This window comes from Lutra lutra, chromosome 2 (genome assembly GCF_902655055.1).
Source record: "Lutra lutra chromosome 2, mLutLut1.2, whole genome shotgun sequence".
Lineage (NCBI taxonomy): Eukaryota > Metazoa > Chordata > Mammalia > Carnivora > Mustelidae > Lutra > Lutra lutra.
Genome location: NC_062279.1, coordinates 599299 through 741728, shown reverse-complemented (window position 1 = coordinate 741728; position 142430 = coordinate 599299). Strand labels below are relative to the sequence as shown.

The 142430-nt window shown below is 51.7% G+C and overlaps 2 protein-coding genes across 6 annotated transcripts; one reads left to right on the top strand and one right to left on the bottom strand.

Moving 5' to 3' along the window:
* The first annotated feature begins 27362 nt into the window (after positions 1-27362).
* On the top strand, positions 27363-69887 carry TDRP (testis development related protein). The gene is made up of 5 exons (XM_047719687.1): positions 27363-27441; positions 28322-28500; positions 66329-66340; positions 66464-66570; positions 67697-69887. The coding sequence occupies exons 1-5, from the start codon at positions 27363-27365 to the stop codon at positions 68040-68042; spliced, it is 723 nt and encodes a 240-aa protein (XP_047575643.1). The 3' UTR covers positions 68043-69887.
* A 2371-nt stretch (positions 69888-72258) lies between these two features.
* FBXO25 (F-box protein 25) lies at positions 72259-133005 on the bottom strand. 5 transcript variants are annotated; one of them, XR_007124365.1, is made up of 12 exons: positions 132864-133005; positions 124597-124737; positions 99844-99947; positions 98952-99001; positions 96473-96565; positions 87018-87111; positions 86022-86206; positions 83034-83213; positions 81144-81287; positions 75187-75347; positions 72919-73030; positions 72259-72316 (listed from the first exon to the last, which is right to left on the bottom strand). XR_007124365.1 is itself a non-coding variant. In XM_047713272.1 (11 exons), the coding sequence occupies exons 2-11, from the start codon at positions 124728-124730 to the stop codon at positions 78308-78310; spliced, it is 1101 nt and encodes a 366-aa protein (XP_047569228.1). In that variant the 5' UTR covers positions 124731-124737; positions 132864-133005; the 3' UTR covers positions 77353-78307. The 5 variants fall into 5 exon arrangements, 3 of the variants coding, with proteins under 3 accessions (XP_047569228.1, XP_047569235.1, XP_047569243.1); XR_007124364.1 differs by having other exon boundaries at positions 72919-75347; XM_047713272.1 differs by lacking the exons at positions 72259-72316; positions 72919-73030; positions 75187-75347 and adding exons at positions 77353-78397; positions 78931-78957.
* Between the last annotated feature and the right edge of the window lie 9425 nt (positions 133006-142430).

The window sequence follows — 142430 nt, the reverse complement described above, 5'->3', positions numbered from 1 at the left end:
CTTTGGGGATAGTGGAGAAGAATGTTAGAAACTGTTACTGGCCCAGAAAAGCCAGGGACAAATGTTTTCTGTTATTCCATAGAACACCAAGACCCATCCCTTCAGGAGCTGACACTAAAATGAGAACAGACGGGGTGCCTGGGTGGCTCAGGTCATGATCCCAGGTCCTGGGTTCAAGCCCCGCATCGGGCTTTCTGCTCCGCAGGGAGCCTGCTTCCTCCTCTCTCTCTGCCTGCCTCTCTGCCTACTTGTGATTTCTCTCTGTCAAATAAGTAAATAAAATCTTAAAAAAAAAAAATGAGAACAGACATTAGAACAGTTCTGTGTATCTCTAGCTAGTTCAGGGCAGTAGAAGGTATATGGGTAATGGCGTGGCTTAAGAAAAGGACCTGAGCAAGCACTCCACGGTTGTGTAGACCGCACTCTGTAGACCAAGCTCCCCGCTGAAATCCGTGATGAGGACATGCTCTGACTCCCTGGGACTCTGGACTGTCGCAGTGTGTTCAGGGGATGGCGAATGAAGGCTGCTTCACCCCTCTTGCCTACCCCCCGGCGGTTTCACCGATTCTCTCTTGCGCATACAGCAGTCCTCATGTATTTGCTTATGGTCCTGTTTTGAAAGAGCTATGTGGTTTTTTGTTAACTGTTTTGAGTGAGGTCAGAGGGCTTTTGTTTTTTTGCTTGGGGTTTTATTATGTCCTTTGATTTTCCCGAGTCAGTCACATCTCTCCAGAAGCCTAGCTTTGGGCAGAGTGTGGATGCTGTTCTGTGCTTGTTGGATGATCACTCTTTTGTGGGAGGGGAGCCCTTGTCTTCAGAATGGCTGAAGTTCAGAATGACTTTGGGTAGCAAACAGGGCTTCACAGCAATCAAGTTTGATCAACTTTAGGGACAGACTGTTAGGAGGCGTGGGTGACGGCAGACTTGGGGGAGAATGTGTGCACAATTCAAAAGGCTGAATCACCTGGGTCACCAGTACAAAGAAACAACCGCTGAGAAGAGGCTGGATGTCTGGATTATAAGACCAGCTGCTTCCCTGACTAGTCCTGGCTCCACCCAAACCCTGGATCTGTGACTTTGGGTAAATTACATATCCTTTTGGAGCCTCAAGTGAAATGAGATTGCATTAGCTCAGTGGTTTTCAAACCATTTTTGGCCATATGACCCTATGTTTAAATGAAATCTAATTACACAGAGAAACCATCATAGAAAAGAGATAAAAGAGGAGTGTTTCAGGCAGGAGTGGGATTCCGGGTGCCCTGAAGCCCGTAAGGGGCACAGGTCGAACAAAATTTGAGCATGTTCTTGTCATGTGAAGTCTGACTTTCCTTTCAGCCAGAACATGCCACGTCCTCTGTCAGTCTTCTGGCTTCTGCATCCAGCCGACCACACTCAATTTTAAGAAGTTAAACTCTCTTTGTACTTACTAGATATTAAGAGTCACAACTAGAACCGGAGGTAAAATGGTAATCTAGGATCAAAGCAGATTGGCTTGGCCCTAACCAACACTGACGTGCTGTTCTGATATTGGACACAGAGCTTCAGCGCACTCTCTGTGAAGAGGGAACGACAGTGCAGCTGCCATCCGGTGCAGGGCTGCAGGGGTGCGGGGCATCCATCGAATGACAGAGTGAGGAAGCCCTGCTGGTGAACGCAGTCCAGCAACATCCACCGGGCATCTGTTATGAGTGAAATAGCATGCTGGGCACAACAGAAGGAAGTCAAGAAATAGCCGAAATCTGGTGTCGGATCTGCCGTGGCCACCGTCACGCCTGAGTAAGTGTGAGGTTCTGTCTTCGCTGCTCTGAGCGCACCATGATCTCACGGGTTTAAGCAAATCTTACGGAACATGGAGGAGAACGTTTGTAAAGCTGCTTCCTGGAAAGGATTCTATCGGAGATAAAGATTATCTTTGGCACAGAAGCCAAAAATAAAATATTTTCCTTTCTGAAAGGTAATGTCCTTGACGACATACTCATGAGGGTCCCTTCCCTGAAAGGGGAGCAGATCTGATCTCCTTCCTTAAAAGTGACAGACTAGGATTTCCGCTAAGGGGAGAGGCAGTGGCTGTCTTTTTCCCTGTTTCTGCCGCGAGTGTAACTAAAACGTGCAGTGTGTAAGGGAAAGAAGCAGACTCGGGACGATGGATGGGAGGAAGACGCCCGAAGCAGAGACTTGGAGCTGAGGAAGCTGGAAGCCTGGACACACCAAGAACGCTCAGCAGAGCCCTCAAGAAAGCGGCTCTCCCGGCCAGAGCCACTGGGACGGGGAGCCCAGACAGACAGAGCTTGAGATGGAAGTTGCCGCACCAGAGAGGACCGTGGCCGCAGCCCCACCCACACCAGCAGAGGATGGGGGAGACCCTGGAAGTGTTTGGCGTGTGGCCTAGCGCCTCCTGCAGGTGACACAATCGATGAGCCTTGACCAAACTGAGAGAAACCAAGAAACAAGCGATGGATATCTGGACAGGGCAGAGGGTTCCACTACAGACCCTGCCGACGTCCAGGGACAGCCAGAGAACTTCATGAGCAACTGCAGACACTTGACAGCTTAGGGGAACGGACCAATCCTTCTAGAAGCGGAACACTGCAATGCAGCCAATATGACAGAGACAGTTGGAGGAGCCCTGGAGACTACAAACCTCGAAGGCAATTGAATTCGTAATTTAAAAACTCTCCCTCTCCAGGCTCAGATGGTTTCACTGGAGAATTCTACCAAGTGTTTATGGAAGCATGAACACCAGTCCCACACAGTATTTCGGAGAACAGAAGAGGGAATACTTCCGAATTCATCTTTGAAGATAGTGTTGCCCTAGTGCAAAAACCAGACCAGTGTGCATAGAGACAAACCGCAGACCAACAGCCTTCGTGGATAGAGATGAACAATTCTTATCTATTACCTTATTTCATTTAAATTCGAAGTAGTTAACGCACAGTGCAATATTGTTTCAGGTGTGCAATACAGTGAGTCACACTTGCACACACCACCCGTGCTCCTCGGAACAGCTGTCCTCCTCCGTCCCCAGCACCTGTTCCCCCAGCCCTGCCCGGCTCCCTTCTCCTAACCGTCGGTTGCTCTCAGCAGTTACGGGTCTGTTTCTTGGTTTGCCGCTCTCTCTCTTTTCTTTCCTTTGCTTGTCTGTTTTGTTTCTTGAATTCCACATGTAAGCGAAACCATATGGTATTTGTTTTCTCAGACTCACTGATTTCACATAACTTTACAGTCTCCGGCTTCACCCAGGTCATAGCAAATGGCAAGATTGCGTTCTCTCTTGTAACTCAGTCATATTCCATCCACCACATTTTCTTATCCATTCGTCTGCCGATGACACCTAGGTGGTCTCCATAGTTTGGCTGTTGTGGACATTGCCGCTAGAAGCATAGGGATGTATGTATCCTTTTCAGTTAGGGTTTTCGTATCTTGGGGGTAAATACGCAGTGTGATTACTAGATCATTGGGTGGTTCCATTTTAATTGTTAAAGGAGCCTCCATGCTGTTTTCCATGGTGGCTGCACCAGCTCGCATCCCCACCAACAGTCGCAAGAGAATCCCTTTCTCTCTGCATCCTCACCAACCCTGGCTGCTTTCTGTGTTAATTTTAGCTGTTCTGGCGGGTGTGAGGTCATATCTCACTGTAGTTTTGGGTTGCATTTCCCTGATGATGAGTGACGCTGAGCCTCTTTTCATGTGTCTGCTGGCCATTTGTATGTCTTATTTGGAAACAAGTCTACTCATGTCTTCTGCCTATTTTAAATTGGTTTACTTTGGGGGTGTTGAGTTTTATAACTTCTTTATATATTTTGGATGGTAACACTTTATCTGTAGTGTCATTTACAAGTATCTTTTCTCATTTCATAAGTTGCCTTGTACTTGTGCTCACTTTGCTGTGCAGAAGCTGTTTGTTCTCATGACGTCCCAGTAGTTCTTCTTTGCTTTTATTTCCCTTGCCTCCGGAGACACGTCTAGGAAGAAGCCGCTGCGGCTGAGGTCGAAGAGGTTGCTGCCTGTGTTCTCCTCAAGGATTTTGATGGATTCCTGTCTCACATTGAGATCCCTCATCCATTTTGAGTCTATTTTTGTGTGTGGTAAGGAAATGGTCCAATTTCATTTTTCTGCATGTGGCTGTCCAATTTTCCCAACACCATTTATTGAAGAGGCTGTCTTTTTTCCATTGGACATTCTTTCCTGCTTTGTCGAAGATTAGTTGACCATAGAGTTGAGGGTCTATTTCTGGGCTCTCTATTCTGTTCCATTGATCTATGTGTCTGTTTTTGTGCCAGTACCATGCTGTCTTGATGATGACAGCTTTGTAATAGAGCTTGAAGTCCGGAATTGTGACGTCTCTAGCTTTGCTTTTCCTTTTTTCAGGATTGCTTTGGCTATGTAGGGCCTTTTCTGGTTCCATTCAAATTTTAGGATTGTTTGTTCCAGCTCTGTAAAATATGCCGTTGGTATTTTATTAGGGATTTCAGTGAAAGTGTAGATTGCTCTGCATGTTACAGAGAGTTAACAATATTTGTTCTTCCCATCCGTGAGCAGAGAACGTCTGTCCATTTGTTTGTGTCATTTTTAATCCTTCATCTGTGTTTTATCCTATTTAGATGAGAGATCTTTCACGTCTTTGGTTAGGTTTATTCCTGGGTATGTCACTATATTTGGTGAAATTATAAATGGGATTGTTTTCTTAATTCCTCTTTCTGCTGCTTTGTTATTAGTGTATAAGAATGCAACAGATTTCTGCGCATTGATTTCATATCGTCAACTTTACTGAATTCATTTATCAGGAAAAGATTCTTAACACAATTTTAGCAAATAGAAGACAGTGACATTTGGAGAGAATTACACACAAATGACCAAGTAAGTTCCATTCCAAGATAAATATTCAAAATCAATCATATTTCTGTTTGCTAGCAATGAACACATCGGTACCAAAATTAAAAGCAAGATACTATTTATAATCATTAAAAAGGAAATATGTGTAAATGTAACATTGTCTATGAGGCTTATGTGTTAAAAACCATACAACAACAATGAAATATCAAAAAAAAATCAAACCGAGTAGAGAGACACTTATTAATGAAAGACAACAACCTGGTAAAGATGTCACTTGTCCCCAGTTGATGTATTGGATGAACAAAATTCCTGTCAGAATCACAACAGGGTTTTTGGAGGTGTAGACAAGATTCTAAAACGTATGAGGAAAGGCAAAGGAAAGAGGATAGCTAAAATAATTTTTAAAAGAATGAATTGGGAGGAAACACCCATCCAAGTTCTGACCACAGTCGTCGCGAGCGCACAGTCCTTGCTGAGGGGTGGCCCATGGGTCAATGGATCAGAGCAGAGGACCCAGAAGTAAACCCACGAGAATGGGCCCGATCCGTGTTTGATAAAGGCACAAAAGCAGTTCAGTAGGGAGAGGATGGCCTTTCCCACGTATCGTGTGGAGTGACTAGCGGCATGTCCGCAAAAACTGGACCTCGGCTGCCCAGCGTGAGATAGCAACTGAAGCTCAGTGTCACCGCATGCGAGTTGACTCCGAATGGATCCCGACTTCAATGCAAAACATAAAACTATAAAAATGTTGGGAAGAGTATAGGAAAAACTTTGGGATCTAGAGTTAAGCAAAGTCTTTATATTTGACACTGAAAGCACAAAGAAATGATTTCCAAATGGGACTTCATCAAAATTTTTCAACTTTTCTTCATTGAAAGATCTTTCTAGGAAGATGGGAAGACAAGCTTCAGAGTGGGAGAAAACGCTCCCAAGTCAGAGACCCGACAGAAGCCCGGTGTCCAGAATACAGACGGGAGCGCCAGACTCCGGAGGACGAAGGCACCCCAGAGGGTCTGCGGATGGCGAACAAGCACAGGAGACGTTAGTCCTGTCAGTCGTGATGGGAACAGAAATCGCGCTCATGTGAGCTGTTTCCTCTCAGAAGAGACCTAGGCAGAGACGACAGCCCAAGGCTGGGAGTCCCCGGCCCCTCCTTCCGTTGCCGCGGGCGTGCGACAGGGGAGGCCACCCAGGAGCAGGTGTGTCAGAACCCGCCTGCGCCCCTGCATCCGGCTCTGCGCTCCCGGGCGCTCCTCCCAGGAAAGCAGAGACGCGGCCTCTCACGGGCCGGCTCGCGCGTGTCCCAGCAGCCTCCGTCACCTGGCCAGGGCCGGGCAGCGCGCAGGCGTCGGGAAGGAGCCAACAGCTGGGCAAGCGCGGGCTCTCCGCAGAACCGCTCACGGTGAAGGGCTTGAGCGCGGCGCTCACAGCGACCCGGGCCCCGGAGAGCCGTGCTGGTGAGTGTCCTTGGTGCCGCGGCTCTGGGCCGCCTGAAGCTGTTTCTACAGCGCTCTTGGCGCGGGACGTTGCGGACGGGAGGGCGGATGAGCCGTTGTCGGAGCCGAGAAGACGTGGGGACACGGGGACCCTGTCGAGGACCCCTCGTGGCCGACGGGCCGTATCTGGGTGGGAGGCCGCTCAGTGGGCCGCGCACCAGAGCCTCCGTGTTCCGTCTTACGACTACCTCAAAGACACAGTTTCGCTCAGACGATATGTCGCCAAAGCCCGTGCGCGGAGCCTTGTCTCAGCCGCCCTGAGAGCTAGTGGGCGTAGCGGGAGCACGGATGCGCGCCCTCCCCGGTGCCGTGTGGTTTTCTTTGCTCTGAAGACCCCTCTGTGCTTCGGGACTCACCCCTGGGAACATGAACTCTGATGCCATTTTTCAGAGGATAATTAGTAACAGAGAAACTTTCGAGCTTCCTGCTGTCTCAGAATTAGTGTGAACACAGAAGCCCCATTCCCACCCCCACAGACACCGCGAAGACAGAGGACGGCTCATGTGCTCTGTGGGCTCATCTGTGTCATGGTGAACGGCGGGTGTCCGAGGTCCTCAACACGCACACGGCAGCCTCTCCGGGAACGTGGGGGAAGGCGCCCCCGTGGGAAAGGGGCCGCGCTGCCCCCAGGGCTCCAGCCGCGGTTCCAGGAAAGAGCCACCTCCTGGCTGCAAAGGGCAGCGAGTGCGTGGGCAGCAACAGAGCAGGGACAGAGCAGCTTCTTCTCAAGCAGAGAAAGCTTTGTGACGACAGGAGCGGCGACACGAGGTCCACTCTCAGTGAACAAGGGGGGGTGATGGCGCTCTGCACCCCCTGACCCGTGCCTCTGCTCGCGGACACCCCTGCAGGATGTCCAGGGGCAGCTCCGGCATCACATGGAGAGCCCTGCGTGCAAGGGCCCCGTGTGTAGTGGGTCTGCCTCAGGTGTGACATGGGGACAGGCGCACGGCAGGTGAGTGGCCAGGTCGAATGTCATTTCGGCTCCCCAGGTGTCCCCTGCAAAGCACAAGGGTGGACGGCCTCGGGATCACAGCTCTTTGTGCGCCCGTGAGGCTATTTCCTTCCCTCTTTCCCGGGAGAAGCCAGCATTCCCGAGCGCAGGAGGGAGCATCTACGAGCTGGTCTGGGGGGTGGGGATTGTCCCTGCTGCTTACATCCCCGGTGCTGTCGCCAAGCAGTGCCTGGGAACACGTGCCTTCCCTCTTTCACACGGGGGGCCGCGATGCTCCCGTGTCGTCCAGCAGACAGTGGGGGATACGCACTGCCCCGCGGCCGCGAAGCTCCTGTGAGGCTGTGTCTGTCGGATGGTGAGATCGTGGTCAGGGGCAGCGGGACATGCCCACGCGCCTGCGTGGCCCTCCGAGGAGACAGCGGGCGGCCAGCCCTGCTCCTGGGCCTCCTTGTCACCAGGGATGATGGCCCACATTCCTTATGGGATCCCTGGGAGTGTCCAGTGAGGGGACGCAAGTAGTCTTGTGTGGGGCGAGGCCTGGAGCGCAGTCGGCGCATCGCTGTTTAACCAGAGGACCCCCCGACAGAGACCCGTGGCGCGTGGCCTTCCTCCTCCTCCGCGGTGGGCTCTGGGAGTGGTGAGCTCAGGATCCCCACCCCCCAGGCCACCCTGGAGGCCTCGTGGTTAGAGGAGGCACCAGTGGGCGGTGGGCTCCCCGCCCCCGTGGACCAGAGCAGCGGTGGCCCCACAAACAAGGGCCGAATGGGTGCTGGTTTGCAGCTGCGGCTCCCTGGGCTCTGCCACGGCCGCGGTCTTAGCATGACTGGCCCTTTTCAGGGAGAAGTTTCCAGAAGGTTCCAGTCACTGTGAGATTGTGTGACCTGTGCAGGGCCTGAAGGTCATCCACTCCCACCCCCTCGGGCTGTTGTTAGAACCCCAGGTCGCACCTTGAAGGGAAGCCCACCCAACCCAGCACCTCGTGCCTCTGTAGCACCCAGCTGCTCAGACCCTCGTGGCCGGGAAGTCACTCCGGGGGTCTGGCCCGCATTCCTTAAATAATAAAGTAGAACAGATGACCTAAAAGCACAAGCTTGGCTTTGCTGTGGTTCCCCTGGGTCTGACGTAAAATGGGTTTCGTGGCCTGCTTCGTGGTCACGGGAGTTGGAGGCAGCTGCCTTAGGGCCTGCAGCTTCCCAGAGAATGTTGAGAGTGTGTCTGCCGCGTGCCTAGATCCAGCGTTGGGAAGCTGGCTGCCCACCCCCAGGCCCATCCCATCCAGAGCTACCGAAGCCCTCGAGGTCGTAGGGCTCCCCACCAACCAAGCCCGCACCTGAAACTCCCCAGTTTTACTGTCCTGCTGGGTCCTGCTCTCCAGGGATGCTGGTCCCATAGGGATGCTGGTCCCAGAGGTCAGGGTGACGGTCCTCCTTCCCATCCTCAGGATTCCGATGAACACTTCTCAGTAGAAACCACTGGTCTCATGCCTCGTGATGCAGCCTGGATTGGGGAGTGTGCTTGTGGGGTGCGGTGGTGAGCCTGTCAGCAGAACTCCTTCCAGGGGTCCCTGCACACTTGCACTAACTCCATGCCGCTGCTTGTTCTGCTCTGTGCGGGGACTGCACCCGGCCCTCGCTTCCCGCCTGCCTGCACCTTCTGCTGCTCAGCCCTGTCTGTCTCTGTCTCTTTCTCTCCACCCTCCCCCACTTCCCTGCAGGCCACCCCAGGGAAGGCACGACCGCCCGCCTCGGGGGTTTGTCACAGTGTGGTCCAACCTCGGTGAATGTTTGCCGCTCGCACTTTACAGGAACGGGACGAGCTGTGCACGGGTCGTGCCCTTACGGACGGGGGTTCCAGAGGGTCATGTGCGATGGAGGCGCTCCTTCTGCTTAGGCAGTTTCTTCCAGGGACCTTGCTCTGGGGGGTGGGGGTGCAGGCTGGGTTCTCCAGGGGCCCCCCAAGGAGGAGGGGCACTGCCAGCTGACCTCAGTGCTTGGCTCCCGGTGTGCTCTGTGTTGTTGTTGGAAAGTGTAGCTAAAATGACAACCAAAATGCCACAGCTCCGAACTCCACAGGCTGAGGGTGTGGGTGCGGCTCAACTGTGACCGGCAGTCCCCCCACAGACATGGGCAGAGGGGTTGGTGCCGCACCCCTGCACCTGCAGACCAGGGGAGCTGCCTGGTGCGGGGCAATGTGTCCTTTCCCTCCAAGGGAAGCAGCTGGTGAGGTCCCCACAATAAAATACCCCCCACCTGTTTGTGCCCCCTCCCAAACCCAGGTCATCCCAGCCTTCATCCTGTCCCCTCTACAGGATGCTCTCTCCTCCCCCAAATCAGACTTGGCCCCAAAAATATCAAAGCAAAAGAGACTTGAGAGACAGTCTCGTCTAGTAGCTGTTAATGCGGCCACAACTGGAAACTCGCCAGAGTCTGCGTGTTGGCGCATCGCATGCCTGCGTCCGGATGGCAGAGGCAAGATGTGTGGAACAAAGAGTGAGGGAACCTGGAGACGTCGGACAGGCTGTGGCCGAGTTCGAGAAAAGACGCCGTCTGAAGAGGAGAGGGACACCTGCAGAGGACCGCGGGCACGCACGTGTGTGCTCGTGTGTGCATGTACGTGAGCACACGGGTGTGTGTGTGCGTGGGCGTGTGCATCTGTGCATGCGGGATGTGTGTACGCCTGCGTGTGCACATGTGTGTGTGCGAGTACACGTGTGCTGCATGTGTGCACACTGTTGCCAGCTGTGCGTGCCGGGTTGTGTGCGTGTGAGTACACTCTCGTGTGTGTGTGCATGCTGTTGACATCTTGCACGTGTGTGGTGTGTGCAGTGGCTGTGCACATGCATGAGTGGGTGTGTGCGAGTGGGTGTGTGCACATGGGTGTGCTCAGCCGCATGCGTGTCTGCACGGGCACCATGAGAGCTGTGGAGGCCGGCAAGAGAGGCAGACTACATGGGAAAGAGTCAATTTTTCCGGTGCCGCATAAATACAGTTTCCTCTCGGAATTTTGAGAGCAGTGTCAGAAGAGACGTATTTGGCCGTTGGGTGAGCGGCCTTCGTCCTTTGGCCTTTGACGAGCTCCGCCCGTCTCTTCGCTTACAACACCTTCTGCTCACGAATAACCTGCTGGGTCCAGGGGTCTGGCCTGGCCGAAGCAGCTCCTGCTCCCTCAGCCGTCTCCGGATGGGCCGCCGGGCGCTGTGACCCCGCACGGTTCCCCGGATGCCCATCACTCCGACGCACCTGTGCCTCGGGCAGTCCCGGCCGATGGGCAGAGGCGGCACATGGAAAACCTGCGTGGCTCCCGCGTTCACGTCACAGGGCGGGTGGGGGCACCTCGTTCCGATGAGACGTGGTGCGGGAGCGGGTGCACCTGACTCCCGTTCCCAGCAGGACCTAAGGACTGTAGAGACATCTTGAGCGTGAATCCTCGTCCCTTTTGTGACTCTAATAAATCAAGCCTTCAGAGCGGAGCGTGCAGGCCTGGCTTCAGCTCGCGCCTCTGGGGACCACCTGTCGGCCGGTCGTGCTCTGCGTGGAGCTGGCCGAGGGCTCTGACCGCAGCGGGTTCTGGGGCTCACAGCCCCCCAGCTCTCAGACAGAGTGCGGTGCCAAATGGGCGTGGGACTGGAGTCCCTGTCTCGTCCCCAGCTGTCTGCCAGGGGCCACTGCTCCTTGAGGCCACCTATGTTCCTCTCCCATGTCCCCACCCCCGAAGCCAGCAATGTGGGCCCAGTTGTCCTCATACCCTTGGCCTCTGGCTTCCCTGCTGTCCCCGCTGGGGGACCCTCTGCTCTCAGACCAGATGACTCCCACCTGGATCATCCCCCTGCTGCCAGAGAACACGGAGCGCCACCGGGGTGATGGTCCCACATGTCACCAAAGCCATCTCCATCCCTGAGCAGAGGAACAAGTGCGGACCCAGGAGAAGCAGGCGTGGTCTTTTCTGGGCCAGAAGTGCTCTCCGAGGAAGGGGAGGAGGGACCCTGACATTCCCACCTGCCTTCCCGACTCCGGCAGTGTGGCCGTCTGGGGCTGGCCTCCCCGGCAGTAGTGGGGAAGGGGAGGACAGGGCAGGGGCGGGGGAGTGGGCAGCGCCCGGTCATGTGACCGTGGATGCCACTCTCAGTCCTTCCAGACTCGGCGTGTCCCTGTTCTTGGGCCCCGCCCTCCTCTCCGATGGTCCTAGTGTTCAATGTACTTTCCCAGCTGTTCTGCTTTTCTAGATCAGGAAGTGAAAATTGTCCTGATCTTGTTATTGTCATTTTCTTGTGGTAAAATACACGTAAACTTCATCGTTCCTGGCAGCCGGTGCGTTCACAACACTGTGCGAACGATGCCCTGTCCAGCTCTAGGACTGTCGTCCCCAGAGGAGGCCCTGCCCGTTGGTCAGTGTCTCCACATCACGCCACGGCCCTTGTGCTTGTGGCTGTGTCCTCCCGTGTCCCAGAGCAGCAGACGGTGTGGCATCCACCCGTCCACCTCCTGGCTGTGGGCAGGCTCCTCCGTGCGGGGCGTGGGTCCGGCCTCAGGCTTCTCTGGGTTGAAGCAGTGTCCGCTGCGCGTCACCCATTTGTTCTTTGCCCAAGGGACGTCCGGGCCGTGTCCGGCCTCGGGCTGGCGGGAGGGATGCCGCTGGGGCGCCAGTGGTCGGTTCACGGGCTGTGCACCCAGAGGTGGGATTGCCGGGGCCATGCGTGGTCCTGTGTCCCTCACTGAGGGGTCATCGAGCTGCCGTCCGCAGCGGGCATGGCCACACGCACTTGAGCCACCAAGCGTGAGCTTCCCGCCATCCCACAGCCGCTGGCCTGCCTGAGCCATGGGGGAGCCGGCTGCGTCCTGCGCGCGGGGTTCGCCGTGTGCCAGGCTCGCGGGGGTCGCCGTGTGCCGGGCTCCTGCGTGCCCCGGTGGGGAGCAGCGGTCCGTGGCCTTGTGGGCCGCCCAAATGTCTCTTTGGAAAAATGTGTCCTTGGCGTGGGTTTTCCCAGGGTGGTTTGTGCTTCTGCTGTGCAGTGCAGGAGCCGTCCTGCGCTGCGGGCGCTGGCCGCCGTCTGTCTGGTGCGTGCTGACCCGACTCCGTGGCCAGCCCCGAGAGCGCCACTTGGGTCCTGTGATGCACGAGGCAGCTGGGGTCCATCGGGTCTCATCGTCGTACCATCGTGTGACGGGGCCTCATCTGAGCGCTTTGCCAGGTCCCGAGATCCTGAAGATTTATTCTGTTTTCTTCCAAGAGTTTCAGGGTTTTCCTCCTGTTTTGTTTCTGACTCGCTCTGGGCTGGGTTAGTGTCTGCGGTGAGGGAAGGGTCCAGCGTCCCGGTGCCACGCGTGGCAAGCCCATGGCCCCGCTCCCTGGATGAAGACAGTGCGGCAGTCCCTGCACTCTCGGCCCGGGGCCAGCGGCGCACGTGCGGGCTTCTGGCAGCGGGCAGTGCCTCCTCCTCCCTATTCCCGCTTTCACCCCAGCGGCCGAGAGCTCGGGCCGGCCTGGAGCCGTCGGTGCTCCTGGGCTCCTGCCACGCTCTCCTGTTCAGTGTGTGAATGTGTGTCATGTTAGATACGGGTTAATAGCAAAAAAATACTCATCTACCTCATTCTATCTAGTGTCTTTTCAAGAATGTGTTAAAGATATATTTATAGCAGCTGTGACGATGGCCACATAATTAGTTCTCGGAAGTATTAGTACAATGAATTATGTTGATAGATGACTTATATTATAGATCATCTATATTATAGATGTAATTATATTGATAGAACCGTCCTTGCATTCTTTTTTTTTTTTAAAGATTTTATTTATTTATTGGACAGACAGAGATCACAAGTAGGCAGAGAGGCAGGCAGAGAGAGAGGAGGAAGCAGGCTCCCCGCTGAGCAGAGACCCCGATGTGGGGCTCGATCCCAGGACCCTGAGACCATGACCTGAGCCGAAGGCAGAGGCCCAACCCGCTGAGCCACCCAGGTGCCCTCATCCTTGCATTCTTGATCGCTGCATTATTTTAAATGTGTTTCTGGGTTTGTTTCTAATTTTATTTACGTTTTTATTTTGACATTTGTAGGCAATAACCTGCAGTTTTCTTTTGGTCATGAATGTTGTATTCATTTTGTAGAAAATAGCTGGAAGTTTATCTATTTTGCAATGTTTTAGAAATGTTTTGCAATCATTGGAATTATCTGCTGTTTAAAATTAGTCACGATGAAAAAAAAAAAAATTAGTCACGATGCCCCAGTGGGAGAGTCTGGGCCTCTTGCTCTTGAGAATAAGTGTGTCGAGGGACGGTGTCTTTCTCAATAATTTCTCTTCTTGTTTCTTACGTAGCTCTTGGGGTCCATTTCATTAGTATTTTTTAGAGGACTATCCATTTTATGTAGAGTTTTGTTATGGACTGAATGTATTCTTCCAAAATCCACGTGTTAAATCCTGATGCCCAGCTTGTATTGGGAGGGGCCTTTGGGACGCTCTGAGGTCCTGAGTGTGCAGTGTCCTGATGAGATGGACACCAGCGAGCCTGTCTCCTCTTTGCCCTGCAGCACAATGGGACTTCTGCCCCCTGAAGACGGTGTCACCATGTCCCACCCAGGCTGGCGTCTGACCTCGGAGGCCTGCAGAGCTGTGAGAATTCTGTTGTTCACAAGCCCCCGATCCATGGTATTTGTTACGGCGGTCAGAACAGACGAGGACACCAGGTGTGGTTGACACATGAGCCAGATTCTTAGATGTGGTCAGTCGTATCCACCATGAAGGGACCCGAGAGCACCTCCCAGATCCCAGAGCTTCTCCTAGTTGAAATGCAAGAGAGGCAGCAGTTCTGGTGGCTGGCACACGCATGTGGGGACCTGGGAGGAGGAGAGGTGCCAGCAGAGACTCGTGCGTCCGCAACGGCGGCTTTGAGTCAGGGAATGCTGCTGGAAGTCAGCGAGGGCTCATGCCCTCCAGCCCATGCGTGCCCAGAGGCCTTTCGTCCCACCAGTCTCCTGGGCAACATTTTCTCTTTCCCTGGATGAGCTGGGACCCCTGGTGTCAGGCGTCAGGCCTCATCCACGCGGGGTGTGGTGCGGCTGTGTGAAGAGCCAGGCCACAGGGAGCCTCTCCAGGGTCCCCTTGTTGGGCAGCGGATGAGCCTGTGTGGGTGGTAGGGGTGGGCCTGGCTGTGTGGCAGGCGTGGCCAGTGGCTTTAGCTGCGGGCGCACTTGCATGTGTCCACTCCAAAATCCAAAGCACTGCTGGAGAAGGTGTCGGAGGGAGTCCGGGGATCCTTGTCCCTAGTGCTAGGGGATGTCAGGGAACATGGCCAGGGCAGATGCTGGCGTCCACGCAGAGCCCCGACGCGGCCTGTGCACACCCAGCTGGCGTCTGCATGGGAGTGCTGGAAAGGTGCAGGGCTGCAACATGAAAACACAGCCCTGCTTCTCCCGGCCACAGTGTGCAGAGCCACAGCCAGTGCAGTCAGGGCACAGACAGCAGATGCACGAGCACACACAATGAAACATGCTCACACGGAGTACACAGAGACGCGTACACACAGACAGACATGAGCACACAGACAGACACGTGCGCACACACATGTGCACACACACAGACGCGCGCGCACACATGCGCATACAGAGACACATGCACACACATGTGCACACACAGACACGCGCACACACAGACCTGTGCACACACACAGACATGCGCACACAGAGACACATGTGCACACACGTGCACACACAGAGACACGTGCACTCACACACGCACACACAGACATGTGCACACAGACACGTACACACATGTGCACACACATGTGCACACACATACATGTGCACACACGTGCTCACACAGAGACATGTGCACACAGACACTCATACATGTAGACACAGAGACCTGTGTGCACACGCAGGCATGGGTATGCAGACTCGCACGCACCAGACGTATACACATAGACATGCACATGCAGGCATGTGCACATGTGGACCTGTGCACCCAGGTGTTTGCACACACATGCATACATGTAGACACACAGACACATGTGCACACATGCACGGGTACACAGACATGCACACACGCAGATGCACACACAGACATGCATATATAAACTGCACACAGACATGCAGACACATTGACTGTGCAGACATACAGACATGCACACGCACACACAGACACGTGCACATAGACTTATAAACACAGGTACGCACACAGGCAGACACACGGTGCATGCGGGTGCACGGATTGCAGATGCATGCACATGCTCACACGTGCACTGACACATGTGAAAGTGTGCAGCCACGGCCAGCTGGGGTGCCAGGTCACAGCCGCCATGGCGCAGAGCTGCCCGCTGCCTGTGCATGGACTCCCTGCGCACCCAGCACTTCGTGACCAGTGTCATTCAGGCTGGTTGGTGTTTGCAGGAGTCCCTAGCCCAGGGGGCCAAGGGCGAGCCAGGGCAGATGGAAGTCGGGGCCTGGATGCCTGGGGCAGGGAGCTAGGACTGTGGGCACGAGGGGCAGACAAAATAGGAATGGGGAAAGTCCGTTTTTGTTCAAGATTCAAACAGGACCACGTGGGGCTGAGGGAACCCCCCCCCCCAGACTGCCTTCGTTCCTTCTCCTGAGTGATGTCATTCCACCTTCCATAAGGTCCTCCGTCCCCAGCCCCTACAGAGTCACAGTGCAGTGAAATCAGAGGGAGGGGAACAGTGTAGAGGTCTGTGCTATCTGTCAGGGACAGGGGCACAAAGGCTTTGATTTTAAGGAGAGAGAGGTAGGTTTGTGAGGGTGTCCGGTGTGGGTACAAGTCACAGTACTTGGCTGTAAGGAGGTACCACGGAGTCAGCAACGCAGCCGACCCTGGCCCTGGCCGGTGGGTCCCCTTAACCCCTTGTGGTGTGCAGGGGGAACAGACTGGGAATATGGAGCGGGGGAGGGGCTGCGGCAGCTGTGTGGGGAGGGGGCAGAGCTGACAGAGGAGGGGTGTGGGGACTCTAAAGTCCCCTCACCTCTCAGTGGCAGGAGCCCAGGTTGTGGAGCTCAGGGCGGTCCTGCTGCTGGGGAGAGTGGAGGCAGGAGGTCACGGGAGAAGCAGCACTCGCTTCCCTCTTCCCTCGTGGGGACTTCCATTCAGGAGAGGCCCTGAGCAGTACCGGGTCTTACAGCCAGCTTCTCCTTCCTCTTAGTCCTCGTCAACTTTAATTTACACGGTTGTGACTTAATGATAAATTTCTTTTTAATCAAGTTATAAAATTAGAAAAAATTAAGCAGGTTTTAGGTTTTGGTGGCGAGTTTCCAGACAAAGGTCTTTTTCTCTCACCTTTGAGAATCCCCCCACAGTCCCCAGCCGTCATCAGGTCTGTTCGAGCTGTCGGCCGCGCCGCGCCGTGGGCTTTCTGGGGACGTTCCCGTTCAGAGCCAGGGCTGGTCACCGTGGGGTCCTGACCAGGATCGCTGCCTGGGCCTACTGCCCAGAGCCTCGGGCATAGCTACGAGCCTGCAGGGGTGCACCTGCTGCGCGGTGAGAGACAGCTGCCCCCACCTGGTGGGAGGGCTCCCATGTGACCCCGACCTCTCAGTGTTCCTGGGCCCATAACTCTCAGTGTTCCTGTGGAACAAGCTAGGGCCGCCCAGGCAGGACCGGTGACAGTGACGGTGACGCTGAATCCTCATCGGAGTCTGCTGGGGCGGGGGCAGACACTCAAAGGCAGGCGGAGGAGTGGGAGCTCCACGTGGGAAAGGGAAGGTCGGGGAGTGCTGGGACCCCTGAGAGGCCATGGCACGGGGAAGCTGAACTGGGCTCACGAGGACAGTCGTTGTACCACTGGTCTGGGATGCATTTGGCTTCCCAGGGTGGTTCCTGAGTTGGCAGTGGGGCCATAATTAGGGAAGCTGTCAGTTATGGATCAAGTTCGTGTGTCGGACCAACTGTCACAGGGTTATTGTCGGGAATCCTGGATGGATTGCTAGGGATAGGCCTGATTTCCTGCTTGCTGGGTCCCTGGCTGCTCACTGTGGAGGACGGCCTGGGCGGAGGGCTGGTGACCATGGAGGATGGGCTGGGCCCCCAAGCTGGGAACCATGGAGGATGGGCTGGGCCCCCAAGCTGTGGTCCGTGGAGGATGGGCTGGGTCCCTGGGCTGGTGACCAGAGAGTACCAGGGATCCTTCCCAAAGCAGTGTCTCCCAACAACAGAACCAGGGAGGCTTTAGGCTAAGGGGCACACGTACCCATGAGGGGTATTTCTCCTTGGGAGTTCAGCACAGATTTGGGCAAAAGTCCCCCTCAGGTGACTCACCTGGTGAGTCACGGGGCAGCAGGAGTCGGCACCCACTCTCCGGCCCCAGTGGGTCTGATACCTGCCTGCTCAGAGAGGTTTTGATGTAGATCCCACAGAGATGAGTGACGTGGTCATGCGCCCCGCCTCACTTCTACACGTGACAGTTTCTCCTGGCTTAACGGTAGCTGTTTGTCTCACAGAGTCCCAAGATGGCCTGGGGCCTAAAATGACTTTTCTCCTGTAAGGGGAGCTCTGTCCGTCCCTCTGCTTCTGCTTGCGGTGACGAGGAGGGATGGCCACATTCTTCCAGGGACCTCCTAACTATCTTCACGTCAATGTCCTGCTAGAGGGGAAACGAGCGCTAAGTTGACAGCCTCTGGTATCTTATAGGTGTCTTGTGGGATGGCCCTCTTTAGCATGTGAAGTTCCTTGGAAGCCTCCCGACTCCGAGTGTACAATCATGCTCTTCAAGCTCCCAGGGCAGCGCTCTTCCTGCCCACCGGTCCTGTCCTCATGCTTTAATGAAACCACCGTTTTGCACCGAAGATGTCTCAAGAATTCTTTCTTGGTCATCAGCTCCAGACCTCACCCCACGGAACCTTCCCTATATTCCCAAACCCTGTCACTGGGACTTTCTACCCCTCTTGACAGGACCGTCCCATACCTCCCCAATCAGAAACCACACAGTTCTAATGCCACGGCATGGCCCTTCTTGCTGTTTGCCTTTTCCAGATAAAAAAACTGAGACCCATACGGGGAGCATGGCTGCAAGTCCTGTGGCCACTTTGTGACAAGGATCCAGCAACCTCTGATAACATCCAGGAGAAACCTCACTCAGAGAATGGGCAGGTACCCTTTGCAAGGTGATTCTGAACCACCCACGCATGAAAGAAAGCCTGCCTTATGATTTCCTGTATAAACGTAATGCGTTCAGAGTTTGTACTCATGAGCAGCCTGGTGAACTGTATGTGTCTGACCTCATTTTGAATTAGGTGTCCCGTGCCTGGAGCTGGGGCAAGGCACCTTACTTTCTGAGTAAAATGCCTAAGCTGAGTGTGTTCAGCTGATCACTAATGTGTTTGCTCATGGACATGAAGGGAGCTGAGAGCAGCAGCTCTGGGGAAGGCGGGAACCGTGCAGATGCCCACAGCTTTCATCATGGACCCAGGCTGAGGTCTGTCATTGGAAATGTCTGGCGAAACTAGAAAGTAATTAGAGCAACACCTCCGAGAAATAGTTAATGGCATTCGCACTGTCTGACACCCCCGCAATCAGCAAGGAGCCAGTCGAGGGAGACCTCACGTCTGGCTCTCCGCCGCCCCCCATCTCTCCCTCTCTGGCTCTCCTCCATCCCTCAGCTCTGCATTCACGTTCTCTAGGTGCATTCGGTCCCAAAGGTTGTAAGGAGGCCAAGGTCCGTGGGAGAGGGAAAGACACGGAGCCACAGGGACGCTCCAGGGCCGACCCAGCCGCCATGCTGATGCCGATGGGCCGGGAGTTCCAGATGAGGCGCTGGGAGATCCGCACGGCTTGGGGAAGGGGCAGTCGGTGGGAGATCTCTGCGGCGGGACCCCGCGAGAGATCTCCTGCCAGTGGACCTCTAGCTGGTGGACCCCCACGCTGACCTTCTGCACCAGACAGCCCAGCTTCCCGGGCCCTCTGGTACCCCGTCATTCCTGTCATTCCCGAGTGTTTTCCTTTCTCCGGAAACGAGAATGTTTCTGTTCTGTCTGGGAGGATGAGAGCCCACGTTTGCCGCTCAAGCCAATGCCGTTCTCCTCCAAGTCTCTGACGCCTGGATCCCCCAGATGGAGAAGCGCAGAGAACAGACAGACAGAAGTCGTTTGTGTGCAGATGGAGCCCTGCGTGGGGACAGAGACTGGGGGCAAGGGTCCTCCCCGGCCAGCTGTACCGAGCCCGAGGGGACGGGATCCTGCCCACAGATCGTCCTCATCCCGGCTCCCACAGGAGCATTACTTCCTTCAAGCCTGTTTCGAGTCTGAGAAAGAGCTCGACTCCAGAGACTCGTTCACAGACCAGAGCAGAGAATTAGGAAGAGGGATTGGCCCCAGGAGCCTGTTCCCTGAGAGGAAAGGTGCTTTTCCAGAACAGGAAGGAGGCAGAGATAGGCCGGTGACCGCACAAACCATGGGTTTCTGTTCCAGCGGGACCCTCTGGGCCCCACACAGACCTTCCTCCGTGTCGGTGGTGGATTCTGTGTCCAAACAGCCGGACGCTGCTTTCAGCTTCCTCTCCTCCTGGGCACACGTGTGTGTAAAGCTTGGATTCACCTGTGGCACAGGCCTTCCTCCAGCCACGTTCTATAGACGGTCGTGACCGCAGGGACTTTTGCTCTTCCTTCTCTCGCGGGGGTCCCACCGCAGAGATTTCCCACCGACTGCCCCTTCCCCAAGCCGTGCGGATCGCCCAGCGCCTCGCCTGGAACTCCCGGCCCATCGGCATCAGCGTGGCGGCTGGGTCGGCCCTGGAGCGTCCCTGTGGCTCCGTGTCTTTCCCTCTCCCACGGACCTTGGCGTCCTTACAACCTTCGGGACCGAATGCACCCAGAGAACGTGAATGCAAAGCTGAGGGATGGGGGAGAGCCAGAGAGGGAGAGACGGGGGGCGGCGGAGAGCCAGAGATGGGGAGAGACAGAGAGGGAGAGACGGGGTGGGGGAGAGACAGAGACAGGGGGAAAGACAGAGAGGGAGAGTTCCACCCAAGACTTTGTCACCAACGGCCGCGCCTCCCCAGTGCTCTTCCCAGGGCCCTGTGTCCCCTAAATCATGCCTCTCCCTGGAAGGCCCCCACCCCTCCTGGGTGAAGCCCACCACGAGCACGCTGTCTTCCGGGTTCAGGAACGCACAGCCTTCCCTCCTGTTCCCCTGCCCGTGTGGGCCCCAGCTCTGCAACCCAGGAGGCTTGCGGCGCGGAGCCCTTCCTCCCCTCCAGCTCCCCGAGACTCCTTCCCTCCAGCCACCTTACTGTTTTCTGCTCTGTTAAGGACTGAGTGCAGGTTCCTGAGCAGGTGTCACTTCCCTGGTCCTGGCAGGTTGGGTGGGGGGCGGGTGGAGCAAGATCCGCAGTCCCCCAGCCGCCCCTCACCGCTCTCCCGGCAGCCTTTCTGAGGGGGCTGCCTGCCAGGAGCCACCCCAGAAGAGGAGGGAGACTTGGTGCAGGAGCCGCTTGCCGTGGGGGGTGGGGGACGTGCGTGCTCCCCTCCGGCCCCGCTTACTTCGATGTGCTCCATCCGCGTGACCACCGCGTGGGGTCCAGGCGCGCACGCCAGAGGGGAGTGGGGTGTGCAACCCCGGAGCAGGTGGGGGCACGCAGGGAATCACGGAGGGGAGGCCTCAGGGGCTGGGGTCTTGCTCGAAGGACCGCACAGACTTCTTGCTGAAGGTGGGCGGGGCGGTGGGAGTCATCTGGGGAGGGGGGGGGGGGGCGCTTGCCCAGATATGGGGCGGGGCGGGGGTCCCTCTGAGACTAGGTGAGGCAGGCCCCACAGTGCCTCACCAAAGGTCAGGCGGTGAAGGCTGAGAGCCTGGAGGAGCCGCGCTGCCGTTGGTCAAGGATAGACTTCTGGCTCCTCGTGGGCTTGGTTGGTTCACGAGCGAGTCGGACGCGGGTCGGTAAAAGCAGGTGCGTTTACCCGTCTGCCTCCGACCCAGAAGCAGTGGTCCTGGGAGCTTTACTGCGAGAGGTAGAGGGGTCACGCTCAGGTTACAGACCCAAGTCCAAGGCTCAGAGAGGGTAAGTAACTCCGAAAGCCTCACAGTAAATGCAGGTCCTGTCTCTACGTTGCCGGCAAACCTCCCAGTCCCATCCCATCTCCTCAGCTCATAACCTGTTGAGGCGTTCCTGTTCCTGCCCCATCAGGAGCAAGAGGTCGGGAGGCTCAGGGGCCCTGGTCACAGGCCAAGGAAGTAAACGAGCAAAGTGACATATTTGCCAGGGAGTTTTATCTGAAAAATATAGAACAGTACCAAACAGAAAACCAAGTTCACATACATATGTGACTGTAATATTTATAGTGTATATTATGTTTAATTGCAGGAATGTGAGTTTTTATTTATTTGTCATCATTACGTATATATGTGAGTATAGTTGATGAGGCCATTTTAGGGCTTTTTACATGAAAAAGAAAAAATGAAATAAACTACAATAAATCAATCTTTCAAGTTTGATGTAAGTTGCCTATGTGCAAATTATTTATATTTTATAGGATACATTTCTTAAAAATTCAAAACAGCAAATATTTTTGAACATCTGGCATACATAATTCATAGTAGATCACATAATATATCAGGCACACATATGTATTGTAATAACTTCCGTAACTACATACAGCTTGCTCTGTCCCCAGCACACTCCCCAAATGTGGACCAGCACGCGGGTTTGATGCAAACTTTCAGGTTTGTTTTTTTCTAAGTAGACGCCTAAGTTGTAATCCAGGTCAATATCCTTCAAATTCTGGGTTCCAATAATCCTAAAATTTGTATGGAACTAGAAAAGTTCCGAATAGCCAGAGGAATGTTGAAGGAAAAAAACAGCAAAGCTGGGGCATCACGCTGCCTGACTTCAAGCTCTATTACAAAGCTGTCATCATCAAGACATGTGCTAGTATGGTACTAGCACAAAAAACAGACACACAGACCAATGAAACAGAATAGAGAAACCAGATATGGACCCTCAACTCTGTGCTCAAATAATTTTGAGAAGCAGGAAGGAATGTCCAATGGAAAAAAGACAGTCTTTTCAACAAATGGTGTTGGGAAAATTGGACAGCCACATGCAGAAGAATGAAACTGGACCATTTCCTTACACCGCACACAAAAATAGACTCAAAATGGATGAAAGACCTCAATGTGAGACAGGAATCCGTCAAAATCCTTGAGGAGAACACAGGCAGCAAACTCTTTGACCTCAGCCACAGCAACTTCTTCCTAGAAATATTGCCAAAGGCAAGGGAAGCAAGGGCAAAAATGAACTACTGGGACTTCAACAAGATCAAAAGATTTTGCACAGCAAAGGAAACAGTCAACAGAACCAAAAGACAACTGACAGAATGGGAGAAGATATTTGCAAATGACATATCAGATAAAGGGCTAGTGTCCAAAATCTATAAAGAACTTATCAAACTCAACACCCAAAGAACAAAGAACCCAATCAAGAAATGGGCAGAGGACATGAACAGACATTTCTGCAAAGAAGACATCCAGATGGCCAACAGACACATGAAAAAGTGCTCCATATCACTCGGCATCAGGGAAATACAAATCAAAACCACCATGAGATATCACCTCACACCAGTCAGAATGGCTAAAATTAACAAGTCAGGAAACAACAGATGTTGGAGAAGATGCAGAGAAAGGGGAGCCCTCCTACACTGTTGGTGGGAATGCAAGCTGGTGCAACCACTCTGGAAAACAGTATGGAAATTCCTCAAAGAGTTGAAAATAGAGCTACCCTACGACCTAGCAATGGCACTACTGGGTATTTACCCTAAAGGCACAAATGTAGAGATCTAAAGGGGCATGTGCACCTGAATGTTTATAGCCCCAATGTCCACAATAGCCAAACTGTGGAAAGAACCTAGATGCCCATCAACAGATGAATGGATAAAAAAGATGTAGTATGTATATACAACGGAATACTATGCAGCCATCAAAAGAAATGAAATCTTGCCATTTGCAACAACGTGGATGGAACTAGAGAGTATTATGCTGAGTGAAATGAGTCAATCAGAGAAAGACAATTATATGATCTCTTGGATATGAGGAATCTGAGAAAAAAGAGGATCACAGGGGAAGAGAGGAGAAAATGAAACAAGATGAAAGCAGAGAGGGAGACAAACCATGAGAGACTCTTAATCTCAGGAAACAAACTGGGGTTTGCTATAGTGAGTGGGGTGGGAAGATGGGGTGGTTGGGTTGATGGGCATTGGGGAGGATATGTGCTATGGTGACAGGTCCCAGACCTGTATCCTGGAAGCAAATAATACATTACATGTTAATAAAAAATTTTAAGAGGAACACTCAATATAATAAAATAAATATATGGACCAAAAAAACCATCAAATTCTGTGTTCCTTCCGTTACATGAGGTCATGTGTAGAAGATACTAGTGAGTTTCTGGAATGCTGGAAGCTCACAGAAGACCACAGTTCCCAGCTTCGTGCCCATCAGCACTGTGAAGCAGAGAGAATTACTTGACCAGCTGAGGATATTGGGCACACATTTTGTTCTCAGCACCAGGTGAGGAGTGGACATACAGGGGGGTGGGAAGGTATTTGAGAAGCTCCAGGCAAGGAGTGACAGGTACAGAATGTTACTTTACTCCGCAGCCATGGTGAACGATCTGGGAGCTCAGTGGGCACACACACCACCTGCCTTTGGGACTCCCAGGCATTTAAGGACAGGGTCCGAGACAGGAAACATGGCCCACCTCACTGGAAAACATGATTTCCAAGTCTAGAAGACTGGCCATCCTCAGGGCAGCTGGCCGAGGAGCTCACTCCCTCTGATGCCATTCCTTCAGTTTCCAATAGTTTTGGTTCTAGAAAGTTCTATGTGGCGGGCACCTGGGTGGCTCAGTGGGTTAAGCGTCTGCCTTCAGCTCAGGTCATCATCCCAGGGTCCTGGGATCGAGCCCTGCATCGGGCTCTCTGCTCAGCAGGAAGCCTGCTTCTCCCTCTTCCTCTCCCTCTCCCCTTGCTTGTGTTTCCTCTCTTGCTGTCTCATCAAATGAATAAATAAAATCTTAGAAAGAAAGAAAGAAGAAGAAAGAAGGGAAAAAAGAAAGAGAAAGAAAGAAAAGGGGTAAGTTCTGTGTGGTACCCTAGAGCACACTCTCATTTAAAATTAATTTGCCAGAATCAAGCCGCCCTAAATTGAGCCTTCAGACCAGGATGGCAGACTTGACCTATAATAAGTAAGAGGAGTTTCTCCGCTGGTGAATTTTCAGGGGCTGTATCAGCAAATCAGGGAAATTTGGGCTAAAGCAGCTTCTTCCGAAGGAGGACTCAAGACACAGAAGGGTTTTCAATCACGTCTTTCTGGATACAGAAATGAACTCTTGTGTGTAACGTTGTCTTTTTGTGACCCCGGAATGTGTGAAGTGCACTACTTGTGAAGTTTAATAGCACCACTAAGTTTTACAAAAATCATAAATGAGTGACTAAAGGACCCAAGGTCAGCTTGCTCGAGCACGTGGGGAGTGCTTCCCAGGTGGAAGGCCTGAAACTCCACACGGAGGATGACCGCCTGCTTGCTCTGGGTTCCTGGCCTTCCATCTCCCACCATCCTAGACCCCCTTCCCCGCCGTGCTCTCCCAGAAATAACATGAATGCTGTTTAAAATATTCTGAGATTCAGCCTTTTGATTTAGGAAGTCTGGCCCCCTTCCTGGATTTGCAGGGGGTCACAGCTGAACTTACAATGAAGATTTTGAAAGCACAGGAACGTGCACTGAGCAAACTGAAAGGAAGCCGGCTGTCTGAGCACACGCCCCAGCCCCTCTCACATGAATGAGAGGATCTGTGTTATTTGTTGAAGTGTTCTTATTTGGCTTTCCACGTTTTGTTTGTAGCGTCCTTGAAAGGGCTGGGTTTGGATCCTGGCTTTGTCTTGTAACCTCTGCTTTATGATGTTGGACTTTTATCAGTGTTTGTGCTTGGACTGTGTTTATTTCGACAGTCCCCTATGGGACCGGGAGGACAGAGAGCCGTACCCACCACCACATGGGCTATGCACTGCTATTTCTTAAGACTTTCCAGCCTGAAGGCCGAGCTTGTGAACTGGTTTAAAAAGGTGTGTGTAAAAACACATTTTTAACATTCTTACAAATCCCAGGATGAAGGAGTTCTTAACTTTAATTCCCACCGGTGATTCTTTAGTAAGTGTTCTATGGTTTCACGTGATTCTATAATGTTTGTGCTTGGTGAGTCCGGAGATGTTTGGGAGGGGGTGGGTAGGTATGTGTGTGACTGTGTATCTGCTGATCCTTGGGATCTATTGAGAATGTGAGGTGAGGATTTGTGGGTTTGTGGCCACATGGTCTTGCTTCCCAGGTAGCTGGCTGCTGTTTCACATCTGGCTTTCTCCTGTTCCGCTGGTCGGTCCCTCCCAGACCTTCACCACTAACCCTGTAAGGGCCCATAGGCTGTCTCCAGTGGGTCTGTCCTTAGCACTCCTGCAGACCCTTCCTCAAGACAGAATCAGACCCGCTTTTCATTGTAAATGCTGTGCCGCTAATCACTTCTGGAAAAACCCCACAGATACCCTTGGTGATGATTCTTATTTTTAGTGTAGTGAAGTTATAAAGCTTAAGAAAGTGTTTACAGAAGCCAACAACTCTGGATTTCTTTTACAAAATATATTTTTAAGTTACTCAAGTAATACATGAATGTGTATTTGGTGCAAAAATGTAGGCAATATTGAAATGTATAGAGTAAAAAGTTTATGCAAATGTATTTGCTGGGTAGGAGGGTATGCATGCTAGACTTTGACAGCTATTAACAAACAGATCAAATTTGCCTTCTAAAAGTTTGTACCATTTACACCACTGCCAGGAGCCTATGAGGGCGTCCCTACGCTGTTCCCAGCCCTAGATTTGTGTTAATAGATGTTTGCTAGGCACACTTTGATAGGTGAGTGTCTTTTTCTACTAAGTTTTTGATTTTAGTTCCAGTATAGTTAGCACAGTGCAGTATAGTGACTCAGCGGTTCTGCTCACTACTCCGTGCTCACCAGGACAAGTGTCCCTTCATCCCAGTCACCTTCTTCACCCATCCCCCCACCTCCCCTCTGGAGACCATGGGTTCTGTAGAGTTAAGTTTTCTGGGTTGTCTTTTTTCCTTTGTTTTCCCTTGAACTCCGCACGTGAGTGAGATCCTACGGTGTTTGTCTGATTTCACTGAGCACCCACTGCTGGGTGTGTGCACTTCCCTGACACCCCAGCGCAGGGTCTTCTGTATCTTACTGTTCAGACAGGAAATGCGAGTCATGTTGTACTCTGGAATGTGCTAAGGCAAGACGGGCGAGAGATCCTGTGCTTCGGGGTGGGTCCTCTGACTGTCCAGCTTGGGGTCCAGTAGGGCCCTGCCCCACGCCCGCCGACAGCGATGGCGCCAGATCTTGGCCCGGAAAAGGCGGCCCGTAAAAGTCCCTTCTTGGGAGAGCCTGTGATCTACACCCACAAGTCCTGTCTGTCAGGGGTCGGGAAAGGCTGAGGATCCCGACCCCACTGTGGCCCTGAACCGCACCACTGCCCAGTGGGGCTTCTGGAGTGTGCTGGGCGGCCGCTGACGCGAGTGGGCGGCGGCCCCGAGCCGGGCTGCGGGACCCGTGCGGGGTCCGTGGGGCCCTGTGACTCAGCCGGCCCAGGTCTGGCCACCCAGCGGCCCTCTCCTGGACCCGGTACTCCATGGTCCTAAAGCCGCCCCCGCCCTGCCCCGGCCTGCGTCTGGACACAGCCGTCCACCTCTGTGGGCCGAGGCCACAGCCCCAGCGCCGCCGCCGCGCACGCCCATGGCCCCGCACGCCCGCGGCCCCGCACACTGCGGCCGCGCACACCTGCTGCAGCCGGAGTGCGGGGAGGAGAGGGACAGGGCAGGCCGGTCCCCGAGCCCCGGGTTCGTCTGCGGGAAAGCCGAAGCCTGGACGCCGCCGCGCCCCGAGACACCTACGACCCAGACCCGTACCGGACGGCCGCCGCCGGAGGCCGAGTCCTCCCCCGGGGTCACAGCCCAGCGCATGCCGCCTTTCCTTTTGGGGGCGGAAGCCCGGCGGGCGGAGGGCAGTGGGCATGCGCACTGAGCCTGCCCCGCGTCCGGCGGCCGTCGCCATGGTGACCGCAGCGGGGCCGCCCGGGCCCCGCCCCCCGCGCCACCGCCCAGCGGACCTGGCCGCGCCCCAAGGCCGGGGTGAGGGGTCGGCGGGGATTGGAAGGGTGGTGGTCCCGGGGTGAGGCGGGGCCCAGGAGGAGGGGTCGGGCTCGGGCTGAAGGGGCGGCCCGGAATGGGGGTCCCGGGGTAAGGGGGTCACCTCGGGGTGACGGGGTCAGACCGGGCTGGGGGAGGGGTCCTGGGTGAGGGCTGCCGGGTAGAGGGGGCGAGATGAGGGGGCGGTAAAGGGTGGGGAGTCTCGGGGTGAGGGGGACCGCTTGACTTAGGGGACGGTCAGCTCGGGAGCGGGGAGGCCGAGGGTGACGAGTGGTCTGGGGTGAAGGGGTCCCGGAGTGGGGGAGAGCGGGGGAGGTGCCGGGATGAAAGAAGGTGGTGAGCGGTGCGGGGCCCCGAGGTGAAGGTGTCAGCTCGGGGTAGGGGAGTCGACCCAGGGTTGGGGGGGGTGAGCGGTAGCCACCAGAAGGGGAGCCCCGGGTGAGGGTGGCGGGACGGGGCCCCCACCAAAGGCCGTGAGGGGCGGGGTCTCGCGGAGGGGGCGGTGAGGGGGGCGGGACCATCGCTGGGAGGAGAGGCAGCGTGGTCCTGGGGGCCTGGGCCGGGCCCGGCGGGGTGGGGGGAGCGACCTTGGTTTGGGGGGCCACAAGGAGGAGCCGAGGCGGGGGTGCGGTGGGAGGGCGGCCTGGTGTGCGGGTGGGCCTGCTTGGTCTTGGGGTCTGGGACCCGCTTGGGGAGGGGGCCTGTGCCGGGCGCGGTGGGCGGGTATGGTGGGCAGGCCCGGTGCGGGCGGGGGCGGGGGCTCGGGCCGCCCGGGGTGGGTCCGGTCCGGGCGGGGTGGGCTGGGCCCCGCCGCCGCCGCTCCGCCCCGCCCTGCCCCACTGGCCGCGTCCCGGTCCCGCAGGAGCCGCAGCCCGAGCGTCGGCGCGCTGCGGGCCGGCGGAGCAGGGGCGCGGAGACGCACGGACCGCGGAGCCTCCCCGGAGCATGTGGAAGCTGAACCGGAGCCGGGTGCTCCTGGACGAGCCCCCCGAGGAGGAGGACGGCTTGCCAGGGGGGCCGCCGCCGGCCGCCGCCGCCGCCCAGGTAGGGGGAGGTACGGGCGGAGGAGCGCGGAGGGGTGTGCGCGCCGGGCCCGGGGCAGTGCGCAGTCGGGGCGCGCGGCTGGGGGCGCGCAGGTGGGGCTGCGCAGGTGAGGCCCGGCCACGGGGCCGCGCCGCTGTGGTCCGCGTGGGCCCCCCAGGTTCGCGGGCGTTGAACCCCACGTCCTCGCCGGGCACCCCGCCGGCGGCCGTGGGGGCGGCTCCCTGGGACCTTGGCGAGTCCGCGCCGCGCGGGTCCTGGGCGGCTGCGGGCAGGGGGTGCTGCGCGCGGACGCGAGGACGCGCTCGGACACTGCTGCGGGTTAGGGTTTCCTTGAACCTTTGTGTGGGGGAAGGAGGCAGGTGTCCTTCGTGCGGAAAACAGAGGGACGCGGGCCTTGCCGGCTGGGAGATATGCTTGGAATGCTCAGAATTTTTTAATTAAAAAGGATCCCAGGTGGGGCCTGGATGCGTTACATGTGTGCCCCCCCCCTTTCCAACGCAGCGGTCTTTTTCTCGCTCGATGAAATTGAGGTCAGAAATTCAGCTTTTCTTTTTATTTAAAAGGACGTGGTCATAAAATTTCTTTTTCTCTTTTCTTTTGTTTTTGTTTTTGTTTTTGCTTTTGTTAAATGTTTGGAAACTCCTGCTGCTGTTGAGCCTCTTACCGAAGTTAATGATGTGTTTCCTTCTGAGGAGCTGTGGGTAGTTGAGGAGATCGTCTCCTCCCCGGTGGGAGGAACGTAACTTAGTTTCCAGACTGAAGCAGTTCATCCCCACAGCTATTTCTTGTAGGACTAAAGTGCATCTGATGAACCGTTTAAATACGGTTCCTATCTGAGCTGGCCTTCCAGTGCGCTGTTCGGTAGTGTTAGTGCCCATCCAGCTTCCAGCTTCTTTAGTCCGAAAAAAAAATTTTTTTTTAAGATTTTATTTATTTATTTGACAGAGAGAGATCACAAGTAGGCAGAGAGGCAGGCAGAGAGAGAGGAGGAAGCAGGCTCCCTGCTGAGCAGAGAGCCCGATGTGGGGCTCGATCCCAGGACCCTGAGATCATGACCTGAGCCGAAGGCAGTGGCTTAACCCACTTAGGCGCCCCTTTAGTCCGAAAATTTTATGATTGCTCTGAACAGCAACTCTCTTAAACATAATGTGGAGCATTTATATGTTGTTGTTCGTATGTGGCGATGGAATTATTTAGTATTTGAATTGGTCCTGTCTGCACTGTTAACACTTCTTTTTTTTTTTTTTTAATTTTTTATTTTTTCAGCATAACAGTATTCATTATTTTTGCACCACACGCAGTGCTCCATGCAATCCGTGCCCTCTCCAATACCCACCACCTGGTGCCCCCAACCTCCCACCCCCCACCCCTTCAAAATTCTCAGCTCGTTTTTCAGAGTCCATAGTCTCCCATGGTTCACCTCCCCTTCCAATTTCCCTCAACTCCCTTCTCCTCTCCATCTCCCCTTGTCCTCCATGCTATTTGTTATGCTCCACAAATAAGTGAAACCATATGATAATTGACTCTCTCTGCTTGACTTATTTCACTCAGCATAATCTCTTCCAGTCCCGTCCATGTTGCTACAAAACTTGGGTATTCATCCTTTCTTTTTTCTTTTTCTTTTTTTTTTTTTCTTTATAAACATATATTTTTATCCCCAGGGGTACAGGTCTGCGAATTGCCAGGTTTACACACTTCACAGCACTCACCATAGCACATACCCTCCCCAATATCCATAACCCCACCCCCCTCTCCCAACCCCCTCCCCCCCATCAACCCTCAGTTTGTTTTGTGAGATTAAGAGTCACTTATGGTTTGTCTCCCTCCCAATCCCATCTTGTTTCATTTACTCTTCTCCTACCCCCTCAACCCCCCATGTTGCATCTCCTCTCCCTCATATCAGGGAGATCATATGATAGTTGTCTTTCTCCGATTGACTTATTTCGCTAAGCATGATACCCTCTAGTTCCATCCACGTTGTCGCAAATGGCAAGATTTCATTTCTTTTGATGGCTGCATAGTATTCCATTGTGTATATATACCACATCTTCTTTATCCGTTCGTCTGTAGATGGACATCTAGGTTCTTTCCATAGTTTGGCTATTGTAGACATTGCTGCTATAAACATTCGGGTGCACGTGCCCCTTCGGATCACTACGTTTGTATCTTTAGGGTAAATACCCAGCAGTGCAATTGCAGGGTCATAGGGTAGTTCTATTTTCAACATTTTGAGGAACCTCCATGCTGTTTTCCAGAGTGGTTGCACCAGCTTGCATTCCCAACCAACAGTGTAGGAGGGTTCCCCTTTCTCCGCATCCTCGCCAACATCTGTCATTTCCTGACTTGTTAATTTTAGCCATTCTGACTGGTGTGAGGTGATATCTCATGGTGGTTTTGATTTGTATTTCCCTGATGCCGAGTGATATGGAGCACTTTTTCATGTGTCTGTTGGCCATCTGGATGTCTTCTTTGCAGAAATGTCTGTTCATGTCCTCTGCCCATTTCTTGATTGGGTTCTTTGTTCTTTGGGTGTTGAGTTTGCTAAGTTCTTTATAGATTTGGACACTAGCCCTTTATCTGATATGTCATTTGCAAATATCTTCTCCCATTCTGTCAGTTGTCTTTTGGTTTTGTTCACTGTTTCCTTTGCTGTGCAAAAGCTTTTGATCTTGATAAAATCCCAATAGTTCATTTTGCCCTTGCTGTCCCTTGCCTTTGGTGATGTTCCTAGGAGATGTTGCTGCGGCTGAGGTCGAAGAGGTTGCTGCCTGTGTTCTCCTCAAGGATTTTGATGGATTCCTTTCTCACATTGAATCCTTCATCCATTTTGAGTCTATTTTCGTGTGTGGTGTAAGGAAATGATCCAATTTCATTTTTCTGCATGTGGCTGTCCAATTTTCCCAACACCATTTATTGAAGAGGCTGTCTTTTTTCCATTGGACATTCTTTCCTACTTTGTCGAAGATGAGTTGACCATAGAGTTGAGGGTCCATTTCTGGGCTCTCTATTCTGTTCCATTGATCTATGTGTCTGTTTTTTGTGCCAGTACCATGCTGTCTTGATGATGACAGCTTTGTAATAGAGCTTGAAGTCCGGAATTGTGATGCCACCAACTTTGGCTTTCTTTTTCAATATTCCTTTGGCTATTCGAGGTCTTTTCTGGTTCCATATAAATTTTAGGATTATTTGTTCCATTCTTTGAAAAAAAAAATGGATGGTACTTTGATAGGAATTGCATTAAATGTGTAGATTGCTTTAGGTAGCATAGACATTTTCACAATATTTATTTTTCCAATCCAGGAGCATGGAACATTTTTCCATTTCTTTGTGTCTTCCTCAATTTCTTTCATGAGTACTTTATAGTTTTCTGAGTATAGATTCTTAGTCTCTTTGGTTAGGTTTATTCCTAGGTATCTTATAGTTTTGGGTGCAATTGTAAATGGGATGGACTCCTTAATTTCTCTTTCTTCTGTCTTATTGTTGTGTAGAGAAATGCAACTGATTTCTGTGCATTGATTTATATCCTGACACTTTACTGAATTCCTGTACAAGTTCTAGCAGTTTTGGAGTGGAGTCTTTTGGGTTTTCCACATAGAGTATCATATCATCTGCAAAGAGTGATAGCTTGACTTCTTCTTTGCCGATTTGGATGCCTTTAATTTCCTTTTGTTGTCTGATTGCTGAGGCTAGGACTTCTAGTACTATGTTGAAGAGCAGTGGTGATAACGGACATCCCTGCCATGTTCCTGACCTTAGCGGAAAAGCTTTCAGTTTTCTCCTTTGAGAAGGATATTTGCGGTGGGTTTTTCACAGATGGCTTTGATAATATTGAGGTATGTGCCGTCTATCCCTACACTTTGAAGAGTTTTGATCAGGAAGGGATGCTGTACTTTGTCGAATGCTTTTTCAGCATCTATGGAGAGTATCATATGATTCTTGTTCTTTCTTTTATTAATGTGTTGTATCACATTGATTGATTTGCGGATGTTGAACCAACCTTGCAGCCCTGGAATAAATCCCACTTGGTCGTGGTGAATAATCCTTTTTTTTTTAAGATTTTATTTATTTATTTGGCAGAGAGAGATCACAAGTAGACGGAGAGGAAGGCAGAGAGAGAGAGAGAGAGGGAAGCAGGCTTCTTGCTGAGCAGAGAGCCCGATGTGGGACTCGATCCCAGGACCCTGAGATCATGACCCGAGCCGAAGGCAGCGGCCTAACCCACTGAGCCACCCAGGCGCCCCTGAATAATCCTTTTAATGTACTGTTGAATCCTATTAGCTAGTATTTTGGCGAGAATTTTTGCATCTGTGTTCATCAAGGGTATTGGTCTGTAGTTCTCTTTTTTGTTGGGATCCTTGTCTGGTTTTGGGATCAAGGTGATGCTGGCCTCATAAAATGAGTTTGGAAGTTTTCCTTCTATTTCTATTTTTTGGAACAGTTTCAGGAGAATAAGAATTAGTTCTTCTTTAAATGTTTGGTAGAATTCCCCCGGGAAGCCGTCTGGCCCTGGGCTTTTGTTTGTTTGGAGATTTTTGATGACTGTTTCAATCTCCTTACTGGTTATGGGTCTGTTCAGGCTTTCTATTTCTTCCTGGTTCAGTTGTGGTAGTTTATATGTCTCTAGGAATGCATCCATTTCTTCCAGATTGTCAAATTTGTTGGCGTAGAGTTGCTCATAGTATTTCTTATAATTGTCTGTATTTCTTTGGTGTTCGTTGTGATCTCTCCTCCTTCATTCATGATTTTATTTATTTGGGTCCTTTCTCTTTTCTTTTTGATAAGTCTGGCCAGGGGTTTATCAATCTTATTAATTCTTTCAAAGAACCAGCTCCTAGTTTCGTTGATTTGTTCTATTGTTTTTTTGGTTTCTATTTCATTGATTTCTGCTCTGATCTTTATGATTTCTCTTCTCCTGCTGGGTTTAGGGTTTCTTTCTTGTTCTTTCTCCAGCTCCTTTAGGTGTAGGGTTAGGTTGTGTACCTGAGACCTTTCTTGTTTCTTGAGAAAGGCTTGTACCACTATATATTTTCCTCTTAGGACTGCCTTTGTTGTGTCCCACAGATTCTGAACCGTTGTGTTTTCATTATCATTTGTTTCCATGAATTTTTTCAATTCTTCTTTAATTTCCTGGTTGACCCATTCATTCTTTAGAAGGATGCTGTTTAGTCTCCATGTATTTGGGTTCTTTCCAAATTTCCTCTTGTTATTGAGTTCTAGCTTTAGAGCATTGTGGTCTGAAAATATGCAGGGAATGATCCCAATCTTTTGATACCGGTTGAGGCTTGATTTAGGACCAAGAATGTGATCTATTCTGGAGAATGTTCCATTGCACTGTTAACACTTCTAATGGATCCTCTTTCTTACAGAATTGTCAGCTTAGCTCACAGCATGTTTTTTTTCATATTTTAATAGACTTTCTTCTTTAGGTACCCAGCAAAATTGAGTGGAAAAGACAAAGCGTTTCCCCATACTCCCTGTCCCCGCATCTGCCTGGCCCTTGCCCAGTCAGCCTCCCATTTGTTGTCATTGGTGAACCTCTGTTATCTGGGGGTCCACGTGGTACACGCAGGCGCTTACCCCGGGGGTGGGGGTGTGTGTCTGATACATTTTGAAGAATGTAACGTGAAATGTCTGCACTGTTAGAGAACCAGAACAGTTTCCCTAACCCTGAGACCCTACAGACCTCCTGTTCTACTTCCTCATCCCTCCCTTGTGCCCCGGGTTGTGTCTTTCTTTTTCAGGAGGTCCTAGAGTTAGATACGGGACGGAGCCTTCTCAGACTGGCCTGTCTTGTGTAGCAGTCTGTGTTTGTGGTTCCTCTGTCCCTTCCAGGCTCGAGAGCTCTTTTCTCTTTAGATCTAAGTAGCATTTCATTGTGCGGTTGCACCATGTGTCCATCAACCTGCGGAAGGCATCCTGGTGGCTTCCAGGTTTTGGCAGTTAGGAACGAAGCTGCTTGCTCTGTGCAGGTGTTTGCGTGGACTTCAAGTTTTAACTCAGCGAAACGCTCAAGAGTGGACTGCGTCGGGGAGGGTGGGAGGCGGTTCAGTTCTGGGAGAACCCGCAGCTCTGCACCGTGGCTACACGGTGCGGCCTGTGCTCTGCGGGTAGCCTTTCCTGGGCACCAGGTGGTGACTGGTGGTTGCTGCTTGCCTTGCCGGCAACCTGGACCACCTTCTCCTTCCTCCACTCTTCGCTGAGGTGCCCAGAGCTTCGGGCCCTCGAACAGCCAGGTTGCTTGTTCTCTTCTTACTGATTTTGAAGAGTTCGTGTGTGTTTTGGTAACAATCCTTTATCACAGATGTCTTTCTCAACCACTTTCTCCTAGTCTGTGGGCTGCCTTCTTGCCAGTGGCTTTCACAGAGCAGAAGTTTTAATTTTGTAATTCTGTTGTGTTTGTAGAAGTTTTGATTTTAATGCAGCCCAGGTTGTCAGTTGGTTTTTCATGGAATGTGTGTTTTGTGTTGGATCTCATAAGTCACAGCCAAACCCACCGCCGTTTGGGTTTTGTTCTGTGTGTCCTGCGAGTGAGGTGTGGCTGTGTTTTTTGTGTTACTGTGTTCAGGGTATGTGTGGTTTACTGTGTGGAAGCCCTTGGCTGTGGAAATCCAAGGCGTGTGGACTTGGGGTGGGCTAGTCATACCCCACAAGCAGTTAGTCCCTTCAGGAGGACCCTTCTCTATCCCAAAGCCAGTTTTCCGTAGAATTACATTTTCAAATTCACGACACGTCTACTGTAAAACTTCTGCCTACAAGATTTTATTTTAACATTTAAAGAAGTAGGGATTCACGGCGGGAGGGACTAGTGGGTCTGTCCAGGCCTCGGTTCCGTAGGAGGAGGCTGTGTGTTGTGCTTTGTCTCCAGTCTTGGATGCGCCACAGTCAGCCTCTGCGGGGTCGCTCGTGCTGTGGGGTCGCTTGGGAGGGCAGAGAGCCTGCTGTCCTGCTCCAGGACCGTGTTTCGTCAGTGTTCCTGTCTGGTGTTCTGTGTCCTTGGAAATCAGCTCACATAGCTGTAATCCGTATCTTGTTTAAAAAGAAAAAAATAGCTTAGTGCCCAGTTGTAGTAAGTTTGAGATGTGAGGTGTTCAGAATTGGAACGTGGATGTGGGTAACCTGAACCGGCAGTAACCCCGAACTGTTACTACCACAGCTGTAACAGTAGAAAACTGTTTCTGAGCTGTCTTCAGACTGCTGGCCTTTGTTGTCACGAATATGCACTATTTTACATGAAAATTTAATAGTAAGGTTTATAAAGCGAATCAATGGTTGCAGTCATTTAACAAAGAGAGATAAGTTTTGGTAAGTCTCATGTTTATTGATTTTAGAGATTTTAGAGATTTTGTTTATTTTCTTATTTATTTGAGAGTGAGAGTGAGCATGAGTGGGGAGGAGAGGGAGAAACAGACTCCCCAGGGAGCCCCACGAGGGACTGGATCCCAGGACTGGGGATTGTGACCTGAGCTGAAGGCAGATGCTTCACTGACACAGCCCTCCAGGTGGCCCTGAGTATCTGTTTTTAAATTGACGTATCATTAGAAATGCGGTTCCTCACCGTGCCAGCCCGTGTTTGGCTAGAATGACGAATGGATAGCACAGCTCCAGAATTCCCCCAGATCCAGACGAGCTTGTCTGCAGGATTTGCGGGTTCTTGTGCTTGCTTGGCCTGTGGGGCGTTCCAGTCCTTTGCCAGGCCCATGTAGAGTGGCACGGCTGCATCCCTGGGCATAGCGAGTGACATGCGGACAGAAACGATCCAGGCTTGGTGTCTGTCTCTCCCAGGCCCTGGTGTACTGCTGTGTGAAGTGTTCCCCCGTAAATCCTAGGTTACAGTCATCACTCCTAGGACTTTAAAGTCCTAGTTTTGGGTTTACTTTCACTGGTTTTTTACTTAAGGTGGCATGACTTAGAACATTCTCGAAAACTCAGCCATCCACGTCACGTGTGCATTGGGCAGTGTGGGTTCAGTGAGAGTCAGACTGGGAGTGACTCTTCTGCCTGAGGTCACACGTCCTCTCTCCCGGGACCCCTCCAGGGAATGAGACGGGTAAACACCTGGGGGAAACATAGCCTTCTTTGCCTTGTGTCACGGATGGGGGTTAAGGTGTAAGACAGGCTAACCGACCCCAGCTTTAGCATTAGAAGCCAAAGACGGACGCTCAGGAGCACTTTTGCCAGTTGTTTAAGAATGAGCCAAGATCTGCACCGGGGACAGCCTCGAGAACTGGATGGATTTTGTTGTTTCCTTTTATTTATTTTTTTAAAGATTTTATTTATTTGACAGATCACAAGTAGGCAGAGGCAGGCAGAGAGAGAGGGGGGAAGCAGGCTCCCCGCTGAGCAGAGAGCCCGATGCCCGGGCTGATCCCAGGACCCTGGGATCATGACCTGAGTGGGAGGCAGAGACTTAACCCACTGAGCCACCCAGGCACCCCAGGATTTTGTTGTTTTCCTGTCTGTTTATGGCAGGCATCTGCGAAATCAGCACACGCTGAGCGAGCTCTTCTTGGGGAGACGTGGGGGTCAGATAAACCAGAGCTTCTGCCCTGAAAGTCTAGCGGGAGCTGCTCTGAGGGAAGATGGACTCTGGTCGCTTCTGCTCATCACAGAGCCTGAGGAGAGGAGGGACCCAGCTCACCGGTGGACGCAGGGCTGGCACACAGGGAGCGTGTCCTGGGCCGCCGGGTGGGCTTTCCACCTCCCAGGACAGCGGCAGGTGCTCCTGGCCGAGGACGCGGAGGCCGAGCTTCCGAGCCTGGCAGATGGCGCGGCGTCTGTGGAGCTCGCCCTGCGGAAGCACCGAGGCTGGTGCCCACCGCGCTCCTGTGTGAGGGACAGCCCAACGCCTCTCGGGAGTGCCCGCCGCGGCGCCCGGTGAGTGGAGCGCTTCAGTCGACAGAGATTTCTTGTTTTTAGGATTTTATTTATTGATTTGTCAGAGGGAGAGCAGAAGCAGGGGAGCGGCAGGGGCAGAGGGAGAGGGAGAAGCAGACACCCGCGGAGCAGGGAGCCCGATGCGGGACTCGGTCCCAGGACCCCGGGATCACGGCTGGAGCCTGAGGCTGGCGCGCGAGCCCCCGACCCCCGGGCGCCCGGTAGACATGGGTTTCACAGTAAGTGGCCGTCTCAGTTCCGGGGGTTATATGCCAGCTCGTGCCGCGGGCTGGACCCTGCGGGGAGCGCCGCAGGCGTGTCACTGCAGGGCCTCACGGTGACCTCTCCCTGGTGAGCTGTTGGTGCTGGGTTTGCAGAGTCGCCTCCTCGCTGAGGTTTGTTAGCGGCCCGAGCGTGACGTCTGGGCAGAGCTGCACGGGGTGTCGTCGTTTCCCTCTCCTGGCCGAGGCCAAGCGGGCGCCGCAGCGCCTTCCCTGGCCACTGTCCCCTCGCGGTCCCACCGGCCGTCTGTGCTGGGGGACGTGCTGTCCTGCACGGTCCCCGCGTCCTGCTGAAGCGCTGTCCGGCTTCCTTGGGGCAGGAGGCTGCGAGGTGCCCTGTGGGAAGGCTGGCGGCATTCGGGCACGTTGCAGTGCACCAGGTGAGGGGTCTCCTCGCAGAGACAGCCCTCTGGCAGGGACAGAGATGCGACCCTGCCCTTCCCCGAGAGCCGTGACTCCGTCGTGTAATTGAGACTCAGGGCCTTGCTGACGGTCACTCCAGTTTACACTCGCGGACGTTAGGGAGGTCAGGGTCTCGTGTGAACTCGCACAGTCGCCGAGAGGACTTCAAGCGCAGGTGTCGCTGGGTCCCGTGTGTGTGCGCGCGTGAGCGGGCCCTGCGCCTGGCCTGGGGCTTGAGCTCGAGCGCCAAGGCTGAGTTGCGCTCTACCGACCTGGCCGGCCAGGCGCTCTGCATTTATATTTTGGCTGCACTGTTGCCTTCATCAGGTCATCATAAACTTCTTCATTTTCTAAATGCTGACGCTTTATGTAAAGAAAGATTTTAGGGTTTCAGTGATCGGTGCCTTAGGGAGCACCGCCGCAGCGTGTTCTGGCTCAGGGCCCCGTATGGGGCGGCTGCACTTTCTGCTGTGCCGTGGGTGAAGCTCAGCGCCCGACACCGGTCTGATGCGGTGCGGAGGGTCGCCTGGTGAGCAGCAGGCGAGAAGGCCTGGAGGCCTGGGACCTGGGAGAGGAGAGCCATCGTGTGGCTCCTGCCCTTGTCTCCAAATACTTCCCTCTCCTGATTGTTGGAGGAGGGCACTGTCGCGGCCGGCTCTCGAGGCTGGGTGTGGACACAGGGCAAGCAGTGCGGCTACACCGGCGCAGGAAGGCTTATTTCGAGGAGACTCGGAAGCCCCATTCAGGAGCTCAGACTTCACCTTTTAGGTAGGTAATAAAGATTTTGCAGGAGGGCTCTGTGATGTTGTACAAGGATTGCTTGTTTGAGGAGCAGGGATTAGAGGCAAATGCAGTCAAGCAGGTAGGATTCTAGGGTGTGTGATAGGAGTGAATGAGGAGCCCGAGTTTGGAATGGAAGGTAGTCGAGATGCTGGAAGAAGAGCTCTCAGAGCTGCTCAGAGTCTGTGCCTTGGGAGGTGAGGTGGAGGCCCGAGGGGCGGCTGGAAGGGATCGGGACAGAGCAGGCCCCTCTGGGTGCAGCAGGGAAGCCGGAGGGCGGCCCTTCCAGAGCATAGGATCCAGGTGAGGATCCAGCCAGCGATCTGGTGCGGGAAGGGCAGCGCCGCTCAGATGTGCTCCAGGAAATCCGCAGGGCCTGGCTTTCCAGGCCGAGCTGGTGATGCGATTGGTAAGTGCACTGGAACCCCAGGAAAAGTGTGTTGACAGAGTCTCTGTCCAAGAGTCGGCAGGCCTGGGCCTCAGCCGTGTCACTAACTCTGTGACTGGAAGCCAGTAGTTATTCTGTGTCCTGCACGTTAGGTTACTGTAAAGGACCAGATAGTAAGTAGATGAAGCTCTTCTGGGGGCCAGATGGGCTCTGTCACTACTACCTAGCTTTGCCGCAGAGCAGACAAGCAGCCCTAGACAACAGGTAAATGCATGTGTGTGGGTGTGCCAATAAAACTTTATTTACAGAAGCAGCAGTGCTGGTCTTTGGGCCATTATTTGCAGACCTCTGCTTTATTTTTATTTTTATGTTATTGAAGTGTTGTTGACATAAAGTAGTATATTAGTTTCTTCAGGTGTACAACATTGATTCAGCATTGCTGTACTTTGTGGGTCACCATACAAAGGTGTTCCAGTGTTTTTGACTACATTCCCTGTGCCGTATGTCACATTCCCTGGTCTTTATTATTTTATAATTGGAAGCTGGTACCTTTCATCCCTCCCATCTGCGCCTGGTAGCTGACAGACTGTTCTATGCATTTATGAGTCTGTTCTATTTGTTCCTTTTTCCTTTTTTTTTTTGTTTGCTTTTAGATTCCATAAAGAAGTAAGATCATATGGTATTTGTCTTTCTGTATCTGACTTACTTCGTTTAGCATAATATGCTATACGTCCATCCATCTTGTTGGAAATGGCAAGATTTCATTCCTTTTTTATTGCTGAGTGATATTCCATTGTGTGTGTGTGTGTCTGTGTGCGTGCATGCCCATGCTGAGTACACACGTGTCACCTCGTCACGCATTCATTGGTCAGTGGACACTCTGGTTGCCTCTGCGTCTTGGCCACTGGAAGCAATGCTGCATGGAGCACATGGGTGCCGTGTCTTACTATACGTACGTTGTATTTCCAAGTGAACGTCTTTATTCACCATTACTCATTATAAAGGATAAAACTTAGGAACAGCGCCGGGAAGAGATGCAGGGGCATTGTATGGGGAGGGGTTCAGAGCTTCCTTGCCCTCTCTGGACACGCCCCTCCTAACACCTGAATGTGATTCCCGGCCTGGTGGGTCCCCAAACCAATCATTTCAGAGGTTTGAGGGAGGCTCCATTCCCAAGGCTGGCTAGATGACCCCTCTGGCCCATTTCCAGGGCTTTCCTTTCATGGGCCAGGGAGGGGATGGCAGCAGCCTGAAAGTGCTGTCCAGGTTGGCTTTTCTGGTGACCAGGCCGGCCACAGCTCTCTAGCCCCCTCCTCAGCCACATGATTTGCATACAAAAGGCTGTAAATTCCAAGGGTTTTAGAAGCTTCATGCCAGGAAACAAGGACAAAGACCAAATAATTTTTCACTCTACCACACCCAATATTTGATTTGTTACAAATATGTATGAATTTCAAATTAGACATTTTATCAAGATAGGTAAATGATTTTTTTAAGAACTTCTAAAAAAATGATAAAAATCTGTGTATTTCTCTTTGTTTGTTCCCTCTTGCTTTTATGCCTAGAAAGGCATTTCCTTCCCTGAGATCAGATTCTTCTAGTTCCTTTATGGCGTCATTTAAAAGGAATAACTCTTTCATCTCTGTGGAATTTATTTTGCTGTCTGCTGTGTAAATAAGGATCTAACTTTTTTTCTCAAAATACATTATCAGTTATTTTAAATCCATTAAAAAAAATAGTTCTTTTACCTTCTTTTTCATGCCACCTACTGTGTACTTAGATCACTGTGTGCTGGGGTGTGTTAGATTTTCCATTCTGTTCTCTTGAGTTCTTCTGTGTATTCTTGTCCCATTCCTGCAGTTTGGCTAAGTTTTATAATGCATTTAATAACAGGTGGGTGGCTCAGTGGGTTAAGCAACTGCCTTCGGCTCCAGTCATGATCCCAGGGTCCTGGGATCGAGCCCTGCATTGGGCTCCCTGCTCAGTGGGGAGTCTGCTTCTCCCTCTCCCACTGCTTCTCTGCCTGCTTGTGCTCTCTTGCCCTCTCTGTCAAGTAAATAAATAAAATCTTAAAAAAAAAAAACAAACGGGTACCCACAAGTTACCTTTAATTAGACTTAAAAATATGTCTTCCCTTTCCTGTTCACTTTTTTTACTTGTGTGTTATTGAACCAGTTTTTAATTTTCTTTTTGTTTTTAATAGACTTTATTTTGTGGGGAGGCAGTTTTAGGTTCACAGCAGAATTGAGGGGATGATGCAGAGATGTCCCGTGGACTGCACGCCCCCCCCAGCATCAGCACCCCCACCAGATGGTGCATTTGCCACCAGTGATCTGATGAACCCTGTGGACGTGTCACTCTTGGTGGTGCACGCTCTGTGGGGTTGCACAAATGTGTGATGACACGCCGTCATTGTAGTGTTGTGTAATGTAGTCTCCCCTCTGCCTGCCCTCTCTCACCCCCAAACCTCTGCTGACCTCTGGTCTTAGCACCGCCAGAGTTCGGCCTTGCCCGGGTTGCCACGGAGTTGGAATCAAGCGTAGATTTTTCAGACCAACTTCTTTCACTCAGTGATCTGCATTTCTGTTTCCTCCCTTGTCTTTTCATGGCTTGAAGGCTCCTTTCTTTTTGGTGCTGAGGAAGATTTTGTTGTGAATGGACCACCGTAGCAGTGCAGTAACTGAAGGATGTCTTGGTTGCTTCCAAGTAATGGAAATTATGAATGAAGCTGTGTGCAGGTTTTCGAGGGGCGCTAAGTTTTTGACTTGTTTGGGTGGAAATTCAGGAGTGCAGCTGGTGGGTCGCATGGTGAGCGCATGCTTCGTTTTGAAAGAAGCCGCCATGCTGGCCTCGGGTGGCCGGTGCGTGCCCACCAGCAGCGCGGGGACAGTCGCTGCCCGTCCTCGCCAGTACCCGTGCGGGGAGCTGGTCTGCAGCGTGGCTGCTCTGACGGTTGTGTGACGGTGTCTCGTAACTCGCAGTGCCCCGGTGACATGGGATAGGGACCATCTTCTCATGCACGGGTCACCATCAGCATATCTTGAGTCAGTGCAGGACATTCTCGTTGGAAGAAACGTGCCGGGCCCCTCTGCCCTGAGGAGCGCACCAGCCTGGCCGTGTGCGGACGCCCGTGCCGCTGCCGCCATCGTGTCTTTGCGCCGGGAAGTGGGAACAGGCTCGCTTTGGTTTGAGGACAGGGATCCGCCTTTGTGGTTTTACTCTGTCTTTGGTGAGTGTTTGTTCAAGTTTTTTGCCCATTTTTAAATTGGTTTTTCATTTTCTCATTGTTGACTTTTAAGACTTCTTTGTATGTTTTGGACAACAGTCCTTTATCAGTTTGTCTTTTGCGAATATTTTCTTTCAGTCTATGGATTTTCCTCTCACTCTCTTGGATTTGATCTCTGGTCTTGTGTTCCACGCTCCTGAGGGCCAACGGCAGTGCCAGAGTTGACAGCAGCTCTCTGGGTCTCAGGAGCCCTGGGGAGCAGCAGCCTGGATCTGGGTCTCCTGAGGCCTGTGCGCCCCGGAGCCACCGTCGGTTCTGCCCTCCATTCCACCCCCACTGAGGAGTCACCCTGCCAGCCCCGCACGGTTGTTCAGGAAGAAGTGACGTTTTCTAATGTCATGTGCCATTTATAATCGTCATTTATTCAGCTCTTCCTTTTAATATAATTGGTTAAGGCAACATGTAAACTTTTTTTTCTGGATATTTTTAATGGTTTTATTCTCGTGAGTGGCTTCTTTCCTGTCGTCTTTAACTGTAATAAAGCTATTTTTTCTATTTAGCCACTTCCTTAGGTCTAACAGTTCATTTGGTGCTTTTCCATTTTTTCATTATTTAGTCTCAGTATTAATAATTGTAATTTCCTTTTGAGTAGTTTTAATTCATTTCTATATCATGCATTGTACTGATTAGAATTTACAGAATAATCCTGAGTAAACGAAGTTAGAGGACTGTCATGTGTTCCGTCTGATGTCAGTGGGCCATGCTGGCTAGAATGTCATTTGTTTAGAGAGGACTTTAAGCTCACTAGTACACACACTACTTTAACACTGCTAGTTATAGTCAGAGTTATTTCATAGTATTACAGATACAGGGATTTTTTTTGTTTCTTTGTTTTGTTTTGATTTTAGCTGTCCCAGGGATTGCTAATTGAGCATTTAAAAATTGTAGAAAGTGTAGGTCAGAAAAGATCCTTGGAGGGAGGGGGTGCGAGGGGGCGGGAGCGGTGAGATTGCATCCGGCAGCTCTCCTGAGTCAGAGTGCGCTCTGATTCACGAAGTGCGCGCTGCAGAGGCGCTGGATGGTTCCCACCAAGCTGCAGAGCTGCTCAGTGGGGCCCAGAAGCCTAACCTGCACTCCCAGGATGAATGCAGACTTAGACTTTATTCAGAGTTATTAGCTGGAACATAATAAATTCTCAGTTGTAAAACTCTTCCTTTTCTAGATTATTTTTTCTGGGTAAATTCCATCAATGTTCAGCTCCTTCATGTTACAAAATTAGAAACTTAATATTAGGGTAGGTCTCCGCCCTTGGGGACTCTCCTGCCGGCTGGTGCCCGCCGTGGATGGTGACAGTGGGACGAGGCGATGAGTGTCACCTTGCATGGGTGCAGGCAGTGGGGGGGCCTCCTGTCCACCAGCTGGGAGGAGAAAACTGAGGACCCCCTTGTCTTTGCCAGACTCCGTGTACCTGTGCTCCTTGGGAAGGGGTTGAATTTGGGCCAGAGTTTGTTGGGGAGGGAGGAGACAGGGCTTGAGGACCATTCTGCTGGTGTAGCCGGTCAGTCATGGGGTGGGTGCGGAACAAGTGGTTCTTCCCATCTCCACACTGTTGGCTAATGCACTGCATCTCTGGAGTCTTCAGGCTTGTCAGTGACATCCTGGTCTCTGGACTGGGGCAGAGAAGGAAAGCGACCTCTGGTTCCTGCAGTGCAGTGGTTCTGCGTGAGCTATGGAGGCATTGATGAAGGAGGCCTCTAGTTCCCCCTGAGTCGTGGGCTGTGTGTGGTCCAGAGAGCACAGGGTCCGCCCACTGCCCTGACATTCTCGCAGCATTTGGAAGGTAGTTCTGTATTAAATCTTCTGTTCAGAGCAAATGTTTCATGTTGATTGTGCCGAAGCTTTGTAGGCACCGCATGTCTGATGGCCTTGATGGGAGTGTGTGCGACAGTCATGGTCCTCGGCGTTCTTGCTCAGACAGCAGTATGTGGGTAAGATGGGAAATGCGCGTGGGACACAGTTATGGGTTGTTTCCTGTTTCAGGACTGCTCTTAGGCACCTGCCTGTGGGCTGTGGGCAGGGACTGCAGCCTTGGGCTCGCAGGGCGCGGCTGCTGGTGGTGGATGTGGCGAGAAGGAGAAGGACCTCCGAGCTGGAGCTCATCCTCATGGCATTCTCTCCCTTTTCCTTTTAAACCGCTTTACTGAAATATTGCTCCTGTAACATTCAGTTTGCCCACTTACTGTGTAGACTGATGGTTCAGCGTATTCACAGATAGGTGACCTCTCAACTCGACGACAGAATTTTTGCGACCTCAAAAGGAAATCCATTCCTGAAGCTGTGCGCTCTGCTGTCTCTCTCCCCAAGCAGCCCTGAGCAGCGCTGATGTAATTTGTATCATAGAGATTTTAGTATATTTCGTGGCCATTTTACTGGCCTCTTTCACTTAATGTAACTTTTAAAGATTCGTTCATGTTGTGCATTTATCAGTACTTCATTACTTCTGATTGCCAAATAAGTTCTTATCATACCAATCTACCCTGGACGTTTGGGCTCCTTCCGCTCTTGGCTCTTGTGAATACTGGGATGTTGTAAACGTGTGTAGAAGATTTTGTGTGGACTTGTTTTCTGTTGGGTGGTGTGTATCTAGGGGTACAGTCGCTGGGTGTGCTAGAAGACCGTTCATGTCCACCCCCTCCCCAGATTCGTATGTGGAACCCTAATCCCCAGTGTGATGGTCCTTTGGACGTGGTAGGTTATGACACCGCTCCTGCGTGGCCTTAAGTGCCTTTACGAAGAGGACCCTCCAGAGCTCGCCGGCTTCTTCTGCCATGTCAGGACCCAGGGGTCAGCTCGCCGTCCGTGAGCCAGGAAGAAGGCCCTCACCACACACTTAAGCCCATTGCTACCTTGATCTAGCACTTCCAGACTCTAAAACTTGGAATAAATTTCTGTTTTTTCTAAGCCGCCCCGTCTGTAGGATTGTGTTAGAGCAGCCTGGAGACCGAGACACTGGGTCATACGGCAACTGTGTGTGTGATCATTTCAGGAACCTGCTGGACTGTGTTCCTGGGTACTTGCACCACTTGACATTCCCAGCAGTCATGTATGAAGATCTGAGTTCTTCCTTTTTAAAATTTTTTGAATTAACTATTTATCTTTTTAAGAGATTTTGTTAGAGAGAGGGCACAAGCCAGACCTGGAGAGGGGCAGGAGAAGCAGATGCCCCACTGAGCAGGGAGCGCAACGTGGGGCCCAGTCCCAGGACTCTGGGATCATGACCTGAAGTGGCGGCAGCCGCTTCACCGCTGAGTTCCCCCGGTGCTCCGCGGGTCTGGTTTCTCCACACCCCTGTTATTATCTGACTTTTCGATTGTAGCCATCCTAGTGGGGTCGAAGTAGTAGCTCATTGTGGTTTTGATTTGTGTTTTCCTGATGTACTGAGTATCTGTCCATGTGCTTATTGCCCATTTATACAGCTTTTGGAGAGAGATTATTCTGATGCTTTGCTTATTTTTAAAACTTGGGTTTTCTTTTTACTATTAAATGTTAAAGTTTTTCATATGTTTTTTTTTTTTTTTTTAGATTTTATTTATTTATTTGTCAGAGTGAGAGAGAGAGTGCACAGCAGACAGAGTAGTAAGCAGAGGGAGAAGCAGGCTCCCCACCGAGCAAGGAGCCTGATGTGGGACTCGATCCCAGGATGCTGGGATCATGACCTGAGCTGAAGGCAGTGGCTTAACCAACCGAGCCACCCAGGCGTCCCAAGGTTCTTCATATATTCTTGATTCAAGTCCTTATCTGATGATAGGATTTGTAAATATTTTCTCACGTTCTGTGTGTTGACGTCACTTTCTTGATGGTGTCCTTAGAGGCACAGTTTTTAAAAATAATGACGAACTCCAGTTTTTCTCTTTTTCTTTTGTTGCTTCTGGTTTAGTATCTTATCTAGGAATCCTTTTCCAAGATCTTAAAGATTTGCTCCCTATGTTTTCTGCTAAGTGTTTCACAATTTTAGTTCCTTTATTTTTTTATTTTTATTTTTTAAAAGATTTTATTTATTCATTTGACAGAGATCACAAGTAGGCAGAGAGGCAGGTGGGGGGGCGTTGGAAGCAGGCTCCCTGCTGAGCAGAGAGCCCGATGTGGGGCTCGATCTCAGGACCCTGAGATCATGACCTGAGCCAAAGGCAGAGGCTTTAACCCACGGAGCCACCCTTAGCTCTTATATGTAGATCCACCATCATTTTGAGTCAGCATTTGTATGCGGTGTGAGGTAAGGGTGCAGCTTCATTCTTCCGCATGTGGCTGTAACAGAGTCCCAGCATCATTCGTTGAAGAGACCTCTTTTCCTAGTTGGTTGTCTCCGCTCCCTTCAAGAAAATCAGCCGATCCTGGATGGATGGGTTTGTCTCTGCATTCTCATTCTGTTCCGTTCCTGGGCCAGTCCCACACACTCCCGATTGCCACTGCTTTGTTGTAGGTTCAGTTTTTGTTTTTTTTTAAGAAAATGTTTTGAGTATAGTTGACACGTTACATTTGTTTCAGGTGTACAACATTGTGATTCCGGTTCTTTACACATTGTGCTGTGCTCACAAGCGCATCTGCCTTCTGTCCCTGTACCGCACTATTGCAACACCATGGACTGTATTCCCTGTGCTGTGCCTTTCATCCCAGCGCTACTCCTCTGTGAAAGGAAGGCTGTTCCTCCTATTCCCCTTCACACATTTCGCCCGTCCTCCCACCCATTTTCCTCTGGTAGCCATCAGTTTGGTCTCTGTATTTTTAAGTGCTTTGTAGTAAGGTTTTGGTTTTTTGTGGGGGTTTTTTGGTGAGTCCTTCTACTTTTTTTTTTTTTAAGATAATTTTGACTATTTGGAATCTCTTGTGATTCCATATAAATTTTAGACTCGCTTTATCATTTTCTACAAAGAAGTCCGATGGGATTGTGGTAAGGGATTGCATCGAACCTACAGATCAGATCAGTTTAGGGACACTGTGGTCTTAACGGTGCTCTGTCCTCCCAACATGATGAGAGTCTCCATTTATTTACGTCTTTTAAAACTTTATTTCAAGGGGCGCCTGGGTGGCTCAGTGGATTAAAGCCTCTGCCTTCGGCTCGGGTCATGATTCCAGGGTCCTGGGATCGAGCCCCGCATCGGGCTCTCTGCTCGGCAGGGAGCCCGCTTCCTCCTCTCTCTCTCTGCCTGCCTCGCTGCCTACCTGTGATCTCTGTCAAATAAAAAAAAAAAAAAAAATCTTAAAACTTTATTTCAATAATATTTTATAGTTTTCAGGGAAGAAATTTTCAGCTTTGGTGAAATTTATTTCGAAGTATTCTGTTTGATGTGCTTGTAAATGAAGTCTTCTTTAATTTCTTTTTTGATCATTGCTGATGTATAGGAACACAACTGATTTTTTTTATATTGATCATGTATTCTCTCAACTTGTTGAACTTATTTATTCTAAAAGGTTTTTGGTAGATTCCTTAAGATTTTCTGTGTAAAAGATGATGTTATGAAAGTAAAGATAGTTGTACCTCCTCCTTTCCAATCTGGCTGCTTTTTATTTTATTTTTTCTAATTGCCATGCTCGCACCTTCATCACAGTGTTAAACAGGAGTGGTGAGATTGGCATCCTTGTGTCATTCTTGATCTCAGGAGAAAGCTTTCAGTAGTTAACCATTTAGAATGATACTAGTTATGGGTTTTTCTAAGACGCCCATTATCAAATGGAGGAGGTGTTTGTTTTTTTTTTTAAATAATCGTTGATTTTAAAAAAACAGCATAAAAAGCAAAGCAAACACTTACAACTTATTGCTACCACACTTGGAGCCTACAGTGACAGTTTTATTGTAACTCTATATGCACATTATACTTGATACTTGAATGGACTTCTACTTCCAATTTATATGTTTATATAAACATGAGATGGCAGGTCAGAATAACAGACTTTGCACTACTAATAATACATAAAAGTGGGTCTTAAAAAGAATTTCTGGTTAGAAAGGTTACATATGCTCAAGGTAGGATGTTTATATAAAATGTACACGCACATATTTAAGGGAAAAAGTAGAAATCATTTATAACCCTCGACACAGTGGAACATTCTCCTCTATTCCTAGTTTGTTGAATGTTTTTATCAGGAAAAGGTATTGGATTTTATCAGATGCTTTTTTGTAGCTATTGAGATAATTATATAATTTTTGTTTTTTATTTTCATGAAATGATTTTATTATATTAATTGATTTTCAGATGTCAAACCAACCTTGCATTTCTGGGATAATTCCCACTGAGCCAGGGTACATAATTCTTTTTACTTTTTGTTCAATTCAGTTTGCTAGTCTTTTGTTGATGATTATTTTGTTTATATTTGAAGCGATACTGGTCTATTTCCTTTTCTTGTGATGTCTTTGGTTTTGGGTATTATGGTGATACTACCATTAGAAAGTGAGTTATGAAGAATTTCTTCCTTTCATATCTTCTGGAACAATTTGTGAATAAATGGTATTTATTCTTCTTTTAAATGTTTGATAGGACTTTGTCGTGAATACATCTGGGCCTGTGCTTTTTTTCTGGGGTAGCTTTTGGATTACTAATTCAGTTTCTGTGCTTGTTATAGACCTTTGAAGATTATTTGTTTTCTCTCAGGTCAGTTTTGGTAGTGTCATGTATGTGTAGGGATTTCGTCTGTGTTGCGTAATTTGTTGATGTACAGTTGCTCAGAGTCCCTTAATTATCCTTGTTTTTGTAAAGTCAGTAATAATGTCCTCTTGTTTATTAGTGATTCTAGTAATTTGAATCTTCTCCTCTTTTTTCCTTTGGTCAGTCTGAGATTTGTCAATTTTGCTGATCTTTGTAACGAACCAGCTTTGCTTTCATTGATCTCTCCATTGTTATTTGTTCTCTCTTTGACTGATTTCTGCTTTAATCTTTTTTATTTCCTTCCTTCTGCTTTGTGTTATTTTGGTTTTTTTTTTTGTTTGTCTTTTTCCCCATTGTTAAGGTAGAAGTTTAGATTATTGATTTGAAGTCTTTGTTACATTGAAGGTTAAACATTTTCCTGTAAACACTGCTTTAGCTGCATCCCATAAGTTTTGGCATGTTGTATCTTCTCTGTAATTGATTTCAGACTATTTTTGGTTTCCCTTTTCAGTTTTTGTTTGACTCACTGGTTATTTAGGAATGCGTTGTTTAATTCCATATATTGTGAGTTTTTCCTGCTATTGATTTCTAGTTTCATATCATTGCTGGCAAAGAACCTATTCAGAATGATTTCAACCTATTATTTTTTAAAAGATTTTATTAATTTATTTGAGAGAGAGCTTTATATGAGAGTGAGTGTGCACAAGTGGTGGGAGGAGCCTAGGGAGATGGAGAAGCAGACTCCCCGCTGAGCAGGGAGCCCACCATGGGACTCAGTCCCAGGATCCCAAGGTCATGACTTGAGTGGAAGGCAGACACTCAATCAGCTGAACCAGGCAGGTGTCCCAATCCTATTAAATGTATTGAGATTTGTTTTAGGCCTGGCATATGTTCTGTCTTGAACACTACTCCCTCTGCTCCTGAGGAGAGCATGTATTCTATTGTTATATGGAATGTTCTATAGATACATTAGTTCTAGTTAGTTTATAGTGGTTGTCATGTCTTGTGTTGCTTATCTTCTGTGTAGTGTTATTCATTATGGATAGTGGATATCTTTTATTGTTGGGTTGTCTAGTTCTCCCTTATTATTTCTTCTATTTTTGCTTCTTGTATTTTGTTCTGTTAGTATGAATCTTTATGTCTTCCTGATGGCAATCTATTTATCATTATAACATTTCTTTATCTTTAGTAACTTTTGAAATTTTAATGTCTCTCTTATCCACCCATGAAACTGCTCCAGCTTCTTCTGTGATTCCTGTTTATATGACTTTTCTTTGCCCTTCCTTTTACTTTAATCTCTTTTTATCTTTTTTTCCCTTTTCTTTTATTTCTTTATTTTTTTTAAAGATTTTTTATTCATTTATCTGACAGACAGAGGTCACAAGTAGGCAGAGAGGCAGGCAGAGAGACAGAGGAGGAAGCAGGCTCCCCGCAGAGTGGAGAACCCGATGCGGGACTCGATCCCAGGACTCCGGGATCATGACCTGATCATGATCAGAGGCTTAACCTACTGAGCCACCCAGGCGCCCCAATCGCTTTTTATCTTTGAATTTAGAGTATGTCTCCTACAGCCAGCCTTTAGTTGAATCAGTTTTTAAAATCCAGGGTGACCATCTCTGCCTCTGATTGGATTATTTAATGCGTTTACATGTAATAGAGTATTGTTGCCGTAGCAGGTTTCCATCGTTTTGTTTTTAGGTCCTGCATCTGTTTCGCTTTTCTGTTCCTCTTCTGACCCTTTCGCTTTTCTGTTCCTCTTCTGACCCTTTCTTTGCATTGTGTATATTTTCTCAGGTAACATTTTTAATTTTTTCTTATCATTTACTGTCTGTGGTCCTTTTCTTAGCCCAACACAGTTTTTCCTCACCCACCTCTTTAATGCTATTGTTGGCAAATGCATTACACATGGATCATACCTGTATGTATTATAGGTCCAAGAGTATATTATATGCATTTTATTGTCTACAGTCTTTTTAAAATTGGTTGTGAGAAGAAAGAAAAACAAGCTTCTTAAAAAGATTTTATTTGTTTATTTGACGGAGAGAAAGCAGGAGCAGGGGGAGGGACAGAAGGAGAGGAACAAGCAGACTCCCTGCTGAACAGGGAGCCTGATGTGGCATTGGATCCCAGGATCCTGGGATCATAACCTGATCTAAGACAGCCACTTAACTGACTGAGCCAACTGGCACCCCAGAAAAATAGCTATTTTTACTATGTTTTACGTATAATTAAATAATGACCCCTACCAGTGCTGTTTTTTTCATGTGGATTTGCTTACTCTATGTGTTACTTGCTTTCAGCTTGAAGGAGTTCCTTTAGTGTTTCTTGTAAGGCAACAAATTCTTTCAAACTTGTTTATCTGGTTTATTTCTTCTTCTTCTTTTTTTTTTGAAAGATAGCTTTGTTGGATATAGGATATTGTTTGACAGGTTTTTTTTGTTGAGCTATTTGACTGTGTTATCCCACTGCCTTCTGGCCTCCATTGTTTTTTCTGAGAGTTCACCTTACTAGAGTTTCCTTGATAAGTGACTAAATCACTTTTTTCTTGTAGTTTTCAAGTGTTCGCCTGTCTTGTGTGGTGTAATAAAAAAACCGTATGTGGTCCTTGCCCCTGATTTCTAACACAGAGGTTCTAAAATCCTTGGGATTTCCTGAGTGTTAGGAGTTTCTGTTATGCTAATGAAGGGACTGAAAATGGGGATCCTTACCAGAAAGGGCTGGCCTGGGAGTCTCAGCCACCTGCACCTCCGGGGAAGGGAGAAGGCTGGAGATGGGAGTTCTAGCCTCCGGCCAGTGATCTCTTCAGTGACAGTCACATGATAAAACTCCAATCAAAACTCTGAACACAGGGTTTAGTAGAGCTTTGGCACCAGTGAACACACTGATGTGCTGGTGGGAGTAATAAGTGGGCCTGACGCCCTAAGGAGTCAGGGAGGCTCCGCGTGGCCTCCCAGGCCTCCCGCTGTGTGTCATGTGGTGTTGCTGGAGTCCTAAGCATAGTGGTCTCCTTCCTTCTGTGAGATTTTCTTTGTTATTGAACCTGAAGGGATTATGGGAACCCCTGATTTATACTGTTCCATCAGAAGTGCCCCTGGCCGGGGATGCCTGAAATCAGGTCTCTTCACTGTGGAGTCCCAGATGAACTCCTGGCGGTGAGCGTCCGGACTGTAGTATGGTGTGGTACACCGGCCGGCGGGTGAAACAGAACGCTCTGATTTTCTTTTACTGTGTGCGTGTTTGTGGGTCTCTGTGTTCACCCTACCTGTAGTTTGTCAAGCTTTCTGGATGTATTGATTTTTGGTGTTTGGTGGATTTGGGAAATGTTCTTTTGTTTCTTTGGATATTTTCTTACTAATTTCTTTCTTCTGATTCTTCTATTTTGTATGCATTGGCATCACACATTTCTCTTAGACTCTTCATATCTCTTCATTCTTGTTCTCTCTGGTTTTTGGGTTACAGGATCCATCAAGATCCATCTTCAAGCTCCGTAATTCTTTATTCTCCAGATTCAGACCTGCTGCTGAGACCCTCCAGTACATTTGTATTTCATTTATTGTGCTTCCAACTTCAGCATTTGCATCTGATTCTTTTAGATCATGTCTGCCTCATCACTGGTGTTTTCTGTGTGTGCAGTGCTGTGTCATACCTTTATTTGCTTCTTTCATGGTGTTTTCTTTCAGTCTTATTAAAACATTTATTTATAATGGCTCTTTTGTAGTGTTGTTGTTGTTAAATCCAACATCTGGGTGCTCTCACAGGCATTTTGTGTTTACTTTGTTTCTGGTGTATGGGTTATACTATTCTTGGCTGTGAAATTTTTTGTTGGGAAGTGAACATTTTACTTTTTAAAATTGAGGATTAATTAACATAATACACTGGCTTTAGGTATAGAGTGTAAGGATTTGCCATCTGTATATATTGCAAAATGATCACTACAGTATCTACATAGTTACAAAATCCTTTTTTCTTGTGAGAACCAGGGTACACAACACGTTGTTGTGTACAACACAGTATTATTAATTCCTGTCTGAGCTGTATGTTCTATCTCCTGACTTCTTTATTTTATAACAGAATTTTTCTGTCTTTTGACCACACCATCACCCCCTTCCCCCTTCCCCTGGCAACCACCAATCTATTTTTTTTTTTTTTTTTACCTAGGAGCTTGCTGTGTGTTTGCGTGTGTGTGTGTGTGTGTGTGTGTTTTAAGATTACACATACAAGGGAGATCATAAGGTATTTGTCTTTCTCTGGCTTATTTCACTCAGTATAATGCCCTCAAGGTCCATCCATGTGTCCTTTTTTATAGCTGAGTAAAATTCCATTTTTTACCGCACATACACTCTTTCTTTTTCATTTATCTTCTGTTAGACACTTAGGTTGTTTCCATGTCCTGAGCATTGTGAATAAAGCTGCAGTGAACATGGGAATATATATGTCTTTTTGAGTCAGTGTTTTCATTTTCTTTGTATAACTAGCCGGAAGTGGAATTCCTGGACCACATGGAAGCTCTGTTTTTAACCTTCTGAGGAACCTCCATATCGTTGTCCACAGTGGCCACACCAGCTCACATCCCACCAATGAGGCACAAGTCTTTCTTTTCCTCCACAGCCTCACCAACTCGTTATCTCTTATCTTTTCAATACTGGGTGTAAGGTGGTATCTCAGCATGGTCTGGGTTTATAGTCCCTGATAATAAGGGTGAGCATCTCTTCATGTGTCTGTCATCTGTCATCCATCTGTATGTCTTCTTGGGAGAGAAGTCTGCTCAGACCCTCTGCCCACTTTTTGATTGGATTTTTTTTACGTTGTTGATTGGTATGAGTTCTTTTATATGTTTTAGATATTGGCCCTTTTATCAGGTAAAAAAAAATCTGCAGATACTTTCTCCCATTTGATAAGCTGCCTTTTCATTTTGTTAATAGTTTTCTTTGCTGTGCAGAAGCTTTTTAACTGGATGTAGTCCTGATTATTGATTTTTGCTTTTATTGCTTTTGTTTTGTGGCAAAACATATCCAAAAAAGTCACTGTCGAGACTTGTGTCAGGGAGCTTACTGCCTGTGTTTTCTTCTAGGAGTGTTAGGATTTCTGGTCGTACTTTCATGTCTTACTCCATTTATTTATTTATTTTTTAAAGATTTTATTTATTTGACAGAGATCACAAGTGGGCAGAGAGGCAAGCAGAGAGAGAGAGAGGAGGAAGCAGGCTCCCTGCAGAGCAGAGAGCCCGATGTGGGACTCGATCCCAGGACCCCGAGATCATGACCTGAGCCGAAGGCAGAGGCTCAACCCACTGAGCCACCCAGGTGCCCCTTACTCCATTTATTTTTAAGTGTGCTGTAGGACAGCGGTCCAGTTTGCCCAGTGCCATCTGTTGGAGAGACTGTCTTCCCCCTTATGCAGTCTAGTCTCCTTGTCCTGATGAATCAGTCTTGTCCATGTGTCTCACTTCCGGGCGCTCTGCTCTGTTCTGTTGGTCTGTGTTGAGTGGAAGCGGGTGTCACACTGTTGATTATCACAGCTTTGTGATAGGAGGTTGACAATACAGAGTGTGAGGGCTCTGCTTTGTTCTTTTTTGGGATTGCTTTGCAATTTGGGGTCTTTTGAGGTCCCATGCAAATTTTGGGATTGTTTGTTCTATTTTTGTTTAGATGCTGGACATTTAAAATACTGTGTTGTAGCAACTCTGAGTGTTGTCCTTCCCTTCTACCCCCATCACTGTTGCTGTTGTTGTTATTTTTACTTCTTTGTTGAGTGACGAGCTGGATAATTTAGTCCAAGCCGCACTCCAGTTGTCCATTGTCTGCTGTAGCTTCCAGGCGTCCCCGCCGTGGCATGCCCACACTGCCTTCCCTTCCCTGCCGACACCCAGCTGGTCAACATCGCCGTTGCTCTTGTTCTTTGTAAACTGTGCTGGGTATGAGTTTCTCTACAAACCAGTCCAAGCAGACTGGCTCCTTTGAGGGCATCCTTTTTGAGGCTCCTGTTGGAGAAGTGCTATGAGTCTAAGGGGCCCCTTCTAGGTTCATTTGCGGTTCTTTTCTGCAAGCCAGACAGCTCACTTTAGCCTCTGTCGGCCGCTGAGCCCTGCTGCAGAAGACGTCAAGCTCTGTGCTATGTCCTGCTTCTGTCCCCAGGGCAGCCCTGGACCCAGGGCTCTGGGGATGGAGGTGGACACCATGACAGGCTTCTCTCTGAGGGGTTCCTTTACTCTGGGAACAGAATGTCTAGAGGATGGGCAGATGCCTGGGGTTCCCTCAGCTTATTCCTGCCTGTGTGTAACTGTCACCCCATGAACTAGATGAGGGCCGTAGAATTCCCCACAGTTCATACCCTCACTGTCCCCCGGGTGGGTGCCAGGCAGAAGAAAGGGGCCCCATCTCTCCAGGGGATTAGCCTCAGGAGGGGAAATGCTTGCTGGGAGGACCAGCCTCCGCTGGGGAGCTGCTGGCTGCAGCTGTCCAGGGGTAGGGACACAGCGGTCACCGTCCACATACCGCAGAGGCGGTCCTTCCATAGAGGTTGTGAACTTCCAGACTGGCAAGTATTTGTAGATTTTTTAAAGTAGACACTTTTTCAATTACAGTCTGTCCTTGGGAGCATTTCCAGAGGCTGTGAGAAGTTGTTCTTCCGGTTTGGTCTTGCAGTTTCCAGCGGCTGGGCTGGGGCCCATGTCTTCAGAGCTCCTCCTGCTTGTGGTGGAGGGCGATTCTTCTTCCCTGTTGAAGCCGCGCAAAAGCAGCTTCCAGATGTGGCCACTGTGGGTGTGCACGCGCACCAGGACGGTGTCAGGGCGACCGACCCCACTGTCTTCTCCGTTACTCAGTTTGCTCCTTTCTTGGTGTAAGTCACACAGCCCTCCTCCTTCTAACCGGAAGTGTTTAATACAGCAAATTGTCTCAAGGAGTTTTCGGTGGAGAAGGTGTGTGGTGTGGGGGTGCTGTTGATTTTGCTTTTGCGGGTGCTCTCCTAGCCTGTGGGCGAGGGACTGTGGAGAAGTCCAGCCCGGCTGGCACGTGGGGGCCCCCCTGATCCGAGGCTGGGACCCCTCCTTCACCGTTAGTGCTGAATCCATTTGTTCAAGTCGGTGGTTAGGATCGCTGCCGCTTGATGTGTTTGTATGTCTCTAGTAGTTTTCAAAAGGAATGATGGCTCGAGTGAAGGCACTTCTTGATTCTCTGTATTTCTGTGCCTGTGTATACGCATTTACCGTTTAGGTTCATTTTTCAGCAGTAAAGTAGAACACCAATGTGATTTACCAACAGCAGCAGCGGCTTTGGTCTGAGTTTGCGTGTTTCCTTTGGCATCTTGGGAATTGTCCTCGTGTGACGTGTTGCACAGCTCAGTTCTTAGGACTGGTGTTGGTAGGACTGCAGATACGGAGAACGCTGGTGGCACTGATGACTGCATGATGGTCTGGTTAGCGCTTCCTCCGGCTGTGGGGCGGGGAGCGTCGGACAGGTCGGGCAGCCTTCTGACTGTTCTTACACCTCCAGGGTGGGTAAGAAAATCACGCCCAGGGAGCAGACGGAGAAGAGTGTTGCATGGACCATTTGGTTTTCTGCACCTCCTCCTTCGGGAGCTCCTCTCTGCCCTGGCTCACTGGTGCCCCTCTGGCTGCTCTGAGGGCTGGACGGCCTCCAGGGTGACTCGCTGCTCACTCTTTCTCCCTGCAACCTGGGAAGCCCTGCCGGGGGCCGCGGCGGCAGAGGCGGGAAGGAGGGAGAACCGAGCCCTGCCTGCAGGCGGCGGTTGGTGAGGTGTGTCTGTGACCGACATGTGCCATGTCCACGCCCAGCAGTTTCCCAGATGCCACACCACATGGGGAGAGCTGGGGCATTCGGTGCTTGAACTAGTGTCCCTCTGTCCCTGCCCCAGTGGCTGTGGCTGAGGGGGAGCAGAAGGCAGAGCTGACCCCCTTCCCGCTGGCACCCCACGTGGTGAACCTGCTGCGTTTGGGGCAAAGCGACCGACACAGCTCCAGGCTGGCCTTGGGTGAGCTGTGGTGTGTGTTGGAGGGTGTTTACACGCTATGTCTTGCTTTGTGTGCTGTCGTGCACAAGCCTGGCCTTTGAGAATCATTTTTTCTTTTATTATCAACCTAAGCTTTCCTGGAGTATTGATGATCTGATGACGCTGGGTTTTGTCTGCTTTCGTGTGTTCCCGTTGCTGCGACTAAAGGAGGAGTTCGCAGACTCTCTGGGAAGTGGGTAGGAGTTGGTGGGATTTTCCACTGGTTTCTGGCAACATGCTAATGACATTCATCTGCCTGAAATACTTGTAGTAAAAAACCCTTACTTTGGGCTGGGCTTGGCCAAGTCCGGATTACTCTTCATCACGCTTGCGTGTTCTCGTTCTTTGCCTTCGGCTGTTCTGCCCTCACAGACACCGAGGACTCGGGGGCTTAAACCGCAGAGCTTGGGTCCCGCGGTCCGCTGACTCTCAGCGCGGCGGAGGCCTCTGTCCTGGGCCGCAGACGTCCTGCGTCGGCCGCGCCCTCCCGCCGCGGGGTCTCCGTCAGTGGGACGCGAAGGGCCTCGCGGCGGCTCCGGCCTCATGAGCTCCTCCCCCGAAGGCCCCACCCACCTCAGCACCTTCACGTCCTGTCGGGGCTTAGGGTCCCAACACGGGAACTCGGAGGGGCGCAGGTGCGCGGACCGCAGCAGCCTTCGTCCCCGGGAGCCTCGGCGCTCCTCGTCCTCCGAGTGGCCCTCGGCGGGGAGCGCTGCGAGCGCGGCGGCGGGTGTGCGGGCTTCGGGCCGCGGCGGCGACGCGCTTGCGGACCCGTGGGCTCCGGTCCCCGCGGAGCAAGAGGAAGCCTCCCGCCCGCGGCCCCTCGCGGACGCCACTGCTGCACAGACCGGGTGTCCGTCGTCACTCGAGGCTCTGGCGGACAGTTACGTGTGGGACCAAACACCCCCGTTCCCGCACCCTCCGGACTGAGTCCTCCCCGCCGTGCGCGCGTGACCGCCCACCTCAGACGGGGCTGTGAGGGACGCGAGGGACGCTCCGAGTGACGGGCTGAGGCTCGCCGCCCCGCCTCCGAGCCCTGAGGGGACAGGCTGTGACCGAGGTAAGGTTCCGGGCGAGCGCGAGGAGCCGCCGCGCATGTGCGCGTTGTCGCGGCCCGCGGGCCGGGTTGCTGTGCGTGACGCCGCGCTCCCTCGTTCTCGTCCCGCGGCGCGGGCGGGCGGGCGGCTCCGCAGCGGCCCTTCTCCCCCAGCCGCGCGTGGCTCTCAGACGCGCGGGCCCTGCGGCGGCCGCCGGAGTGAGGGCCCGAGTCCCGCCTCTGACCGGACGCCCCGCGCTGCTGAGGAGGCCTCGGCTCGCCCGTCAAGGAACGTAGCCGGCGCCGCTTCCTCTCTCCGGGCTGCAGGACGTTGCAGACACGTCCTCGGGCCTCACGCGCCGGGGCGGCGGGAAGGGGCGGAGGACGGGAGGGTCGCGCTGGCCCGGGTGCGGCGGCTCGGCCGGTCCGGCAGCGGCTGCGGCGACCCCCGGGGCGGTGGGCGCCCCCCCCCCCCCACGGGGACAGCGTCTCCCGAGGCCACGCCTGCCTCCAGGCGGCCGAGGAGCAGAAGCCAGGCAGGAGCAGGAAGGCCGTTTCGCGACCTGAAGGTCAGACGCCTCCAAGCCGCCGCCGTCCCTCAGCATTCGTGCCTCTAGCCCCTCCAGAACCAGGCGCTGGCAGAGCCTGTCCCCGCCGCCACCACCTGCGAACGAGACGCTTTCCCTGCAGAAGGCTCCTGTGTCCCGGTGTGTTGCCCGCTGTTCTACTTGGCTGTTTTATTTATTGTTTTAATAAAATCCTTGGTGGTGAAGTCTTTGGAATTTTTTATAAGTTGACATTGTCATTCCAGTTCAGTTAGCGCCGTGTGAGGTCATCCTGAGGCCACACTTCCTGTCACCCCCGGCTGGTCAGGCGCGCGCCCCAGCCTCCCTGCTCCTCCCCGGCCGTCCCCTGGAGAAGCCGCTGTGTGTTCCCTGCGGCCCGACTCTGGCTCTGCTGTGCCCCTCCTGTCTCCCTTCTAACCCTCTCGTTTGTTTCTTACACGATTTCATCCCACATATGCGTGAAACCATGTAAGTGTCTTCCTCTGACTTCACTCAGCGTCGTGCCCTCTAGTTCCATCCAGGTCTTGCCCATGGCGGGACTTCGTGTTTTCGACGGCTGCACGTATCCGTCTGTGTACAGGCCACGTCTTCTCTGTCCGTCCGTCCATGGACACTCGGCTACAGCCATAGCTGGGCAGTTGTAAATGACGCTGCTGCAAACATAGGGCTGCATATATCGTTTTCTAATTTTTTAAATTGTTCTATAGTTGAGAAAGAAAGCACAGGCAGGGGGAGTGGGAAGGGGAGACGCAGACTCCCTGCCAAGCAGGGAACCCCATGCAGGACTCGATCCCAAGACCTCAGGATCCTGACCTGAGCCTAAAGCAGACGCTTCACCCACGGAGCCACCCAGGCACCCCCACGTATCCCTTTGAATTTGTGTTTTTGTAACCTTTGGATAAATACCTAGAAGTGCGATTGCTGGGTCGGAGGGTAGCGGTAGCTCTGCTTTCAACTTTCTGAGGACCCTCCATGCTGGCCGTACCAGCTTGCGTTCCCACCAGCAGTGGGAGGGACATGCTGGGCTCCGGGCCGCAGGCATCCCTGTGCCTTCCACGCCCACGCAGGATCTGAGGGGACTGGTCGGTGGTCGGGTCCAGAGCAGGAGCGCTGCAGACACTGGTGTGGGTGACCTGCTGGGCTGGTCCCTGTGGGGTCACGGCAGCTGATGGTGGATGTGTGCGTCGTGGGTCAGGGGTCCTCAGGGTGCACACTGCCGTCTGAGTAAGCGGCTGAGGGCAGTGGGTCCCCTGGAGGCACAGGTTCCCACCGGGGGCACAGCCGTACAGACAGCGTGACCACCGTCGCCGCTCTGCTTTGAGGCCTCTCCATGGCGTTTCTTGCTTGTGCCGACCAGACGGGACAGCGGTCAGCGGGGATGGAGCCCACGGTCCTCAGCACTGCCTCCGCCCTGGGCTTTGGGTGGAACTGGCAGAGGCCCGCACTGTGGACGAGGGGCAAAGCCCGGGGCCAGGGCAGAGCCCGGGGCCGGGGCCAACCAGCCGCCTGGGTCATGCTTACTGGCACCCAGAGGGGTGTGGGGCTGCTCGTCACTGCATGGCCGTGGGGTCACCTGCACAGCCTTCGGGGGGAGAGCGAGCACAGGTAGGGCTCAGCCCTGGGCCGCCCTGGTGCCGCAGTGGGGCTTCTGTGACAATGGCAATGGGCCGTGTCCCTCTCCGCCCTTCCAAGGCACGTGCTGTGTGGGGGCTGACGGCGCCTTCCAAACTGTCCCCGCGGCTCGACGACCCCATCCTTCAGGAGGGCCCTGCACTGGCTGCAAAGTCCATTTTCTCCAGGATTACCAATTCCTCGGTAACTTCGGTGCATCTAAAGGAAGACTGTGGTGATTTCTCAGGTTTTGAAAAAAAATGGGTTTTTCAAATTCCATCCGAATGGCAGCGATGGCCTGGCTCCGGCTGTCCCCGCGGCTGTGTGACAGCCGGCTGTGCCAGTTCCGCATGGACAGCCTGGAGTGGAATAACTGGGGCCCCCACGGTCTGCAGCAGGCCAGGGACAGTGACAGGCTTAGCGGAGCTTCCCGTCGCCCTTTCCCACGGCAGAGCCAAGGCCCCAGACTTGCACTCCGCTGTGACAGGTCGAGGCCCTGGGCTTCCCAGGCGCCCTCCTCCATCTATGTGCGGTGATGCAGGCCATGTGCGGGCCGCGGCAGGGCTGAGAGGACCCCCACAGTGGCTCACATCCCGGATCGCACACCTCAGACCTCGTGAGATCAACCCAAACACTGACCTTGAATTCTGTCACTGCATCGTTAATGACAACAAGGTCTCTTCCTCAAAAAATAGTGGGATGCCTGGCCTAACAAAAATCTTTACCTTTCTCTCCTGGCCTATGTGTAAATACCTTTAAAAAGTACACGCGTTACATTGCTTTGACGAAGCACTGGCGTGTCACGGTGTCCAGGCTGCACTGGCACCTGCAGCTTTGCGCCGTTGTGAATCCCCCCGGAATGCCGGGCTTCCCGCTCCGGCTTCTGGTTTGCAGAGGCGTTTGGCTTTTCTGTTCCTTCGCCCTCATCATGGAAATGCTGTGGCTCATCATCGCCGTTCAGCTTTGATGCGATTTTCCTTGCTGTAGTAAAAATATATGTTTTGTTTAAATACTTTACATATTCATTTGAGAGAGACGGAACACGAGCGGGGGGGGAGGGAACAGAGGGAGAAGCAGGCCCCCCACTGAGCAGGGAGCCCGGGACCATGAGCTGAAGGTGGACGCTCCGCCGCCGGAGCCCCCCACGCCCCTCTCCGCTGATCTTCACCGTCTCCTTCATTCTGCCGACCTCGGGCTGGGTCTGCTCCTTCCCGACGCCCTGGGCTCCGCAGTGCTGCGTTCACCGAGCTCGCCCTGGTGTGGGCATGAACGTCCTCTCAGAACAGCTTTTGCTACATCCACAAGTTTTTGTATGTTGTTTTTCATTTTTGTCTCAAGATTTTTTATTTCCCCTTTAAAATATCTTCTCTGATCCGTTGTTTGTTCAGAAGAATGTTTTTTAATTCCCAGGTATTCCCAGTTTCCCGTTTTCATCCTTGTATTCATTTCTAGTTTTACACGCTGGCAGTCAGAGGAGAGCTCCACGTGAGTGTGTCCGAATGCTGTGTGTGTCTGCAGGTCCGTTAGGGTTCAGATCCTGTTTTCTCACTGACTCCGAGCAGAGGAGCCCTGGGTGACAGTGGGGCACTGAATTCCCTGCTGGTACTGCGCAGTGTCCGTTTTTGCTTCATACGACAGGTGCTCGGACGCTGGCTGCGGGAATGTTCACAACTGCCACATCTGCGGGGTGGACTGGCCCCTTCGTTATTATATAGTGACCCCTCTGTCTCTTTTTACCATTTTTAAGGTTGATTTTATCTGATCTAAAGACATCTACTCCTACTTTTTGCCCGAAATATCTTTTTCTACACCTTCAATCTCCATCCATGTGTGTCTTTATGACTAAAGTGAGTCTCTTGGAGGCAGCATATCTTTGGATCTTGTGTTTTTATTTATTCATTTATTATATGTCTTTTGATTGGAGAATCTGATTTTTTTACATGGAATTGTTGGTAGATAGGGACTTACTGTTGTCATTTTCTTGATTGTTCTCTGGCTGTTTTGTAGACACATTGTTCCTTGCTTTTTATCCTGCCCTCCGTTTTTTGTATTCTGACGTCCTTCAGTCTCAGTATGCTTTGACTTTTTATAATGTTCTTTTGTGTATTTACTACAGGTTTTCCCTTGTGGTTTTCATGAGGATTTTGTAAAATGGTTTCCGGATAGCTTCAGTAGCATTCCTCCGGTTGTCAAGGCTGCAGTGTACGGATTTTTTACATTGTGTATCCAATAACAGAATATTATAATTCCGGTTATTTTTACCATATTTTAACCTTTAAAGTTGTGAGTGAATTCTGTACCACCATGATTGTATTACAGAAGTGACCAACTATAAATTTACCTTCACCAGTGAGCTTTACATTCCCTTCTCATGCTTTTATGATGTTAATTGGCATTTTGTTATTTCTGCCTAGAAGAGTCCTTTCAGTATGTCACGGAGGGCAGGCCTAGTGGCAGTGAGCTCTGTCCACTTCCGTTAAGGAAAGTGCTGATCTCCCCTCATTTCCGAAGGACAGCTGTGTCAGTCTAGAACTCCTGGTTGACAGGGTTTTCTTTGTCTGTAAATACTTGGGAGTTCATCATCGCATTCTCTCTTGGCCCCTAGAGTTTGCAGTGAGAAATCACTCCGGCTGAGGCTGGGTCCTTAGATGCAACTCGTCTGTTTCCTCTTGCAGCTGACCAGGCTCTGTCTCGGACGCGTAATCACGGCGCCGTAGCTCACCGCAGCTCACCGCAGCGCGCCGCAGGTTCAGCTGTGTGAGGTCCCCTGGGCCTCGTGGATCCGGATGTCCACTCCTGTCCCGGGTCGGAAACGTTCATTGTTTCAAATATACTTTGTCTCTTTCTCTTCTCCTGAAATTCCCACAACGTGGCAATAATCCCCACAGGCTTTCTTCACGCGTGTTTCTTCCTGCCCGTAGTTGGCTAATGTCAAAGGTCACTCGCTCTTTTTCGGCATTGTCAGGTCAGCTGCTGAAGCCCTTGAATTTTTCTTCTCAGAGAGAATTCATTTCTACAATTTCTGGGTTATTTTGTGGTTTCCTTTTTTGCTTTATTTTTCATTTTGCTCGCGTGTTGTTGAGCGCGTTACTCCGCATTTCCGTGTGATCGCTCACTGCCGTGCATTCATGGTCGTCCTCGCAGCTTGACTCTTGAGGGCCAGTGGCGCCCTTCGAGGGCGTCCTGGATCTCGTGCTGCCCCCAAAGGCCATTGGGCCTGAACCGGCTTGCTGCCGAGGCGCTCCAGCAGGAAGAACTGTGCCCGGTTTTGGATGCCTCACAGCTTTCTCCTCATGGGGCAGGAAGTGGGGTGCAGCTGGGCTCTGGGTGGGACGGACGCCGTGCTCTGTGCTCAGAATCATTTCCTCATTTCTGCAGCTGCAGGTCTTGGGTGCCACTCAGTTACAGAACGTGGTCTTGTCTTCATTTTTCTGGTTGTCACTTCTCCCTGAACCCGACCTCGGTAGTAAAGAGCTGTACAGCCTGGTCCTGTGTCTCCAGGAGGCGCCAGGCCTGTCTCGCCTGCTACAGCGTGTCCTGCCCCCAGACGAAGACATCCCAGGGTCCCTGCCTGACTCGGCCGCACTCGGGAGTGGACCTGGTCGCCGGCGTACCTTCAAATGGCCTTTGGGATGCGGGCTCCCCGGAGGTCAGGCTGGGCCGGCTGGGACCTGCAGGGTGACTGAATCCTGTCGAGCACACGTGGGACGTTCCCTCGGGCCCCTCCTGGCCCAGGACACAAGGTGCGTTTGAGCCTGCGGCCGACTTGGCGTGCGGACCACACGGCCAGGACCGGAGTCGCTCGCTGAGCGGATCCCCTATGGCCGAGCCCGGGCCTCTTTGCCTGCGGTGTCCTGGGCCCTCCCCGCCCAGCGCCTCTGCTGCCATTTGTGGTCTCGCTGCCATCCTTGCGTCTGACTCTGCCTTTTCCAGTGACGCATCTGCCCCGAGATAGTGTCGCTCACTCCCTCTGGTCAGTCGCGGTGCCTCTGCGGCCCTGTCGCAGCCATGACCGTATGCGTGCTGGGGCAGAGCGACGGAGCCTGTGGCTGCGCGTCGGGGGGCGAGGGCTGGGCCTATGTCCCCCCGCCCCCAGTGCAGGGTGCAGGGAGTGGCGTGTTCTGGGGCTGCCGTCCCCGCTCCTTGGACTGCTAGCTGGGGGGCCTCCGGCGGGGCTGTGGTTTGCTGGCCCCTCCCGCGGCCCGCTCGCTGACCAATGGGGACGCGTCCCCCTGGGCGCCTATGCATGGGCTTGGTGGTGGGATTTTCGTCTGCTGTGAGATGATCCCACACCCCGTCGGGCCAACATCCACCCTCTCGAAAACGTCTCTGCCTGTGAGGAGAGTTCCTGGGGCCGCTCTTGCCCGCGTCCCATCTGCCGGCGCCCGCACCCCCGGGGCTGACTGCGGCCTCGACGCCGGCCTTCCACCCCCCCACCCCACCCCCCGCCCCAGCAAGCGCAGCTCAAGTTCTTGGGAGGAGTTTGGGGTTTGGGGTTTTGGCTGCACGAGGGCACAAGATCAGAGGGTCCCGAGCTTCCTCTTGGCACAGCTGTCTCTGCCAGTAGGACCCCAGCGTCATTCACGGCCGAGTAAGGGCCCACGCATAAGTACGGGACCCTTGGGCAGCGCCTGCATCTGGGCCATGGGGGTGCTCTGGGCCGCTTGCAGCTCTGCTGGGTGAGCCCCGCGCCCCCGGCCAGCGCGTGCTGCCCGCTTTCCGTCCCCGCCGCCCTCCGCCGTAAGGAGCTTCCCAGGACATCTGTGGTTGGTGGTCTCCTGGGTTGTGGCCCCCAGAAGTGCTGTGAATGGTGTCTCCCCCCCGCCCCCCCGTGGCGTGTGTCCTTGGAGCAGCCATGGCGTGGGGGTGTGGTGGCCAACGGACCTGGCCCCAGGGCACGATGTGATGGGCAAGAACCCAGCCCCTCGGGAGACCTGCTGTCCTTGCCGCGGCACCCAGCAAACCGTGTCCGACATGTCTGTGCATGTCTGGAGAGGGGGCCTGAGCTCCCGGCCTCAGGGGAGGCCCCCAATGTGGGCAAGAGACTAAGTTAGCGCTGAGGATTCTGTGAACCCACCGGGAACTTCCTGGGTGACACAGGGCCTGGGACGGAGCACCGTGCTGTTGAGGGGCAGCCCCTGGCATGTGTGGGTCCGTCAAGCACTCCCTCCTCACCCCCCCTGGTGCTGTGGGACCAGGGAAAGACGTGGCCTTGCCCCGAGCGGCTCAGCAGGGAGTGAGCAGGGCAGGGTGGTCCTGGTGGACCTGGAGGTCCTGCGGGGGCGGGGGGGCTTGCCGATGCCTGCGGCCTGGTGCCCACCCACCCATGGGCTCCTGAGTGCTCAGCAGACATCTGTCCTCCTCTTCCCCTGGGGCTGTTTCAGTCTCAGTGGTGTGAGTATGGCCGTCCTTACTCTGGCCTCGAAGGGCCCCGGGCTCCTGTCTTGCTGAGAACCCCCCCTCTGCCGAGGACCCCCGCGTCGAGTCTGCCTGTGTTCCTGGTTCATGTGGCCAAGTCTTCTCCCCACTGCGTGGCCCTGACCAGTCACACCCCCAGTTGCACCACGGGCTGGGCCGGCTCCCGTCAGGACCAGGGGGCGCTGGGCTGCCTGCCACAGCTGACCCCAGGTCACGGGCCTCCCTGCGGCCCTGAGGCCCCCTGAGTGGCTTCTGTGGCATCAGACTCTTGGGTGTGGCCGCCAAGGGTGTCGCACGGACTCCTGGTCCGGTTTCCCGGGTTGCTTTAGGTCACATTACGTGTTTCATGTCTCAGAGCATTAGAGTCACCCTCCTCCAGGCCCTGTGTGCGACCCCGGGCGCCCTGTGAGTTCACGGGTCAGGCACCTGGCCCAGGGACCTCCCTGCCCCGTTACTTCCTTCGTGTTACTGCGGACCCTGAGACCCGCACAGAGCCAGACACGGAGACCGAGACGCCGCCTGATGGGTGTGGCGTCCCGTCTGACTCAGGCTGTGGGGCGAGCCGAGCGCCCCCCGCCGCTCCGGAGCGGGGGCCCCCGCCGCGAGGGGGACCGCGTGGGCGCGCTCAGCAGCGGCGGGCAGGGCCTGCACCGGCAGCTTGCTCAGGGCCCCATGGTCGCCGGCCCCAGAAGCCTCCTCTTTCCTCCCTCAGAGCGACTCTCTCTCTCAGGGTCAGGGAGCAAGCTTCCGAGGCTGGAAAGAAGTGACTTCTCTGTTCAATAAAGACGACGAGCAGCACCTGCTGGAGAGATGCAAATCCCCCAAGTCCAAAGGGTGAGTCCGCGTGGGGCCCCGCGGGAGGGCCAGGCTGGCGGCGGCGGGCGGGGAGCGGACAGAAACGCGCTGCGCTCATTTTCGTGTTGCGGCAGCAGGAGAAAGTGAGGAGGATGCGTTTCAGGGAGGGGTCACGGGGTGGCCCCCAGAAGCCCCTTGAGAGCTCACGGGATGACTGAAAGGTTCCCAGACCAGCTCTCGAACTCAGAGCTGGAAATGGCACTTGGTCTTCAAACAGCCTCTAGGCACGTGTGAGACGTTCACTAACTGTAGAAAATCAAGGCAGGGAAAAGATTTTCGAAAATTGTGTATATTTAAACTGGCCCATTGCTGTTTACTACAAGCAGAATTTTTTAAAGTACATTTAAACATGAAAAGATAGAATCATTGAGAGCTGAGTGGGATTGCCAACAGCGTGTGTGAAGGGAGGTGAGCCGGTGGGCCTGGCCGCAGACGGGGCGCTGCTGTTTGGGCCAAGGGCGCCCAGGCAGCCCTGCTCCAGCCCCACGGCCGGGATGCTTCCTTACTCTCCTCCCTGGCCCCCATGGAGGGGTGTGGGCCCGGGTCCCCGGGGTCGGCATCTGCGGGGTGCCTCTGCCCGGGGCTGCGGCCTGGGTTGTGCGTGTGCCGTAACACCCTGGGGATGGCCCTGCTCTCGGGCTGGAGGGACGCCGGCCTGGCTCCTGCCCCCTGCTGTCTTGTCCTCCCCACGCCCAGGGTCTGAAGCTCAGTTGTGTTCAGCAAATTACCCACTCGAAGCTTCTGACAGGCGAGCTGCACATGTGAACGGCCATGGCAACGGCTCGATAAACGGAGTGTTGGTCCCCGTCTCTTCATTCGCATCTGCAGCTTCCTGCTACCTACTCTGCTCAAACACGCAAGCATTTCCTTGTGTGAAAACTCACTCTTTGCTGTGTAGAGCCAAGTGTTCCTTCAGATGCAGCTTCCCCCCTTCGTTAATAGGCAGGGACTTACTTTACTAATTTTAATTCAGATATAATTACAGATTTGCATTTACTTTATAAATGACTTAAACTTGTGAAAAAGTGTTCCGTGTGCCCAGCAGACCCTAACTGAGGTCCCGGATCACGGGGTTACCCACGCGCGGCTGTCTTGTCTCCCACAGAACTAACTTACGGTTAAGAGAAGAGCTGAAGACAGAGAAGAAGTCTGGATTTTGGGACAATCTGGTTTTAAAACAGAACGTTCAGCCGAAGAAACCAGATGAGATTGAAGGGTGGGAGCCTCCAGCACTCGCTCTCGAAGAGGTGACAGCTGACGCAGGGGACACGGCAAGCGGCTACCCCCCTCGGCCCAGCTGGGAGGAGGACGGCAAGGGCTGCAGGAAGTACAGCAGCCTGGCGAGCTCAGGGAACAGCTCCCGCTGGAGCCTGCGGTCGGCGGGGAAGCTGGTCGGCATCCGACGGCAGAGCAGAGGCCACCTGACCGACAACTGGGAGGAGCTGGAGTGACCCTCCGGCCCCCCTCTGGACAGGTGCGCAGAGCGCGTGTTCCCCACCCACAACCGCTAACGTGGCCCCGTGTCTTCTCTCCCCTTGCAGGCCCGAGAGAGTGTGCCGTCTCAGGCCGTGTTTGTTCACACGCCTGCAGCTGCTCTGGTGTTTCTGTGAGGACGAGAGCAGAGCGCCTTCCCCGCCTGCCCGCGTCCACACGGGCCTGCCCGCAGGCTGACCACCTCCTGGGAAGCGTCTGCCTCTAACAGCGCCGCTGGGCACGGTCCCGTGAGCTGCACCCTGCTGTCCTCCCCTGCGTGCCCCCCCCCCCGTGTCCTGCATGTGGTGTCCGTGTGTGTCCATGACACTTGACTGTAGTGGCGGGCTGGGCCCTCTTCTGCTCCCAGAAGCCCGCAATCCAGCCGTGAAGCCACTCTTCCAAAGGTTATGTTAAACTGCATTCGACCCAGCGAATTCAACTTTTTTTCATCACAAATACCAGAAAATCAAAGTTACATCTGGTGCAGCATGAGATGCCACTCTCCGCTTTACCTTCATCTCTTGCGCTGGCAGGAGGAGTCTCCCGTGTGCACGGAGGATGAGGACAGTGGTTCCTCCTTTAGGGCTCCTCTTACTCGTCCCAGACGTCCACGTTGTGATCTTCATGTTCTGCCGAAAGCGTGTTGTTCTGTGGCTGCAGGCTCAAGAGTGCCGTGACGTGTGGGTCAGGGTTAGCAACTTGATCCTCTCAGTTACTCTTGGGAAACACGGATTTGCTGATGGAGTTAAAACTATATAAAATACTGCAAGTGCCTCTTTTCTATAACGTGCAGGTGTTTGGTTTCCTAGTGAGCCAGCTGACGTGGCCGCGGCCGCAAAGCAAGGACAGGCTGCGCACTGGGCTCGGGGCTCCTTGGCAGGACCGCCGTGTCCACAGGCGGCGCCCACAGCTGCCTGAGGCAGTGGTGGTTTGGAGAAAAAGGTTTAGAGGTTTTTTTGGCTAAAAACATACCTCTCGTGAGAAAACATGCTCCCCCCTGTTGGAAAACACTTGTGGGACCCCACGCAGGCCTAGTGCCAGGACTCCTGATGGTAACAGCATCAGTCTGTCCTCCATCCGCCCATCTGTCCATCTTTCTTTAGTAGATCAAGGAACTTATTTGGGCAGGTCTTAAGTTTGTTAGGACCTCGAAATGCTAGGGGGTGTTTGGTGACAGAGGGAAGCTGGACAAGTCCTCAGGGAAAGGGTTCAATTGGTGGCCGTGGCCTCGCGGCCCTGCCCAGGCTGGCTGGACTCGGGCACGCGTGTCAGAGCCAGAGCTGGAGGCGCTGTGTCTGGAACCCGAGCCCCGCGGCAGGTGGCCGCACACCCGTGTGACAACGCTAAGTGCCTGTAACTCACCTCTGTGCGAGTCTGTGACACGAGACTGGTGACACTCCTTCATAACACTGTTTCTGAGCATCTGAAGACAAAGCCAGGTCAGAATTGGAATACGCGCTGTAAATCACATTTTTCTTATTACAAAGATTAATGTGAAAACAAGCTTTTTCTTCTGTTGTCTCAGACTAAATGAAAATAAGTATGTTTGTGGTTTTTTAATATATTTATTGCTGTGCTTTGGGAGAAAAGTATTTTTCTTGATCGAGTTTACCGAGCAGCTGTGTGATGTTCACGGGTCAGTGAGAGAGTGTGGTTTTGGGATTTTTGTCTGGGAACACACGACATCACTGTGTAAAGGGCCAGTGGTCTGTGCTCCTTCTACTGTTGCTTATTTTGTAAAGGAAAGTGACTGGCGTTGAAGAAAGGAGAATTCATTCTCAGCTGAGGTTTTACAAGAATAAAAGTACATTCATTTCCTCTTTTGTTACTAGTTTGCGTGGTCGTTGGCATCGACTTTGAGGCGAACGCTTGCGGTGACTTTAGTCACTGAAAGCTGATGGCACTTTTTTTGATACCTTAACCCTCATTTTAAAATGCAAACAACACAAGGAGACAAAGTGTCCGGGATGTACCTTTTGCATATCTGAGCAGTGGAGCCACCGGCTTCCACTGTGGCCAGCCTGTGGGGAGCCAGCGGCATGCTCTGAGTGGACTTTGGGGTCGGCACTGAGAGCCGCACCCAGTGGAGAAGCCGAGAGCGTCCCAGCAACAGCAGTTTTACTTCATCACCATCTCTTGGAGGAAAGTCCGCAAGGAACAGTGGCCTGTTCCAGAGGAGACGGGTACATACCTCAGGAACCGGGGACACGCACAGCCAGTGGAGCTCTGCTATCTGGGACCCAGGGGTGCAGGTACGTTGGGGGGGCACCCTGTGCTCCAGTCCTGTCCTCAGGGTCCTACTACATACAAGGGGTTCACAGGTGTGTCCCCCACCCTGCCCCCCATGACCCCTGTGCCTCCACCTTCCCAGAAACCAGGGCTGAGGGCGGTCTGTGCTGGTCAGGTTCCCCGGGGCCATGGGATCTGTGGCGAGTGGGTGGACAGACCCCCTCCAGCCGACACAGCTGATGCCTGCAGCCACCAAGCACAGGGAACCCAGCCGGTGGCGTGACTGTCAGCTGTGGTGGGGGGCGGGTCATGGGGACGCCATCCCAGATACCCCACATCCCGTGCGGGCAGCAGAGAAGAGAATGCCCATGACCTATAGAGTGCGGGCAGTGGTCAGGCCTCTGGGGCCGTGGCAGGAGGGGCCCCAGTGACCGCAGGGCTGGCTTTGGCGTGAGGGTCTGGGCCATCCAAGACCCCGTGGCAGGTTCAGCAGCGCCCACACCGCCCTCTTCCCGTCACCTTTGGTGATGTGCAGTCCGACAGCAGCTCCCTCGGTAGCTGGCTGGCTGTTTCAAAATTAGATTTCTTTAAGCATTTAAGCTACGAACATCATGATATTTCAACCCTAAATTTACGCTACCAGCATGCGCTCCCACCGGCACAGTCTACAGACGCCCACACAACACAGACTTCCCCAGCTGGCCGGAAGATGTCCGTCTAGCTCCTCGTAACCTTTTCCTCAAAACCAGGATATGGCGCATAAGCTACGTCTGGCCACCACGACGCGGCGTCTGTGTCAAATACAGTACGTCAGGGGGCTGTCCTCCCAGCACTGCAGGCAGGGCTGAAGGCTGCTGGGCCCTGCTGGGGCCTTGGGAACCCTGCTTCCTGCCAACACAGCCTCCCCGGGGTGGGCGCCGGCATCAGCACGCCCACCGGGTTTCTCAGCTGCCGCGGCTTCTGACGGATCGCACATCCCCAGTCGGTGCCCGCCTGCACGGTTTGTGCGAGAACCTCCTGGGGTTCTGATCGCACCGCGAGGCCCTTACAACCTCTGCCTCTCGGGCCACAATCTCTCCCGTGTGTCCGGAAGCAGCTACGCTTAGAACACACCAAGCCTGGCACCGTGGGTGGAAAAATTTGTGTAATGTGGTTTTCAGAACTGCAGGTGACACACTGTCATCTGGGTAGAAAGGCTGGATAGAATCTCAGCTTTCCCCAAGAGTCACTAGGATTGGTCTCTTTGGGATGACTTTCACCGAATGTCATTTCCTTAGTAAGTCAAAATTAGTATTGGAGTTTTAGGAAAATATTGAAAAGATTTTAAAAAGTACAAAGTGTAGATAATTTAACTTTTCAAGAGAGCTGAACGAGTCTGAAGTGAGAGGGATGATGGGAAATACCACTCACTCAGGGCGTTTTGAGAAGTGAAGTTTGTTCTTCCTTTGGAAACCAGAATTTCAGAAGTCTCCTCCCTAGAGGCTTCAAGGGCTGGTGCCGGAGGTGAGCCGGAGGTGAGTCGGAGATGCCAAGAGCTCGGAGATTCCAAGAGCTTCTGTTCCGTAAGGAGTCTTCAAAGCTCAGCACGGAGAAGCTGCACGCGAGAAGCCCCGCTTTCCTAAGGAACCAAGGAGGAGAAGCCCCGTCAGGAACGCACAACTCCAGGTGTCCACGAGGGCGTCGCTTCCTCCTGTTTCTTTCCCTTTATGTTTGGGAGCTTAGGTGGCTTCAAAAGTCATATGAAATATTGGGGAAATCTATCTAAATGTGAATAATTACCTCAGACAGAATCATGGGTAGCATTTAAAATTTCCTGTGTACTGACTTTCTTAGAAAGCTGCTTACAGGGGCGTCCGGGTGGCTGGTGGTGAAGTGTCTACCTTCGGCCCAGGTCGTGATCCCACGGATCGAGCCCCGCATCGGGCTCCCTGCTCAGCAGGAAGTCTGCTTCTCCCTCTCCCACTTCCCGTGCTTGTGCTCCCTCTCTTGCTGTGTCTCTCTCCGTCAAAGGAATAAATAAAATCTTAAAGAAAATGAAAAAAAAAAAAAAGAATTAAAAAAGCTTTTTAAAATGAACATCTATTACTTTTTAATAAAGAGAAAGAGAACAGTTATTTTAAAAAAGTAAAATGTTAAGTGTCAAACATATATAAAAGAAAAGAAAAACAAAGTAATGGGGTGGCAAAACTATGGCCTGCTAGCCAAATTTGGGCCACCACCTGTTTGTTCATGGCCCGTAAGAATTTTTACATTTTTAAATGGTGAAAAAACTTAATCCTGTATCATGATACATGGAAAGTGTATGAAACACATGATTCTGTCGGTAAAGTCTGACTGAACACAGCGCACTCTCGTGGACAGGCTGCTTGCCGTCTGGGGTTTTGCTGAGCGAGTGGAGGAGGGGCACGTGGCCCACAAGGCCCGTATGTTCACAGAGCAGGTCTGCTGAGTTCTGCTATGAACTCCTGGGTGAACCACCCTCCTAGCCTCAGCGATGATCCAATTTTGTCTACTGACTGAACTATGATGTTACAGTGAATCCCAGACATCCTATAATTTCATCTTCATGTTTAAATAAAAAACAGTTGGGAATTCATCAAGAAAATATGATAATTACAAACATACCTGCAGCAAACAGTGACAGAATTGAAAGAGGAAACAGGCAGCTCCAGGATAACAGTAGAGACATCAATCTTCTACTTTCAATAAAGGATAAAATCCACCAAGTGATAATTCACTACATGCATTAATAGAATGAAGAGGAAAACATTATTTTCATTGATGCAGAAAAAAGCATTTGATAAAAAACAAAAAAACTAACTCAGAACAGAAAATCTGCCCTGACTTACTAAGGGATATAGAAAAAGGCCACAGCTAACCTACTTGGTCAGAAAAGACTGAGCGTTTTCTCTAAGGTCAGGAATGAGATGAGAAAGTCCACTCTCACCACTCCTATTACATACACATCGTACTAGAAGTCCTCGTCACAGCAATTAGGCAAGAAAACTAAAAGGCATCCCAACTCTAAAAAGTATAACTACTTATGAATGATACGATTTTATTTGCAGAGAACACTGAAGATTCTACCCCCCCCCCAAAAAAAAATCCAAGAAAACCAAAGCCACCACTAAAAAGCAGAATAGGCATGCTTAGGAAAGTTGCAGGATACAAAATCAATATAAAAACAACAGCTGTGTTTTTATACATGAACATTGAGAAACTGCAAAGGGAAATTAAGAAAATCTCATTTACAACAGCAACAATGAATAAAATAGTTAGGAATAAACTCAGCCATAGAGGCTGAATTATCGTACGCTGAGAACTAGAACGTGGCTTAAAGCCATTAGAGCAGACACAGACAAATTGGAAAACCCACCATGCCTGTGGCTGTATGACTTATGATGACACCACCACCCAAGGTGATTTATAGATTAAATGCACTCATCAAAATCTAGTGGTTTTTGCAGAAATAGAAAAAATCCTAAAATTTACATGGACTTTCAAGGGATCTCAAATAGCCAAAACAATCCTAAAAAAGAATAAAGTCAGAGGACTGACATATCCTGATTTCAGAACTCACTATGAAGCTACAGTAATGAAAATAGTTTTGTCCTAGCGTAAGAACACACAGAGACACACAGACCAATGGGACGAGACACAGAGCTTGGAAACACACTATCACATATACAATCATGATTTTCAACAAAGGTGCCAACACCATTCAGTGGGGGAAAGGGCAGTGTTTTCAGCAAATGGTGGTGAGAAAACTGGACGTCCACATGTGAGGAATGAAGTTGGGCCTTACCTTACACCATACACAAGTATGACCTCAGTGGTCCAAACGCCTAAATGTAAAAGCTAAATAAAACTGTAAAAGTTCTGGGCAAAAGCAGAAAGTTTCATGACCTTAGGTTTGTCAATGATCTCTCAGGAGATGAAAAGGTCAGCCAACGCTGGGAAAAAGGGAAATGGGCTCCATCAAACTGATACCTGCACTCATCAGGGACACAACAGTGAAAAGGCAACCCGCACAATAGGGGAGCACATCTTCCACTCGTATGCCTGTAAGAAGTTAGTATCTAGAATAGACAGGGAACTCATGCAACTCAACAGTAAAAACACACAACAAAGAAATGGGCACAGGACTTGAACAGACATCTTTCCAAATACGACAGACAGATGGCCAATGGACACACGAGAAGGGGCTCCAGACCACTAATCACCAAGGGGACAGAAACCCAGACCCGCAGGAGACACCACCTCGCGCCTGTTAGAACTGTCACTGAATGGTGACTGCCCCAAAACAGTGTTGGCGAGAACGTGGAGAGAGAGGCACCGCGCTGCTGCTGGGATGCAGACTGCGGGTCTGCGGAACGTCGTTCAGGATCTCCTAATAATGAGAGCAGCATGGAATGAGCATCTGACGCACCGATTCTGCTTCTGGGTGTTTATCCAACGGGAGGGAAAGCAGAGAGAGGAGAGATACGGGCACACCCTTGTTCACAGCAGTGTCCCACAGACAAGCTGTGGTCCGCCTGGGCAACAGAACACGGCTCAGCCCTGAGCAGTCAGGAAATCCTGAGACGGGCCACGGCGTGCGTGGACCCTGAGGACATGACTTTCAGTGAAACAAGCCGGTCACAAAAGGCCAAGTGCCAGATGATTCCGGGACATCCTGCATCCAGGGTAGTCAGATTCTCCACCGCAACAGGAGGTGGCGGGAGCTGAGGGCGGGAGCTGGGAAGTTAGTGTCTAATGGGGACAGGTGAGCACCCAGGACAGGCAGATCCTAATGGCCTTCCTGGTACCCTGTGCAAGCCGTCGGGCCTGTCACTAGGCAGCGTCTGACACATGAGGCAGGACCACGGGGGAGGGGTGGGGTCAGGCACGCACCCGCACAGGGTTCACGGAGGAATTCAAGTTGTATTTCATAAACACGGGATCTTCTGCCTCTTCAGACTGGTTTTCAGAGGACAGCATGGCCTCCTGCTGGTCACTGTGGGGCAAGCAGCAGAGTCCGTGTGACGGCGGGTTATCGTGGGGGGCCTTTGCCTCTGAAAGAGAAAGGATCTTCCAAGAAGGAAGCTGCTCGTCAAGAAACACAAGCCCTGAAGCTCGACTGAGCGTCTGAAGCAGAATAACACCGGGGTCCCTCACACACTCTGCCCTCAAACAGCCGAGCGACCACTGCCAAGGCGAGTTCATGCTAAGTCTGCCCGGACGTCCTCACCCTGACCACAACGGGACGAAGACAGCCCAAGATATTCAGACTGAGATCACCTACGGAAAGCCTGTGTGGCATCAGCAAACCTAACCCAGCAAGTGGGTACGAAAAGGACGGTTGAGCGCCACCCCCTGGCGGGGTTTCAGCCCAGGATGCAAGGGCGGTTCCATGTGCAAAAGGCAACCAATGTGGGGCCCGTGGCAGGCCCCGTCAGTGCCGCGCAACCCCTGACACCGGGGTTGTGAGTCCACGCCCCACAGTGCGAGTAACATCGTGAAGGAACAACAATCAACCGGTGCTTCGTGCCACACGAGCCGGATGAAGCCCCGTGATCTCAACAGATGTGGAAAAGCATGACAAAATCCAATTCTCTTCTGTGATTAAAAAAATCCTCAAGAAAGTACAACCGGAAGGTTAAGCCCCAACCTGATAAAGGCGTCTGCAGGAAGCACACGGCACCCCACACTCACAGAGCAAACAAAGCCTTCCGCCGGCGGAAAGCACGACCGACGTCTGCGGCTGGCGCGGCACCACAGGCCCCAGCCCAGGCCGTCAGGGTGCCCGGACTCCAGCTGCGTGTGGACACTTGTGGGAGTCTGCACAGTGACCACCGGTCTGAGCTCAGCAGGTCACGGGGCACAAATACCAACATTTTACGAGGGGTCTGGGGGTCTAAGGACAGCATTTACAGCACACGCTGTCGGCAGTCAGACGTGAAGTGTCCTACAGCAGACCTAGTTCCTCGTACAGAGACCTGAACCATCAACAGGGGCGCGTGGCGAGGGGTTAGAGGTCATCTCCGTCCTCTGTGGCCACACACTGGGTGAGAAACAGCTTTTTGTGCCACGAAAGGAGCAAGGCTGCGTCTGGACAGCCTTCCTGGCTGGCAGTGCCTGCTGAGGCCCACCAGGTGCGTGTCCCACGTCAGGAATAACCGGATGCCTCGGCCTGGCCCTCTCGGGCTGAAGGCATAGGAGACATGCTGTGGGGTCTCCAGCTCACAGTGTCCCCTAACAGACCCGCATTCAAAGCACCGTTCGAGTGTGTAGTTCAGGACAATTCTGCGTCTCACCCCCTCCTGCATGTGACTGATGGCTGCCTGGATGCCGTCTGCCTTCCGCTCAGCCTGTGGCCTCTACTCACTCCGTGTCTTCCCCAAGGCTGCTGAGAAAGCTGCCACTGTCCGCAGCTCGGCCGGACCTCCCATGGACCCCCCGGACGGGCTAGCAGAGCGCAGCGGCTGTGCTCCCCTCTGTGCTACGGACACATGTTTGGGGGACAAGAGCTCAAACTTCAACGTCCTTTTAAGAAGAAATCAACACCAAAAAAGACCAACAGTGAAAACCGGCAAAAGACACACGTTAGGCAACTTTTACCCAAAACAAAACCCACGGTCGGTCATACAAAGAAATGTGGACACACCTTGTCCCTCACTTTGGCCAAGAGCGCCGGGGGAGGGAGCCCGCAGCAGCCTTCTTCGGGGAGCTCAGGCGCTCCATGTGTCGCTGCCTGGGAAAATCCTAACCACTTCCAGTCACAGGAGTAGTCTGGACACATCCTCCAACATGTGATGCCATCCCTGGGCTCTGCTCCTCCTTTGTCTCAAGGGGCCGGAGAGCCACACATGAGCTGCTGACAGCTTGCCCATCCCAGTTCCTCCGTGCGCAGCAGGAGTCAGCGACACCCTGCCTCCCGTGACAGTGCACAGCCAGCAGAACCCGGGAAGGGTCAACAGGAAAAGACCCTCCTGCAACCCACAGACGTCCCGGGCTCCAAACCATGTCCCGGGGGAAGCACATCATTGGCCCTCAGCACCAGGTCAGCACAGACAGTGATACTAAAAATCCAGAATCTTTATTTACAAAGACGCGAAACCGCAAACCATTTTTATATGCTTAGAAGAGGAAAAACTTAGGGCAGGAAGAAGAGATGATCTGCGGGGGTTCCCACTGCTCTCCCACAGCGCCGGGGTGGGAGCTCATCTATGTGGCAGGAGCATGGTCTCGGGGGACAGGGTCCTGGGTGACTTGTATATTCTTTCATAACATATTCCCCAAAATATCCAAAATAGACATGCATTATTTTAAAAATAAAACAATCTTTTAAAGGTTTAAATCAATGATATCAAAACCACGGACACTACTTTTTCAGAAAGGTGTAAAATTGAGGAAGTCAGATAAGTAAATAAAGATGATTTATTACTTTGTCTAGGAAAGCACTTCCAGGACAGTGAAGGGGCGCTGCACCGGGCGGTCCGACCACCCACACCGTGGCTGGCCACAGACTGACCACAGACTGACCACGAACACAACGGTACCACACGCTGCCCTCGGCTCACTTCCATCAGTGAGGGCTCACTTCCATCAGTGAGGACTCACTTGGACACAACCAGTGCAGTTAAAATACATATTAAGAAAAATAAATATTCTGCACCCCGTATTTACAACAGCCCATTGTTCTGTCCCTGCCCCTAATCACTACAGAATCAGGAAACTATGATCTGACGGTCAAGCACAGTGGTAACCGTTAAGTGTCAGTGTGGCACAGAACGTGGTGCTACTAACCCAGGACCTTACTGAGCCATATTAATAAACACACAATGTTGCAAACCGTCACAGGCTTAAACGAAGAGGATTTTAGAGAAAGTGAAATGACTTTGCTTGGGTTCCCTGACCCCCTTTCAGAACAAACCAACGCCCTGTGGCCTGTCCGTGCAGGGAGGGGGAGGCGCGTTCTCCAGGCTCCTGTCGCTCCCTGGTGACAGCACAGCACAGCGAACCCCTTCCGCCTTCAAAACTTGAACAGGTCGATGAAGTGCTGTGGGGACACAGGCATGAAGCAGCTGTCGGGGTCAGCGGCGGTGCAGGGGTGCCCCGAGTCCTGCAGGAGGAGGCAGAGGGGTCACCACGGAGCACCCGGGCCCCAGCGCCGTGTGGAGGATGCGGACCCGCATTACAAGGGCAGACGGGCACGGGGGTTTGTGAGCAGAGGCAGGTGGCCCAAACTAGAGGGCCGGGACCGGGGGTTCTCTGCCTCCCTGGCCTGGCCCCGGAACGCGCACTCCAACAACAGGGTGCCCCCGGGAGCTCACACTCAGCGGGAGACTGGGATCCTGCTTCACAGGAGAGAGGACTAAAGAAATAGACGCTCCGCAGACCGACAAACTTGAAAGGCGGAGGAGGCTAAAGAGCAGAGACCGGGGGGAGTTGGAGGCCACGCCAGGTCGAGGCACCTGCCATGTGGCCCCATGCCTGAATGAAAGCTCACAGACATGTGTCCATGTCCCCCTCGGGCTGAGCCTGCCCCTAACGCACCGGGCCCAAGGACATCCCGCAAGCGGCTCAGGGGGCGGTTCTGGCCGGCCGGGGAGCATGCGTGGACGCGACACGAGGCCTGGTCTAGCACGGAGGTACCTTGAACAACAAAGCAAGGCGGCAGTCCTTTGAGGTCGTGGAGAAAGCACCAGGAGGAGTGCGGGGAAGGGAGGGAGAGAAAGGGGAAAGCGACGTTAGCGAGAGAGCAGGCCGCACGAACGTCCGTGTGGATGGTGATCTGCAGACATGGCTGGCGCCGCTGGCACCGAGGCGGGCGGTGGGAACAGTCTTGGAGCCAGCGCATCGACCACTAGGACCCATCCGTCCTGAGGCCGGGACCGACACTCCCCTTGCCTCGGAGTCTCGGCTGAACGCGGCCCAGGCTGCAGCCCCAACCGCAGAACTCCCCACCGCACACACAGTGCAAGGCTGCGGTCTCCCGGCTTGTACTGAAGACGCCTGGGCGGTGTCTACGAAAGCCGTTTAGTCTCTCCCGCGCAGCCCAGCACCTGCTTTGCCAAATGCCTGCCGTCCACCTTAGTGTTGCTCCTGCTCGCTCGTGCTCTGTCCGCGCCCCACTGAGCAGCCTGCCGACCTCCCTACACGCTACCTAGCCACCCGCCCGCTGCCTCTCGCATGCCAGCCACCGTGCATCCTGTGGACACCGTGCGCAGGCCACCTAGGGGACCTGTTCCTGCTCATGGGCGCAGACCTGCCATGACCCCGCCTGGTCCCGCCCAGAGCCCCAGACCTGCAGTGTCCACCCTGGTTCCTGCATGCTGTCTGGTGGCGACACAGCCCTGACCCCTGGTCCTGGCCTCTAACAGGACTCGTTCTGTCTGGCTGCTCAGCAACCCCCCCATGTCAGCTTTACCACAGTTCCGGGAAGCTAAGCGATACAGAGATCCGGCTGCAGAACGGACGGGAGGAGGAACAGAGCCGCCTGTGTAATCACGGAGGGACAGTGCCTTCCCTCCTGAGGCCAAGACCAGATCCCAGTCACGGACCTACCCCAATGGCCCAATGAGGTCACTGCTATGGGTCTGTGTCGGTGCCCCTGACCCTCAGAAGCTGGGATGCAGGGAGCCATGCTCCTCTGTCTGCGTCCACGAGCACCTGCTGTGTGGGGTGCACACAAGCCTCCCTCGTGCCCTGGGGCTGGGGACACGGGCTTCCCCACAGACGGACTTGTGCCTCCCTCACCCATCAGGCCGAGGCAAGAACACACCTGCTCAGACTCTGTGCCCTTGAGGAACTGTGTCCTACAGAACAGCTGTGACCCCAGAACACGGAACCTGCACCATGTTTTCACTGCGAGGTGGGAATCCTACTAACAGACGTCAGTGACTTGGAAACAAAATCCCACATGACTCGTGCAAAGGGCAGCAGTGACCCTCTGTTATAGTGACAGAGGAAACACTCCACAGGACTGCACTCACAACTCGCCACAGCAACAGGAAACCACAAGTGACACTATCACAGACGTCCTCGGAGCGGAGAGAAACCTCCAGGGCTCGTCTCCTTTGCAACAATGCAGCGTCTGCCCCGCGCTCCATCCGACAAGCTGCAGGTAAATGTGTGGCGAAGCGAGGAGCAGGGATGCTGCTGACGAGGCAGAAGCTGACAGCCGTCCCCCAGCAGCACGAGGGCCCCGCACGTGGGGTGCACACACGGATCTCACTCACCGTCCACGGAGCACGGAGAGCTCAGGACGCACGCTCTTCGTGGTCAAGGAGACCATGGGCACACATCCCAAGGTAAAGGCAAATGACCCAGGACATGAGCTCCCCTCCCATTGCGGACAGACCGAGACTGTCTGTGTGGCAGGGAGCCATGGGGCGGAGGGCTTCTAGCGCGCCCGGGTCCTCCGATTCCAAATGTGAGTCAGTAGGCGCCGGTTCAGTTTCGATCAAATAAGAAAACTGTGTGTCCCTCTAAAAGGCTGGGACCTCCCTGCTGCAGGGGCTTGGCGTGGAGGGGAGCTGTGAGGTGGCGCTGGCAGGGGTGCCAGAGGCGCAGGGCTGGAGGCCCAGTGTGGGGCACCCGCTCCAGACGCTTTGGCCCCTTTCTCCCGGGCTGAGGGCTGGCAGGAACACGGCACTGCCCAGGACGGGCTGCCCCTGGGGATACATGTCGCCCGAGCAGAGAGACACGTGGCTGCCTGACACTTACGACTCCAACCACAGGCTGTACGGCTCACGTCCGTGACTCTGTCCCCCGCCCTGACATCTGGGGAGATCAGGCTCTCTTTCTCAGCACCACTCCCCTCACACCTGCAGCAGAGCCCGTGGACCCCCGCCCGCCCCGCTTACCTTCCAGAAGAGGATGCTGCAATGGCGGCAGAAGTGCAGCGTGTCCCCATACTGCTCCCGCGGCGGGTAGTGCTTCTGTAGCGCGAAGTACATCAGCTTCCACTCCACATGGCCCTTCTCCGACACAATCAGGTGCCTGCAGAACTGACACACCACACACTGCTGAGTGCCACGCCAAGGGCCCCGGGACGTGGACTCAGACCCCCGCAGGCTGAGGCAAAGGGGACGAACCCGTGCCCCATGGCATGAGCACACGGGACAACACAGGGCAGGTGGGAACAGCCTGGTCTACAGCGACGCCCACGACCCGTATTATGGGAAAATCACGTCCCGTGTGTGGTGTCTCGATACCTGCATCTCTATACGGAAATGACCACCTGACTGAAAACAGGGCCAAGGACCCAGCACAGAGGTGGCCTGGGTGCCACACTCTGTCACCAAGGACCCCATGGTGCCACTGCACACCCACTAGCTTGCACTTGATTTAAAAAAAAAACAAACAACCCATAACAAAAACGCTTGGGGGGCTCAGTCGTTAAGCGTCTGTCTTCGGCTCAGATCATGATCTCAGGGTCCTAAGACAGGCCCCACGTCGGGCTCCCTGCTCCGCGGGAAGCCTGCTTCTCCCTCTGCGCCCCCCTGCTCATGCTTGCTCTCCTTCTGATAAACAGAATCTTTTAAAAACAAAACTAATCTGACCCAGAAACCCGGAGCACCATGCGGATATGGGGATACCGGAATCCGTGTGCTCAGTGGCCAGCAATGTATGACATGCAGCCCGGGGGACAACAGCGTGGCGGTTCCTGCCAACTTCAACACAGGTGCCACGTGACCCAGGATTTCCACTCAGAGGTGCACACCCACGTCCACACGAAAACATGGCCGCCAGCATTCAATGCTGTACAATTCATCAAAGTTGCAAGGAAGAAACAACCCAGATGTCCACCAGCCGCGGAACAACCAGCGGAAATGGGGTCCGTCCACGGAACGGCCTGCTGACCAGCCACGGAGTGCCATGCGGCCGGGTTGGCGTGCAGGTGGCCCACAGGGAGGGAAGGTTTGGTAGAGCAGGGACTGGTGTGGGGCCAGGGCTTGGGGAGTGGCGTCTGTCCCTCAGGAACCGCTGCAGGGCGTGAGGGAGGATGGCTGCCTAGGGAGACGGGGTGGCCTCCCCCACGCACCGCCGTCTGGCTCCAGGCCACTGCTCTGCCCGCTGCCCCCAGGGCCTCTCACAGGGCAGCGCCGGGGACCGCCTGCACCAGCCAGCCCCACGCCCTGGCTTCTCCTTCAGCCGCGTCCGCACTCCCAGCGGACACCCTCCTCCACCTCGGTCGCGGCTCCTCCCGGCTCCAACGAGCTCCTCAAACAAGACCGCACTTGCCCCCCGGGCATCCGCCTGGAAAACCCCAGACGTGGGGGGGGGGGCACTGCACCCTGGTGCACAACACTGAGGGCCACAGGTGCCATTTTCTCAAGGACACCCCACCCCCCAGCCTCTCAGAGAGACAGTCTCCCCTGGGCCATGTGTCCACGACTCTGCGACTCCGTCCTCCCACCCGCCCCCGAGGCCGCAGCCAAACCCGCCTCTGATGGGAAGTAACGCATCAGGGAGCCCCTGCCCTGCGCCCTGCCCGCCCCACACCGCCCTGCATGGAACAGATACCCCTGCGTGTGTGCGGGTCTCACAGAGCCCCGCGTGACGAGTACGTGCACCGAATGCCCAGGAGGTCACACGCAGACGCACCCTGAGCGGCCCCCACGACTGGGTGTGCGGGCGCAGCGAGCGGGGAGGGAAGGTTCAGAGAGCCACGTGGACGGCGACAGGCGCAGGCCAGCCTCCCTCCAAGGGACACGTCCCACACCATGGGGCCCTAAGGCCACCACACTCACCTGCTTCTCGGCGAAGTGGTACTGACAGAGTTTCTTCCACAGACGCCTGTCCTCACTGAGCATGGACAGTGTTGGCGTCACCTGGCCCAGCGTGACGATGTCCCAGCCATCGGAGAATCTGTACAAGATGTTGTTGAGCATATGCAAAGGGAGGTCACTGAGTGTGAGGCCGTTGTTCACCTGCCAGGGTGGAAACGGACAGGGCTTCACTGCGTGTGACACCTGGGAGCACCAGGCTACAAGGACACCTTGCAGTCCCCTGACAGCAGCTGCTTCAAAACACAACACAACCAAAGAGACACAGCTGAAGTGTCACCGTCCCTCACACTTGGCCATGGGAGCCCTGAGCCCCCGTGTCGAGAGAGGGCTGGCCTCACGAGGACCCCAGAGGAGAGGCAGGAAAAGAACAGAGTCCAGTCTGTGCCCTCGGCTCCTCCAGACTCTGTCCGAGTGCAGGACTCACTCGTCAGACGTGACACGGACATGGGGTGGAGAGATGGCGGGGTCTGAGGATGGAGCAAATAAAGCCACTGATCGCCATGGAGGCCCGTCCAGCTGTCAGCATCTGTGTCAAATGCAGGAGCCATACCCTCCCTCCCACAAGCCTGCGCATATGTCCCAAGAAAGGACGTGACACAGCGTGCAGAACCCGTGTGTCGTGGTATCGGGAGGGAGAGGAGCACACACGTGGGCAGCCGAGTGTTGCAGCCTTGGGCTGGGCACACGCACCCACGCCACCTCTCACGGAGACGGGGCAACGTCTCTGACCACTCACAGCAAAGGTCCTGTGGGCTCAGGGATGCCTGCACACCTGGCCAGAGCCACACGCTTCTGATGTGGCTGGGTGACTGTCCTTGTCCCCAGTGGTCAGCCCCAAGGACGGCTGGCTTCCTTCCGGCTTCTGTTTTCTCCAGTGGCCCCAGCAGCCCTGCACAGAGCACACACCCACAGAGAAACACTAGAGCAGGGCTGCGGTGAGGTGCTGAGAGGCCAGCCGTGCCGCTCTCCATGTCCTTGCCGCCACAGCGTGGCCGTCTTTTTCCAGAAATGCTCTCCCGGCCCTTTGTGTGTGGAGACCCAGGAGGAGGTGTCCTGTGCCCCAAAGCGGAGTGAAAGTCAGGGCTCATCTCTGAGGAGGTCTCAGGGGCAGCCTCTGGGTGTGGGGGCCTCAGCACTGGCTGCCTCTTTGGGAACAGCCCAGTGCCTGGGACATCAACATGCAGCGTGGTCACACGTTGTCACTTCAGATCCTACCAGCCCACGGGCACGTGCGTGTGCGCCCCCAACAGGCTGCACAGCATGAGCGGGTGACAAGGGGCTCATGGAGCAGCTGTGACCGCAGGCTCTCGCGGGCTGGCGCACAGCGGGGTCCCCCGGAGACAGCACTCGTGTGCCTCATTCCTGACCAGGTCTTCACGCCGTGACAGGAACTACCGAGACTCGCTATAAATGCCTGCTTCGTGCTTCCTTCTTTGGAGACAAGCCTCTGCGTCAGAAGCTCACAAGCACCCTGAGGCCGGTCCAGGTGCATGAGGTAGGAGGAAAAACCCTGGGTGCATGAGGCACCAAAACCCAGTACCGTCAACTGGTCTCCAGCCCATGGTGACTGCTTACAAGACACAGCCACACGCCAGCAGTTTCTGTGAAGATGGCTGTGACCACTCCAACAGGAAGGTCCGTTGAGGTGCAGGGCCTTCAGCTCAGCCCCCCACTGCCCAGCTGAGCCATTGTGTGCCGCAAACCCCGTAACCGTGTCACCGTATGCAAAGGAACACAGCTCTGGGAGGTCTTGCCAGTGCACCAGCCCAGTGACCCCCACTCCTGTGGAAGCACGTCTGTCCTCACTCCACGGCCTTGCAGGGCTATAGTGCCCAGGAGATGAGGACAGAGGACCTGGAGTGAGAGGGGCCGCAGAGGGCTATCCCGTCGCCTGCCCGTTGCTGCCTTGAGGAGTCCTTGCCACCTGCCAGCGGACAGCAGCTGCAAGGGGCCTGCCCCCATGGACTGGACCCCAGACTCAGGTCCCAGGACTCACACACCAAGTCCCCTCATGGGCATGAGCTGGTCTGACCCCAAGACACGCAAAGTCCTGGCTGTCCTGCCCCGGGGGGCTGCTAGGCTCCCTGCACACAGTGACCCCCTGAATCCAGGCTCCCTCCCATCTGGCCACACAGTTCTCTTCCCCAAAAGGCCCTCTGCCCCTGGTTTTGCAGCAGCTGTGCAGCTGCCCGCCCGGGCTCGTGGGACCACATCCATGCTGCGAAGAGTCAGTGTTGACCACAGGCGACACCATCACCTCCTGATGGGCCACAGGGGACGAGGCCACAGGGAAGCCAGCTCTGAGTGTGCGGTTGTGCCCCAGTCAGGAGGGCGTCCCCACCGCTGCCCTCCATCTGTGGTGCCTCCGAGCTGGTGTGGACAACAGGAAGACCCTAAAGGAAGCCCGTGGCTTCTCGGTCCCGCAAGCCGGCCAAGGCGAGGAGGAGAGACCTGGCCTCTGCTCTCTCCCCACCGGTGTGTGTGCCGGCCCACCTCTGCAGCTTCTCTCCCTCCTCAACGCACACTTCTCTCTAAATGACGCACTTCCCAGCCTTGAGCTCCCTTGCTGACGACAGACCCCCGCTGGCCACCTGTACCACCTCCTCCCCTGAGAACCACACACGACTCCAGAGGACAGTGGGGACGGGGGCAAGCAGGGACCCTGCATCGGGGGGGAGGGTCGCGGGCAGAATGAGGCGCCACAACTCCGGGATAGCGATTTTAGTTCCCAACACTGCATCTTCCCTGGAAGGCTCATCAGCACAACACCTCATCACCCGTCCCCGCCTCCACGACGGCCAGCCCCACTGTCTTCCCACGAGCAGTCTAAGCCGCCCCAAGGCCTCTGGCCCCAGTGCGCCTGGAAACAAAGATTCCAGCAAGCGGCCAGTGTCTCCCCAGTGCCCCCGCGGGGGAGGCCTCGCACCCGGGAGCCAGCGTGTCCCGTACCTTAGTGACCTGCAGGTCCTGCAGCTGCTCCTGCCAGCGGAGCACGGTCTCCAGACGGCAGACCCAGATGTTGATGTTTCCCACCAGCACGGACTTCCCGACACCCCGGAGGAGGATGCAGAGGGTGGAGCTCAGGTCCTGGAGGAGGTCCTTGATGAGCCGGGGGTTCTGGTGGTCGTCAAGGACTGGAATACAACAACACACACTGTGGGAAGGTGACAGAGACCCGGCGCCGCGCCCGTCCCCGTGGCACTGACGAATGCAGCACGGACGCGCTGCAGGAGGGGAAACGTGTGAACCCAGAGGCCTGGCACTGAGGGACGGGCCCCGCATGACTCCGGTCAGAGCGGAGGAGTTGGGGTTCCAAGGGGCAGGGTCCGTGCGGGACCACAGCATGTTCTGGCAGCAGGTGGAGAGCATGCTTCACGCAACCCCACTGTGTGCCTGAAGACGGTTAAGATGGTAAACTCGGGAGTGTGTGTGTTTTACCACAATGAAAACAACGATGTAATGTCAGTGCAACCCCAAACTGGCATCATTTTTGAGACCCCGCCAGTAGGACGAATTTAAAAGAACATCAAATATTGCTGGACAGCATGATTCTGGGGGTGTGTGCGATATTAGCTTTAGAATTAGCCGTGTCTGTTCTCCTTACACGTGCGAGTGTCAATACACTCACGCGTAAACTCATTTAAACTCACGGTGGGGCATCTCAGGTCCCTCTTACTGTCGGCCCAGAATTGATCAAGACAGACTGAAGCACAAAGCCACAAGCTCTCCTGAGGCCTTGGCGACTACGACGCGGCTGCGCTGCTTGTGGAGACGCATGGCTGAGGTGACCGTCCGGCCACCGGATAGGAGAGACTTCTCTGAAACCCAGGGACCCTCGCTCGTCCCGTGGGAGCAGCCTGTCCCGATAAGACGGCGTCACCCGTCCTGGGGAACAGAGAGCAGCCCTACCTCCTCCTGTTCTCGGACATGTCGGGCACCTCTTACCCTTCTGGACAATTTTGTCCAAAACGTTGAAGTAGTTCTTCTGCGCCACGCCGCTCAGTGACGTTAACTGGGATTTCGCAATCAGCTGCAGGAGCTGAAGGAGGAAAGGACGTGTGTTCCTTAGTTTGCAAGCAGAAGCCCCCACACCGCCTTGTCCTCTCCAGAGACCCCACACCTGTCACGTCTGTGGTATTCTGTCACCTCCGAAGGTGGAACACGGTTTCCAAGGGCAGATTCCAGGAGGTTTTCGTCTCAGGCAGGTTCTCCTTGGACCCACCTTTCCCTTAGTGTTCCCTTCACGGTCTGACCACCGGGCTGTCTCCCGTGGCCTCGACAGCTGGGAGGACCTTCTGTCTCCCCTTCACACTCACCCTGTGTCGTCCTTCCTCATCCGCCGACCCCTGCCCCCGCCGTCCCTTGCCCTGCTCCTCTCAGGCCCCTCACCCACCCCGCAGCACCCCTCTGTGCCCACGTGGACCCACGTCTGATTCCCTGCAGCCCCGGCTGGCGTCTGCCTTCCCGTCCGCACTCCTGACACAATGTCGGGATGTCAGGTGGCGGAGTCGCGGGCTCCCTCACACGCCTCTGCTCCAACTCCCTCCTGCACCTGCTCTGCGGGGCCTCCTAGGCACCTCACCCCAATGCCGCTGCCCAGAAAGCCACTGTCCGTACCAGCAGGACCCAGAGCCAGGCCTCCCTGGCCCAGGGAGGCACACCCGTTCATCCCCCCAGACTGCTGCTGCCCAGTCCAGGCTGCTCTGGGTAACCGCACCTGCCTCCTGCTTCCTTGAACGTGGGACTCTCCACCTTCCCTCCCGCTCACCTTGCCGGTTTCCAGAGGGAGAAAGGACACAGGAGACAGCAGATGTTACAAGTAGGACGACCACATAATGACCCTGAGGGGACAAAGCACCTACTAATGGTTCCGTAAGCAGTCCTCTTCCTCTGCGGCAGTGACCGCAGACGCACACACTGCAGGGCGCAGGCAACCACAGCTCTGGTCACGTCAAACTGGACATGCTGGAGTCGGGCCCAGTCCTGCTCCTGGCCCCTCATCTTATCACCCATGTATTGCCCCCACCTGCCAGCTTCAACCTTCAGTCATGTAAAATTCCGTAAAAGTGTGATTTTTAAAAGTCTTCTCAATCTCAAACACTTAACAAAAAAGGAATGTAACTGAAACTCTGTAATGCAGAGCATTCTAACCAGCTGTCCTGAGCCCGTGACCCTGACCGTGGACCCTGCAGTCTGGGCTGGGTTCCCAGGAGACTTCGGGGCCCAGGACCCTGTCCCTGTGCTCAGGGGCCAATGGGCATCACAGTGACACAGAATGCACTGGAAATAAGCCTCCCCTTGGGGATCAGCTTGAGTAGATGACTTGTGAGTCGGGACTCCCACTTCTTGCTTTGTCCCTTTTTTCCCCTTTCCCAAGGACTCTCGTCTTACTCACAGACTTCTAGAAGGGGCAGAAGGAAGGACTGCCATTTCCTTTGAATTATACTGTAACACAATTTACAATTTTACACGGGTTACAGGACCCCTCGGTGGGTCTACTCATCACGCGGGTGGTCTTGCTGACAGCACCGGCGTGCGGCCTGTTAAAGGTGGGCCAGGTCCCTGCAGACCCATGGCTTCTGGACGACGGGCTTCTGCTGACCCGCCCGCTGAAGGACAAAGCCCACACTTCCAGTACGCCCCACGCCGGGACATCCCATCTACCATGACCATCAGTCTATGCTGTATCACTTAAAAACGTCAGAGCTACAGCGTCTAACTTAATCTTACTGAGGTCAAAGTATCAAGTTACTTGAAAAGTGTCTCCTTCGACTGGAAACCGGCGTCTCTGATAATACTGAATGAGAAATATGAGTTTCTCAGAATTACATATACAATTTTACTACTATACAATTTTAAACAAAAGACACAAATCATAAAACTATCTTCCAAAGGTGACAGAACTATAAACAGGAAAATCAGGTAAGCGTCAACCTCCGAGGAAGGAAATCAGGCCACAAAGATGTCCACAGATGGCACGACCGCCGACACGTCGTTGGGAACGCCCTGTCTAGTCGCACGCTAGACGTACACATGCTCCTGATACTATCACATGAGAGTAAATATATTCTCTACTAAAGGAAACAAGCATCTGTGTGAGGCACCACCCATATTTCTTGGTCCTTCCTCTTTAACGCATCTTGTTCTTAGGGAATCAACAGATCTTGCTAGTATGCTGTAACCCAACAAGTTTCTGGGGAGAAGATGTAGCAAACACCAGGTATAGTAGCCTACCACCAATTCTTAAACTGACAACAAGGAAGATTTAAGAAAAATGTATCTTTTTTGTGCTAAGGAACAGAGAAGACATCTTTTTGTGAAGGGTCTACATTTTAAAATACAGAACGAACCTTTCTCCATTTTTTGAAATTTTTAAATTTTTTTATCAACATATAATGTATTATAACTTTCTCCATTTCTAAACACCTAGTTTGCTTGAAAAGAGAAGGAACTGTGGACTCGGTAAAACAACCAGTAATAAATGAACTATTTCAGAGTGTCCTACAAGTCGGTTTGTACCTTCAGCAGAACCTGTGGTGTGTACTTCACAGCGGCAGGAAATCACTGGCCTGAGTCATCCAACAATACACGTCCACGGTGGCTCCCTGGGCCCCCTTGCTTGCTCACTCTGGGAAGAACACGCGCCCGGTGAGCTGCTGGGCTGGCTGCGGTGCTTGGGGGCAGCGGGCTTCCTACACGGCCATCATGCACCTGCAACCTGTAAAGGGGTGACTCCACACTACTGGGAACCTCAGAGGCCTTTTCACTGAGCTCGAAAGGCCACCACTTCAAGATGTCACAGGACACATTTAGGAAGGTCACTTGTTCCCCTTCAGAAGGAAAGTTCCTAAAACTAAGAGCAGCAAGGTCTCCATCACTGAACACTGCCGTGAACCTGCCATCACCGTGGACGTGGACTGCACCTTCCACTCAGGAGGGCATCCCAAGGCTTCCGCAGCTGAAACCATCCTCCTTCAAAACATCTGTGAACAACTGTGCTCTGGCCCTCAGGGAAGACGGAACATGCACAAAACGCGGGTGCTGTGCCCACGAGTGAAACAGCCCTCGGTGCCACCAGCTTCCTGCCAGAGCGTCGCCCAGCTGCTGGGGCAATGCGGCAGGCACAGGGTGCTGGGGACACGGGACACGCATTCGCTCCACTCCAGAAGCTGGCAACCAAGCCCTGCAGCCACCTGGGATCTACAGAGCCTGCCTTACCCAGGCTCCTGGGGAGGCCCTTCCCCCCGCCACCCCAGCTTCTCATTTTAACACTTCATGTGGACATAAGACTTTTAGGGACTGCTATTCAACCCCACAGATTCATTACTTAGAAGTATTTTGTAGGAACATATAAAATTGATGATTTGAATGCAGCAGTTACATGGCATGGTCGGAACAAAGTACCCAGTAGTAAAGGACTAAGTGAAACCCCCAAACTCTGAACTTTTCATGTGTGAACTGTAGGCAAGACGTAGGCCTTTTGGGGTATCCCAGGGGTCCGGCCCCCCTGGCTGTTCACACTGCATCTTTCCTGGGGGGAAAGTGGGGCCAGAGCGGCTCAATCCTGACCTACTCTATCCTCCTGGTCAGTTACTCAACCATCTCTTAGGGAAATCTGGCTTCCACCATTTAACGTTCTTCCAAGTCAGGAAGCTGCTAAAATACTCTTTCAGAAGACTGCACTTTTAGAAAACCCCACTTGCCCAGTGGAACACTGGTGCCTGGGAACACGCAGTCCCGTGAGACACCACCTTGCCTGAACAGGAGTCTCCCACGACCCACCTCTCGGTGACCATCTGTCAGCCACGTGCAAACACGGCCACTCAGTGAGGACTGGCTCACCCCCAGGGCGGTGGAGGGATTAACGAACTCCTCTCACAGGAGCCCAGGAGGAGTAGGGGCCTAGAGAGTCGCAGACTGTCCCATCCCCCGCCACACCTGTTCCCCAAGCAGGTCACGAACCCTGGGGACGGCCGAACGTTTGCTATACTGCTGAGTGTGTCTGCGGCTGAATCGTGGAGGGCGCACTCCCGTTTCACAGAACCGGAGAGAATCCAGTACAGGACCCTGCACTCGACACCGTGAAAGTGTCCACCGCGTTCCGACAGGTGGCGAGGGAGCAGCTTCCCACACTGGGGGACACAGCCTCTTACGCTGGCAACCACGGTCTAACGCAAACTAGAAGAACAAGCTGAATAGGAAAGTTACCATCACAGAGGAAAGCAGGTGTTCCTACAAGGGTTTTAATAAAGCTTAAGTAAACCGACTGTCCGTACATAAGACATGCTCGGTTACAGGCTCCCAGGGAATGAGAATAAAGAACCAGCTCTGCCACCCCCAGAAGACGAACAGTGGGCATCTGGGGAAACGCAGGACATAACGACGAACGCACTTGTCTGGAGGAGTCCTGGCCGTGTTCTCGGTATCACAGAACACATGGCAGGGTCCTACCCGGGACTTAAAATTCTGTGTGTCCCCACAAAAATACAAATAGGCACGCACACTTGTTTACAAGAGAGCATTTCCTGGAGAACACCTGCGAAATGAACAGCGGCCACCCACGGGGGAGGCTGGGCCATGGCGGGAGGGGGTGAATGGGGAGAGGGGGCCCAGGCAGGAGCAGCCTGGGGAGGGATGAGGGGACTCATCGCACTCTGTGGCGGCGTGCAGCTCCCTTCCTGAGTGTGTACTATCCTCAAAAACCTACCGAACCAGCGAGCCAGCACAGGAAGCAGAAAAGGGAGCAGTGTGCCAGCGACGGCGGTGAGGCCTCAGGCCCATCCGCAGGCACAGGACCGTGGACCACAGGCACACGTCCCACGCAACGCAGATGAAGGCGTAAGCACTTTACACTTCTGAGGGGACTCTCCCCGGGGAGCCCTACTTCAGGAAACACAGCCCTTCAATCCACGCTGCTCCTGCCACAGGGCACTGACCTGCTGTCCCCAACTCGGGCAGGGGGAGTGTGGTCTGTTCTCCCAGTGCTACAGGGAGGGCCTGGGACCCCACAGGGAACAGGAGGTGGATGAAGGTTACACCCACAGGAGAGACCCAACCTGAGCTCGCAGCGAGGACAGACGAGCGCTGGGTCAGCTGGCCTGAGTCTGTCCTAGGCTGCCAGCTGTCTGACCACGGGCCCTCACTCCACCATGATGGACGTGGCCTCGCACCCGGTGGGCTACGCTCAGGATGACCAGGCTGGCACACAGGCTGCCCACGCAGGAGGGAGCCGGAGCCAGAGCCGGGGTTCAGTCGGCCCTGCAATGCCGTGCCCATCCCCCCAATGTGGCCTCACTCAGAGAGGACAAGTGCTTATGGCAGAGCGCAGCCGGAACCTGCTGTCGAAGATTCTCTGAAAGTGTTGGCTTGCTATGTTTCCAAGTGTATGCTTAATTTTCTTAAGTAAAATCTTTAAACTTCCACCAAATCTGTCCTTATTTTAATGAAAGTAAGCTCATAAAAGTCACCAAAAATGCTGTTAACATGACTTATAAATGGGATAAACGAAATGTGAGCTGAACTATGGACGCGATATTAAGAACTCTTCACTCAGGGGTGCCTGCGGGCTCAGCTGCTTGGGCAGCTGTCTTCGGCTCGGGTTGTGATCCCAGGGTCCTGGAACGGAGCCCTGCGTCAGGCAACCTGTTCAGTGTGGAGTCTGCTTCTCCCTCTCCTGCTCCCCATCCTTATGCTCCCTCTCTCTCCTCTAATGAGTGGATAAAATCTTTAAAAAACAACAACAAAAACTGTTCACACACTAAGGGTCAAATCTTTTTTTTTAGATTTTATTTATTTGAGAGAAAGTAAGTGAGAGAGCACATGAGCAGAAGGAGTGGAAGAGGGAGAAGCAGACTTTCCCACTGGGCAGGGAGCCAGATGTGGGGCTTGAGCCCAGAACCCTAGGATCATGACCTCAGCTAAAGGCAGGTGCTTAACGACTGAAGCCACCCAGGCGCCCCACCAAGGGTCAAATCTAAGCTGTAACTTGACTTGTCTTTTTCTTTATCAAGAAGGAAATTTCTCATGGCATATTATGAAATAATAATTGCAAACAGTTGATAAAAGAGAAATTACTACTAAGTGAAAATATTTGTTAGCATTGATTCTGTGAAGGTAAATTTAATAGCTCAATAAATTGTGCTAAGGCTTTTAAAGTAACTGGCCAGGACAATTTTCACAATCTGTTAAAACACAGAGGACATTGGGAGGAGAGGATAAGGGAGATGGGGGAAACTGGAAGGGGGAGACAAACCATGAGAGACTGTGGACTCTGAGAATCAAACTGAGGGTTTTGGAGGGGAGAAAGGTGGGAGGTTGGGAGAGCCTGGTGGTGAGTATTAAGGAAGACACATATTGCACGGAGCACTGGGTGTGGTGCATAAACAATGAATCTTGGAACACTGAAAAAATAAAGTTTAAATATTAAAACAAAACAGGAAGAAGCTGGTTTTGAATTAGAGACAGGTGTTAAAAGCAATGTGACGCCATGATGACCACTTAGCCTGAAACTAACATACGGAAGCACGTTTACGAAAAGCAACGTGGGCACTGGTGAATAAGGACTATGACATGGTCAGCCAGCGCAGGCGGCGTGCGCACTGCTGGAGGCATCTGTGTTGGCCCAGAGCAGGCACTGGTGTCTGGACTCCGCTCCCAGCTGCCTGACGTGACCACATGCACCTCCCCACCTGCACAAAGTCAGGAACCCGCCCTGGCGCAGGAGGAACAGGACCAGCCGTTGCTGCCCGCCCCGGGTTCTCCCTGCACAGTCACTCCCCACTCTCCAGCTTCCCCGGGGTTCCTACCAGCACCAGGCACACAAGTGACCCAATGGCTCAGCCCCAAGTCTAAGTCTGTTACACAAGCTTGAGGAACACGGCACCTAAAATTTTGTTTTCTCCTCTACAAAGCGGAGTGAGTACAGCTTGAAAAAATAACATTTGTTCCTCAAACTCAGACAAAAATTATTAAAATTACTGAAGTAATCTAGTATGAAAATGTCACAAACACTAACAGGTAATCCCAAGAATGGCTTCTCCTGTTGCATACAGGACTGTGGGGGAGACAACTTAGTCTGGATTTGTTTTCAGAAGACCTCAGATTTCCACTCCTAACACGGTGAGAATGAGGACCACACCTCCACTCCAAAATGCTTACCTTTACTTCAGCAACCGAGATAATTTGTACTTGGACGCTAAAAATAATACTAATTTTTATTCAGAAAACATGTTATAATCATTGATTAGTGTCCATTTAAACTGCTAACATCGGAGGAACAAGAGCATCTCCTATCATATTTTCATATTGACAAGTACATATTGTTAATTTCTTCCACACAAATCCTCAAGGAAACCATCACCGAACGCCTTGAGAAACATAAGGAAATGACTGAGGATGTCGGACACACGCTGCCTCCCATCTCGTTTCTCTGTGTCCCAACATGAACGGGCACAGACGAGTCCGCGTCACCCGCAGGACGAGCGCCTCAGCTGCGGACGCGGGATGAGCTGCCATAGACCCGTTAAGCATCATGACAACCCCCATCCGCCCCCAGCGGGCTCCGGAGCACGCACTGCACGTGCAGCTGCCGGAGAAGCCTGCTCCGGGGCACACGCCCCACAGCGCAACAAGGCACGCGCAGCGCCAAGCACGCCGAGGGCCCGCCTCTCTGTGGAGGAAGTGGCAGTGAGCTGAGTGGGGTGTCCTGGGGATCCCAAGCAAATCCGGAGGTGAGAGCACAGAACGCAGCTGGGGGAGAGCCGGAGAGCCGGCGTGGGCGGAGAAGGTGCCAGAGCGCGGGACGGGACCGCGCGGGTGTGTCTGCGGCAACGTGTGGACTCAGAGCATGGTGGACGGCTGCCTTCTGTCTTCGCTTTTTGCAGAAGGCAGACACAGCAAGTGGCCTTTGGAAGGCAACCCTGCTGCCTCTGAAGGGGGTGCGAAGGGGCAGGGCTGGGGGGTGAGAGGCGAGGATTCCCGCCGGGCAGCGACTGAGCAGGTGGAGCCTCACACACGTGGCCTCGGCGCTGCCGCAGGCCCCGGGCTCCTTGCACCCATCTCCGGGGGACGGCGCAGAGACCGCAGTGCTCCAGGAGGGCCCAGGGCCCTTTCGGGGGGCAATGCACACGGCACACTCTAACTCTACACTTGCACGTTGTTTATGTATCAGAAAACAACCAGCAGAGGAAACGTAGTTTCACGGCCGTTACTGGTGGCAAGAGGCTAACGCAGGTATTTTCATTTTCAAAAAGAGGAGAGGCTTGTGAGGAAAGGCTCTTCCGCGGGAGGAGTGAGGCACGCAGAGGGAACAACAAACCGTGGGCAGGTTTGGGTGGCTGGAAGGACGGACTCTGGCCCGGGGACCCACCTCGTCAGAGCTCCCAGCTCTGCCCCAGCGAGGACGCCCTCCCCGGGACGGGGAGGCACTCAGGAGCAGCCAGGGATAGCTCAGGATGGCCTGTGCTCGCAGGTGGTGCGCGGAGAAATCCTCACCGAACAGAGACCTCCGCGCTCACGCACAGCTCCCGGCCACCAACTCGCCGCACTCTGACCCATCTGAGTGCAGCCGCAGGGCCTCACCAGAGAAGAGGCGAGGTGCCCCGCTGGCCAGGGCATGCATCCGAATACAGCCCGCGGGGCCCGGAGCGCAGGACTCCGGATAGCACGCGGCAGCAGAGGGGTCCCCGCACACCGGGCACCGACGACGCCCTGGCAAACTCCAATCGGGGCCGAACCAAACAGATGCTATTACCTCAGGTGTAAAGTGATTTAACTCCCAATATTTCTGTCCCATCACTAACACTTTTAATTTCCTAGAAACCATTACAAGGAAACTATTTCTAATGTCTCACAGTCCTATTAAACCCGAAAATAACAGCATCAGGAACCATCGTTTACACTTTGCCTATAATACATGTTGCACAGGATATATGTTCTTTCTGAGCCGAGACAGAAATTTTCTGTACAAACAGATGGCAATGCATCCAGGCTTCCGCAGAGATGCACTCTTCTCTCCTGTCAGCTCGCCGCCGGTCCCTGAGGCAGCGCGCACGACTGTGAGCGACACGGAGTAGAAGGGGTGCGTGAAATCATCGGGCGGGAGTCTCAGGAAGACCCGCGCTCGCCCCTGGGTCTCCCACGGCAACGCAACTGAGGTGCGGCTGGGTGAAACGGGCAATGTGAGGCGGCCCCGGGAGAAAGCGCGTGGCATGAGGGGCGCCGGTGTGGGAGAAACGCCCAGCATTTCTGTTTCCTCCTGAGCTCGCTCCTCATGCTCTGCTCTGCTATCAAACAAGCACAACTCTGCACCAACACTAGAAGCGTCTTAAATATGTACACGTGTCACCTTCAAATCCCAGCCCATCAGGTGTCCTCGAAACAGCTTTGAAGTGAAGACTTACTTTGACCACGTAAGTGAATCTCCGAATGTCCTGAATTGCACTCGAGAAGTCTAAGCGGTTGAAAGCCTCTCCCAGAGTACAGTAGCCGTGCCTCTGCAAACAGAGCAGTTGAGATCCGTAATTAGTCACTTAGTCAAAATGGAGTGACAGTTAATGTGATCTGTCTGTGCAAATTTTTTTCAATTTTGGGAAAGGGCATTTGTTTTTATGATTTATTCCACACTTAGTGAGAAGTAAAAACAGCAATGCTAAATATGTCACGTATAATTAAGACGCTACGCTCTGCCATTCTTACACCACTACGGACACAAGGACAAAGACAAACACTTGGTAGGGATCCTGTTGATTTCTCTTGTCAGACAAGCTGGGGAACTTCAATCACAATGGGGTGTGTTCTAGGCTAAGCTCCTACAGATGCACAGGCCATCTGCCCGGCCACTGTGAAGATGGGTTTGCTACAGACACACACGCAGAAACGCCCACGGCCTCTGCAGGGAGCCCCTTGCCCCACGGGTCTAGAGGGCTCCCCATGGGTCTGGAAGGCACCCTGCACACCGGGCCAAGGTCTGAGGCCCAGGGCTGGGGGGGTGACTATGTGCAGGGTCCAGGTGGGGAGCAGAAGACACCAGGATACCAGTGATACCAGGAGCTGGTAACCAGACCCACAGGACCCAGAAGCCAAGGGAACAGATGGACACAGAGAACGTGTTTTCGGTACTGAAAACCCTGCCATCTTTTTCAGCTGTGTGTCCTTCACGACGGGCCCTACGGTCTACACTGGTTTGCACAGAGCTGTATACTGGGTGTCAGGAGTCATTCCAAACTCGAGCCTCTGCATTTGAAATCCTGAGAGTATATAGAGATTTTCAAGTCATGGTTGTGGGGTTAGATGAACTCATGACAGTCCTAGAAACATGAGGTGACAGATGACACCTTGCCTCTCTAACGGAGGGTGGGACAGGCACTAGCGAAGCAGCTGGAGTGCACGCCTGAGTCTCAGACCAAAGATGCCTTGTGAAAGCTGATTGGGTTTTGTGCCCAAATCCCAAGAATGGTCCTAATGTGTGCACAAACCAACAAAACACATGTTTTTAAAACAATACACGTTATTAATGAGTATCTACTATGTGCAGACTATTTTCCTGGGAGCTGTGCAGGAAGCAAAGGTGAATTACAGATTATAATCTGAAGTCCAACACTGCTGACATTTCTACTCCTCAATGAACGGAACTGTAAATGCTGGTATAGACACAGACTCCTTTTCAGGCGGCCACCCATGCCACAGCAACCTCTTTTTGGGGGGAATTAAATCTGACAGACTGTGAAATACTTGTTTGGGCCACACGAGCCTGCCTGCGTTTGGGGGGCCTGGTACCACATGTGGAAGCTCAGAGGCTGTGGGGCAGCCCCAGTGGGCCATGCAGACAAGCGGCAACAGTACCTGGTCCGTATCAGGTACTCAGCCCAGAGATGCAGCCAAGGGTAAGAAGCCTGGCTGTGTCCCTGCCCCAGGGCCCACACAACACCTCTGCAGACTCACAAGAAATTTCCCTTTGCTGTTCACGCTGTCCTGACTGGGTCTCTGCTCTGTAGTCGGGTGTGGTAACACAGAGCAGATCAAGTATTACACAGGCATGAGCGGCAGCCACTCAGATTCCACCAAGCGCTCCTCTGACGGGTCTCATGAGCGTGTGTGTAAGCCGAGAGCGAGCTCAAACCCACAGCAGTCCTCACCACTAACCAGCGGTATCAGTCTTCCAGCTCAGAAGCTGGCCCCTAAGCTTCTGGGAAGGGGGACACATCCGAACAACCACCATTAACACTTCTAGACATCCTACCCCTACACTAAACTACTTCCTCAACTGTGCTCCCCCGCTGCTACCAAGTAAGGCAAAGGAAGAGCTTCTCAGCTGCGAAAGGGAGGAGGCGTCCGTGGGTACTGAGGAGAGAAGGAGGCAGAGTCAAAGTGAAAGGCCCACGGCCCACAGAAAAGCTGCAGCCAGCGTGGCAAAAGACAGGAGCAGGACGGGCTCCCACTGGTCTGGACAGGTTCGGGCTTCACCCCAATGTCACGCCGGTTCTAGATGGGGGCCACCCCTGTTCTCACTGCCCATAACACACGAGAGCAAGGACACACATGCCAGCAGCACCTGAGCTCACACCAGCAGCTTCTGGGGAGAGGTAGTGAGAAAATGTCACACCGTCTAAGGGTCCATCCTTGCTCTGAAACAGCCCTCCGGTTGACGCAGATCTGTGGCGGGGGCACTAACCACACACCGCACGTGCGCGTGCACACAGGTACACACACGTGCGTGCACACACATGCACACACGAACCACCGCTTCAAAGATCCTAGGTTTTCATCTGCTAGAATGTGAGCCAGAGATCTCATACTGCAAAAGAGAGAATTTATTTAATATGACATTGCGTATTCAACAGAAAACACCAAATACACTCTTATTTATAATGGAATACTTACTTCTCTCGTGCTTTCTTTATGGACATAGATCCATTTCTCACGATAAAAACCTAGAATAAAAATTAACTTTGTTTTTAAAATCTGGCAAATCATTTAAAATGAAGATTTTTACGGAACTTCAACAGTTGTACATGGTAACAAAATTAATCTGACTTATACAGATAAGAGATGCTATCACTTGGTTGAATGTCAACAGAACTGCTATTTCCCAACACCAGTTTAAGAGCTGCTGAAACATCTTGACATAAAAAATGACTTCAGATAGTGCCACATCTTAGCAACTTAGAAGAAAACTAGCTCTATGAGAAACTGCAGTTAATAGCAAAACATAAAGGACTATAAAAACATGATTTGTGAAAAAAAAAAAAAAAAGGTGATTAGTCATTAATTCTGTGTACCCTAACAATTCTTCTTCTACTGTTGTCTTTTTCCTGTAACTCAGTCCCAGAGCCTCAAGGACTGTGACGACTCTGTTCTCCACAGGACCCCGTCTTTTCCAGCAGCCTGAATACCCTAAGATAAGGGCCAGCAGCGCATGCTTCCCTCGGCTCCCAGGCCAGCTCTGCCCGGAGTCCAGAGTCAAGACCCTTGCCACCTGGGCTTTTTGCTTGGGAGCAAACTGGTCACTGAGCTCAGGACCATTTTTCAGTCATTACACATACATGAGCTGCTTTGTGGGTTTTGCTATCTTTTTTGTTTTAGCAAATCTTGCTAACTAAATGGTGAAGCCGCAAAGAGTCTGACAACCAAGTTGGTGGGCGATACTGCATACAGAGCCGCTATTCACGTGTCGTCCCTTACTTCTTCAGACAGCAAGTTGTCAAAACAGTTTAGTATGTCAATATATTAAACAAGTAAAATACCATGAAACTGTTAATAAAAATGATCTTACATTGAGCATTTGTATCATTTCTAAAATGATCCTTTTTCCTCTTTTTGGACGTGTATTCCTGCTCTTCGTTACTGAATATTTCTTCATCGTCACTATTTAAGATACTGAAATAAAGACACATTTTATTAAAGACTTTCACACAGAGATCTTCATTTGGCTTTTCTTTTATAAAATAAGATATTGGTTTGCAACTCAGGAGACCAAAACAAAAATCATGAAATTCTGAAAGCAACCAGTGACTTTCAAAGCAGCACATTCCAAGTCTGAGGTTACAAGGTTAATGTGTCATCTGTTGTTTGCGGCGAGAAATCGGAGGTTTACCAGGTTCTTCTGAGGATGTCAGAGCAGGAAGGGCAGGACACGGTCAGACCATGCCAGGGTGTTGGGTACGCGCCACCAAGGGAGGCTCACACTTGACAGCCTTCACTGTGACAGGGATGTCACAGACACTACTACAAACACTCGGGAGGTAGGTCAGTGGGAGAACAGAGTGCCCAGTACAGACTCATGGTATACTGATTCCTGAGCCAACATCTCCTTCATCCCCCCAGGCTCCCACACTCACCCCTAACCACCACTGCACGGGACGCTGGCTTAGGAAGCATCGACCAAACAGTGCGAACTGTTAAGGTGCTTAACTGAAGCCAGGTGACAGAAAAGGTTGATTTTCCCATTTAAATACATCTAATTACAAGCTTTCCCAGGGCACCTGGGTGGCTCAGTGGATTAAAGCCTCTGCCTTGGGCTCAGGTCATGATCCCAGGGTCTTGGGATCGAGCCCTGCATGGGGCTTCTGCTCAGTAGGGACTCAACTTCCCCCTCCCTCTCTGCCTGCCTCTCTGCCTACTTGTGATCTCTCTCTGTCAAATAAATAAATAAAATCTTTAAAAAAAAAAAAAAAAAAGCTTTCCCAATTTCTCTTGTTCTTTCTCCCCCCCTTTTTTGGCTAAAATAAGGAAACAATAAGGCAGTAACTCAACAACTTAAATACATTTTCTTTCAAAGGTACCTTATAGTTAAAAAAATAATAATAACTGTACACAGCATTCCACCCCATCAAAGGTAAAGGTGCACACAATTTTTATGTTCAACACACCAGCAGTGGGCCAGTTAGAGGCTCGCAGAGAGGTGATGAGCTGGCTGCTGGAGGTCCAGGCCCAACACTCGGGCCGAGGGCTAACGCTGCTGTTTTCCCACACACTAGACAAGAAGGCGGTGACAGCTCCACTAGCCAGCGTTTACATCTCATGAACACAGCTGCCTGCACCAAGGGAATCCATTTGTCATTGTCAGAAGACACACACACCGAACTGGCAACAGCTGTAAATCACCAGGACGAGTGCAAGTGCATTGACAAAAACAAGCGAAGTTTCCCATTCGGTGGCAGGTTCCACCAAAGGAACTCCTGGATACTGGCTGGTCCCATGGTGTCACACTCAACCTTAGGTGAGTCGGGTGTCCTTGATCCAGATCCTGAACACAAGTCAGCTTTTCCAAACTAGAGCCATGAGCACACCAAGGAAGGGCAAACATCTGCTGTTCTCTACTGACCACGCCACACAGACGACACAGCCTACAGGACGGACCCTCCCCCGATGGGAGATCCCATTCTATCCCGCAGACACGCAGCAGGACTGGCTGTAGGAGCTGTCCTTCTAGCAGGTATTATCACGGTGTGGCGATGGCCCCTGGGGCTCCCCATGCCAGCACACACAGAACATGGCCATGTGGGTAGTGAAGGACTCCATCAGGTCCCGGGGCCACATCAGGCATGGCACCCCACTTGGGTCCACACGGATAATCAAGAGAAAACAGCCACTCTAAGGAAACTAAGTTGCCATTTTCACAAAGTATATCTTCAGTGGTTTTTATACTACCAGGTAAAAACATACACATATATAAGCAGGTAAGAAAAAGAAATGCTTCCAAGATTAAAATTCAACATTTATTTTTTTTTAATTTTTTTTTTTTTAAAGATTCTATCCATTCATTTGACAGAGAGAGATCACAAGTAGGCAGATAGGCAGGCAGAGAGAGAGAGAGGAGAAAGCAGGCTCCCCGCCAAGCAGAGAGCCCGACGCGGGACTCGATCCCAGGACCCTGAGACCATGACCTGAGCCAAAGGCAGAGGCCCAACCCACCTAGCCACCCAGGCGCCCAAAATTCAACATTTAAAACCATCATTCCATGCTAAGCGAAGTAAGTCAGAGAAAGACATTTATCATATAATCTCTCTGATATGAGGAATTTGAGAGGCGGGGGGGTTATGGGGGGGGGGGGGAGAATGAAACAAGGTGGGATCGGGAGGGAGACAAGCCGTAAGAGACTCTTAATCTCACAAAACAAACTGAGGGTTGCCGGGGGAGGGGGAGGGAGGGGGGGGTGGTGATGGACACTGGGGAGGGTGTGTGCAACAGTGAGTGCTGTGAAGTGTGTAAGACTGATGATTCACAGACCTGTACGCCTGGGGCTAATAATACATTATATGTTGTTAAAAAAAAAAAAAAGAAAGAAAAGAAAAGAAAAAGGGAAGAAAAGATGGGAGGGAGGGAGGAAGAAAAAAAACTACTGTTCCATTTCACATGCACACAAGCCACTGAGCCACCACAGTTCAGAGGAAACGCCCTCATTTATCACCTCTGGTTTTATGAGTGAGATCAACAGCACCAACTCGGATTTAAAAGTCGGGAAACTTCAACGACAAAACCAAACAGCTGGAATAAAAATGAGTAGAATGAACAGACGTTCCTCCAAAGAGGACACACTGGAGGTCAACGATGCACACCGTCACCAGTCACGTTGGACACAGTGAGCGGCCAGCTCCCACCTCGCAGGATGGCCACCACACAGAGCCTGGAAAATAAGTGTTGGTGAGGACACAGGAGCCCCTGTGCTGGTGGGATGGAGAAGGGCAGCCTCTTCCAAAACTCGTGTTTGTAGCACCCCCTACAGAAACCAAGCACAGAAGCCCCAGCTGACCCAAGCCCCCTCCTGGGTAGGTGCCTAGAAGTGGAAGCAGACTGTCCACGGGCGTCTGCACACTGGTGCTCCCAGCAGCTGGCAGTTGAGAGCCACTCGTGTCTGTGCACACGGGGGGACGAGCACAACGGAAGGTGGTCCCTGCGCACAACAGGGCGTCCTCCAGCTCGAAACAGAAGGGAATCCTGGCACACACTGGAACGTGGGGAACTCAGAGGACATCATCCGAGCAAGCCAAGCAGTCATGGAAGGACAAAGTCCACATGCTTCCGAGGGTCTGCGGGATGTCGTGGAGTCAGAAAGCAGGGTGGACGGAGCTGGAACTGGGAGGAGGCATGGGGTCCGAGCACGGGGACCGAGCGTCCGTGGGGAGGGCGTGGGGAGAGCTGCAGAGCAGCACGCACACACTCAGTGCCCCCGACACCAGAAGACGGTGAAGACGGGGTGAGGTGTGCTTTATTCACCACAGTGCTCACACCCTCCCTCTCTGCCCAGTCGTGGTCCCCTTACCACCCCCGACTGTTCTGAGGTAAGCCCCCGACGGGCTCTCTCTCAGGATGACCCCCAGTCCTGCTGGGGCGGGTGTGGCGAGTGTCTCTTCACACACAAGCTCCCTCAGGGCAGGGACATGGGGTGTCCCCAATGCCTGCGGTGTGCGCCCTGCTTCCGCAGGAAGCTCCCTGCGGCCCCCATCACAAGGCTGGGCCGCACGCTCTGGCCAGGAAGCCCGTCCGCCTGCAGCCGCACCTCGTCTCACCGACTCCCCCTCTCCCGAGCCGCCAGCTGTCTTCTGAGCACACTTAAGGCATCCGCGGTGACACACGTCTTCTCTCCTACCCCGGGTTTTGCTCGGGGCAGGAAGCTGCAGCACCCAGCCCCGCCCGACTGCTCCCAGCCAGGACCTCACACGCTGCACGGAAGCAGGTGTCTGTCCCACGGATGGGGCTGAGGAGTGGCCCTTCAGAATATGTCTAAGCGTTCACCCCAGTTCCAGGGCACGCCACCTTATCAGCCCTCAAAGAGGTCTTGTGCCCCTTTCTCGACGTCTTCCCCTTCCTCTAACGGGACTGTTTGTTCGCTGGACGTGTCCAAGACCTCCCTCGCCCTACTCCCCATTTCAGAAGTCATTTTCTCTTCCTGCTGCTCAGGTGGGTGCTTTCCACTCGCCCATCTCCCTGATCCCTGCCCCGTCCTTCTGCGTCCCCTCGTCTGCTGTGGACCCCTCTGGCGTTACTGTATTCTTTGGCCCCGACTGGCTCTGTCTGTGTCTCCTGCATCCGCTGAGGGTCTGAGCCCACCCAGCCTTCCCCCCAGCCGAGCGAGCATCTGCATGACCGTTTGGCTCTTCCTCAGGCACTGCCTGCCTGTGTCGGGCAGTTCTGCCGCCATTGTGTCTGGTTCTCCTGGAGCAAAGGCCTCTGTCAACCCATTCTGCTTGGCCTTCTGTGTGTGTTTTCGTGAGTCCTAAACCTGAGGAAGGGTATGGGGCCTGCCGGCGACTGGGCGAGCTGGACAGAGCTGTGGCTGGTGGAGGCTGGGAGTCGGAGGGCTCTCCATGCCAGGCCGCCCTGTGGGATGGCCAGAGCCACAATGGGAGTGGGTGGGGACAGCCCCGAGGCTCCCCATGCAAATGGTACTCTGGTAGGACAGTGGTGCTAAAGCAGCTGCACAGAGAGGGGTCCCAGGGCCTCCCCAGTGTGGGCACCCTGACAGGACAGTACGTGAGGAGAAGCAAACACAGGCCGATGCAGCCTCTGGGCTCTCATGCGGGGGGCACCCCGGAGGGACAACTCTGGCAGGGGGCCACCAAGGTGCTCCAGGCTGTGCACAGAGTGCCCTGATGGGACTGCTACTGCTGAAGTGGGCACGGGCCACGGGGGTCTCTGGGCTGTCCATGGAGGGGGCATCCTGACAAGACAGAAGATGGCAGAGTGGGAGCAAGCCAGGATGTCCCAGGTGCTCAGTGCAGGGTACCCCCGGGGGCTGGCTGGCAGGGCCTGGAGCAACCAAGCAAGGCTTCGGAAGCTGAGGCGGGGAGGGTCTGCAGTGTTCCAGGGTGCTCTGCACCTGTGTCGCCTTGGTGAGACAGCGGGAGCTGCAGTGAGCACTGAGCGGGGGTGCCCCAGTGTGCACAGCGCTGGGGATACCTCCCTGGGGTGGCTGGGGCTGCTGTGGGCTCAGGGATGCGGCAGGCCAGTCAGGACACCTGAACCCTGCTCCCATCCGCACTGTCAAGGGGAGGGGAATGTAAGCCATGAGGCTCACCAGCCCCAGACCCAGAGCGTCCAGCAGCTCTCCACGGTTTGGTACAATTTTAAGGATATCTCTTTTATAAGCTAGTTATCTTTTCAACGGTGGCTTTTTTCTGTGCCCCAGGGCTGACGCGTGTGCCCGCAGTCCCTTGGCACACTCTCCCTGCTGTTGTTCACAGCACCGGGGGTGGGGCCCCTCCCCACGGTGTCCTCCTCTGTTCACTCTCTGCTCGGTCTCTAGGTCTGTTGTGCAGAAGCTCCTCGGTCAGCCCTCAGTTCTTCTTCAGGAGGAACTGCTCAGTCAATAGTGCTGGATTTGGGGTGTCCCTGGAGCTGGTGAATTCAGGGGCTTCCTACATTGTCATCTTGATCTTGAACACAACCTGATTTGGAAACAGGACCTCTGGCAATGGAATTAAGTGAAGGGGCTTGAGATAAAATCATCCTGGATAAACCATGGCAGCCCCAACTCCAAGAGCAGAGAAGCCACAGGAAGACTGGCGGGGGAAGGCCGTGTGACCGTGGAGGCAGAGACTGGAATGAGGCAGCCACCAGCCAAGGACAGCCACAAACACCATAAGCTGGGGATGGCCCAGAGCCCGTCCACACCTGCATTTTGGACTTCCGGCTCCAACACCACTGACGTTACGGTTATGGCAAAGCGTACCTTTAAATTACTTGAGCTCAGTACTGATCTCAAAAGTGCACGTGAGCTATCAACTCTGCTATCAAACACAGCAGACGTTGGGAGAGAAAACTCAGCAGACTTGATGTCTCATCAGAAACATAAACCACAGCCAACCTCAGATACAAAATGTGGCCACTTTACCCCGAAACGGAACAAAACCCAGCGACGCCCTCAAATGAGTCCAGGCTGACGTCCTCTGGCAGCTCCGTCGGGCCCTGAGCTGTGCGTCCACGGCGATGTGGAGCCAGACGGCCGCTGCTCCTCTCCCCAGTGCCGCTACAGTGTAAGCTCCAGCAGTTCCCGCGACAGTCCGCACTTACACGTTGGTCCTCAGTGCAGGCCTGTGTGTTTGTGCACACACTTTCCAAGAGAAAGACCAAGGGTCATAGCTCATCTTCTTCCGCTGGCCAGATGTGCACATGACTCCTGTTCCTATTTCACGTCACTCTTGCATCAGCAATTAGTCTTTCTTACAAAAAGATATGAAAAGGAAAAGTCCAATTTATTTTTCAAAAAAGATTAAAAACCTGTTTTTAGGGCTAACACTTTATTCCTGAATATCTCCCACAACACATTTAGGGGCTCTGAGGCAGATGTATTATGGGAAGGGGGTGTGGGGAGGGTGGTGGCCATGCAGCCCCACGGTTTGCCCAAAAAGGAGACACACTGGCCCCCACACACCACGTGGTTTAGTGAAGGAAAATATGGTCTTGTTGAGGGTGGGATGGAGTTCTCCCGCAGACAGGCGGGCGGGCGGCCCAGCAACTCTGCCATCTGTGAAGGAGAAGCCAACCAGAAGCATGGAATGTGGGGCGGGCCAGCGCGACCTGGCCCTCACGGACTCCCTGTCACACAGAGCTGACCACCGCCTCCGGCTGCTACCCTTCCCGCAGACTCAGCACCGGCTGTGATACTCTCACGGCCACCAACCCTATCGAGTCCTCCCCACCTCATGTCACAACACATAACCTAGAACGACAAAGGCAACCCCAGAGTGGAGTTGTAGCTGGGGTCACAGGCCGGAAACAGCCTCAGGAGACAAGCCCAAGAGACCCCAGAGAGCTGCAGGAATGCCATCTGTTCAGGGTGCAGGCCACGGCGGACTTCAGGAACGTGCACCAACACAGGAAGCACGAGACCGGGGGCTTCGTGAGGAATCCGTTACAGGATCACTCCGGAGCAGAGTGCGGGACACCAACAGGACGGCCGGGTGGAGGCAAACGGCAGCCAAGCAAAGAACATGTGGTTGTTTGTAAGACTATGGAGCGTGGCACAGCGCGTCCCGTCACCCGGCACTGTTCACAGAGAACCAGCGCGAGGCCAGCAGCAAACTGCGTGGTTTACTGTAGGGAGCGGACAGTCTGTCGTGGAACAGAAGGAATGAAGGGACGACACAGAGATGCTCCTCAAACACGAGATGACAGGCTCTCTCCGTGCACGAGACTAACCATGGGCGCAAGAGCACAGGCACGACGGTGTCTGAAACACGGGTCACTGCAACCCCATGGAGCAGAAGTACAGAGGGCACGGCTTGGCTCCACCAGGGAAAGAGCTCGGGATGAGCTCATAGGGCAAAATCAGACACAAACCCCGCGTGTGAGAAGCACACCTCTGAGAAGACGGGAAACATACATCGGAATTCATGGGACTCCCAGGAAAACAACTGTCACAGGAAATCATAGCATCAAGTACATGTAATTTAAATATAGGTAGATAGATAAAAACCTAAGAAAAGTGAATAACTTGGACATACATTTTGGAAAGCTAAAGAAAGAATTACTAAAGATAAAAGCAAATCCCAATAACTAGAAAAAAAGTAGCACTAAAAAATCCAAAGCTAGTCCTCTGCAGAAAATAATCAGCAAGATAAAGCACAAGATAGCTTATCAGAGAAATTAAAGTACAAACACATTTCACAATGACAAGAAGAAAATTATCAGTGCAAACAGAAAATTTAAAGACTGTAAAGGACTATATTACAAAATGCTTTTGTAAACTAGAAGAAATAAAACTGATAAATTTGGTAAGACACCACTAAAAAATCAGATTTTTCCTTAGAGGCAGGGATGTTGATTATAAAGTGCACCTAAGAAGCAGAAGACAAGTGTGAGCTAGAGCAGCATGGAGGGGAAGCAACTCGCCCCCACTGACTCTGAAACACAGTCTAAAACCTCGTGACAACTGCCTCTGCTCCGGCTCAAGGCAGCAACACAGGAGGACCCTGAGCCCAACACCCCCCTTGCACACACCAAGGCTCTGTAGCCAAGGAACAACTTCCTCCCTGAGCAGCTCCTCCACATCGAGTGAACAAGAAACACCGCCACGGGAGCAGGTGGGAGAGGCTGAGACACAATCTCGCCATGCACCCTACTGGGGCCCCAGCACAGCGACACACGTTCGGGAACCAATCACAACCACAAGCTTGTCCCTGAAGAGCAAAGGGCTTGAACCTGCGTGGGGAACCCCAACACTTACAACCTGCATCTGAGAGACAAACCCTCAAAACGTCCAGCTGGGAAGGCCACAGACACAAGGCCACGGACACAAGGCCAAGGCACGTGAGAAACGGCTCTCGTAGAGCTCCGTGTGCAGACTCCCCCACCCTGCGGCCCAGCACAGACTTTCTGGGAACAAGGCTTCCCGGCTCTTTATAAGGCGCTGGCCTTGGTGGGGGGGTGGGGTGAAGGGGCAGGCCTACAATCTGACACATGCCTCGGAGCCGACTGACATGCCCTCCCAACACACGGGCTGGAGGGAACCTCTCTGTGCTCTCCTGCCGCATCTGGAAAGGAGCCCGTCCACTCACCCAGCAGGCGGCTTTCCATGGCTGCCAACCAGGGACACGGTCAGATCTCCCGGCTCTGGTGGCCAGCAGGGCCACACTCGCGTACTCTCACACTGCTGCCCACAGGTCTGGCCGCCCATCAGCCGGAATCAGGGGCTGCCTGAGACCCGCCCCGGAGCACGGCCTGGCTTGGGCGCACTCTCAAGGACTAGGAGCCCGTAAGCAGCAAGAGACAGCCTGGACGCTCACGAAAACCTGCGAGGTGACCAAGACTGAGGGCGGGGCTGACTGAGAAGTTGCATCGCCCAGACGCGGGCAGCCCTTCAAGCCTGGGAGAGCTGATGGTTTCCTCTAATGCAGAAGAACCCACACGGAGAGTCAAGTAAAATGAAGAACAGAGTTGTATGCATGAAACAAAAAGATCAAACCCGAGAAAACAAACCTTAGTGAGACGAAGGTAAGTAACTTACCTGATAAAACGTTCAATACCTGACAAGAGTTCAAAGTAATGGTCCTATGGGTGCTCCCTGAGCTCCCAGGAAGAATGGCTGGGCAGAGAGACAGAAAATGTGCTGAAGTTCCAGGAGGAGTCCTGCACCGCACACGGCACCAGGAGGGCCCACAGCAGACTCATGGAGAGAGCAGGAGAGGGGGTCAGCGGGCAGCGGGACCTCACCCAGTCAGAGAAGCAAAAAGGAAAAAGAATGAGAAAGAATTAAGTGATCTTAAGGGAATTATGAACACCAAGTGGACCTACATTCTCATTACAGGCTCCCCAGAAGGAGAACGGAGAGAAAAGGGCGGAGGGGGGGGGACTCATTTGAAGAAACAATGGCTGAGAACCTCCTACCCTAGGGACAGAAACAGACATCCAGACCCAGGAAGCTCAGAGTTCCAGTAAGATGAACCCAAAGGGATCCACACCAAGACACACTATAATTGAACCATCGAAAGTTAAGCAGCACGAGAAAAACCATCTGCTGCATACAAGAGAACCCTCCAAGACTACCTGCAGGTTTTTCAGTAGGAACTATGCCAGCCAGAGCAAGTGGCTTAATATATTCCAAGTGCTAAAAGGAAAAAATAGCTGAGATTACTCTACCCAGCAAAGCTGTCCTGCAGAACTGAGGAGGGAGAAAGAGTTCTATAGATGAGCAAAATTTAAAGGATTTAATCGCCACCAGACTAGCCTTACAAGAAGTGTTCAAAGGACTTCTTCAAGCTGACACGAGAGGGTACTGATTAGTAACAAGAAAAATATGAAAACATGAATTTCACTGGTAAAGGTAAATATATACTAAAATCCAGAATACTCTGATATTGTAAAAGTGGTGGGTTATAATTACTAATAAAGCTAATATAAAGATTTAAAAAATAGTAAAAATACAATTATTTCTTAACAGATACACAAGATTAAAAGATGTAAATTGTGGTATCAAAAACATAACAGGGATGGTAAGATATAAAGCTTTAGAATGTCTTCCAACTTAAGTTATCAAATTAAAACAGATATCTATAAATAGAGCTGTTTTATGTGAGCCTTGTGGTGGCCACAAAACAAAAACCTATTGTGGAAACCCAAAAGATTACGAGGGAGCAAGGGAAGCATACCAAAATAGGAAATCACCAAGTCACAACAGTAAGACCCAGAGGAGAAAGAAACAGGGAGAAAGACACATAACTACCAGAAATTAACAAAATGGCAGTAAGTACAGACCTATCAGTAATGACTTTAAATGAGGAAGGACTAACTTCTGCTGTCACATGACACAGAGGGGACAAACGGATAAAAGAACAAGACCCATCTGCATGTGGCCTAACAGACTCACTTGAGATGGAAGGACACACAGACTGAATGAGGGGACAAAAGAAGATAGTTCAAGCAAATGGAAACCAAAAGGAAAAGCTGGGGTAGCGATATACACCTCGTAAAACAGACTTCAAGACAAAGGCTATAGTAACAGACACAGAAGGTCACTGCATAAAGATAAAGGGGTCACTCCAACGAGAAGATACAACATCTGTAAGTGTTTCTGCATCCAACATAGAAGTACCAAAATAAAGAAAATATTAACAGATCTAATCATCACAGAGGATGTAATACCCTCATTTCATCCATGGATAGATAACCCTCACAGAAAATCAATGAGGCAACAAGAGCCTTACAGGACACATGAAACCAGAGAGGACTTAACAGGTACACACAGAACATTCCCTCCAAAATTCCTACTTCAATGCACATGGTGCATTCTCCAGCACAGATCACAGGTTGGGCCACAAAACAAATCTTTCTAAATTTAAGAAGATAGAAATGATATCAAATTTGTTTTCGGACCACAATGATATGAAACTAGAAAGCAGTAAAAAGTAAACTGGAAAATTAACAGATGTATAGCGTTACAACAACCCATTACTGCACAACCAATGGGTCTAACAAGAAAACAAAAGAGAAGTAAGAAAACATCCTGAGACAAATGAAAATGGAAAACAGCACAGCAACACATACAGACGTTCTGCAGGGGAATTTCAGAGTGGTAAACGACTACGTGGAAAAACCAGAAAAATCTCAAACTAACTTCATATCTCAAGGAACTAAAGAAGAAGAATAAATGAAAGCTAGCAGAGGAAAAGTAGGCACCAAATTTCAGAGTAGTTATAAGTGAAATGCAAAATAAAAACACATAGGAAAGATCAATAGGACTAAGATTTTTCAGAACATAAAATTGACAAACCTTTGGCTAGACTTACCAAGAAAAAGAGAAAATTCAAGTAAAAATTAGAAATAAAAGAGGATATATCACAACTGATACAGAAAATACACAGAATCATAAAAGACTACTAGGAACAACTATGTACCAACAAACAGACAACTCAAAAGATCCACATAAATTCCTCAAAACTTACAACCTCAAAGACAATCATTAATAAACACAATATATGAACAGACCTTTTACTACCAAGAAGATTAATTCAGGAAACAAAAACCCCCCAGTAAACCAAAGTCAGGACCAGATGGCTTCACTGATGAATTCTGCCAAACATTTAAAGAAGAACTAAAACTGATCCTTTTCAAAGTCATCAGCAAGAAAAGGAGATGAAGGAATGCTTCCAAACTCATTTTTTTTTTAAGGAAGTCAGCAGTGCCTTGATACCCAACTAGACAAGAACACCAGGAGGAAGAAGCTTACAGGCCTGTATCCCTGATGAATACAGATGCAAAACCCTCAGTCAAATATCAGCAAACAAGGGGCGCCCGGGTGGCTCAGTGGGTTAAGCCTCTGCCTTCGGCTCAGGTCATGATCTCAGGGTCCTGGGATCGAGCCCCGCATCGGGCTCTCTGCTCAGCAGGGAGCCTGCTTCCCCCTCTCTCTGCCTGCCTCTCTGCCTACTTGTGATCTCTCTCTGTCAAATAAATAAATAAAATCTTTAAAAAATATCTATCAGCAAACAAAATTAACATAATGTTAGAAGAACTACGCACCATGATCAAATGGAATTTATTCCAAGGATGCAAAGACGGTTCAACATCTGCAAATCCATCAACATGATACACTGCATTAACAAAAGGAAGAATAAAAAATCATATGATCAACACAACAGATACAGAACAATCACCTGACAAAATTTAATAGCCATTATGGCAAAAATTCTCAAGGAAGTGGGTATAGGTATCAAAACCACGGGGCGCCTGGGTGGCTCAGTGGGTTAAGCCGCTGCCTTCGGCTCAGGTCATGATCTCAGAGTCCTGGGATCGAGCCCCGAATCGGGCTCTCTGCTCAGCAGGGAGCCTGCTTCCTCCTCTCTCTCTGCCTGCCTCTCTGCCTGCTTGTGATCTCTCTGTCAAATAAATAAATAAAAAATCTTTAAAAAAAACAAAAACAAAAAAAAAAAAAAAAACAAAACCACAATGAGATCCCACCTCACACCAGTCAGAACGGCTAAAATTAACCAGTCAGGAAACGACAGATGCTGGCGAGGATGCGGAGAAAGGGGAGCCTCCTACACTGCTGGTGGGAATGCAAGCTGGTGCAACCACTCTGGAAAACAGCATGGAGGTTCCTCAGAAAGTTGAAAGTGGAGCCACCTTATGACCCAGCAATCGCACTACTGGGTATTTACCCAAGAATATAAAAACACACATTCGAAGGAGCACATGCACCCTGATCTTTACTGTACCAATATCAACAATAGCCAAACTATGGAGAAAGCCCATGTCCATCAACAGATCAATGGATAAGGAAGATGTAATATATATATATATATATATTTTTTTTTTAAAGATTTTATTTATTTGAGAGAGAGACAGTGAGAGAAAGCATGAGAGGAGAGAAGGTCAGAGGGAGAAGCAGACTCCCTGCGGAGCTGGGAGCCCGATGCAGGACTTGATCCTGGGACTCTGAGATCATAACTCGAGCTGAAGGCAGTCGCCCAACCAAACAAGCCACCCAGGAGCCCAGATTTAATATATATATTATGTAATATATACAATGGAATATTACTTTGGCATCAAAAAGAATGGAATATTGCCATTGGCGATGATGGATATGGATCTAGAGAGTATTTTTTTTAAGATTATTTATTTATTTATTGGACAGACAGAGATCACAAGTAGGCAGAGAGGCAGGCAGAGAGAGCGGGGAAAGCAGGCTCCCCACTGAGCAGAGACCCCCGACACCGGGCTGGATCCCAGGACCCTGGGACCATGACCTGAGCCGAAAGCAGAGGCTTTAACCCACCGAGCCAACCAGGCGCCCCAAGAGTATTTTTTTAAGATTTTATTTATTTGAGAGAGAGAGAGAATGAGACAGAGAGAGAGCATGAGAGGAGAGAGGTCAGCAGGAGAAGCAGACTCCCCACCAAGCAGGAAGTCCGATGCGGAAACTCGATCCTGGGACTCCAGGATCATAACTTGAGCCAAAGGCAGTCGCTTAACCAACCGAGCCACCCAGGTGCCCAGAACTGAGAGTATTATGTTAAGGGAGATAAGTCAGTCAGAGAAAAACAAATACCATAAGATTTCACTGATACGTGGAATTTTTATTTTTATTTTTATTTATTTATTTATTTATTTTTATTTGACAGAGAGATCACAAGTAGGCAGAGAGGCAGGCAGAGAGAGAGGAGGAAGCAGGCTCCCTGCCGAGCAGAGAGCCCGATGCGGGGCTCGATCCCAGGACTCTGAGATCATGACCTGAGCCAAAGGCAGCGGCTTAACCCACTGAGCCACCCAGGTGCCCCGATACGTGGAATTTTTAAAAAAGATTTTATGTATTTATTTGCCAGAGAGAGACACAGTGAGAGAGGAAACACAAGCAGGGGAGTGGGAGAAGGAAAAGCAGGCTTCCAGCTGAGCGGGGAGCCCACGCGGGACTCAATCTCAGCACCCTGGGACCATGACCTGAGCTAAGGCAGATGCTTAACGACTGAGCCCCCCCGCCCCCGCCAGGTGCCCCTGATATTCGGTATTTAAGAAACAAAACACATGAGCATATAGGAAAGGAAAGAAAACAAATAATATGAAACCAGTGAGGGAGACAAACCGTAAGAGACACTTAACTCTAGGAAACAAGCTGAGGGCAGCTGGAGGGGAGGTCGTGGGGGGATGGGGTAACTGGGTGATGGGCATTAAGGAGGACACGTGATGGAAAGAGCACTGGGCATTACACGCCACTGAGGAATCCCTGATGTCTTCCTCTGAAACCAATACTACACTATATGTTAAGTAACTTGAATTTAAATAAAAACTTGGGAGAAAATAAAATAAAAGCGGGTCAGGGTGAATCCTCCTCACATAACAGAGGTGGTACAGGACAGGCCCACAGCCACCCCAACACTCAGTGATGAAGAGCAAAAGCGTCTCCTCTGAGACCAGGAACAACACAAGGATGCCCACTTGTGCCACCTCAGCACAGCTGGACGTCCTGGCCTGAGCAGCTTGGCTTGAAAAACAGGAGGCATCCAAATTGGAAAGTTAGAAGTAAAATGGTCACTATTTACAGGTGACATGATACTATGTACAAGAAACCCTAAACATTCCACCAAACAATCATCACAATAAATGAATTCAGTAAAATTACAGGATATAAAAATCAATATACAAAAACCTGTTGGTTTCTACATGCTTATAACAAGCTACCAAAAAAAAGAAATTAAGAAAACAATCCCAATTATAATGGCACCAAGAAAGATAAAATACCTAGGACTAAATTTAATCAAGGAGGTCTGCATACGTACACTGAAAACTGTAAGACACTGATGAAACAAACCTGAATAAGACACAAATAGATGGAAAGATACTCCATTTTCATGGACTGGAAGAACAAATGTTAACACGTCCCCACCACCTAAAGCAATCCACAGACTCGGGCCATCCCTATCAAAATTCCAAAGGCATATTTCACAGAAACAGAACAATCCTAATGTGCATATGGAGCCATGAAAGCTCGTGAACTGTCACAGCAATCTTGAGAAAGGGGAGCAAAACTGGAGGCACCACGCTCCCTGAAGTCAAATTCTTTCACAAAGCTGCAGTCATCAGAACAGTATAGTTGGCATAAAAACAGACACAGAAACCAGTGGAACAGACCAGAGTGCACAAAAATAAACCCTCATGTAGGCGGTCCGTGGAGCCAAGAGTGGGGGGAAGGACAGGCTCTTTAGTAAATGGGGCTGGGAAAACTGGACGTCTTCATGCAAAAGAATGAGATCTGACCACTACCTCACACACCCATCAAATTAAGTAAAAATGGATTAAAGACTTCAATGTAGGATCTGAAACCATAAACTCCTGGAAGGAAACACAGGGGGTACTAGCTCCCTGATATTCACTGGTCTTAGCGATGCTTCATTTTAATCGGACACCAAAAGCAAAGGCAACAAAAGCCAAAAAAAAAAAAAACCAAGCAGGACACATCAAACAAAAACTTCTGCACAGCAACAGGACAAGGCAACCTAGTAAATGGGAGAAAATATTTGCAAATCATAAACCTGATATAGAATTAGTGTCCAAAATATATAAAGAACTTTAAACTCAACAGCAAAATAAAAACATTCCAATTTAAAATGGGCATAAGTTGGGGCACCTGGGTGGCTCAGTGGGTTAAGCCTCTGCCTTCGGCTCAGGTCATGATCTCAGGGTCCTGGGATCGAGCCCCACATCGGGCTCTCTGCTCAGCAGGGAGTCTGCTTCCTCCTCTCTCTCTGCCTGCCTCTCTGCCTACTTGTGATCTCTGTCAAATAGATAAATAAAATCTTTTTTAAAAAAAATGGGCAGAAGACCTGAATAGACATTTTTCCAAAGGAGACATACAAATGGCCAACAGGTATATGAAAAGGTGATCATAATTATCAGAAATGTACATCAAAACATAATGAGATTTTAAAATTTTTTAAAAATACAATGAGATCCCACCTCACACCAGTCAGAGTGGCTAAAACCAACAAGTCAGGAAATGACATGCTGGAGAGGATGTGGAGAAAAGGGAGCCTCCTGCACTGCTGGTGGGAATGCAGGCTGGTGTGGCCACTGTGGAAAACAGCATGGAGGTTCCTCAGAAAGTTGAAAACAGAGCCACCATGCTCTGTTTTGATATCAAAATTTGGTAATTTCGATAGGGATGGCCCGAGTCTGTAGATTGTTTTAGGTGGCGTGAACATGCTCATACCACTTCTGGGTATTCACGTGGATAAGATGAAAACACTGCTGTGAAATTACATTTGCAACCCCGGATCACTGCAGCACTGTGCACGGTAACAAAGACATGGGGACAACCTAAGTGTCCATCAATGGATACACGGACAAAGAAGACAGGGCCTATGTACGTACAACAGGGTATCACTCAGCCATGAAAGAGCATGCCATCTTGGCATTCCCAACAACACAGGTGCACATTCAGAGGGCTGTGCTGAGTGAAATCAGTCAGATGCAGAAGGACAGACACCAGACGATCTCCCTTCTATGTGGATCTACACATGACAAGTGACGCTCAGAGACACAGAGACCAGAGAGATTGCTGACCGCTGGTCACCAGAGACGGTAGGTGGGGAATGTGCCAAAGGAGTACCGGGGATCAAAGTTCACCAACTTCCCCTTAAAAGGTGAGCCTGGAGGACAGGGGTCTGGCGTGGTGACTGGAGTCGAGGATGCCGTAGCACACATTCGCAAGCTGCTGACAGAGAACACCCTACACATTCTCCTCACCAGAAACAATGTGTAAGGACCAGAAGGGACCCTGTTCCCTGGACTATGCTGGTCATTCCACACCACGTACAAACACTGAATCATCGTGCTGCACGCCCGAGACATGGCTAATGGTAACATCAGTGCACCCTGACGGAAACAACGGGAAACAAATGGGATCAGCAAGACCGGGGAAAGAACTCACCGATCTACACAATACGAAATGCGGTAAGTCCACACGCACGGACTTGGAACTACTTCCACAACGAACAGCAGCAAGAAAGGCTGACACGCACAGTCCCATGAATGCACCTTGACGTCAGGAGCATGCACGGAGACCACCATATCGGAACACGCAACATGCGCCCATCCTGCCCCCCCGCCCGGGGCACACAGGCCTTGGCAGTGCTCCGCAGAGTCTTGTGCACATGGGAACAAGAGGAGAACTCTGTCCTCCCAGGGCTCCCTGCTCGCCTGCCCTCTACCAGCACACGCATTTCCTCAACCTCTCAGCAGCCCTGGGAGCTCCAGCTGCAACACACACACCCACCTGCACCTTGTCACCTCCCCCAACACCTCCATCGTCCCCACGCCATGACCACCTCTCTCACCTCCCCCAGAACCTGCACCTGTCATCTCCATCACCCCCATGCCATGGGGATCACTGTGAGTCTTTGCTCTGTCTTGGTCTCCCGCAGCCCATTCCTAACACAGTGGGCAGAAGGAACCTGTGAAAGTCTGACCTGAATGGACTTTCCCTCCATGGAGCACCTGGGACTGCCCCCTCCCTTGGGGAGAAGCCCATGTCCCCATAGCACAGGAAGAGTGTCCCCGTGACTGGCCCTGGTTCACTGCAGCATCTGGTGTCCTGCTGCCCCCCCCCGGAGCCTCCTCTCAGCAGACCCCTTCCTCAGGGAGCCTCCATCCACATTTCCACATACCCCCTCGACGCCAGCTTGTCCCCTCCGCAGCACTCATCATGTGGAACAAGCCACGCGCTGCACGCATTTCGTCCCCCTTCTGTCGTCGCACCAGAACAACAGTTCCATCAGGGCCTGGGTTTTGGGTTTCCATGTTCTGTTGGCCCAGCATGGCCAGCACCTTGTGTACCGAGCACGGACAATGGTACAGTAAGAACAGGCAGCTCTCAGGTCTGGCTCATGGAGGATCCATCCATGCGCCCACGGGACAAAGGAAGACGCAGGACCCTGTCTGCAAGTGGCTCTTTTCTGGAGGGGACGTAACAATGGTGTCCTTCCTGCCTGCCTGCAAGTCACCCCCTCCCCTCACAGTGAGGTGTCCGGTCACAGGCCCTCCTCCCACAGGTGTCAGCACTGGGGCTGGGAGGGCTAACACGCGCTCTGTGGGCCATGAGGGAGTCAGTTAAAACCTACAAAGCGTCCGATTCCAACACCTTAAGTGTGCTGGAAAAAAGGAACAGAGGGACGCCTGGGTGGCTCAGTGGGTTAAGCCTCTGCCTTCAGCTCAGGTCATGACCCCAGGGTCCTGGGATCGAGCCCCGCATCGGGCTCTCTGCTCAGCAGGGAGCCTGCTTCCTCCTCTCTCTCTGCCTGCCTCTCTGCCTACTTGTGATCTCTGTCAAATCAATAAATAAAATCTTAAAAAAAAAAAAAAAAAAAGAAAAAAGGAACAGAGCTTCGGGCCTCTGAGAACAAGCCTGTTGTCTTCAGACACCCGGGGCAGCGCGCACTCAGGTTGCCCCACGAGACTCAGAAGTCAGAGGTAAGGAAGGAGCTCTGCCGGAGCCCCACAGAGCCAAAGCTGCCGCGCAGCACTGGGGGCCGTCGGGCACGGAGCGGGCGGTCAGTAAGCATGAGTCTCCCGGATCCGTGGAAGATTGAGGAAATGGGGGCACAGTGGAACCACCAGGGAGCGAGCACTGCACTGAATGAGCTGATGAGAAGAAAGGAGGGAGGGAAGAGTGAATTTGCAGTGGCCCCGCGGGGTCCCCAGTGGGACATCCCCCTCTTCCATTGCCTGGCAGCTCACGTCAGGGTTAAGAATCTGCTAAATGGGGGCGCCTGGGTGGCTCGGTGGGTTGAGCCGCTGCCTTCGGCTTGGGTCATGGTCTCGGGGTCCTGGGATCGAGCCCCGCATCGGGCTCTCTGCTCAGCGGGGAGCCTGCTTCCCTACCTCTCTCTCTGCCTGTCTTTCTGCCTGCTTGTGATCTCTCTCTGTCAACTAAATAAATAAAATCTTTAAAACAAAAGGAAAAAAAAAAAGAATCTGCTAAATGGGTCTATTAAAAAAAAAAAGGACCAGAAAGGAAGCTTTGGGTATCGGCAAGAGCATCGCTGAAGCAACGGGTCACAGAATGCCAGCCAGACACAGAGACGCGAGGAGAGAGCACAGGCAGGACGGGAAACAGGCCAGTCGAAATCACTGTTTCAGGACTAGGACACCGACATTCAAGGTGTCAGACCACAGGGACAGGCTTCCGGGGGGAGGAGAGAAGAAGGCCCAGGAATGAAGATCCAGCCGGAAGTGGCCAGGCTGTGTGAGCGCCCCGGACAGACTCTGAACTCACGCTGGGTGATAAACGGTCTCAGCTCAGAACGCGTCAGCGCGGCCCTCGGACATCGGACAAGACAAGCGGGACGCAGCTGGTAACTCCACAGAAGAGGACGCGACCCACGAGACAGAACTCTGGCTTTCCTGTTCCGTGCTACAGGACTGTACTCCTCTCGCTTTATGACTGGCGAAAATGCAATATGAAGACAGAGTCAGAGCCCGGCACTGACGACCCACAGGACATCATTCCTCAACAAGGTGGTAACAGCAAATGCTGCCCGAGACACTCAACGCGGCGTCGGACGCTGCTGAACCGCACTTGTACGGCACGTGGACTTCCAGGCTTCTTTCCAGCCGCTCAAGAAACAATCCAAGGAGGGCTGAGCCAGTGAAGATCCTTGGTGGAAAACCCAGATGACAGGGGTGCTTCTCCGACTGAATAAAGGCGCAGGGCAATGTCTCCTCACCCAGGCCCTGTGGCCAACAGGACCAGCTCCTACTTCAAGGCCCAGATGACCTCACGCGTCCTCCCCATCATCATGATCTGAGAACCGTTCTGCATTCTCATGAGGGAACCAAAAACACAGCCTCTTTCCTTTTTGCTTGGGGGTACCCACAACTTAAAGATGTTCTTTAAAGAATTCAATTAACCTCGGATACCCTGGGAACTGTTAGAGCTGATGGTACTCTCTGTGGCACCCCAAATTTACAATGCCTTCCGATGCTCCGCCCATTGAGAACCAAATGAGCAATATCAGCCTTAAAATACTCAAACTTGGGGGGCACCTAGGGGGGTGCAGTCAGAACAGCGTCCGATTCTTGATTTCAGCTCAGGTTGTGATCTCAGGATTTTGAGTTCAAGTCCCACATAGGACTCCGCGCTCAGCATGGAGTCTGCTTCTCCCTCTCCCTCTGCTCATGTGCTCTTGCTCAAATAAGTAAATAAATTAAAAAAAAAACAACCCTCAAACTTGGATTGGAAACAATGGTTAAGGAGAGGCCAATAAAAATAATGCAATGAAAAGGTTTACTAACCACAAAGGGAGAAAACCTTAGAAACGTCACCATTAAAACAGAGCTGAGCAAACACCCCCATCACACTGCAGCCTCCCAGGACGAAGAGAGCCTCCCGTCACCGGAGTCCCCCGAGACTACAGTTCCTGACAACAGTGCAATCGGATGGGAAAGGCTCTGACACCTCAAAGATATGCAGTGTCCAGACACTCCTCTTCTGCCTTCTCTTTGCAAAAATCATACAGGACTGTCACCAGAGAGAAAACTGCAGGCCAACCAGGCCCTGATGGAGAGGTTGAGCCAGATTATTCCTTAGTACCGTTCTCCCCGCGGCTAAGCCTCAAGGTCTGTTTGGGTGCTCCCCTTCTCCTGGTCCAGTCTGTTAGCTACTCTCTCGTTGATTCTGCGCCTCCCCACCGTCCAGCTGCGTGGGACACTGCGATGGGCACACACTCAGCCTCCCTCACCAGTCTGCGTCTGCTAGAACCCTGGACTGGTTGTCCCCTTGTCCTCGTGCAGCCCAGAGGATCTACCTGGTATCTGGCGTCCACAGCTTAGTGAGCAAAGCTCCTCAAAGAGGAGCCAGACGGACCCCCTGGAGAGCACACTGTGCTCTGCAGTACGAGACGTGGTAAGCCCACATGTCTCTCACGTGAAGAACAAACCATCAGAACAGGGGTGAACATCTGCTCTGTCATCACTAACCTCCGTAACATCATGAATGCTGCTTTGAAAAGCAGCTTAATCAGGATTCAAAGCGTGAACCGAATGGCTACCCCGAACCACCACGCTGAACTGGGTGATTTCTTACCTATTTCCTCTGCACTTTTAATACTAAAATGAGGCGAAAAGAGAATAGGGGGATATTTAAAGGTCTTCTATTTTCATACCCATTACAAAAAAAAAAAGATTAAAAAAGTTGGTTAGGGACGCCTGGGTGGCTCAGTTGGTTAAGCAGCTGCCTTCGGCTCAGGTCATGACCCCAGCATCCTGGGATCGAGTCCCACATCGGGCTCCTTGCTCGGCAGGGAGCCTGCTTCTCCCTCTGCCTCTGCTGCCACTCGGCCTGCCTGTGCTCGCTCTCTCTCTCTCTCTCTCTCTCTCTGGCAAATAAATAAATAATTAAAAAAAAAAAAAAGTTGGTTAGATGGCGATTCACAGACCTGTACCCATGGGGCTAATAATACATTATATGTTTATAAAAAAATTTAAAATTTTTTTTAAAAAGTTGGTTAGAATCTTGATTGCCTAAATGATTTTTACAACAATTTTCCTAGTTTTAGAAAGGCTACCCTAAACCAAAGAATTGGGAGTGCTGTTTGAGTCAAAGACATTCAGGGGAAGACAAGGTCATTTTATACAGCAATCTGAAATGGTGGTTACCTATGGTTTTATTTTATCAAATTTTAGGTTCAAAATTAAGTTGCTTTTTCTTCCAGAGAAAGAAAAATATCAGACATTTGTTGGAGTTCTGGGTCATCGGTGGCTTCTCCCTACAGGCCTGGATACACATTTTATGGGAAGAGAAAAAAGGAGCACAAAGACAAAGAAAAAAGGTGCAGTAGGGAAGAAGCAGCTACTAGATCGGACGTCGTAAAGAGGAAGTGCTAACGCTCCCTTCACCTCGCCATCCGCGGGCGGTCCACGGCTACTGCACGACAGCCATGTCAGTAAGGGCACCAGGTAGTTGCCACCACACACGGAGAAGCACCTGTGAGCAAAGCTTCTGACTTCAAGGGGTTCTGGAAGCAGTGTGAGTGGGGGCGGGGAGTGAGACAGGTGGACACAGAGTCTATTAAGCAAAGAAAATGGGTCTAACTGTATTCTCTAACTGTGTGTATACAGAAGGCATTTAATTCTCAGATGTTTAAAATGTGTGGGATGAGGGAGGAAAATGCATGAGGAAAAAACCCATAAACATGCAAATTCCTTAGTGTAGGAGGAGCAGTAGTGACGTTTGATACACACAGCCTGCTGACCCCCCAGAACGCTGACTGCAGGGTCCCCCACAATTCAGTCATCATCAGGAGTCCATCAGACACCAGACATTTCTGGATGTATTTGACCAAGCTCAAATTTAAATAATTTGCCATGAAAACTGTAAGATAAAAAGTAACTTCAAAAATCCACAGCCATGTAACATCATCTAATACTAGTAGCATATATAATTACCAATCTTATATAAAATTTACAGCCATGAATATTGAATAAAATTCAGAATGGCAGAGAAATGTCACAATATAAGCTCAGTAAATGTAACATGTTATCTTTACTATAATCTGAAATATAAATTAATTTCTGCTTTAAATACTGCAAAAACCTATCTCTAGGCTAAAGCTACTAAACTTCTGTCAAAAAAAAATCAGATGGCCTGAAGCAAAAATAAACTCTTGGGACTATATCAAAATAAAAAGCTTCTGCACAGAGAAGGAAACAATCAGCAAAACTAAAAGGCAGCCTACAGATGGAGAAAGATATTTATAAACAACATATCAGATATAGAGCTAGTATCCAAAATCTATAAAGAACTTATCAAACTCAACACCCAAAAAAGAAATTATCCCACTAAAAAGTGAGTGGAATGGGGCACCTGGGTGGTGCAGTTATGTGTCTGAGCCCTGGTTTTAGCTCAGGTCATGATCTCGGGGTTATGGGACTGAGCCCTTTGTTGGGATTCAAGCTCAGCAGGGAGTCTGTGTGCGATTCCCTCCCTCTGCCCCCCCAACACATGCATTCATGTGCTCGCTCTCTAAAACAAATAAGTCTTTTTTTTTTTTTTAAGGGCAGAATGAACAGACATTTCTGCAAAGAAGACATCCAGATGGCCGACAGACACATGAAAAAGTGCTCCACATCACTCAGTATCAGGGAAATACAAATCAAAACCACAGTGAGATCCCACCTCACACCAGTCAGAATGGCTAAAATTAACAAGTCAGGAAATGACAGATGCTGGCGAGGATGCGGAGAAAGGGGAACCCTCCTGCACTGTTGGTGGGAATGCAAGCTGGTGCAGCCACTCTGGAAAACAGCATGGAGGTTCCTCAGAAAGTTGAAAATAGAGCTACCCTATGACCCAGTAATTGCACTACTGGGTATTTACCCTAAAGATACAAACATAGTGGTCCAAAGGGGCACGTGCTCCGGAATGTTTATAGCAGCAATGTCCACAGTAGCCAAACTATGGAAAGATCCTAGATGTCCATCGACAGATGAATGGATAAAGAAGATGTGGTCCATATACACAACAGAATATGACTCCGCCATCAGAAAGGATGAATGCCCACCATTTGCACGGACATGGATGGAACTGGAGATTACACTGAATGAAATTAAAGACAAGTACATAAAATCTCACTTATATGTGGAATTTAAGAAACAAAACAAACGAGCAAAGTGGGGGCGGGTGGGAAGGGAGAGAGACAAACCCAGCAACAGCCTCCTAACAACAGAGATGCACTGTTGGTTAGCAGAGGTGGTGAGGGACAGGGAAAACAGGTGAGGGGGATTGAAAAGTACACTTATCATGATGAAAAATAATAAAGTGATAAAAAAATCAGATTGCCCGTCAGTTAAAAATACAGTTGGTAATTATGCAAATGCCAAGTAAAAACATAGAATAAAATCAACTGCTTGACCCACAACACCTTGAAGGAGAGGATCTGAGACCTTCCCAGTTCTCCAGCCGTCCCAGCAGCACCAGTGATGCAGACTGCCACTTCTCACGCCGTGCTTCCGAGCTTGTGCAGCCTGCGTCATCAGGATGCACAGCTCCCCGCACAGAGAAAACCCTATCTTCCTCTGAGTCTAGTGCTCTAGCCAATGAGGTGTGAGCAAGTGCGACCACGTCTCCTCCTCTCCTACCCTACTGACCGGGACACAGACACTGAGAGTGATACTCCACCTCGGGCTGAGCAGAGGACACTACGCTCTTGGGACAGCACAGCCGCCACCCAGAATGTCCCTCCTTCCCGGAGCAAACTCACTACACCCGCTCAGGCTCCCAAGAGAGAAAAATGCATTTGTCTTATACAAGGTCTCAGACGTATGGCGCCAAACCACATCCTGATATACTGAGATTCCTCAACTATAACATGGGGTTAACATAATCCCTTTCTCTCAGATTATTGGAAGGATTAAATGTCTTCAATAGAAGAAAGCAGCACCTACGGGAAGGTTCTAGATCATCTACTAGGCTCAGTCTTCCCCTAAATAATGTGTGGCTTCTCATCAAACCTGAGTACAGGCGAACTCAGCCAATGACAAGGCGCTCACAGTACGTGGGCGGCAGGCAAAGGACAGGGTCTGTGCAGCTGTAACTTACACGCTGTGAGTGAGAGCACGCGGGTTATTCTCTCTCTCCAGGTCCCGACTCCAGGATTCGCATCGCTTCCAACCATCTTCTGTCTTAATCCAGCTCCATCCAGGAGATCTCCAGTCCTGACCCAAAAATGGCATAGTTCTCCTGAAAAGAAGTAATTTACATTAAAAACATATGTGCAGTTAACAAGTTTCCTTTCACTTAGAACATTTGTTAATTAATTTTAAAGAATAAAGTTCTTTTTTTTTTTAAGATTTTATTTATTTATTTGACAGAGAGAGAGATCACAAGTAAGCAGAGAGGCAGGCAGAAAGAGGGAGAGGCCGGCTCCCCACAGAGCAGAGAGCCCGATGTGGGGCTCAATCCCAGGACCCTGAGATCATGATCTGAGCCAAAGGCAGAGGCTTAACCCACTGAGCCATCCAGGTGCCCCAAAAATAAAGTTCTTAATACTTAAATGCCTACACACACCCTAAATGCTCAGGATTGGCGGTCACACAGCACCTTGATGTGTACTAACTCATCAAGACAGGATATGCACTGGGGGACTGACTAGCTGGTCACTGCATAGGTCAGGATGGGCTCAGCAGAGCTACCATCTCAGCTCTTCCCCGCAGAGTCAGCAGGGGTCAGGGGAGGAGGAAGAACGGGGAGTATCACACCGGAGAAGATGCTCTTCACTAGAAACCAGAAGCAACGGAACACGAGACATTCTCCTGTTCTGCACTGTGTGCTCTTCAGTTTGGCTGAAGCTTACAGCGTGAGATGTTGAGAAGTGAGAACAGGGAGTGATCAGATCAAAGAACTGGACTTTCCCCTGAGGGCAGCAAGGGGCCTAGGAAGGGACTTCAGAACGTAAAGGATCCGATGAGAGTCAAGCCTTTCAGGAGCCTCGGGGGTCCCCCTGTGAGGAGGGAAGCTGGAGCTGGCCAGGGTGGGGGTGGCACCGGAGGGAGGAGGAGCGAGGACTGGCGGTCACAGAACACTGGCCACCAGGTCAGAGTGTGGCTGCACTGGAGGAGAGAGAGTCTAAAAGCATTCAGGAGGTAGAGTCCAGGAGAAGACAAGGACTTCCGTCTTGCACGCTGTGTGTTGGGCCCTTTCGTGGAGCCCAAGGGACCAGGTGCCATGTGCTCAGCTAACCCAGGTAGGCCCACCGGGCAGGGCCACATGCCGCACTGGCTGGATGTGTGAGGGGAGACCAAAGACAGCCCAGGTTAGCTTCTGGCACCTAAGAGATGCTGATTTCAGTTTCGGACAGGCCTGTTAGCTTTGCTGAACCCATGGCGACAGGCACTGTCCTGGAATCCACATGTGCCAATCCAGGTGTAAAAATTCTGACCTTAAAAATGAGGACACAGATATTATTACTTTCATAAAGCTCGCAATTTGGTGAGAGCAAGACCTCAAATACTAGCTCTTCCACTGCCTGGAGTGAGCTTCCTCTCACTCACTGGTTCTCCACCCTGGCTGTGCGTTAACATTACAGCCTTGGAGGCTGTTAGAACATACAGTGTTAGCTTCACCCCAGACAGTTGAACAGGAGAATCTATGGGTGACAGGAGCACACAAGGGAGCTCAGTAAACAATGGGCAAACGAATGCATATACAGAGCCATGGCTCAGAAGAGAGAGGAAGGCTGGAGACCAGGACAGGAAACTCACCAGCATTCAGGTAGTAAGCAAAGCCACAGGAATGATACCACAGGAGAGAACACACAGAGCCAAGGGAAAAACTCTAAGGGACCAGGACATTTGAGAGCCAAGAGGTAGAGGAGCCAGAAAGGGAACTGAAGAGGAAGAGCCGAAGAGGCAGGGGGAAGGGAGTAGGAAGCAAAGAGAGGAACATATTTTAAGAAAGGAATGACTGATGCAGAAGAATGAAACTGGACCATTTCCTTATACTACACACAAAATAGACTCAAAATGGATGAAAGACCTCAATGTGAGACAGGAATCCATCAAAATCCTTGAGGAGAACACAGGCAGCAACCCCTTCGACCTTAGCCGCAGTATCTTCTTCCGAGAAACATCGCCAAAGGCAAGGGAAGCAAGGGCAAAAACGAACTACAGGGACTTCATCAAGATCAAAAGCTTTTGCACAGCAAAGGAAACAGTCAACAAAAACGAAAGACAACTGACAGAATGGGAGAAGATATTTGCAAATGACATATCAGATAAAGGGCTAGTGTCCAAAATCTATAAAGAACTTAGCAAACTCAACACCCAAAGATCAAAGAATCCAATCAAGAAATGGGCAGAAGACATGAACAGACATCTCTGCAAAGAAGACATCCAGATGGCCAACAGACACATGAAAAAATGCTCCACATCACTCGGCATCAAGGATATACAAATAAAAACCACAATGAGATCCCACCTCACACCAGTCAGAATGGCTAAAATTAACAAGTCAGGAAATGACAGATGCTGGCGAGGATGCGGAGAAAGGAGAACCCTCCTACACTGTTGGTGGGAATGCAAGCTGGTGCAGCCACTCTGGAAAACATCATGAGGTTCCTCAAAAAGTTGAAAATAGAGCTACCCTACGACCCAGCAATCGCACTACTGGGTATTTACCCTAAAGATACAAACGTAGTAATCCGAAGGGGCACATGCACCCGAATGTTCATAGCAGCAATGTCCACAATAGCCAAACTATGGGAAGAACCCAGATGTCCATCGACAGATGAATGGATAAAGAAGATGTGGTGTATATATATACAACGGAATACGACGCAGCCATCAAAAGAAATGAAACCTTGCCATTTGCAATGATGTGGATGGAACTAGAGGGTATTATGCTGAGCAAAATAAGTCAATCAGAGAAAGACAATTATCATATGATCTCACTAATATGAGGAATTTGAGAAGCAACATGGGGGGGTTGGGGGTTAGGGAGGAAAAAGTTAAACAAGATGGGATCGGGAGGGTGACAAACCATAAGAGACTCTTAATCTCACAAAACAAACTGAAGGTTGCCAGGGGGAAGGGGGTAGGGAGACGGTGGTTGGGTTATGGACATTGGGGAAGGTATGTGATATGGTGAGTGCTGTGAAGTGTGTAAGCCTGACGATTCACAGACCTGTACCCCTGGGGATAATAATACATTATTATGTTAATAAAAATTTAAAAATCAAAAAAAAAAAAAAAAGGAATGACTGAGAGAGGACAACACTTAACAAGCTAGTACAGTAAGAACTGAAAAGTATATATTGGATTTAGCCACAAAAAGGTAGCAGACAACTCAACCAAAAATACTTTCAATAATGCCATATTAATCTCAGGGGCACCTGGGTGGCTCAGTGGGTTAAAGCCTCTGCCTTTGGCTCGGGTCATGGTCCCAGGGTCCTGGGATGGAGCCCCGCATCGGGCTCTCTGCTCAGCAGGGAGCCTGCTTCCTCCTCTCTCTCTCTGCCTGCCTCTCTGCCTACTTGTGATCTCTGCCTGTCAAATAAATAAATAAAATCTTAAAAAAAATAATAATGTCATATTAATCTCACACCCAAGTAGACTTGGGGCATTTTGCTAACGTGGAATATTTCTAACAAAGTACCTGAGAGACAGAAATGTTCAGATATCATCTCCCAACTATATTTATTACAACTAACAAAAAACAGGCTATTAAGTAGACATTTATACTGGCTTAGAAGAAACAAAAAAAAATTAGAAGAAAATTCTAAGCCTTCAACAGTATTCCTGGGTCAACTCTTAAGTGCTCGCTTCCTTAATGAAACTTGGTTTTCCAGGAAAAACATCTTTAACAGTCACATATTCATTCAAACTCTTATTTTATTTTTTTAAAAGATTTTATTTATTTATTTGACAGACAGAAACTACAAGTAGGCAGAAAGGCATAGGCACAGAGAGAGGGGGAGGCAGGCTCCCCACTGAGCATAGAGCCCTATTCGGGTCTCCATCCCAGGACCCCGGGATCCTGACCCGAGCTGAATGCAGATGATTCACCTGCTGAGCCACCCAGGTGCCCCACAAGTATCATCTTGCAGACTTGTTTCAAGCCACCAATCACCCTAAAATGCTGAAGCTACTACCACATCCAGTCAGTTGTTACCTGAAATTGTGTCCAACAGTATGCGCTCCTCCCAAAGAAGGCAGGTGCAAACCATGATGGAGAAGATGCTGCTTAAAATGCAATCTAGTCTCATAAAAACCGGACGAGAGAAAAATGTCTGAGGACCAATTGCGACAGTTGCCAACGTATCTCCCAATGTCATATATGGCGGATTCAGAAAAACCGGTATTTTTAAAAAGTGGCCAGCACGCAGAACACTGCTACCCAGACCAGATATAGATTACTCCAGTAACAGGTGAACACAGACCAGCGCGTTATTATGCTATATGTCCCTTCCCTGAAGGTATACTACCTAGTCCAAGAACTAAAAAGACAAGAGCCACTTCTTCTTTATCCATTCATCATTGGAAGGACATTGGGTTGTTTCTATAGTTTGGCTATTGTGGGTAATGCTGCTAGAAACATCAGGGTACATGTACCCCTTCAAATCTGTACTTTTGTATCCTTTTGGTAAATACGTAGTAATACAATTGCTGGGTCGAGGTGGGGGATGCGCTAGGTGGGAGATGGACATTAAGGAGGGCACTTGTGATGAGTACTGGGTGTTTGATGTAAGTGATGAGTCACTGAATTCTACTCCTGAAACCAAAAATTACACTGTATGTTAATTATAATTTTTAAAAATTTTGAAAAAATAGATAAGAGTAAATAAGGAAACTCACACAAATAATATATGTAAATATACTTAAAAGAGATTTTACAATGTATATGTATGTACTGAATGAGCAATAAAGGGAGAATAACTAAAAGAAATTCGGAATAAAAAGCAGATCATTTGGGACCTCTGAAGAAAAACCAGGGCACCAGGCTGGCCTTAAAGCACAGCTAAATCTTAAGTAAATGGGAGACAACGGGGAAAAAAATAGCAATCACAGAAATGGTGGGCACACAAACACATGACACCTTTGAGAATAATAAACAGAACAGGAAATAGAGAAATCTTTGGGAAGGCTGGCAGGCAGGTTGGAAAGGTGACTGGAAGCCAGATCATGGAAAACTTGAATGTCAAAGCTGTTTGGACTTTACTCTCCAAATAATTAAGAGTTTTTAGGCAAGCAGTGGTAGGAGCAGTGTTATTCTGAAGATAACCTGCCAGGTCCTGTGTGGTAAAGGGCATGAAGAACGGAGGCAGAAAGCACAACTTGGGGAACAGAAACCTCCTGCCAACAGCTCAGCTAACAACCTGTCTTAAAACGGAAGGACGCACCAACCCTGCCCTTGTCCATGTAGGCGCGATGCCCACTCACCACTTAAGACACTTCTATTCAGGCCTCCAAAGCAACATTTACGTGGAACATTTATGCGAAGCTTTCACGTGAAGTTAAGAGTCAGCTTAGTGTCTCAAGTAAGATAATCAACTCTTTTGCAGCAACCCCTATGAGAAATCACACGGTTAGCCCGAGCGCTCAGGGCTGCTTCTATTTATACGGGTTGGAAGCAATGAAGCCCAGCTCCACAGACCACGGAAACAAAAACAGAACATTCCCAAGGTTTCTATCTCCAACACAGATGAAAAGATCTGTTTTGCTGTAGCTGTGCACACTTCATAGGTCTGACATAGGTTCTCTGGATCGCAATGAAGTTTATCTGAAATTATAATTCCATACAGTTCACGAACTAAGGCAGACTCTGGTAGAAGAGTTATCATAAGCAACAACAAAAAGCCATCAGGGAAAAGCAAGAAAAAAAAAAGACAAGGCACAATTTGAAATGCTGGGATCAAATTTTCAAAAACCCTCCCAACCTGGGGCATCTAAACTCGTAGATGGAAAAAACAGGACTACACTTCCGGAATGAGGAACAGCCCACCACTTTTATGGAAATTTATTGATCTGTCTTGCTAAAAGATCTGAATTGCTATAACTTTTATAAGTTTTAATTAAAATCACATTTGTTTTGAAAAATTTCAAATACAAAAAATAAAGGCAAAACTTACTCCTCAAAATGAAGCACTTAAGAAAGCTACTCAAAGGGCAGCTACTCAGTTGTGCAATAGCTACTAGGATTTGCAATTTATGCACATTTCAGGTTAACTGATGTCAGCCAGCAAAGGGGCTAAAGTCTTACACACCCTTCCTTCATCCCACTTGCAGGAAGTGGGAGCACAGGACCTCCCCAGGTTGCCTGGCCCAGAAGAAATCCCAGGAGGAGAGACACAGAACCAACCAAGAAACGTCTTCCTCCAGCAAGCATCCATTCTCAGCTGGTATGATCCTAGCACACACTTGCGGACTCTCAGTGGGAGGCAGGCATTCCTCTGAACAACTCAGCTGCACTATCTCAGCCCCCAACCCCCCCCCCCAAGACAGAAAATGCTACCATCCCCCCATTTTTTTTTTTAAGATTTTATTTATTGATTTGACAGACAGAGGTCACAAGTAGGCAGAGAGAGAGAAAAAGGGAAGCAGGCTCCCTGCGGAGCAGAGAGCCCGATACGGGGCTGCATCCCCAAACCCTGGGATCATGACCTGAGCTGAAGGCAGAGGCTTTAACCCACTGAGCCACCCAGGCGCTGTGCCCCCCCTCCCCCGCCCTTTTACAGCCTTAATTCCCTTTTATAGAACCAAGTGTGGCCCAGCGTCTGGCGGAGCTGGGGGGTCACATCTCTGGAGCGTCCGGGGCACATGCTCTATCAATGTGTTTTTATAACATTTCCTGGGCACCCTGTGAAAAGGAAAGGTCCTAAAATGGTGGGGTTTTAAGTGTCACCTTATACTACATACGTCACTAAACATGGTCTAAAGCAATGACTGGTCTAAATATAAAAACACGAAGGACAACGTGCTGGCAACAAACTCTCATACACTGCGCAAGGCCACACGCCAGGACACGGGGGTGAGCAGACTCGGAGCCACCGTCAGGTCCGGGCTCCAGACGACACATGGAGCAAGTACAGAGAAGTCCGGCCACGCGCAGCACACCGGGTAAGAAGGCGGCTACCGCGCCAGCACCCTTTCTGGGGTCAGCAAGAACACCTGGCACGCGCGTTCCAACTGTCCCCTCGTTGCTTCTGTGTCAGTAAAAACTGACAAAACCCGCTTTGTGCTGTGCTGGGAAACGCCGGTCCCCAATCCCACCGCGTTCCGTGTCCTCCAGCGCTCTCTCGGCCTCACAAGACTCCCGGGTCACTCGGGTCGGACGCGACCGCCGCCGCTAAGTGCGGAGGAGCCCGACCCCGAAGGAACAGCAGACACAGCTGAGCGCTGGCCGGGGGACGTGGGCTGTCCCGTAAGGGACCCGACGCGCGGCCACAGAGGCCTCACAGCGACGGACCCCCGGACCACGACGGGGAAGGCCACCTGAGGCGGGTGCGCGCTTCCGGGGAACAAGAAGAGGCGTCTCCCGCTGGGGCCGGAGGATGCGGACTTGGAAGAAGCGAGGAAAGACGACTTCACGAGGAAGGCACGTGTTCTCTGGATCCCCTAGTTTTCAAACCCCCCGCGTCTGGGTAGCGGAGGCCCACAGAGAGCAGCGGCTCCCAGGGAAGAGGAAGACGCACGGCCCAGGGTGGGCGGCCAGCGCCGGGAGACAGGCTCAGCGAGGGCGCCCGGGCCCCGGGCGAGGCCTGCGGAGGACGCTGGAGCCACAGAGGGGTGGGGACCAAGGGTCAGGCACACGGAGGGCAAGGGAGCCGCCGACCCGTACTAGGGACGCAGCTAGAGCCAAAGAGGAGGACGGAGGGCCAGGCACCGGGACGACGCTGGAGCCACAGGCGAGCGCGGCCCGAGGCCAGGCACGGGCAGGACACTGGATCCACGGACGGGGACCGAGGCCCGAGGGACAAGGTTGCGGAGGAGCTAGCACCGCGGACAAGGGCCAGGGGACCGAGGCCAGGCACGGGGATGACGCTGGAACCGAGGACGGGGACCGGACAGCAAGTGGGACGCGGGCGAGGACCGGGGTCGGGCGGCAGGGGGAGGGGCGCGGACGGGGACCGCAAGGCGGAGGCGGCGGGTGTCCCCGGGAGAAAGGAACTCGGAGCGCGCGGGGGCGGACACGCTGGCGGGAGGGGCCCAGAGAACCGTCGCAGGCCCCCGAGGGCAGCGCCCGCGGAGCGCGAGGCCAGGGCGCGGCGGGGTCGCGGGCGCGCGGGGATGGGCGGCGGCCGAGGGGAGGCCGCGCCGCGCGGCTCAGGGCCGCTTGGTCCCCACCGGAGCGCCCCGGGCCCCCGACCCTACCTGGCGCGGGGAAGGCTGGGGGTTCGCCGTCCCCACCTGGAGCGCGCGCCGCCTCAGTCCCCGCGGGAGTGCAGACGCCCTCGGGCCCCACCTGACGGCGGCGCCGAGCTTTATTGCCGGAAGTCGCCCTCCGCCTACCGGGGAGCGCAGACCTTGAGCCCCGCCCTAGGCCGCGCCGATTGGCAGCTGCGGCTCCACGTGGCCGTGTTGCTACCCGGCTCCCGAGGCCGCGGCGCGCGCGTGCGCAATGGGCCCCCGCGTCGCCGCCTCCTGCGCGTACTCAGTGGGTGCGGGGGGAAGCGCGAACCCGCGGGCGCGGTGCGGGGCGGTGTCCGCGCGTGGGAGGGCGCGCTGCGTTTACCTGCGGGCGTGCGGGGGGCGCTGCGCAGGGCGGGGAGCCGAGTAGTCTTCCCCGCCGCGCCCCCGCTCAGCTCCGCTGACCCCGCCCCGCCCCAGTGCCCACGCCCACGCCTGCTCCCCGAAGCTACCTGAGCCTCAGTTTACCCCCGGAGCTCCTGCGCCCCGCGGTCGTCGGTCCCCCGCCGCGCGCGTCTCAGACATTCTTTGCGTAGGGACAGCTCGACGGTCCAGATCCCCTCGCGGGGCGATCGTCCGCAGGGGCCCGCTGGCACGCCAGGCCCCTCCGGGAGCCGGGATGTGGGTGTCCGCTGGCGGGGCTGGGCTGCAGGGTGGGCGGCGCGTTATTTATTTTTTTTTTTTAAGATTTTATTTGTTTACTTGACAGCACAAGTAGGCAGAGAGGCAGGCGAAGAGAGAGGGGGAAACAGGCTCCCTGTTGAGCAGAAAGCCTGACGCGGGGCTGGATCCCAGGACTCTCAGACCATGACCCAAGCTGAAGGCAGAGGCTTAACCCACTGAGCCCCCAGGCGCCCCTTGACTATACTTCTTGAGACTCAATGGGTGATTACAAATCGCACAATTACCCTTAGAAACTGGACATCATTGCTTACAGTTTTCCAAATGTGGCCCCTGACCATATCCCAGGTGTCGGAAGACGTGCTGGGTACATGCTGTGCTTCCTTTCAAGCAAAATTAACCCTCAGAATCGACCATCTTACAAAGTAAACTGGTATCCTTGGAAAGCAGTTTTTTCTCTGAATGAGGAGCTTCAGTTGTACATTTTTCCAATATACATTTTCTCAGTTCTGAGACACTACATGAAGCACTTAAGTCAGTAATGTAAAGTCAACTCCCATTGACTGATGTACAGTAAATTACAATCACTGTAATCAAGACATTGAAAAACCGCTTAGTTAGATCTGTGTTTTGTAAAACGTAACTGTCCTAAAAATCTAATTTCGTCAAATTTATGTGAAAAAAAGTAGTGAGGGGAACTTAGGGTGTTCTTCATGCTGTAGTGCCTGGAGTGGCTGATGGCCCTTAGTGCATGGATCCAGTACGGCCTGGGCTGCAAACGTTTTCCTCTCAGGCCACTCACTTTGTGTTCACAAAGCAACGTTGCTGTCACAGCAGGAAAGCCGCCATATAATTCATGGACAAATGTGTGTGGCTGCTTTCTATTAAAACTTTATTTACAAAAAGATATTGGCTGAATTTGGCTGGGGCATAATTTGTTGACTCCTGGTCTAAAGATTAGAAATATTTACTTAAATCCATTCAACAGAATAGACACTATGCTAAGTAATAGGAGAGAATAATAAAAAAGATGGAATTTCGAGTTTTCCAGGAGACAGTTTTTTTTAAGATTTTATTTTATTTTTTTAATATTTTATTTATTTATTTGACAGACAGAGATCACAAGCAGTCAGAGAGGCAGGCAGAGAGAGAGGAGGAAGCAGGCTCCCCGCTGAGCAGAGAGCCCGATGCGGGGCTCAATCCCAGGACCCTGAGATCATGACCCGAGCCAAAGGCAGAGGCTCAACCCACTGAGCCACCCAGGCGCCCCTAAGATTTTATTTTTAAGTCATCTCTACACCTAACATGGGGCTTGAACTCACAACCTTGAGTTTGAGAGTCACAGGCTTTACGGACTGAGCCAGCCAGGCACCCAGGAAACAATGGTTTTGACTATTTAAATTTTAATTAAACTATTTGAAACAAAATATTTGGCTACAAAATATGCCTTTGGAGGTTAAAAATGAGTCATACAATGAAAATATTTCCTCACTGGTCTGGCATAATACCTAAATTTTCAGACATACCATTCTTATACCTAGTGATGTTGAACTCGCCTATAAAATCCATTCTGGAGTTTAGAGTTAGGATCTGTGGGTTTGCTACATCTGCATGAACTTACCTACAGTTAGAGGTTTGAACTACCTTTCAGTAAAAATGTGTAGCCCATGGACCCCAAAAGTTCTACAGACACTTTTTTCCTGCTGATTAATGTTGTAAAATTATATTTTTGGATTTTAGTTCAAGATGGAAACACAGGAAGATCCTGAACTCCCCTCTTCCCACAGACACAGAATCTACAGCTCCATACCAACAGTTTCCTCTGAAATCAACCTGAAAACCAGCAGACTGAGCCCTACACATTGGGCAAATGCTCATGGAACACACTGAAGCAGGTTGGAGAGAATGAGACTGAATTTCAGTGTGAACCCACACCGGTGCAGAGACCCACACCCAGGAGGGAACTCAAATCCTGGAGATTCTTCCTGAGGACTGAAAGGTCTGAACCCCACATTGGGAACCCCAACTTTTAAGTCCTGCACCTGAGAGAGGAGCCCCCAGAACATCTAGCTTTGAAAAGTGATGTGACTCATATCCATGACGCCCATGAAGGTATAGAGAACTGAGAAATGACCCTTGAAAGGCTTATGTTCCTAGACCCACCCAGTGCAGAGCAGCCGACTGTGCCCAGACTGTACGTGAAGCATGATCATTTGCTTATATTAAATGTAAGACCATGGGGCAGGCACCTAATTAACACACGTGTACGGGAACCTGCTGGGAGACTTTCCAGGGACAGAAACCGGCGAGCACCATCTTCATGCTGTCCATGTCTTGCTCCAGCTGATGGGCACCATGTTTTCCTCTCCCAGTGGGCACCATTTGTACACTCCCGCCCTGCCTCAGTCCCACTGGCAGGTGCCATGTTGTGTCCCCTCCACTGCTGCGTTCCAGAGTGCCAGTATCTCCTGGCAGGCAGCCTTCACGTGTATCTGGCGCCCTGGCTTTTGTGGCTGCCCCTCAGGCACCTGCTTGACTGCCTGGCCTTGGAGACCATGGAGCCGTGCACTACTAGGTGCTGTAACGGGGCTGTAACAATTGGGCAATTCTTGGCAGGCTACCCGCCTCAGGGTACTAACAAAAGTAAACTCAATCAATCAATTAAAATTAAATAGAGATTAAAAGGACAGTGGAAGGGCGCCTGGGTGGCTCAGTGGGTTAAAGCCACTGCCTTCGGCTCAGGTCATGATCCCAGGTCCTGGGATTGAGTCCCGCATTGGGCTCTCTGCTCAGCAGGGAGCCTACTTCCTCCTCTTTCTCTCTGCCTGCTGCTATGCCTGCTTGTGATCTCTATCTGTCAAATAAATAAAATCTTAAAAAAAAAAAAAGGACAGTGGAAAAGACTGATAAAACCAAGAGCTGGTTCTTTGGAAAGCATAAACAAAATTGACAAACATTTGGGGCGCCGGGGGGGCTCAGTCCATGAAACATCTGCTTTCAGCTCAGGTCATGATCCCAAGGTCCTGGGACCCAGCACACGTCAGCCTCCCTGCTCAGAGAGAGCCGCTTCTCCCCCTCCCCCTGCCCCCACCATGCTCCTGTGCTCTTACACACTTTCCCTCCCTTGAAGAAAGAAAATCTTAAAAAAAAATTGACAAACCTTTAGCTGAGTCACCAAGAGAGAAGACTCAAATCAGGAAAGAAAGGAAAGAGGAAATGTTATAATCAATACCACAGAAATACAAAGGCCCTCAAGAGACTGAAATAAACATTTATATACCAAGAAACTGGACAACCTAGAAGAAACTGACAAATTCTTAGAAACACACAACCTACTAAGACTGAATCATGAGGAAATTTAAAAAATCTGAACAGACTGATAACTAGTAGGGAGATCGAATCAGTAATCAAAATTGCCCAACAAACAAGAGTCCAGGACCAGATGGCGTCACTGGCGAGTTCTGCCAAACATTCAAAGACACATTAGTACCAATCCTTCTGAAATGTCTCCAAAAGGCAGAAGAGAAGGAATCTTTCCAAAGAGCCTGCGTTCCTGATACCAAAACTGGACAAGAATACAACAAGAAGGATCTCGGGCCAGTATTCCTGATGAACATAGATAACAAAAGTCCCAAGCAAGCTATGAACAAACTGAACTCAGCACCACGTTAAAAAGATCGTATGTCGCAGTCCTGTGGGGTTTACTGCAGGGCGGCGACTAGGGTTCCACATCTTGGAGTCAGTGTGACAAACATGTCAACAAAATGAAGGGTAGAGATCACACGATCAACTCAACACATGTAGAAACAAACCGACAAAATTCCAAGTCTGCGTGTGATAAAAAACTGCAACAAAGTGAACATCAGGGGAATATCCGGTATAACTTTGTGACAAGCCCACAGCTACTGTTACACACAGCGGTGAGGAGCCTTTCCTATAAGATCAGGAGCAAGAAAGGGATGCTCGCCACCTCCATTTAACATAGCAGGGCTGTGCTGGAGCAAATAGGGAAGAAAAAGAAATAAAGGATACAAATTGGAAAGAAGAAATAAAAATTGCTGTTATTTGTAGGTGGTATGATATTATATGGAAAACCCCAAGATTCCATAAAAAACTATTAGAACTAATAAGTCACTTCAGTAAAACTGTGGAACACGAATCAATATATAAAAATATATTGCTTTTTTATATGCCAACAATAAACTATCAGAATGAGAAATTAAGAAAACAATCTTATTTAAAATTGCATCAAAAGAATTAAATACCTGGAAATAAATTTAACCAAGACCATGAGAGACCTATACTCTGAAAACTATAGGACATTCATGAAAGAAATTGAATACGCAAAGAAATGGAAAGATAGACGATCCTCATGGATTGAAAGAATATTGTTAAAATGTTGATTCTACTCAAAGCAATCTGTAGAATCAATGCAATTCTTATCAAAATTCTGATAGTATTTTTCACAGAAATAAACTCCCTAAAATTTGTACAAAGCTACAAAAGACCCCGAACAGCCAAAGCGATCTTGAGAACGAACTGCAGGCGTCATGGGCCGTGATTTTAAACTATGTTGCAAAACTGTAGTTATCAAAACAGCATGGCATTGGCAAAAACCCGAACAGTATGGTCGAATGGAGATCCCAGAAATAAACCCGCACTTACATAGGATCAATTTGTGACAAAGGAGACCGGAATGTATAATGAGAAAGACAGTCTCTTCAATAAATGGTGCTGGGGAAACTGACAGCCACGTGCAGAAGGAAACTGGACCGTTTTCTTACACCACAGACAAAAATTAACTCAAAGCAAATTTGAACGCCTGAACCCATAAAATTTCTAGAAGAAACAAGGGTAGTAAGCTCATTGACATTGGCCTTCGTGATGATTTTTAATCTGGCACTAAAAACAAAGGCAACAAAAGTATAAATAAACAAGTAGACAAACAAACAAATAGATCAAACCGAAAAGCTTCGGCACAGCTGGAGAAATCGTCAGCAAAATGAGAACGCTACCTACCGAACGGGAGGAAATATTTGTAAATCACATACCTGACATAGAGTTACTGTCCCAAAAATGTAATGAACTCCTACAACCCAATAGCAGAAAGTGAACAATCTGATTAAAAGATCGGCAGAGGGTCTGGATAGACATCGTTCCAAAGAAAACACACACACGGCCAGTAGGTACACGAATGATGCTCTAGGTCACTCACCACCAGGGAAACCCCAATCAAAACCGGTGTGAGGGGTCACCTCGCACCTGTCAGAATGGCTAACATCAGAAGACAAGCGTTGGCAAGGATGTGGGGAGAAAGGATCCCTCTGCTCTGTTGGTGGGAACGCAGACGGGTGCAGCCGCTGTGGACAACGGCACGGAGGTTCCTCAAACAGTAAAAACAGAGCCACCCTGTGGCCCAGCAATTCCACTGCTGAGTGCTGATGCAGAGAACAGAAAACACGAACTCCAGGAGATTCAGCAGCCCCATGTTCACTGCCCTGTTATTTACAACCTAAGTGTCCATCAACAAATGGATTTTTAAAATGCGATCTTATTCACGCCCACACGCACACACACGCACATGCACACACACACGCACACACACAGTGGGAGCTTTCTCAACCCTAACAAGACTGAAGTCTCACCATCCACAAGCCCACAGATGGACCCCGAGCCCGTTGTGCTGAGTGACGTCAGTCAGTCATTATATGAAGTATTTTGATGACCTATTTTTCTTCATGATACAAGACAGAAGCTAAAGGTTCTTTCAGCAAGTTAACACATTCTGAATGCCAGATCTAAAGCATTCCTACTTTGAGCAACTTATTTTCCATGGAAAATACACATTTACCGCTTATTGCTGTTATAAGCTTGGAAGTGTGGTTTTCTGTGAGTCTGAGGAGTCTGTGAGCAGACATCGATGACGTTCTCTGTGTTAAACGTGACTGGCGAGTGTTCTGAGGTACTTGCTCTCAGCTGCGGGACAGCTGGCCGTTCCATAGGCTTCCCTGGCCTCCTGCTCTCCTGCTAGTGCCTTCCCTGTCACACACATACAGGGAGCTCTTGGCAGACACTCAGAATAGTGAACTCTTTCCACGTTTTCAGGAAAGCTTGAAGCGGAAATGCAGAAAACTGTGCTTCGTTTGCATGCTTGAAACAGTCCCAGTGGGTTCTTGGAATCCATCTGTGGACCTTTGCCTCGAGGCACAAACTTCCTTCCGTACAGCAGTATTTTAAGAGTGACCAGCCCATCGTGGTCCCCACTGACATCCAGGTAGGACAAGCACTTGGTGCTCTGGGTGCTTCCCAGCCGTTACCCGTCCCAGAAGAACAAGATATTCTGAAGTTAATTCACTAGCATGGCAGGAATCTCAGTGCCCATGGAACCCGCTTGAATGCATGGCCAACCGCAGTTCGTGGGGCCCGCAGCCCAAGTGCTCACGGGTAGCCGGCTGGGGACTGGAGGACATGAGAGCTCTGAGTTCAAATACTCACAGGACGCAGAAGGCAGGACAGAGTCCGTGCCACCCCTGCCCCAGGAGTGCGTGTTTTCAACCAGCAGCTGAGCGGTCCTTTACTAAGAGGCCTCTCTGTCCAGTCAGCATCCCAGCTGGGGGCAGGGCACAGGATGAGGACTTAGATCTGCTTGGTGGGTCAGAGCCAGCGGCAGGTGGCCCACACGAGGAGACCCAGCCTCTGCAGAGGCAGGGAGGACCCGACAGAGGAATGTGCAGGGTGGTGGGCCGTCCAAGGAAGAGGCCCAGCTCTCCTGGTAGGGGGTCCCTTGGAACAGTCATCGATTAACGTGAACATGTGCCAAGCTTTCTTATGTTGGCGGAATTTCCCACCTTGGGAACCATGTCTGTCTAAGGTAGAGCTCTACTTTCTAAGCTTTTCTTGGCACTTGGGTCCAGAAATGACCTGGCTGCTTTCAGTGTACACCAGTTTGAGGACTCGGTGTTGAGAAGAAGAAGAAGGCAGGGCCCTGGGACATAGCAGCCAACACGGCGGAGAGCCGTGGTTCCCGGGCCTGGGGATGTGATGGCGACTGCTCACGGCGTAGCCTTCGAACTTGAACTTATGGCTTTCCCAGAGATCTGGGCAGCTACCCGGTACACGTCAATAAATTTTTCACACCCTTCCATAAAATCATGTATAATAAAGTGGCTAATATTAGCGGAGACCTTGCACGCTACTAAGATCTTTACATGCGTGTTCTTATTCCAATATCACAAAACCATATGAAGCCTGTTTTTTTTTTTTTAAGATTTTATTTATTTATTTGTCATAGAGAGAGAAGCGAGAGTGAGCACAGGCAGACAGAGTGGCAGGCAGAGGCAGAGGGAGAAGCAGGCTCCCTGCCGAGCAAGGAGCCCGATGTGGGACTCGATCCCAGGACGCTGGGATCATGACCTGAGCCGAAGGCAGCTGCTTAACCAACTGAGCCACCCAGGCGTCCCTGAAGCCTGTTTTTAAGTCCCATGTTATGGATGAGGAAACAGGCTTGCACGAGGTATCAGATCACCTGGCTGGCCTAAGGTCCTACATCTGTCCAAGCAGGCTGATTCCCTCCAGGGGAAGTCTTCGCCAACTCGGCTGGGAAGGAGGCAGGCAGGAAGAACGAGCCTCTGTGAGCACCAAGGGTTCCAACCACGTTCGAGGCCAGAACCCAGAGACAAACTGGGTAGCGGAGCTCAGGAGCCTGGTGTCAATGTGAGCACTGCTGGGGCTTCGTGAGTCCTTGTCGTGGACGGAACGAGACAGCCGCAGCTTGAGTTCACTGTGCTTTGAACACCGTCGGCTGGTCCAGCTCCAGAAAGATCCAGTGTCAGGGGAACAGGTGTGGTTCTGTACCCAATTCTAATGGCTGGGGTTCCCCTCCACACCGCCAAGCAGTTTCCCGACGCCAGCTGGTGTCCTACAATTCAACTCAATTCTGAAAGGATCTATGTGAAGATCGCATCACATCCCACAAGGTGAGGGCTCAGTCCCACAAGACCTCCCCCAACCCCAAATGCCAATCAAAAGGGCGAGTTGTCACCTCGGCTTCTGAGTGACAGCCTCTACCTTGGGGGTCCCCACAAGCCCCTCACTGGCTTTGATTTGCTGGAGTCACAGATCTCAGAGAAACATTTTACACAGTCAGCCAGATGTAGGACACACGGTGGGCCAAGCGTGGGGAGGGGCTCAAGCGGGGAGGCCTAGGTGGCACCGCCTTCCCAGCCTGGGCTCTCAGGGGGGCTCGTTATTAATCATTGGCCAGTGGTGATTAATTCACACTCTGGCCCCGCCCCCACCCCAGAGGGGCGGAAAGAGCCGGGTCTACCGTCAAGTGGTTGGTTGTGGTGACAATGAGCCCGGGGGGGTGGGGGGCTCCGTGGTGCTTTGAAAACATCACTTCCTTAACATAACACGAAACACCTCCCCGTACCCCTCGCTGGGGAAATTCTGGGGTTTTAGGAGCTCTATGTCAGAGAAAGGGATGTAGAGCAAATACTCATCTCATTTTATAAATCACAATATCACAACAGTTAATCATGCTCCTCCCAACTTCTGAATCCAAAGCCCAGAATCTTCTGGAAGTAAGAGACTGACAATGGGATCCTACTCTTTCGGGTGTTTGCTTTCACCTCTGTCAGGGCGGCACCTGCTGCGGCTCTGGGAAACCTTGCAGACCGAATTCCTCCCAGAAGACGTGCAGAGGGACACACGGAGGGGCAAGCAGCCCACGACTGCCTGGATCTGCTTCGCCCGCACCCTGGCATGGGCGCCAGGAGCTGCAGACTCTGCCTGAACGCGGGGGCTTTCTGTCTTGCACTGTGGTGCCAAGGAACCCTAAAGATGCAGATATCTCTGATGGAGGAATGCCAAGAAAGCATTCTTGAGACGTCCTTGGTGCAAAACGGTGGT

What these genes read in the sequence shown, in the direction of transcription:
- TDRP (XM_047719687.1), top strand. Translation starts at nt 27,363, where the DNA reads ATGGTGACCGCAGCGGGGCCGCCCGGGCCCCGCCCCCCGCGCCACCGC. An exon ending in GGCCGCGCCCCAAGGCCGGG is followed by an intron (nt 27,442 to 28,321) that starts GTGAGGGGTCGG and finishes CCGGTCCCGCAG; the next exon opens with GAGCCGCAGCCCGAGCGTCG. An exon ending in AAATCCCCCAAGTCCAAAGG is followed by an intron (nt 66,571 to 67,696) that starts GTGAGTCCGCGT and finishes TGTCTCCCACAG; the next exon opens with AACTAACTTACGGTTAAGAG.
- FBXO25 (XM_047713272.1), bottom strand. Translation starts at nt 124,730, where the DNA reads ATGCCATTTTTGGGTCAGGACTGGAGATCTCCTGGATGGAGCTGGATT. An exon ending in CGTGCTCTCACTCACAGCGT is followed by an intron (nt 99,948 to 124,596) that starts GTAAGTTACAGC and finishes TCTTTATTTCAG; the next exon opens with TATCTTAAATAGTGACGATG. An exon ending in GATTCACTTACGTGGTCAAA is followed by an intron (nt 87,112 to 96,472) that starts GTAAGTCTTCAC and finishes TTCCTCCTTCAG; the next exon opens with CTCCTGCAGCTGATTGCGAA.